The sequence below is a fragment of the Stegodyphus dumicola genome, chromosome 12 (assembly GCF_044657685.1).
Source record: "Stegodyphus dumicola isolate Sdum_Otavi_A_Nest chromosome 12, ASM4465768v1".
NCBI lineage: Eukaryota > Metazoa > Arthropoda > Arachnida > Araneae > Eresidae > Stegodyphus > Stegodyphus dumicola.
Window position 1 is genome coordinate 87,383,772 of NC_140779.1, and position 108,367 is coordinate 87,492,138.

The 108,367-nt window shown below is 30.9% G+C and overlaps 3 protein-coding genes across 8 annotated transcripts; 2 read left to right on the forward strand and 1 right to left on the reverse strand.

Moving 5' to 3' along the window:
• The first annotated feature begins 557 nt into the window (after positions 1-557).
• Positions 558-55,412, forward strand: LOC118200250 (uncharacterized). 2 transcript variants are annotated; one of them, XM_085806680.1, is made up of 9 exons: positions 558-989; positions 2,008-2,181; positions 5,687-5,779; positions 9,439-9,496; positions 12,644-12,755; positions 16,105-16,402; positions 28,209-28,351; positions 44,192-44,376; positions 44,496-55,412. In XM_085806680.1, the coding sequence occupies exons 1-8, from the start codon at positions 911-913 to the stop codon at positions 44,345-44,347; spliced, it is 1,113 nt and encodes a 370-aa protein (XP_085662806.1). In that variant the 5' UTR covers positions 558-910; the 3' UTR covers positions 44,348-44,376; positions 44,496-55,412. The 2 variants fall into 2 exon arrangements, with proteins under 2 accessions (XP_085662806.1, XP_085662805.1); XM_085806679.1 differs by having other exon boundaries at positions 559-989; positions 44,192-55,412.
• A 1,049-nt stretch (positions 55,413-56,461) lies between these two features.
• On the reverse strand, positions 56,462-73,722 carry LOC146993711 (E3 ubiquitin-protein ligase CCNB1IP1-like). Of its 4 annotated transcripts, XM_085806681.1 has the most exons (10): positions 73,425-73,712; positions 73,097-73,116; positions 70,660-70,715; positions 69,899-69,969; positions 69,595-69,669; positions 68,856-68,970; positions 66,587-66,607; positions 64,100-64,309; positions 58,782-58,853; positions 56,462-57,024 (listed from the first exon to the last, which is right to left on the reverse strand). In XM_085806681.1, exons 1-10 carry the CDS (start codon positions 73,485-73,487, stop codon positions 56,897-56,899), a joined length of 831 nt encoding a protein of 276 aa, XP_085662807.1. In that variant the 5' UTR covers positions 73,488-73,712; the 3' UTR covers positions 56,462-56,896. The 4 variants fall into 4 exon arrangements, with proteins under 4 accessions (XP_085662807.1, XP_085662808.1, XP_085662810.1 ...); XM_085806682.1 differs by lacking the exon at positions 58,782-58,853 and having other exon boundaries at positions 73,425-73,722; XM_085806684.1 differs by lacking the exons at positions 66,587-66,607; positions 68,856-68,970 and having other exon boundaries at positions 69,579-69,669; positions 73,425-73,715.
• Positions 73,723-73,731: 9 nt separating this feature from the next.
• RpS21 (ribosomal protein S21) lies at positions 73,732-91,675 on the forward strand. Of its 2 annotated transcripts, XM_085806685.1 has the most exons (5): positions 73,733-73,892; positions 74,403-74,466; positions 84,641-84,712; positions 84,809-84,864; positions 91,617-91,675. In XM_085806685.1, exons 1-5 carry the CDS (start codon positions 73,843-73,845, stop codon positions 91,624-91,626), a joined length of 252 nt encoding a protein of 83 aa, XP_085662811.1. In that variant the 5' UTR covers positions 73,733-73,842; the 3' UTR covers positions 91,627-91,675. The 2 variants fall into 2 exon arrangements, with proteins under 2 accessions (XP_085662812.1, XP_085662811.1); XM_085806686.1 differs by lacking the exon at positions 91,617-91,675 and having other exon boundaries at positions 73,732-73,892; positions 84,809-84,868.
• Positions 91,676-108,367: the final 16,692 nt, after the last annotated feature.

Genomic DNA, 108,367 nt, shown 5'->3' on the forward strand with positions numbered 1-108,367 from the left:
AGATAGAAGCGTCAGACCACTTGCAGCTCACACCTTCATGGGAGGAGACGACAACTTTTTCACTTAGATCCTCAATTGTTAGCTATTTACACTTCCAATGCATCTGATTTTGATTGAAGTTCTTCTGTTGCTTCGTTGAATAATTGTATTTAAATTGTGTTGTATAGTTGTTTTGTATTGTGTGGTATTTAGCACTACTGATTGATGTTGTTTAATTATATTTGAATTTGTCATTGGAACTATTGCTGTAGTGTATCTTCTCGTATTGTTGTCATTGATTTCCATTGTCTTGGGTCCTCCTTGAAAGCTATGATCGCTCGTCACCTTTTGCGAACTTGTCCGATTGGATTGTCTTGCTCCTTTTGGTACTTCTCTTCTTCCCCTTACCTCCGTTTTCTCATCTGAGATTTTCTCCACGACCGGATTTATTTATGTCAAGTGCCCTTGCGCTTTAATTTTGGAACCGGCAACATTGCTCTTCGCAATAGCTCGGTCAATTATAGAGTCTAAGTCTAATCAGCGCGTATGCTAGATTTGGCGGGCTGTTAAATGGGCGCGTTTGCTAGATTTAGCGCTTTTGCGCATACATTTTCGCTGCAATTTTTTTACGGTCCTCAAAACGGAATAGTACCCTTTTCCTTTTTTGTTGTTCATTATATTTAAAAATTATATATTGGATAAAGCCTTTACTTGCATTGTTGCTTCCTAACTAGAATTGGTAGTATTAAATTTGCAATAATTAGAATAAGTTGATAAATCGACATTAAAAATGCAATATTTATTGCTATTCAGTATCGGAAACACCTTTAAGGCGTAGGCGTGGGAAAAGCCAGCGACGGATCAGTCGGGCAGGGAACGCTGTACTTGTGCTTTGTTGCGTAAGAAAACATGTACCAAAAACATTGGCATTATGGGGAAATTGAAAAATATACCATATAAATCCCTACAATACTTAAATGATCAGCCCGAAACCACGACTGCAGGAATAGGTAAGTGCTAGTATCTTTATATGTGTTATGTTTATTGTTCTTCAAAGCATCACAGGTATCACAAGCATTAGGAGTTTTGTAAATACAGAGGCGTGCGGTTTTAATTGATATTTGCATTTTATTAATTCATGGCTTTTAATTGGAGCTGTGTAAAATGCTGATTCTTTTTACATCTTAAAAAAACAAATTCTGTGTTATCCTTATTTCAATTATAAGAATTTTTGAGAATTATTATTTTGCAGAAATTACCTGATGCATTTAAAATCAAAATTAAATGCAAAATTAGATCTTTTTATATTAAATCAAAAATCGTTTTTATGTATTTATTTTTTAAAAAATGTGTAATGTTATGCATATCAGTTTCATTGTGAACTGCTAAAATGTATCATACTATTTGATAATTATTTAATTGTAAGGAAAAAAAAAAAAAAAAATATCAAGTGTATGACATTCCCTGAGTCAAGCAGGTCTCTTATCTTGGGGTGATCCTCAGTAAATCTCTTACATGGAACCCACATGTTACACATATTCTCAGGAAGTTTCGAGCTAGTAAAGCTTCACTCTTGCCCTTAATTGCTCGAAACAGTGTTCTATCTATTGATAATAAGTTGCTCATTTACAAAACCATGTTGCGTCCAATTCTTAGTTATGCATGCCTCGTCTGGGCATACTCGTGCAAAAGTTTGAGAAGGCAGGCTGCCCAAAACGGGGTATTGCGTATGATATGTAATGCCCCCTGGTACATTCGGAATAGCCAAATTCATAAAGAGTTAAGAATAGAAGATCTTTGTGCTTTTTATTGCTGCCTATCTAGGGCATTTTATGATAAACAGGAACTTAAATTTCTATATTATTTTAAATATTAAACTATATATGTATATGTATATTATTGCAAAGGAGAGGGAAATTTTTGTAAGTCTACTCATTTAATGTAGTATATGTACATTTTCATATATTATGTATTTCCCATTTAAGAATCATGATTGTTTTACTTTTTTTTTTTTAATTTTTCTATTAGATTCAAAGAATTCAAAGGATGTTCACCAAGTCTTCCTTCAACAGAGTGTTACTCTTTTAGCATTTAAAGATAAAGCAATTAATAATGGTACGATTGCACCAGATGTGCTTCATCCAAAATTATTTTTTGGTGTAGTTCCTGAAGACATTCCATTATTTATAGGTGCTGTTATAGGTAAGGAACTTATTGTTATTTGTGTCTGAAAACTGCTTTAAAATTTTCCCTATGTATCTTGATTCTTAAAATGTATCCAAAGTATAAAATAATTGAACTAATTAATTGTGTTGTCATATTTGTCCAAAATTCTTGAAAAATGCAGATAGAAATTAATCATGGCTAATCTTAGATTCTTGACCACATATTTATTTTATAATATTCTAGAGAATTTTCAAAGTAAAAGAACAATATGGAAAATAGCTGAGTAAAATTTCCAGTGCCTTAAAAAGCATAATTATATTTACATATTTAATATGTATTTAGAATTTTTATATATGAAGGTAAAACAAATAATTACAAATAGAAAAGTTCTATTTTGCTGTTAAGAGGAGACAAAAAAATTTAATTTAAGCTTAAAAAATTAGCAGAAATACCTGGTAGCAGTAATTGCAGCTTTTGTCTTGGTCAAAACTACTTTATTTTGCTTGAGAAAATAGATCCTATTTAGATGTAAAAGAGCACTATTTTCTTTCAAATCTCTTTATCATTCTTAGTATTAAAGTAATCTGATAATCATTTAAATAATATTCTGTATATTCTTGTATAGAAATATTTTTTCTTTAGGATGAAAGGTGTCATACATAACTTTTTTTCGGGAAAAGTGCAGAATCACCTACTGCTTGGCGTATTTTTGAGAATTACACAAACTCTGTATCCATATACACATCAACCTATTTTCACTTAAAAAAACATGAGAGAATTGGACAAATTTGGCATTGCGCACTCCCTTGACTTTGTCCATGTACACATCGATGTATTTTCACTTAAAAAGTCGAAGGAAATTGACAAAAATCCAATTCCTCTTAGTTTTGTAAAAAGTGCCAAATAAGTGGGCGATTCTGCACTTCACCCATTTTTTTTTTTTTTTTTTTTTTTTTTTCAAAATTTAAATTGCTTGTATGAACAAAATTAAATTTTGTCATTTGTAGATTTGATGTGGAGTTTATTAATCGTAATGTTCATGATGTATCAATTAAGTACAGAATTAACTAATTTTATTTCAGTTTGAAAGATACTTTTATTTCAGTTTGAAAGATACTTTTATTTCAGTTTGAAAGATACTTTTATTTCTGTCAGTTTTTAAAAACTTTATTAAGTGAATGTAAAATGTATTCAACTTTTATTTACAATAATGTTGATTTCTTTGAAAGCATTTAGACTTTTGTAAAAGTATACAGTTCTTATGATTGTATGCGACTTTGGTATTTTTCCATTATGCACCTGCCATGCTTTTGAGCATCTGTGAAGGAGAAGCCAAGCACATGCCAAGACCCCAAAGATAGTGCCATCTGGGTTGTTGTAGTGTGTGTGTGCTCTCTATAAACTCTTCTTATAACTAGATATCTTTTACAATTAAAAACCCAGAAGAATATTTGACAAACTGTATGGCAGATGCATAACAGAAAAGAGCATGATTTTTTAAAAATTGTTTTGTGTTTTATTTTTGCTAGCATTTTTGGTTGATCTTTACATTATGGTAACTTGGCAATTTTTTGGCGAAAATTTGGCGACCAACTCTCCTACAGCAACCCTCTATTTTTTTTCCCCGCCGCCATTTTGTCTTCACGAAGTAAAGACATGTTTCTTTTCTTTTTATCTCCTGAACACTTCTTCCAACAATCTACTAGCCGAATTACACTTATGCTAGAAATTTTATGAAACAAAACTGCTTAATCATGACAAATATTCACTGCAAAATTAGGAAAAACTGCACAATACCATCCTCCTTACGCATTTTTAAAATAGCACATACACATAAACCATGTACACGCCGACTTATTTTTACTTAAAAAAACATCCCAGAATTGCACAAAAACGGCATTGTGCACACTCTTCACTATATCCATGTACACTGCTTTTTTCTCATAAATCAGAAAAATTTCACAAAAATACATGACAATTTTCTCAATCTTTAAACCCGGTAAAAAGAACATATATGAAATTACATGATCGCGAAAAAGTATTTACCCTTTACAAATATGAACATTTCCACATATAAAATAAATAAAATATCCAAAAACTTTTACCTCTAAATCATCTATTATATTATACACGTCACCAACAAATTCATACATGAAGCATTACAAATATTTAGTATCAAATATTTAAATTATTTCCATGCACGTTTATTTCAACTTAAACGTATACTAAATTCCTACAAGCATAAAATTCACAAAATAACTATCATTTCATTAAAATATCACTGAACCATGTACACGTCGACTTATTTTTACTTAAAAAAACATCCCAGAATTGCACAAAAATGGCATTGCGCACACTCTTCACTATATCCATGTACACTGCTTTTTTCTCATCAATTAAAAAAATTTCACGAAAATACATGACAATTTTCTCAATCTTTAAACCCGGTAAAAAGAACATATATGAAATTACATGATCGCGAAAAAGTATTTACCCTTTCCAAATATGAACATTTCCACATATAAAATAAATAAAATATCCAAAAACTTTTACCTCTAAATCATCTATTACATTATACACGTCACCAACGAATTCATACATGAAGCATTACAAATATTTAGTATAAAATATTTAAATTATTTCCATGCACATTTATTTCAACTTAAACGTATACCAAATTCCTACAAGCATAAAATTCACAAAATAACTATCATTTCATTAAAATATAATTAAATTCAAAAACACTACTTAAAATATAAATGAGCACATACATTAAATTAATAAAAATTACCTTACAATCCTAATTACTTTAAACTAAATCATTGCTAATAACAATTTTCCCAATAATACTAAATTCCTTTCCACCTTACATTTACAACAATGCATAAAAATAATATCCTCAAATAATTAAAAATACTAACTTACCTAATCTTCTTCAGAATCTTGATTACGTGTCCGATAAACTTTTCTTTAGTTACGGCCATGGGATCCAAAAATTCACGAACACTGTTTCACACAACCCAGAATAAACCAAATACAAAATTTCCAGATTTTTTCCCGATTTCCCCCCTTTTCCGATTAAAGAACCGTAATTCGTCCATTAATATCACATGACATATCCCATGATCTCTCATTTCCCTCACACAAAATAATGCGTAATCGGAACTGAGTACTGCTCACATTATTATCAAAGTCCCAGGTAGTAACCTTTATCGCCTCCAAAATGTCGCCAAACTACCAGTTACCATATTGTAAAGATCAACCGCATTTTTATGTATATTTTATTGGCCTAATGTCATTTTTTTTAACCAAGGTAATTAAGTTATATCAGCATACATGAAATATTTGCAGATTATTTCATAACTAAGGTTTAAAATTTAGTTTACTGAAATCTGTTTAATATAATAGTTGCAATCTCCTTGCATTCTAATATGTAATTACCATTGATTATGAAATGAGGAAGGAAGGCTTTGTGTGAGGGGGGGGAACAAACTAAAATACTTATTATTTCTTTTATTAATGTTTAATGTTTTCATTTTAGGTGCATCACTTATAATTGCACTGTTCTTAGTGTTTCTAACTTTCTGGAAATGCTGTTATAGAATGACAGTTTTGAGCAAAAAGAAAGAATACTGTAAGTATCAAAGGTATGCTTTTTGAAAAATTGGACATGACTTTTGTCTGTAAATCTTCATAATATACTATATTTACTACTTTTTGCAAAATGACAGTCATCCACTGTCTCATTAATTAAAAGTAATAACGCACAATGATTAATTTTAAAAAATAATAACATAAAATGTAGATGATTTCTCAAAAGTGTCATATACTTCAAAGTCATATACATTTTCATTATATAAAAATTAAAATGAATTTATATAAAAAAAACTAAAGTGTTAAGCAATTCTTAAATGCAACTGACAATCGTAATGACATATAAATACCGTATTTGACGGCATATAAGATGCACTTTTTTTCCTAAATCTGGTCTCAAAAAAGTTACCTGCATCTTATACATGAAGGTAATTGCATTCAATAATTGTTTATTTGGCTTTTACGAAACGTGAGAACTAAAAGAAACCGTGCTAATGAAACGTTTTTTCCTTGTGTGTGGCCGTCTAAATAAGAGTGCGTCTTATATGCCATCAAATACGGTAATAGTAATGACCTTTAAACACACAGTGTATTTTACACTCCTAAGGCCAGAAGTGGTGGCCATTTTATTGTGGAGGCAACCTAATAGGCGACCACCGTTACCTCCTTTGAAGGGACAGACAATTTTACATCCATGTTTTTCCCGTGATTTGAACCCAGGCTTCCCTAACCACTATACCGTTTGGGCGGCTTTTAGTGATAAACTTGACATAGATGACAAGTTCATCTATTATAGCACTTTAGACTTCTATAATAGATGATCAGACTTAGTGAATTATGTAAAATTATAAAATGATACAAAAATAATGTTTTACATGTTAAAATTGCCTTTAACTAAAGGATATTACTTGTCATTTACATAAAGAAAATATTCTTAGTGCTGACCAATATGGTTTCAGTGCTCAAAAATGTGCTGAGGATACACTTCTGTGTCTTAGCAACATTGTACAGAGGGGCAAGACAAGAGGTTTGTACACTATTTAAATTTTTCTTGATATTGGAGGAGCTTTCAATAATGCATGATGACCTGCTATTCTTAATTTACTAAAAGAAATGAAAATACCTCATAATGTGTTTAATGTTGTTTCTGATTTGCTGAAAGACAGGACAGTCGAGCTTTTTTTGGGTGGCACCTCAAGTGTTCGTCGACCTCAGAGAGGATGTCCACTAGGCTCTGTTTCCGGTCCCAAGCTTTGGATTATTATTATGAATGATCTCTTACAGAAACTTTCTGATCTCTTCTGCTTTGAAGTCATTGCCTTTGCAGATGATTTGTTGATTTGTATTCAAGGAAAAGAAATGCAAAAATCTTTTCATCTCGCCCAAGATATTTTAGATTTCATTTATCGTCGGTCAATAGATTTTAAGTTAAACCTTAACCATGCAAAATCCAAGACCATGTTTATTGATAGAAAAAATACTACTTATGAAGGATATCAATTGCTTTGAAATGACAATTCCCTTGAGAGGGTGAATGAAATTAAATATGTAGGTGTTTTGTTGGACAGCAAATTAAACTTGAAAAAGCATATTTCCTACATTTCTAATAGATGTGAGAGACTTCAGCATAGGCTGAATCGAATTGCATGTAATAGTTTTGGTGTTAATCGAATGTTAGCACAATTATTTATAAACAAGGCATTGTACCCTTTATTTCATATAGATGTAGAGCTTGGGGATTGTCTCTAAAAAAGAAAATTAACTCTAAGTGCCTGCTTTGAGTTCAAAGACGAATTTTGCTGCGAGTTATAAGGGGTTACCAAACTATTAGTTACAATGCTGTTTTCTCTCTTGCCGGATTTCCACCCCTGGATTTGTTTATTCTGACCTTTATAGATTACAAGAATAGTCTTGCAAACTACTCCAATTCTCATTTTGATCGTTTATTGCCCTTGTCTGTTCTTCCACATCCTTCTGTAAGACAACCAGTACAGATTCTGGATAGTATGGACACTGATGTAAATTTATTCTCATTTGTGTTGTATACGGATGGTAGTAGGATTGATGATAAAGCTGGTTTTCCTTATGTTATTTTTGAAGATGATATTGAAATTGAGTGTCACCAATTTCGCATTAGAAATGAATGTGCTGTATATATTTCTGAGCTTCTGTGTATTAATTTTGCAATCAAGTGGATAATTAGCCAGGATGGACATGGTTCCAGTGATTTAATCTGTATGGATTCACTCTCTTTCCTGGAATCCCTTAAAAACACCTTTATATAATGATATTATTGTTAATATACAGCAGTCTCTCGGAGATCTGGAGAAGAAGGGTATTTTGGTGTTTTTTTACATTTGTCCGTGGTCATTCAGGTAATTATGGAAACGAGAGAGCTGATTGGCTTGCTAAGAATGCAACTAAAAATGATATTAATGTTGATGTAAATATTCCAAAATCTTATTTTAAAAGAACATCCAAAGCTAAAATGATTGAGTGGTGGAACTGTGATTATATCTCTTCTGATAAGGGATCTGTTACAAAAACATTCTTCCCAACTATTTTTGAAAGACTGAAAAGTAAGGACTTGTTGCTCAATTTTAAAGTTATGCAATTTTTGTCTAGACATGGTAAGTTTAATGTTTATCTTGAACGATTTAAACTGACATCTTCCAATTTGTGTTATTGCAATCTTTCAGCAAAGTGTTTTCCACCTGCTTTTTGACTGCCCATTTCTTGATAAAGCAAGAAATCTATTGAAATGTAGATTAAAATTAGTTGGAATTCACTGGCTGCCGAAATGTTACGATTTTGTATCTTCCGCTTCAGCCTACCGAGCTTTCAAAGATTTTGCTGACTTTTATTTTAAACATTGTAAATGATTTCTTTATACATTTTTACACTTTTGTATTTACTTGTGTTTTTTTTATGTTTATGTATGATTTCATTGTATTATTGAAAACTGATGATATTACTTACAATTTTGCCTTTTTTACTTACGATTTGTAAGTCTCCTGTAATACTTTGTGGTGCACGAGAATTTCTTTTTCTTTAAATAAAATAATAATAATAATAATAATAATAATAATAAAAAAAAAACTAAAGGATAAGTTAAAAGATTAATGTGAAGAATTGTTTGATAAAAGAATCATTTAAAAGGCATGCAGTGACAAAAATTTGTCATTTTTAATAGAGGAAAAGCTGGAAATGGGTGCTTATGGGAGGGGGAGAAATCCTTTGGTTCTCTAGTTTCAACCATTTCAAGTTTTTAAAAATTTTTGACTTCCTTCATCTCTTATAATTTCACATTTTAAACTTTTATTTATTTATTTTGTTGATTTGATATGCATAAAATATTTTAGTAATTTGTATTTGTGTTTTCCTAATAATGCTGTTATTTATGATTTTTGCTAGTTATTTCTATTTTGTTAAATCAGATGGGGTGATATCGTTTGCCCTTAGTACATACTGCAGATCTTACATCTTTATTTGAGTTAACGTGTGAAAATTTTTACTAAAATGAAATACGTTGATGTTGTAATGTGCATTAAAATTTAAAAAGCAAAATAAAATGTGTAAAATGATATGTTTTTATAAGAAGTTTAAATGGAATTTCTTCTCTCATAAGTAAATCTAGTTAAATAATACATTAGTTGTAATATGCAGAAATGAATAAAATTTTCTTTTCTCCTAATATAGGGTTGGATCCCAAAGATGCGTCAATTAAGAACAAACGTAAAATTCCTGTTGTTCAAAGGTAATAATCTGCAACTGGTTATAGTATGGTTATTGAAATAATTATTGATGCATGCAAATAAATCTACAAACAAAAATGTATATTTCAATTTAAATCCAATATATTCAATAATGTTTAGGTTTTCTCAACCAGTAAATCATTCAGATTTTCTTGGATGTAATATTTATTTCAAAGGGTCTAATAACAGCGACAAAAAGTAACAATTAATTGCATCTTAAATTACATTAAAGACATTAAATAACTTTAAATGTTTTGATGCAAGAACCAACCAAAAGTCACAATTTCAGATATGCGAGCTATTGTGCTTAGGCTTAGTTGTTTCAAATATAATACTGTCAAAAGTCATTAATTCGGACACCCAAAATCCGGACCTCAAAGCTACAAACTTTCTGCGCATGCGTCGCGTTGAAGCTTGCGCATAGGCGTTTACGCATGCATGTAAGACCTTTACGGCTGTGAATATGCGTGTGCGCATGCGCATAATAAGTTTACGCATGCGCGTTTAATGTATAACAGACGGTATAAGCTAAGCTAAAATTATCTAATTCAGTTAATGTGGCAGATTGCGTTGTTCCTTAATCTTCGAATTGGATCCGGCTTATTATTTTTTGCAGACTGTTAGAGCAATTTTATAAAAGTAAGCTTGAACTTTCGATTATGTCAAATAGAATTTCTGATATATATTTACTAATATGTAAAGGATCTACATAGCGAAAGTATGTTTCGAAGTCCATTAAACAAAAAGTGGAATTGCTGCAAAAAATGAATAAAGGCATATCCTTTGTTTATCTAACCATTCCGAAATCTGTTTATCAATTTCACTCTGCTCTGTGTGTGTGTAGGGGGGGGGACGTCGCGGTGCGCAATGAACTGGAAGTTGATCTGTCAGCACTATCCTTATCTTCAGGGCAGATGTTTTGATTTTATTTGGCTTATAATTCCTTACTAAATGTAGTATTTGATCTCGATATACTCTGTCTTTGATATGATTTAAATCAAATTCCTCGTCATTATAATTCGATTCCGATAGCGAAGAAAGTGACACAGAGGTTATTGAAAACGAAAAAATTTCGATTGACAAATTAGTCGGTATTCTCAACACAGCAATTATAGGACTTGAACAGCGGAACTTTGTAACTGAACAAGAAATTATGTCTGTTTATAGAATTAAAGAGAACGTATTATCAGATAAAAAACAAAGCAACTTAAACAACTTACATTGAAAGAAATGTTTAATAAAGTAAACAAATAAATAATAAGTTTTTTTATGTAAATTTTGATACCCTTTAGATCGTAATTGGTCTTTATTTCATAAATTACAGTTTCATATTTTTAACTTTATAATTTCTGCATGCCATCTTACCAGATTTAAACTGATGATCTATAATCCGGAAAAATCGATAATCCGGAATCGCCGAAGTCCCAATGAGTCCGGATTAACGACTTTTGACTGTAGTAACAATAGGTTCTATTTAAAAATTTATCAGCATTGATATTTGCTCTAATTATGCATTTTTGCTATTGGTTGCATCGCCAGTCACCAGTCACCATGTTGCTGTAGCTGAGTGCCCCGCTGGTGACCTCATGGCAGTCAACCTGTTAATATGCTAAATTCTAAATTTTAGAGTTCAAAATTTTGAAGTGCGAAGACAGTAACAATTAGTGCTGGAACTTAATTCAATAAAGCTTAAATGATTTTACTTAGTAACAAGTTTATAATCATTATCTGTAACTTAATTATAATTTTGTTTCTCTGGCCATTAATAAGTAGAAAAACTAACAACATTTTCATACAAGGAATTTTCTTGCTTATGTAATTGTTAAAGTCTATGTAGGTATGATACAAGTGACATTGAAATTTGATATATGTATATAGTAATGTAATTCCTGTGAATGTTGATGAATATATATGCCTGATTACTTAAAGTCACGTTAAAATTTTACTAGGCTTTTATATAAATAAGCAACATTTGATGAGCGCTTATGTTTCCTGTTCATTTGTGTGTGTGAAATAAATGACAGTTGATATTTGATCAAAAGATGTATAATGATCAATCTTACATTTTACATAAGTATTCAAGTTGATTTGCTTAATTTATTTTTTTTCTGAATGTTCTTAATGGCTTGTAATTTTTATGAATTATAAATGTGTATTTCAAAGTTAAATTTTTTTTGTCATCTTAACTTAAGAACAGAAATTCATCTTTAACAATTAACACAGTACTGCTATGTATAAGTTTTTGCATATGGTTATTTGAAAACATGTTTAGTGGCCTCAGCTGTAAATATATTACCTATAAGAGTCTTCAAGATTTCTTTAATTGCTCAGAGTGTATTTTAAATTGATTGCATAAATGAGAAAGAGAAAGAAACAAAATAACCTTCTTTTCTTTTATTAGGAGATTATCTACATCCAAAGCATTAATGCACACACAAAAAATTCGCATTTTAATCCACATGAGTGTAAGGAATTTTCTTTCTTATATTGCTTGCCTTCATGGTGTAATTGGAAACATGTCCAGCTAGTAGTGTCAGAAAGCTAATAGTTGGAGTTCGAATCATGGTGAGAGCATAGCTTATTTTTTGTGTTTTCTGTCATTTAAAAGCCTAATAATTGTACAAAGTACCCAAAGGAAAATGTGATGAATGATAATTTAGTGCCATATGTATTTGGTGACTGGGTTCTCCTCCTCCTCTCACTTTTAAGTGTGTGTGAGAATCTATAGAATTTTCTTATTACTTACCATTTGTGATGTAATTGGAAGCACATCTGGCTAGCAGTTAGATGGTCTGAAGTTTGAAACCAATCAAGAACATAGCTGATTTTTAGTGTTTCCTGGTTTTGCTACCCCTAATGGGCCTCTGCACACATACATGCACACACACACACACACACAAAAAAAAAAAAAAAAAAAAAAAAAAAACCCTGTATTCCTATATTTTAATTAAAAGTAATATACACCTTCGCATAAGCATGCACTTGGTGAGAGAGGTTGCACATTAGTATTTTAAACTTAAATAATATTTATTTTATTTTAACTAAATATTTTAGGAATTCAGATTTTATTTCTATTCTTGCTTGTGGTATAATTTTTTTTTGTTTTGTTATCATTTTCATATTATAATAGCATATATATTCATTTTAAGCAATTCTGTTGTTTTCCTGGGTTTGAAGCCAAGACAGGCGTTTGATTATAAAAGAGAGATGTCTTCTGAAGATTGTAATATCACAAGTCCATTCTCAGCATCAGTAAATCAAGTATGTCTAACATTATTTTATATTACTTGTAAAATTATGTTAATCTTGTATGAATTATTATTTATCCATTATAAGAAAACAACCCAATATCTTATTAACGTTTTACATTTTTTTTGAATTATTGTCCAAGAATCAAAGGAATTGAATTGCATTTAGGTCTGTTTTATAAAAGATTTATGTGAAGGTCTACTTATCATTACAGAGTAAAATGACCTATTACTGTATAATTTTGTAATTGAGAAGAGTTTATATTTGTGAATTTCTGTGTGCTTGGTGTATCTGCATAAATATGTAAAATTGAATTGTATCAACTTTTATAATTTTTTGTTTTTGTTTTCTGATAAATTGAAATTGTATATGTTCTTAAAATTTATGTAGGATTAACTGTTAGTTTGTAAATTTTTCATCTTTCATGAGTTATTATTTAATTAAAAAAGGAGTTTTCACATGTAATGATTAATAGTACTATTTACGAGGAAGAGTAGCCCTATTTTAAAAAGATTTATGTGATCTGGCTTGCTGTTTTCATCTTTTGAAATAATGAATTTAATTGATTTTAAAGAATGAAAAAGTTTATACTATGCTTTGCCAGTTTTGAAAAGCTTTGAAAATTCAATTGGGATTTGATTGATTGGATATATCTTTTGAGCAAAAGATAAGGATTTCCTTCATGTAATATTTTCAAAATATCAGCTTCAAAAGTGCTTTCTCTGTAAAATTTGTTTCTAAATATTGAAATAAATGTTTTCTCTATAAAATTTATTTTTAGCTCTTTTTCTGAATTAAGAAAAATTTTTTTGAGGTGGTCTGGTATGTGTAAAAGTTAACTTTGCTTATAAAAGAAATATTTTACTTACTCTGAAATGGTACAGAAGCAGCCTAATACTAAATTTGCTTTATCTTTCCACAGATTCTATACATGAAAAATTATATTATAAAAATTAAATTAACCCTTTGAGCATTATGAGTTTGTTCCTGAAATTTCGAAGTTTCCCAATAATAAAAATAACTTCATGAATAAATGGTATTTTCTAATTATGATCCCAAAATAACCCTTTCACTTTGTACCTTAATGCCCTAATCCAAATTATATCTTCCAAAATATGTCCAACCTGTAATCAGATACATTAGAAGCTGACAGAAATTTTCATCTGTAATGAATTGAAAAGCTATAATTCTTAGAACCCGTATTTTTACATCTGTAAAACTTCGAATTCATATAACCCGTATAGTATTAAAAATATACTTTTTCCTAGTAGGCAGATTTCAATTATTCATATGTCATATGTGATTGTTAGCTAGCGTATTGGACAGCATTGCTACAGGACCTCAAGATGCTGGTATTATGTTTCCTGTGTTCAGGAAATAATATGTAAATATTGCATTACAAACAATACAGTGGCTTCTGATTTTTTTTTTTTTTTTTCTTTTTTTTTTTTACAAATGGCGGACACTTGCCTATAACAACATTGGCTACTACTAGGCCAGAAATGGTGGCCATTTTATTGTGGAGGCACCTAATAGGGGCCACTATTACCTCCTATGAAGGGACAGACATAGATGAATCTGACTGGCTGAAAAGTGCTGTGGCATTATGTAACATTACAGGCTATCATGATAGACTGTGTGAAAACTGTATGCTAATTATGCAGGCTATGAGAAGGGTTTGAGAACGTTAGTTTAAATGTTGTGAAGTGTTTTCAACTTGTATATGATACTTTTTTATATTCTTCATGTTTCTGTGTCTGAACAAAGATGAATAGTAGATGGTGAGCACATAAGTGCTGTGCATTGAAATGCAGGGAGTCAAACATGTCTTCTTTTTTTTTTTTTTTTTTTCATTGAATGCTTGGTAATTTCTTGATTGTAAAAATGATTCCAAGCAAGGGAAACAGTTGCCTAGAGACCTGTGCCTGGTGAATTAAGGGTTACTATCCCTTCTGAAGATAGGTATATTGCTTTAGTAACCAGGCAGAATCAGCAAGCGACCTTCATAATTGAAGCATTCGTGGTTGCAGTGTGACTTAGTAAGACAATATCTGCCACTATGATACGCTAAATTTTCACAAGAAGGGAATGTATGCTGAATACCAAATGGTTGTGTTCCACTTTCCACTCAGTCCAGATGGGTAAGATTAAAATGGTGTCATCAGCATCTCAGTTGGACTCTTAGAACGATGCAACATTCTGTTTATTGACAAGTCTAGATTTGTCCTAGATGATAAGCTTTTAAGAGTTACATAGAATCAGGTCCTCAATATCATTAGAACACCACACGTTCAGAGGTGGCAGCATCATTGTGCTGGCTGAAATTTTAGCTAGCTATCATGTGCAGCTGCACATCTTTAAACATGGCTCGATGAGAGCTGTGTGGTATTGGGATGAAGTCCTACATTTCATTGTGCAATTCTGTGCTGCAGCAGTTAGTCTTGATTTCCTCTTTATTGATGATAATGCCCATCTCCATCAAGCTAACATTATTGACGAATGCCTGGATAGTGAGCACTTTCTTGTATGGTATGGCTGCTGTATTCACCAAAATGTAATCCAGTTGAAAATATTTGTCATGTCTTCAGGTATGCTGTCTCAGCAGATTTACCTATTCCAATGAGTGTCAGACAGCTGTAAACTGCCCTGATAGAGGAATGGTCTTTGATAGTTAAATCTGGTGATATCTATATTTGATAGTTAAATCTGGTGATAAATGGTGATATCTGTGATAGTTAAACACCTCATTTAAAACATGGACAATTACTGTAAAGTTTTTGAGAACATCTGGGGTGGTCATTATAACCTTATTAATTTTTGTTTGTTTTTAGCTTTAAATAACAGTTTGCTAATAACCCAAATCTAACATCATATAATTTATGAAAATTAAACATTGTTTTCATCTTTATACATAATGCTTGTTTTCTTTCATGCATAAACACATTTGCTACTTTCATGTGCAATTTAGTATTAATCGTAGCATTAATTTTCCATTTTTTGTTCATTTCACCTTTGTGTGCATAACGTTTCCATTCTAGTGCACATGTAATCAAAATAAAATATAATTTCTATCAAAACTTTGAAAGTACACATAACTTGAAATGTTTTAGCTCATCATATCAAGATTTTTAGTGTGTCAGAAATCATTTAAATGAAAGATCAAGGGAAAATTTTTAATGATTACAGTTTATAGCAGTAATAATAATCTATTAATCATAGCTCAGAAAATGTGATAAATAAACGTTGGTTTGAAATTGCATGCGGTATGTTATAATAACAATGCCTTTATGTAATGTTATTTAATATTTGTTTATATTTGTGAAGTTTGTAATCATATACAAGTGGTTTTCTGTTTATTTAGGATTTAAAGAAGAGATCTTTTATTGATTCTCAAAACACGTCTACACACTGTCCTGAAATAATTGTATCTGAAGTAGAAAATGCTGTAACTAAAGAACCTGTTAGTCTTCCAAAATGTACTTGCTCTGAAAATAATGAAAATAAACCCTGTTCAGTCATTTCGGTACCTCCAACATCCAGCACTGCACCTATATCACATTTCTCAAACCCTGTGAGTTTGTTGCCAAATGAAACAAACATTCCAAATGTTGTCATTTATCAAGATTCATCAGCATCATTTCATCGAAGTTTTTACTCTGGTAAAATTTTAGGTTATTCTTTTTTACATTTATATTTTAAGTTATTTATTTATTCAGGTAGATATTTAGATTTGTTATTCTGCTGTGATGGAAATGTTTTTAATTGGTTGTTTTAAAAATATAAAAGAATTAATGTAACCGCATCAGTATGGCTTACATGTAAGACTTCTATGTAAATCAGTTACTCCAATTTCCTGTGATCATTTGAAGGTGACTTCAGGAAATTCAGACTTTGAAAGACACTTCAGAAGTTCGTAAATACAGAATGAACAAATAATTTCTGAACTTCTAGAAAACTGTGAGGATGCAAGCATATGCTTCCTGCATTGTTGCATCTAGTCAGAGGTGAACTATGAAAATTTTAACAAAGGAAGTGTACTTTATTACATGAAATCAAAACATCAAAGTCAATTTTTTTTTTTTTTTTTTTTTTTTTTTTTTTATACAAAAGAAGGAAATTCAAATAATTTTACATTAACTGGAAAACATTTTAAAATAAATAAACTTCAAAATTAACATAAATAAATAAATAAAAGTCACAGAAATTATATAAAATAACAAGTAAATTAAAATTACATGCATAATTTATGCCAGCAGCTGCCACACATTATTTTCCTTTTCTTTTACGTCAATTGACTTCTAGGGGTTTTAAGGCCAAGTGGGGATTTTTCAAAGCTTTTACACAAAGTTTAAGATTAAATTATTATTAAAGTTTCCCATTTTTAGAGTTCGGTACGGAATCTGAAATATGTTGTACAGTCAAAAATCTCAGTCTTAGAAATAGTCCTCATTAAGATGAAAACTCATTCAGCTTCATTACTAATAATAGCAATAGTTTCCATAACTTTAGCTTTCTTTACGCTATTAGAAATTGTATTGTGCAGTTTTCCTTTTAGGGCTATCGCAATGAAATATACTTTCTGATTATCCACACAGCCCTGAAAAGTATTCAGGAGGCAGTGCACTTTGTTGCCAAAATGTATTTACGTGGTTGTTCAGATGCATGTGCAGAAGATGAGAGCTGATCTCCCCCTTCACATTCAATGATACTTTTTTTAATTAGTGTTTGTTTTTGCTACTTTCAAGTGTATTTTTTTCCTTGTAAGGAATCGTAATGAGACAATGAAGAGTTTTCCAGCTAATGAGAAGAAAGCATTAAAAAAAATCTATCATTTTTCTGAACAGTAGATAATGCAAAAATTTGCATTCCATGAAGTTGTACTTCATACACAATGGAATTTTATGGATGAGTATTTTTGTGCTGATGCTGAATTTACACGATTCTCTGAATATTTGTAAGCAAAAACAGATTACTGTTTACATGTGTAGAAATAAAGTGTGTGCAGTGTTAAGTTAAGCTCGATGGCAAATTTCTGCAATTCTCTGATGTTTTTCTTTAAGCTGTAACAGATTGCTATGTATATGGCAAATCTCAATGTGGTTGTAGCAGTCTATTGAAAAGCATATTTTGCTTTGCATAAATAATAAGTGAGAACTTTTCTAAAACAAACATTACAACACATTAGTAGCAACAATTTTAGTGTAGCACTGACTGACCTTTGATCAAATTTGTATAAGAGGGGGAAAAACATTAACCAAATAGCAGCCCCTTTTCTCTCATGCAAAGTTAAAAAATAGAATTACAAAAAAATTCACATTACAGTTCTGTAACATGGACACAATACTTATTTCTCTTGAATACTCTAAACTGTTAAACAAAACGTTTTCAAATCCATAGCAGTTATTACTTTTGTAAATAAGTCTGCGGAACGTGAACTTAAGGTCAGATGCCCCACCATTCACTTGTCTTCAAATAAAGTTGTATTGTATCTGAATGTGCATAGTCCAACAGCTTTCTATTGATGATCTAGAAAAATAAAAAGCAGATTAGTTCTCACAAAATATTTTACACTCTTTTAAATTGAACTTTAAAAACTTCATCTTTAAAACATTTTTCGTCCCCTTCAATTCCTTTATTGCTTCCAATAAGGCGATATACTCTGCCTCCATGGTGGATAAACTTACCACTTTTTTGTGTATAAGTTTTTCAAATTACCAGAACTTATCGAACTATATTCGAATCCACCCATGCACATCCCTGTTACTTGCATAATCAGCATTTGAAGACTCAATATATGAGTACATTTAGATGTTTAATCGCTGATAAATATAACTTGTATAATTTAGTACTATTGAGATAACCAAGCAATTTCAACAATGCTTCCCAATGTCTAGTTTCAGGATCCTCCTGAAACTGTGATAAGATATTTGCTGAATTTGTGTATGTAATATCAGTCCTAGTCCTATTAGTTGCAAAAACTAAATATCCTAGTAGATTTCTAAAAGGTAATTTAAACATTCATCAATTTTTACACTTGTTAGATGAACAATCAGATTTTGTAAGAATAGCGTGTTTAAAGCTCTGGGAAGCGAAATTTTTAGTATCTGAAAGTGCTTAAATTTTTCAAAAATTTCTCTGATGTATATTTGCTGATGTATAAAAGCCCTACTTTGTTTTCCGAGAATTCAGTTCTGAGTAACTTTCTAGTTCTGCCTAATACTATAGGATAAAAAAACTTACTAAATTGTGAGATAAATAGATCTATACAATGCTAATCTTTACTAAAAATTACAATGACATCTGCATATAATAAGAGAATTACATAAGGGCTCTTATAAATATAATTACACTGTAATATTTTCTTAAAATTTAGATTATCTAAAGTATTTTTAAATTAATGAAACCATTCATGGCCACTTTGATACAGACTGTAAATGGCTTTATGTAATAAACACACTTTACTTTTCAATAAATCCCTCTGGCTGGGTCATATATATTTTCCATCTAGTTTTGCATAGAATATTTTTTTAATGTGTAATTGACAGCTAGTCCATCTGTATAAACATACTAGTATTGTGAAAAATATTATGATTAAAAAGTTAACTACAAGGCAGTAAACCTCATCAAAATCTTCTGCCTGAATCTCTATGTGACTAAGATGTGTTTTATATCAAATCAATTTTATATGAATATATATGTGTTTATATCAAATATTTTTTTTTTAAAAAGTCATCAGAGTTATTTATAGAAAAGTTATTGAGGTGCTGTTTGACAGTCTCCAAAGAAATGAACTCCAGACCATTTCAAGAATTTTGAAGTGACCTGGAAAGATTAAAATCAAAGGTGGCAAGATCTAGTGAATATGGAGATGACACAAAATATGCCAATCATATTCAATAAGTCTTTATCCTATGTTCATAAAAATGTGAGGTAAGGCATTGTCATAATGGAAGATAACACCTCAACAATTGGGCAGTTCTGAGTGCCTTGCTAGAATTTTCAGTTTTGAAACTGCCATTTGGGAACAGTATTTTTCCAAATTTGTTGTTTATTTTGATATAATATGGAATTCCTTTTTGGCTTGACCATTCAAAAGCCCGCTCTTAGTTTAAAGAAGCTTCCCCCCCATTAGTGCATAATATCCATTTCTCATCTCCAGTAAAGATCTGTTTCAAAAAAGGAGCTGTATGTGTTTTAAGCAAATAATCATATGCCAAAACTCGAGCAAACGTATTCTGCTCTTTTAAAATATGGGGTACATATACATTGAAGCAGCTTACATACCAGATCTGCAAATGGCCACATACTATATTTTTTGAAATGCTTAGTCTGTTTGATAGGTCTTAGTTTAGACAGGATGGTCACCCAGCATGGCATCATCTTCAAGGGTGAAATTTCCATGCTTAAACTTCTCAAACCACCTTTGAACTATGTCATCAGAAACAGCATTTTGTTGATATGTAATGCAAATTTTACAATCAGTCTGACTAGCAAGTTTTTTTCTTTTTTAAAACAAAAGAGCATAATATGACAAAAATGAACTTCAGGGTTCTCTGTTCTTATCATTTCACTGAAACAAAAATTATGCTACAATTCATGCTAGTATTGCACAGCATGATCAGAAAAGACCATGTTTAAACATTTGCTTTGATTAAGGTCACTGCTGATAAGTATTAACAAAATAATTAGAAAAAAAAAAAAAAAAAAAAACCACTTTGATTTGAAATGCTACAAAATTTTTCTGGATGACCCAATACATTTATACATGTTTCCATCTGGCCTCTTAACTGCTTTTTGTTTTCAGTTTAAGCTTGAAACTTCTCTCAGTATGGATTTGTCTTCTAATGACTGTATCATTCTCTAGGAGTTTACTGTTTTTCATCTGATTCTGATAACAGTTCTGGTTCTCATGATTTTTTAAATTAAGTTTTTGGTCCTGATGCTATCTGCTACATTCATTCTTTTCTTAGACTTAGCATTACAGGTTTCTACTAATCTCTGTTCTTCTAGAAGCCATATTCTATAGCCTGTAGTTTTCTTGGCATATTCTACCATGATTATTTCTTTGCATCTCATATGCAATTTATCTTTTATCTTTTTTTGATAGGCCAGCATATTCTTTATACCCAAACGCTTCAAAATAAATAATACTGGGTTTTCTGCTAAGGAATATTTCATGAGAGGTTCGGTATTGTCATGAGACACTGTGCTCCAAGTATGTGTGAAATACCTAAGAGCTTCAACCCACTATTCTTTTTCCATTTTACTGACATTAAATAAAACTTTAACTGCATCTAATGCCATTTGGTTAAAATGTTTACATGCACCGTTCTCTTCTAGGTAGTACACATTTGTACATTTAACACTAATTCCATTTTCAGCTAAATACTTTCCAAATTGCTTGTTACAGATTTCACCACCATTATTGGTGCATATACTAATTAATTTACTAAATTTCAATTTTTCCATATGCCTATGATAGTTAAGTTACTTGAATGATTCATTTTTTTTATTTTTCATATAATATACAGTTACTAATCTACTCTAATCATCTATGATAGTAAGGAAATGTTTACTCCCACCTTTAGATAAAATTGAGAGTGGACAGTAAACGTCTAAATAAACCAACTGCAATGGTTTATTAGATCTCTCTGGGAAGTTTAAAAAATATTTTACTCGATTTAGCGATACTACATGGTTCACACTTCTCCGTTCTTTCTTCGGTTTTGAGTATCTTTTCAGGCTTTGATTATTGATAGTATTTTGAATATAATCAAAATTTACATGCAAAATATTAGATACCATAACTTCTCATCATTTACTTTACTTAACTTTCTGGTTTCCGTATTTATAACCAACTTTCCTTTTATCTGTTGCACACCTAAATGGTTTTGTATGTTAAGATTCTGTCATGCTATTTTGCATAACTTAATCTTACCCAGTTATTGAAGTAAATCCACATTTTACAGTTTGAACCTACAAAATGGGTACACCTGCCTTTTCTAACTTTGCTGCAGATAACAAATTTCTTCTTAGGTTTGAATTACACAACTTAATTTCTAATTCAGTTGAGTTTAATCGAATACCTACTTAAAATGCAAATTTGATGGTACCTTTTCCTAATACTTTCAAAATTTCGTACAAATAGAGACATACATACATAATTTATTTCTTCAAGATTTATCATTAAATTTCTGTTATTGCAGAAATGTATCTATGACCCAAATTAATTTATCTTTTCCCTTTTTTATCTGTAATTGACACATAAATTTCTACTAACATTGATTCTTTACCTTTAAACTCTCCCTTTTGATCCTTTATTTTAAACTTCTGGTTTTTATTTAAATTTTCTATACACTGTGCAATTAAATGCCCAAATTTATGACATCTGTGACAAGGTCCTGTATTCTAATTCCATACTATTTTTAAAATTTAGTTTTACTTTTAGCTCCGTTTTTCCTTTCATTTGTGCTAATAGTATTAAACGTGCTTACCTTGCTATATTCTAATTTGGCATATACCTGTCGAAATTGACTTTCTTTCCTTACCAGTTCTTCAGCAATTTTTTTTCCAGTGTAAAATCCTCATCCTTCCACCAATAAATCTGTTCTACAATCCTGGAGTATTCCTGGAGTAAATGCCAAATTGCCTGAAATCCTTTAAAAAGATCTGCTGTGTGTCAGCCAGCTTATTCCTTTCCCCCCACACACAAAGAAACTTCAGCCAGCTTGTTTGCAGTCATTTTGATCCTCTTGGTGAATAATAATCCCATTTCTTTCTATGGGATGTACCTACTGCTGAAAAATTCATCCAGTAGCTGAATTGCAGTTGCTCTTGTTTCTGGGTCAAATTGCTTTTTTACTAATTGAATACTTTTGTTTCAATGACCTGAACTTCATTTTAATTCCATAGTACAGAGACTGTTCACACTTTTTTTAGATGGTTTTCATTGCAATTACATAAATACTTTACCTAAAATTTTTATATTTTAAATGTTCTATTTGACAATCCTTATTCTTCACTATCTTTGTACACCATAATTTCAACAACAATAAAGTAGTATCCAAAGAGGTATTTTATCCCATTGCTCTCGAGCAGTTTTCCAAAGTCTTAAGGAGGTTGTAGGTCGATGTTTGAACAACCTGCTTTTTAAAAGTCCAAAAGTGCAAAATTATATTGATGATGAAAAAGGAGATTTGGTAGGGATATGAGTGAAGGGTATGGCTTTGATAGCCATTTCTTGTTCCATTTTTTTCCAGGAAATTAACAGTAGATTTTGATGTGTCACTGCTTGCTTTGTCTTGACGCGGTTCGACAGATTGGTCGCACTGTGTGTAAAGAAAAGGAATTTCATACTTGAAAATTGGGCAAAAATATGTTTTCGATAATATGTGGAGTTGATATGAACATTTTTCACCACTCTCTTTATTTTTAATTTGCCATTATATAAAAAACCAGCAACAACCATAAATCCCTTAGAAAAGCTTTCTTTAGATTCCTTGAACCATGTTTTAAGATTTTCTTTCACATCTTTGATGATGATAAATGTATCTCTTTTTATTGCAATCATTTAAGTACACCCAAGATTCGTCTACTGTGACAACTTTTTTCCATTTTTATCTGGATAAATGTTTCTCATAAAGATTTCTACAGCACATTCTATGTTTGGCAATATATTGTGGAGAAAGACGATACACAGTATGTTTTTTCGTCTTTTTATGATTCAAATCAGCATTAATCACTTTGTTTACAGTTGACACTGAGCATTTTAATGATTTTGCAACCATCCTTTGATTAAGCAGAATTTCTTTTAAAAACATTACTTTTGGAACATTTGAAACATTCCTCGTTTTCCTTGGAAACATATTTCAAACAATATTTCCACTTGAAGCTAAATTTTGACATTTTTTTTCTTTCTTACTGACAACATTACCTATCGTAGCTTCAGATGTCCAAAAAACCATGGCTTTCACAACATATTTTAATAACTAGATACAAATAATTGTCTTCAGAAAGAATCCAAACATAGCCTTCCATCCATTGCTTCTTTAAAAGTGACATTTTGCATGAAAGCAAAACTGTCAAGTAGCAAACAATAATTTATACTTTCAAAAATATACTTGCAGTTAGGAAAAAAAAATTCCAAGCCAGCCTCTGTGTAACATAGTGAAAGCTGAATTTTCTGTCAATGTGGAATCCTGTTTTTCATTTCATGCATTATTTCACTTTTATCCATTTCTTCTTTACCATCTATGAAGCTCCAACAATTTCTATCCAGCAGCAGCATCTTTATATTAACTTTTCATGGTTTAACAGTTTAAACCCTTCTGTAAGTAATGACATCTACATAAGCACTATAGCTTGAACCAACTTCTCAAACACATCTGCCTTCTTGTCTTCATTTTTTGTATATAGTGGCTCCCTTTACGCCATTAACAATGAGTTGCCAGACCCATAATCTTTTTACATGGGGGTATAGCAATTTATTCAAAAGCATACTTTGTTTTTCTTTAATAAAATGTTGGAAGTTTTCTAAAACAAAACATTTATTTTACTCATAAAATTAAAACGGATGGACTGCAGCAGCAACCTTTACACATTAGAAAGTAAAGCAAAAGAAAAAGTGGGTGAATACTGCTGAGTTTACTGACTCCTTATTATAAATAACATCACAACACATCATTGGCCAAACAGCAGCAATCATGTTAGTTTTACCATTAACTGGCCCCTGAACAAAGTTGCATGAGGCATGAAAACATTAAGCCAACAGAAAGAACAGCACAGAGAATAAATCAGTTTTTATCATGGATATTTTATTATGGATGCTTGTGGCATTTTAAGTTTTGTTAGTCAGTTGGTGTTTTATGTAATTCTTAGTCCACCACCATTTTTGAAAATTGTTGCACATCTTAGTGAAAAATTACAGTTTGCTAATGGTTGGCAACTTTTCAAGAGGGCTGTGTGGATAGTTAGAAAGTACCCCAAACCATTTATTTTCATTTTATGCTTGGTAGTTACTTATTATCTCATGAACCATAAAACTGTCACTAAGCAGTGTAATTTATCTTCACTTCTGGATAAGCATGAAATAACAATACACATCTAGCATCTTTGCTTTTACTTGATGTAACCCTGAATGATTCTTGGTAAGCAAACTTTTGTTGTTTTTTTGGATTGTTTTTTTGGACAGTAACATAAATTAACTATTGTATTTTTCATTGCATTTTGAATAAAATAAGTTCGAGGGCTGTAAAATCATATTTGCGGCTACATTCTGGTTCATTTACATGGTTGATAGAATTCAGCAGCTGTTGAATGGTGAGAAAAACTGCTGGATATGGCTGACAAAATAGTAGTAGATTGGCCCAATTACTTGTGGAAAGTTGGTAGACATAGCATTCTAAACAGAGCTTCTGGTTAAATTGGAAGGCTTAAAAAAATAATAGAAATTAACTAAAGCCTTTTTACAAAGTGGAAAAATGAAGTGTCAAATACTTCTGCAGCAATGAGTAATTGGTAGATTATGCAGACTGATGAATGTTTTATTGTAAAAGCTACAGACAGAATTGCTGCTCAAAAATTCTGCAGGAATGATTGATACAACTTTGGCAGGATCTCCATCAACTTTCATCATTCAATTGTGACCAAAACTTTGCGAGTTCCTGAATTTTAAGATGGCTAAACTTCAGTTATTTATTCTTGACCATGACAGCAAATACACTGCCCTTCAAAAGTTAAGGAACAGCAGGCTCTTTGTATCTAATTTGAGAATGAAGTGTTTTTAAAGGCCAACGCAAACATGAATTACAACAAAAAATTTCGCTCTTCGCAGAGAAATCCAGTCTTGAAGAAACAGTATATCACAGTTTCTTGAAGAAAAATGGGGTTGTAACATTGCAAAGAATGGGCTGTAATAAGGAATGTGTCTACATCTAGCTGCAAAACATTGGCGATAGTGACCTTCCATGCTGCCAATTAAGTTGTTGGTCAATGAAATGTGAGGCAATGATCAGACATGGAATAATATTTGTTCAAGCTCATCTAATGACCTTGGAGGAGGAATTACGCAACAATCTGTCTCTCAAGGTAGTCCCAAAGATACTGCATCGGATTCAGGTCTGGAGATTGAATTAGCCATTCCATCCGCTCCATACTGTGACCCTTAAGATATTCTTCAGCAACCCATGCCTGGTGCAGTCACACATTGTCGTCCATCAGAAGAAATTGAGGACCAATAACAGTGGCATATGGGCAGACATATTGATCAAGGATCTTGTCTTGATATCACACGCCAGTCAAAGTACTTCTGTTTAGCACATGCTGGTCAGTGTGACCACCGAGAGAGATCATAGCCCAAATCATTATTCCACCACCTCTGTAACTGTGTATTTCCACAATGTGGGATTGGTTGTATCTGGTGCATTGTTCTCTCCAGATCAGTTGACAACCTGAATCACTTTACAGTGTGAACCTGGACTCCTCCGTGAGGAGAATATGCTGACTTGTCCAGGAGACATGTTCTCTTCCACAACATAAATGGGCAGCTCTGTCCTTGGTCAAGGGGACACAAACAACTGGTCATCTTAGATACAGAAATATTGTGCAGGCATCTGTACACTGTAGTAGCCGAGATTCTTGTTCCTGTTGCCATTAAATGATCTGTCATGAGCTGAGGCACAGTAATGTTACTCCTCCTTCGGGCTGAAAGAGCTAAATAATGGTCTCCGCCCATTGTTGATTTGTCCAGGAGACATGTTCTCTTCCACAATATAAACAGGCAGCTCTGTTTATATCTTTAACTAGTCAAGAGGACACAAACAACTGGTCATCTTACATACATACCTGTATTGTGCAGGCATCTGTACACTGTAGTAGCCGAGATTCTTGTTCGTGTTGCCATTAAATGATCTGCCATGACCCGAGCACAGTAAAGTTACTCCTCCTTTGGGCTGAAAGAGCATCAAGTCTTCTAGATACAGAATCCTTGTATTCAAACTGATTCCGTAGACAGTAGACCACACTACAAGAGACGTCTAGCAGCATCAGCTTGTGACATCCCCATTTCCATTCATCTGATTGCTCTCCACCTCAACAAATTGAGCAGATGACTTTTCCTGGACATTGATAGACTCTCCTGGATATTGTCCATGAAACTGTAATAACCACTGGAGATCAACACTTGTGAACAAAAATTACAATTTTTGCAATTTTTCTCCAAATCCTGTGTAAGTATTCATTTCTATAAAATAAAAGTGGTAGCTCTTGTTTTTGCATATATTTTCTTAAACTTCATTAGTATCATGCATAGGAACTGTGAATTTAAATGTTACTGACATTTTTGTAATGGTGATATTTGAAAAACATGCTATTCCTTAACTTTTGAAGGGCAGTGTATTTTATTTGAAGTTATTAAACTATATTCTCTTCTGATTATCCATATCTTCCCAAAAAAGTATTCATGAGAAGTACGATTGGCTTATGTGGTTAATAAAATAGTTATGTGGTAACCCATGATTTTTCCAGAATGTATTTATGAGCCAACCCACTTGTGGGTACATGTGCAGCAGATGTGTGTTTTAGCAAACAGGTTTCCACCTTCCTAATTCAATGGCAATTTATCTGATTAGTGTTTGTTTTTGCATTGAGTTTTTTTTTTTTTTCCCTCGCAATGAGCTGCAATGAGACTGTGAATTTTACATTGCATGATGAAGAAATACAGGTTCCGGATAATAAATACCTTTTTAAAGTAAAAGCAGATTCATTGTTGATTCACATGGGAAGAATGGCAATATGCACAGTGCCAAATTTGTGCAATTCTCCGATTTTTTTTAAAACGAAAATAGATTGCTGTGTATATGCGGAGAACAGCAGCTTGCACAATATCAAGTTAATGCAGTTCTCTGACTTTTTGTTTAAGTAAAAACAAATTGTTGCATACAAGGGAAAAATAGTGCCAAAAAATTACATAAGAATTTTTTAATAAAGGTTTGTGTTTTATTACAGATGTTTCGCACTTTTTAAATTTTATTGATAGATTTTTCTTGTGTGGAATTTATAGGGTGTCGCCATTTTAGAAATAGCTTATGCCTGTAACTTACTAGCTTGGCAAAAGATTAATCACAGATGAATGGGACGTTTTGGTAAGAGGGTTCAGGTAATCAAAAAGTAGGTCTTTAAAACTGTAATTTTTTCTTAAAAGATAACTATTTATCAAAAATGGTAGATTATACTACATTTTAAAAACCAGTTTTGTAATAAGAAGTATTTCAATTATACAGAACAACCATTAATTTTATAGGGATTAATTCATTTCAGAACACTATTTTTTTTTCTTATTCCATTATTTAAATAATTTTAATAGAAGTCCAACCTCTTTTTGGAGTAGTCTGTGACAACCAATGTTCCATTGGAATAATATGGAAAAAACAACAACAATAATACTTATTTTGAATGATTTCATTCTAGGAACTTTTGATCAACATAGTTTGTACAGTTGTGAGTCTCATCTGGGTTCTCAGTTTGATTTGAAAACTTGCAGATTAACTTGGAGTAATTACAGTTTAAGACCATCATCAACTAGTGACTGCTATTTTGATTTATTTCAGAAGGTTAGTTGTTATTATTTTCTGCTTTAATCTTAATACCTTTCTATTTTAGCTTTTTCTCCTTACTAATTTTAGTAATGAACTAGACCTAAAATTTATGTATATGCATTAAATGAAGTAACTACTGTTCTGAGAAAGAATGTTAAAGAACTAAATAGTAAGTGTGCAAAAAAAAGGCAGAGGTGAGATTTCCTTCCACAGAATTTCTTTTCAAAATCATTCATATACATTTTTTACATAAATAAAATAAATTTATAGTGTTAAGTAAAAATTACGTTCCTGAGATAAATGAAAAGGCTCTTTGAATCGAGTTTTAGAAGGTCTGACATCTGCATCCATTTTTTTATATTTATTTATTTATTTTGTGTGTGTGTAGATAACTTCATTCTCAGTACTGATATTGGTAATGATGGCCGAATTTCCTGTTTGTGTCTTTTTAAATAGTTATGTGCTTTTTTTAAGTGCCTACTGCATACTGACTTTGTGTTATTGATCTATTATTCAGTTTAAAAATCTGGTTTTGAAATTTTGAAGAATGTGTGCACAAGACAGTTAGTACAATCTTAAGCAGCCATGTCCACGTAATATTAATATAAGTGTAAATAATATCTTGAAAAATTCGGTTGTAAAATTGTGACATTTTATATGTTTTATTAATAGCTTTATGTTGATTTTTATATTCAAGTTTTGTTTTCGTGAGAAAACAAAATATGAATGTACCTAGTTCAGAAGTTTATATAGATTTTATGGTAATTAGCATAGGTTAAAAAAAGAAGAAACATGACATGGTTCATAGCAAAAGCTTGGCTTCTATTTGTAAGAGAGAGCTGTTGATCAGAATAGACATGAAAACCTGGCATAGTTGGTGCCATAGTTGATAAGTGTTAAAAATTAGTTGTGCTTTGTTTGTCTAACCCAGATAGTGTTGTAGCTTTGCATAGAGTTACTGGAGCAACTATCATAAAGTTCTAGCAGTGACTGGCCACTACAGGTGATAAAATTTTAAGTATTAAGTTAATTCCACAAGCTGTGAGGAATAAAATTTTATGTTAAGTTTTACCTTTTGTGTTGTGTCTTTTGTTAGCGGTCAGAATTAAAGAATGGTGATAACTCACCAATGTGTTTAACCCTAACTTGTGTTAACTTTTTAAGGATTTAAGGGTCAGTTAATTAACAAGTAGTTGGACATCCTTTGCCTGTATAAAGTTCCTATAGTCAAATAGTTTAACGTTTATTCAGAGAAAGAAATTGGCTATTAAAGCAACAAGAATGTATAAAGGCCCACTGTAAAGATTCAAATTTGAAACCATTCACCTGTGTTATAAAATAGTGTCAAGTGACATTTCGTGCTTGCAAGAACTTACTGCTGTTAATGATTATTTCATTTGCAATGAAATATTATAAAATATAGGATCTCTTCCAGAACAATGCTAAAGCAAATGCTGTATAAAGCATGGTGGATACAAAAGCATAAAATTATTTAATTGGAGAATCTGACATTCTTTGGTAATTTTCTTGGAAAATGATTTTATTTATCATGGGTAACTTCAGGAAGCATCATCATCATCATTTCTCTCTCTCTCTTTTTTTTTTTTTTTTTTTTTTGTGTGGAATGAGGAGGAGGAGGGGAATCAAGAATCTCCAAGTAATGGAGTTCTTGCAAAAAAATCTATTTTTCTTAATTAAAAATTTTTCTTGCTAACTTATTTGAATTGCAAGACAGATTTAACATTTGTTTTGAAGGACAGTAAGTGTTAGCTTCTAATCATGGAAAAGGTCTGGAGTACTATTTTGTATCCATATCCAGATGATGCGGTGCTGAGATTGAATTATTGGATCATGTCAGGAGTACTGAATCTTCATAAAAAGTCTTTTCAAATCAGTTAAATTCTGGTATGTCATCTTCTATTTGAGTGATATGTGGTGCTTTCTTTTTTTTTGAATAATACTTTTTGTAACTGCAAGTTCATTTAGTGGATGTACATCCATTAGCTAAAGAAAAGATGAATACTGAGATTAAAAAGACTGTAGGATTTATGTGATAGAATTAAGGTATAAAAGTAGCAGAATAAGTAAAACTACTGTTATAGACTCGGCTGATTGAGAGCAAATAATGGATGCTCCTTGCAAGGGTCTTTCAGTTTCAGAAATTGAGCTTTTCTCATTCTGCAATATCAAGGGTGTGGTGAAAGTACATAGTGTAAGTAAATTGGAAGGTGAGGAAAGTACATAGTGCAAGTAAATTGGAAGGCAAGCAGCAGGGGAAAAAGAAAGAGTAATCAGGTAAACTCTATAAACAGCCTTTAAGAATCATGATCTTCAAAGACTCAGCTGTGTCGTACAGTCTATGATATCAAAACTTAGCTCAAGTGATCACTCAACAGAATGAGAGGTCCAGTTTGGCAGTTAAGACAGACTGTACAGTTCTGAGTTCATCTTGTGGCCTTCAGAAGCTGAAGACCCATGAGAAACCACTTCTCACTACATGTCACTATGGTTAGTATTTTGCACAGGTCAACACTGTGATTGGACCATCGATTTTTGGAAATGAGTGTCATGTAGCTACAAATTTGATTTAACTGCATCATACTGATGGGTAGTCTAAAAATATGGTATCAGCCTCATGAAGTTATGAATTTGGTGTGCTTGATTGGAAATATGTAATATCATGATGGTCAGTGATGGCTTGTGGTGTTTTCTCTTGAAATTCTGTGTCACTGCTTGCCTTATTCCTGTATTTGTACTAAATCCCATATTTGCACAGTGAACATAAAGTAGGTAAGTCTGCTGGATGACCACTTACATCCTTCCAAGATTTTCAGCCATCCAAGTGGAAATGGACTGCGTCAGCAGGGCAGCTGCTTCTGTCACTGATCCCAAATTACTGTCATCTGGTTCAAAGAGCATTTCACTGATTTCTTCCAGATGAAATGGCTGTCAAGAATCCCAGACTTAAATCTACTTTAATCATTATAGAAGGTATAGATTGCATTGCCAACACTTGACTACAAGATGTGAAGCAAATTTACAAATTAAAAAATAACTAAATAGGCATTATATTCTACATTACTAAATTTTCACTATATTGAGTTTGTAACAGTGGTTTTTAGCTAGACAAATATATAATAAAATGGATATTTAGGCATTTTTAGTTATTTATAAATTGTTTTGCATAACTTTTTTAAGAGGAGGAAGGAAATGCTAGTCTAAACTTGGGGTTTTGGACTAACAAATTTCCAAATCCCAGGTTAGAGATTTTCCTTGAACTTCCACTATTTATTCCATGGATTTTGCTTCTTTTCATTATAAAGCTATTACTCTAATAATAACAGATAAAAGGATATAAGATGAGTTTTGGTAATGTAAAATTATCTATATTTAATTCAGATTTTAAATTTTAGTTGAAGATACATAACTCTTGACTTCATTCAGGCTATTTTTTAATCTGAATTCATGTTTGACTATTATTATTTTTATTTTTGGTTGGTTTAAAAGTAAGGAGAGATCCAACTCATCAGTAAGAAGACATGAGTAATGTAATACATGGTAAACAGCAATATGAAAAATCTAAGAATCTAAGACATTTATCGTAATGTAGAAATTAAAAATTAAGAAAGTAAATTTTCAAAGATTAATTTCCCTTGTTTGGAAATATATATATATGTTTGATGGTTGCCGATTGCAATAAAAAAGGAAGATGCACAACTACATGTTTATAGCAGTCCCATATACTAGTGTTCATACGGTCCTTAAAGGGCCATTCACACTGGGACTTATCTGAGCTAGATTTTTGAACTTGCTGCTCTATGGGAAAAACTTGGTTTTGGAGATAGGTCAACTATGTTAGTTGCCCCCGTTTGCTCAGATAAATCTTAGTGGGAACAACCCTTAAGAGTCCTTAAGTTTTTTGGAATCAATTTTTGGTCCTTAAAAATACTTAATTTCGGACAAAATCGGCAGAAGGTCCTGAGCAAGGAGTTAAACATAAGCATTTCAAAATTTTATTTATTTATTTTTTTTATATATAATGAAGAGCTCTTAAACAACTTTCTGCTTTTGGGGATGATGTGAATTCTTTTATTAAACGGCTCTAAATTTAAAATCAGTTTAAAATCAATATCTGATTTAAAATCAATTTTGGATAGAAAATTTTTAATTCGGAGATCTAGGAATTTTTCGGCGATTTTTTGGAACATTGATAAATTTAACTAAAATAATGGTAATATATTGAAATTATGTGTAAGAAATAACATTAAAATAAAACATTTCCATTTTGGCGACTTATACGAGTATAATACAGTATACAGAGTAGTATAATACAGTATTTTGAATCCGAAAAATAAAGAGATAATAAATGCTATAAAATATGTAAATAAGAGGTAATAAATGCTATAAAGTACAGTTTACAAAACAATTCATAGCAAAAGCAAAATAGCTATGTAATTAATTAAAAATTTCTTCCTTTTAATTTTTGCATGGTCAAATTTTTTCCCACGTAATTGTCTCAGAATATTCAGAATTGACAGAATATACATTCTTTAGAATTTTAAACACTGCAACCTGGAAAGTTTAGAAGGATTTGAAAGTAAGATTTACAGACACACAGCTCTAGAAGGCTTTAGAAAAATGTGACAAGATGAAAAATGTCTTCATTGTATTTTACAGAAAGTTTGTGATGAATTCCTTACATTTTGGAAAATTTTTGTAAGGACAATGAACACATAATGTTTGGATGTTTTACTTCTGATACTAAAAGTCTTTTTCTTAATATGTTTACCTTTCCCTTTACTTTCTCAAGTTTTAACTAGACACAAGTATGGAAAATATCAGAAATGTTTCTAACCTTTTCGCATAGACAGGCATTTATAAAAAAGAATTTGTCTATTAGTAAAGATATTGAAAACTGACAAGTAAAATATGCATCTTATATGTCTTAATAGATCATACACAGGGCTGGCGCTAGGCTTTTTCCCACCTTATGCAATCTCTGTGGATCCTAAATTCTGCCCCCCCAGTGCCTTCCTAAATTATGCTGCCTAGTGCTGTTCTAAATTTTGCTCCCAGTGCCTGCTCTAAATTCTGGAAGTTTTGCCATTTCAAGAGTTTGTTGCTTGGTATGTCACTAAATTCTAAAAATTCTGCCTTATCATCTCTGAAACCAGCCCTTACCATATATCATTTCATATTTAGTTTGAATGTTCAGCTTTTTCTCTACATTCTAAATGCATCTATCTGGTTTTTTAGAATAACAAAAATCTTTAATTAATTCCAAACATTCTAAATTGAAGAGGAAACATATTGAAGAAAGAAACTGAATACATAAAGAGGGAAAAAAATATTCTTCAAAGATACGTACAGTTATTATTATGCAAATTAACTAGTTGTTTGCAATTTTAGCCTTTACTATAAATTCCCCTTTTCGTGCTCTCACCATAATGCAAATCAGATAGTTTTTAAACTGAGGTTTGTAGATTGTAAGACAGAGTGTTTTTTGCCCTCCACTTGGATGTTGCAAGATGTTTGCTTAAACCTTTTTGTGACTTATAGGTTTTATGTGACTGTAGTTACTTTCAGACATAGCGATAATTTGCTTCATGTCTATCGGAGGTTTTGGACTATTAATTTTCACAAGATCAAGTAAAACCTCATTAGGGACACTGTTAAGAGACAGGCAAGTCAGGAGGTAAAGCACGCAGAAACTAGTGGAAACATTGGTTTGTGTATTGAAACAGATTTCTAATTGTAGAAAAGATGTTTAAAGAGAAGAAACTTTATACAGTACAAAGTCCGTAATCCGGACCTCAATGCCACAAACTGATGCATGTGTGTAATGCGTTTACGCATGCGCGATTAATGCACGCTTCCGCTACGCATGTGCGTAAAGCATTTACCCATGCGAGCTTCTGATAGTGAAAAAAGTGACAGAGAGGTTATTGAAAACAAAAAAATTTCGATTGACAAGTTAGTCGGTATTCTTTACAATTACAGGACTTAAACAGTGGAACTTTGTAACTGAACAAGAAATCATGTCTGTTTATAGAATTAAAGAGAAAGTATTAGCACAAAAAAACAAAGAAACTTAAACAGCTTACATTGAAAGAAATGTTTAATAAAGTAAACAAATAAATATTAAGCCCTTTTTTTTTTTTTTTTTTTTTTTTTTGTAAATTTTGATACCTTTTAGATCATAATTGCTCTTTATTTCATAAATTAAGGTTTCATATTTTCGATTGTATAATTTCTGCATACCATCTTACCAGATTTAAATTGATGATCTATAATCCGGAAAAACCCCTAATCCATAATTGGCAAAGTCCCGACGAGTCTGGATTATGGACTTTGTACTGTATAAATTAAGCCAAAATATCTGGGAAGGCTTCAAATTAAAAAGACGCATAAATATTTTGTTGTGTAGCTTTTAATTTGTAATTATCCTATACAGTTTAAGGATCAATGTCATAAAATACATGCATTTTAAATTGTGAAATGTTATTAGATTGCGATTTTAATAGTGATTTTTTAACAAATGCTTTAAAAAAATAAATAAAATTTAATAGTGGTCATGTAAATCTATAACAACTAAGGGTATTTAACTATCTAATTTAATTATTTGTAACTAACTGCTCACTGCATATTAAAGCAAGTTATTGCCTTTCATTAATCCTTACCGTGGTCACAAGGTAAAACAAAAAAATGTAAAAATTCATGTAAAACTTATTCTTTGCATCTAGTGAGACTTAAAATAATGCTGGGTTACAGTCCCAGAAATTCTACATGAAGCTACAACACTAACTGCTTCAGACAGACGGAGCACAACTAACTTTCAAAATTTGCCAACCATGCCTACATCAGGCTTTTAGGTTTGTTCTGGTCAACAGGTCTCTCTCTTGTCCAAGCAGCAGCACTGCAACAACCAATCTTCTGTTACGAATCATGCTGATTATGATTTTATTTCTCATTTTAACCTATGCTGTTTGACATAAAATCCATCTGCTATTTACTAAACCACTATGCTAAGTATGTGGCAAAATGAGACATAAAAGAAAAAAAAAAATCAACATAAAGATAACTGTTAGTAAAACATAAATAAAATGTCACTTATCTTTTTTCAAATATTTCCAACTATTATTTGTGTAAAATATTTAATGTTACTTGATAAATTTTATAAAGTGGATTTTATTCTCAAATTCGTTTTATAGTTATATTTAACAAAAAAGGATCTATTTTTTTCTTAGAGTGTTATTACAAAAGTGAAGTTCAAACATAAGTTGATTGAATTTAATTGAATTTATTCAGCTCCCATTTGCTGATAGGTCCTTAATTTTTTTCTTAATAGTCCTTAAAAGTACAATGTGTACGAACACCTGTATACCAAATTTCAACATTTTTACAGCTACTAATTTTTAAGGACTTTAGGGGAGATAAAATAAGACCTACCAGCAATGCCATGAATAAATTTCTTCACTTGAACTTCATTTTGGGAAGAAGAGTCCGTTATTCTGTTGTAAGTACAGATCTTTATGAAAACGAATTGTTCAAATAGAATCCAGAGTGGTCAAAATGGATATTTTCGCTGAAATATGATAACTGAAATTTTTCACGATTGCAATACTTTCTTTACTTTGTATAAGGAAGTAAAATTCAGCCTTCAATCGACAGGGTTCGTACAGTTTTTAAGAGTCCTTAAATTTTTTGGAATCGATTTTTGGTCCTTAAAAGTCCTTAATTTTGGCCAAAATCAGTAGAAAGTCCTTAATTTTAATCATCTGAAATTTCTGTTTGTTTTTACGACTGCCATTTTGAGTGTGAATTAGCATTTTGGAGGAATATTTTTGGTGATTCACTGACGTATATGGTTATCTTTTGAATGGGTTCATGGGTTATAATTTGTTTCTATTTTTAATATAAATGATGGGATACTCGAGTTTCTAAGCAAGAAGTACTCGAGTATCTAAGCATTTCAAAATTTATTTTTTATAATATAGAGCTCTTAAACAATTTTCGCTTTTGGGAATGTGAATTCTTTTATTAAACGGTTCTAAATTTGGCGATTTTAAGACCAGTTTCTATAGAAAATTTTTTTTAATTTCAAAATCAGAATTTTTCGACGATTTTTTAAAAAAAATCATAACTTTGATAAATTTCTTTAAAATAATGGTAATATATTGGAATTATATTTAAAAAATAACATTAAAATAAAACATTTTTATTTTCCGCTGTCATATTATAAAGTTTCATTTTGGCAACTTATTATACAATATTTTGAATCTAAAAAATAAACAAGGTATGATGCTATAGAGCATAATTTGCGAAACAACACTTAGCAAAAGCAAAATTAGCTATGTAATTAATTAAAAATATCTTCTTTTTAATTTTCTCATAGTAAGCATTTTTCCCATGTAATTGTCTCAGAATATGCATCAGTTTTATCTATAAAAGTAATTTTACACTTTTCCCCCCCTTTTTTTTTTCAAAATATTTCTGGCTTTTTACTGTTACAGAATTGGTTGGGGAAGGCAAGATTTATAGACCCACGATTCTAGAAGATTCGAGAAATATGTAACAAAGTGAAAAATGTCTCCATGGTTTCAACGCTTAATGGATGTATTTTACAGAATGTTTGTGATAAATTTCTTACTTTTTGGAGAATGTCTGGAAGAACAACGAAGACATAATATTTGAGTGTTTTACTCCTGATACTAGAATCTTTTTCTTAACATGTTTATCTTCCCTTTATTTTCTCTGCTTTTCACTAGACACAAGCATGGAAAATACCAAAAATGCTTCTAATCGTATCACTTGGGCAGGCATTATAGAAAGGGATTTTTTTACTAATAAAGAAATTGAAAACTTACAATTTAAAAGAGGCATCTAATATGTCTTAAATACACAGCTATGCATCATACACAGCTATGCATCATACATATTTTCCCATTTGATGCAATCTCTGTGGATCCTAAATTCGACTGCACAGTGCCTTTCTAAATTCTGCTTCCAATGACTGTCTAAATTCTAAAAGTTTTGCCATTTCTAGATTTTGTTGTTTGGTGTGTCACTAAATTCTAAAAATTCTGCCATACCAGCTCTGTAACCGGCCTTTACCATATAGTATATATTTCATATTTCTTCTGAATTCCATATTACTAAAATTAAATTATTCACTTTTTCTATATATTCTAAATGCATTTAGTGATTTTAGAAAAACAGAAATCCAAAAATTCTAAAAGAAAAGGAAACATGCTGAAGAAAGAAACTGAATACATAAAGAAAATTATTCTTCAAAGATATGTGTAGTTATTATTATGTAAATTACACAATTGTTTATGTTCTTGTTTAATTACGTCACCATGAGATATAATTGACTTTATTAGCATCAGAACATGCCTTTATGTTAAATAAGAGGCTTATTTAAACCTTTGTCCGATATTGTAGTTACTTTCAGACATAGTGATAATTTGCTTCATGTCTACCAGGGATTTTGGACTATTTAACTTTTACCGGATCAAGTAAACCCTCATAGATACATTGTGGAGAGGTTGACAAATTAGGAGATAAAGCACGTAGAAACTAGCGAGAGCACTGCTTTGCATATTTAGACAAATCTCTAATTATTGTTAGAAAAGATGCTTAAAGAGAAGGAAATCAGTATAAACTAGCAAAAATGTTTGGGAAGGCTTCAAATTAAAATGATGGATAAATATTTTGTTGAGTGTTGTTGTTACAAAACATAAATGTTTTGTAGCTTTTAATGTGTAATTATTCTAATATCGTTTAAGAATCAGTGTCATAAATAACATGTATTTTCAACTGTGAAATTTTATTAGATTTTGATTTTAATAGGGCTTTTTTAACAAATATTGTTAAAAAATAAAATTTAATAGTGGCCATGTAAATCCATAATGACTAAGGTTACCTATTTACCTAATTTAATTATTTATAACTAACTGCTTACCCTTAAAAGTTATCTCTACATATTAAAGCAAGTTATTGCCTATCATTAATACTCACTGTGATCACAAGATAAAACACAAAAATGTAGAAATTCAAGTAAAGCTTATTCTTTGCATCTAGTAAGACTTAATACAAAACAACTTATCACCTCTGGTGCTTTAACAGCTTATTGGAACCTGAAAGTATATTAACTGGGTTACAACCCCTGGAACTCTACACAAAGCTATGACACTAACTGCATCAGAGCCTGACTAACTTTCAACACTTGCCAACCGTGTCTACATCATGCCTTTCAGGTTTGTTCTAATCAGCAGGTCTCTCTCTAGAGAAGCAGCAGCGGTGATAACATTCAGTCTTTTGTTACGAATGATGCTGATTATGATACTTCTCATTTTAACCTATGCCGTTTGACATAAATCTACATGCTATTTACTAAACCTCTAGACAAGTAGTTCTCAACCTTTTGACTAACGTGTACCATCTGAATAAAAATTGAAAAACCTTTAGTACCACCAAAGTACTACCACCACCATCACTCTTGAACAAAGCTCAGATCGCATAAATTTATGAGTGTTAGAGAAAAAAACTTAATCAGGATGTTGGGGTTTTAATTTTTGAAATAAATAGTTAAAAATATTTTGCTTCTTTGTGTACCACCTATATTTTCTTGTGTGCCACCAGTTGAGAACCTTTGCTCTAGACTGACTAAGTATGTGACAAAATGAAACATAAAAAAATCAACATAAAGCTAACTATTAGTAAAACATAAATGTCACTTATTTTCTTTCAAATATGTCCAACCTATTATAAAATATTTAATGCTACTTGATAAACTGCATGAAGTTAATTTTATTCTCAAACTTATTAATAAATATGTTAATTAATTTACATTTGGTAATAATGCATACTACTTAGGGATCTATTTTATTTTTAGGATGGTATTAGAAAAGTGAAATTCATGCATAGAATAATGTTTTTAATTGAATTTAATCAGTTCCCATATGCTCATAGGGCCTCAATTTTTTCATTAATGGTCCTTAAAAGTACTTAATTTCCGTGTGCAGAAATGTGTACAAACCGTGATCGAGAATAAATGTATTTCAGATAATTGTAGTAATGTCAGTTACACATGCATTATCTTCACCATCTTCAGTTTATGATTTTTCTCTGCCTTCAGTAATATTTTTTTGCCAGTAGTGGTCTAGCCCGATTAAAGAGGAGCTATAATAATAATTCTAGCCTTGTCGAAGACTAAGCATAATAATATTTATGACTGTTAAACATTTATGACTATCATGTTTACCAGTGTTCTTGATTTTTTTATTATTTTTTAATATGAATGTTTCGGTTAAATCTTTCATGATATTGAAAGGATGGTAGCTGAGCTTTTGTGATATCAGATTTTCAGCATTAACCTATACAAAATCAGTTTCAAAACTTAAATCTTATTTATCAGCTGATAGTATCATTTCAGGTGTTTTTATATTAGAGTCTTAGCTCTGCTATCTACAATAACTTCTAAAATGTTCATTATATATTAGCACAGTTATGTACTTAATATTTTTCCCTCTTAAACTGTGGGCTATATATATATATTTAAAAGACTAGAATATTTAGGATTTATCAAAAAATCCCCTTTTCATCAGATGAGAACATTTAATTGCTGTGCCAATTTAATTTTTATTCATCTAATCAAATGCATTCAGAATACAAATTTTCACAACATTTTTTTTTTTTTTTTTTTTTTTTTTTAGCAGCATTTTGCTTTTATTATAATACCTGTTTGTTATATCCATCTTTTTTAGCAAGTGAAATTGTACAACTTCGAAGGCTTAACTGACATTAACTCAATATGAAGCAGTATTAAAGAATTCATTGCTGTTAATGATATAATTCAAAATGTATCCTCTTTATATTTATTTTGCCGTCTAATCATCTTTGCTTTACTTTTAATTTATTCTTATATAATTTTTCATCATTATTAAAGCAAGTATCTTTAAATTTCCTTTGTTTTCGGTCTGGAGGTGGGTGGGTAAGTATTGTTGTGTGCATACGGGTTTGTAATAGATTGAATGGATACAGAACTGATGATAACTTGATAAACTTTATTTTACTAAGAGAAGCACTATATAGTTGTGGAATTTTCCATAGAAATATTTGTATAGCTCTTCATGGTATCACAGAGTACAATCAGTAGTTAAACTTCAAACTACCGAGGACATTAAGCACAACTCAATGCAAAGTGCATCTGAGGGGCAAAGCTATCACAGAGATATCTATATATTCCAAACTATACTGAACTAACAACTGTTGAGAAACTGATAATGTCTCCGATTTTATATAGTTTTCCTCCAGCCACAGAGAAATCTATAGTACTTTCTGCTTCTTGAAATTACTGGAAGGCATATTGGGGCTGAATAAAGTTACAGCTAATATAGGAATAAATGAATTTTTCAATTACAATATCCATTACAGTTATTATGGAACTGGACCAAAATGTCATCAGATAGTCTCTAAGTTTGGTGACTTTTGGCGATTTTTCACCAAAACTGTTGCCAGCTTGGCGATATCTTGCCAAAACAGCAAGATAGCCATTTACTCGATGTTAAATAGACTTGCTCCTGTATTCTTAATTTTTGTGGCAGAGCATCATTTCTCTCACGCTTTTTGTCTTGCATTATACAAAAAATGCAACTATTTCATGTATAAGTTTACTAAAATTATCTATCTACAAGTACTTGTATGTACTAAATTTGTAACAATATAATATTTTAATAAAAAAAAAAAAACTGCTTTCAACAATACTGTTGCATGTGTACGGGTTTGTAGTAAATTGAATGCACAAGTCAGATTAAAAGTGAATAAGATTTATTATTATCACAACAAATAAAACTAAATTCTTGAAATTCCTCAGATATTCATGCAATATTACAATATCTCACGTTAGTTATTTTTTAAACTACTCAAATGTTCAACAGAACTTAATTCAAAACAAAGAAAGCTAATTCGATTTCACCATGAATTTGCTACAGTAAACAACAGCAGTTTTCTAAAAACTGATCCCGCATTTATTAACTTTTTAAAAAGCATGAGAAACTTCTCGATTTTCAGGATATTAAAAGAGTAGTATTATGAGATATCTATTTATTAAATGTGTGTGCTCCTGTATTTTAAATTTTTTCAGAGTAGCTTTCTCTTCAAATAAGTCACGTGCAGCATTGCACGGGGAAATGAAACAATTTAATAACAATTCTATTAAAAATAGCAAACTAAATAAATCAATACAGAAAACCGTAACACTACTTTTGTTGTGAAACATTTTAAACATTTTTCTGATTTTGAATTTATTATATAAATATTTTATTTCTGCTTTCAGGATGAATTAGAGATTAAAATTTCTCTATGGTACCCGTAGTCTATTTTTCGACGTCAGGAAGGATCGGCACCAATTTCAAGATAGTGCCTATCCTTCCACCTGCTACACAAAACCAAAACAAGAAGCCGAAAACTTACACAAACTCGGTGTCCATGTACACATCCACCTATTTTAACTTCAAAAAACATCAGAGAATTGCACAAACTATGCATTGCACACTGCTTAACTTTGCCCATGTACACATCGATCTATTTTCACTTAAACAAAATCAGGAAGCTAAAACAAAGTTAAAACTATCATGTTAACCAGAAAAAATTCGCTGTTGTCTTAACACACAGAGACCAACAAATAACCAAATTTACACAAACCGAGAGTAATAAAGTGCATATTTCCTAACATAAAAACATTAAACAACAAATCTTTTAACAAAAATTAATACATAGAGATGAATAAATAAATGAAACGTCAGCTTTTTAACATACCTTTTTCTCATGTGCATACATTCATGCTTCTCACCACCTCTTCCATCCTCCACGTAAGCAATTCAATTAAATTTTTGGTCGCTTCAGCTCATCCGCTGTTAATCAACATCAATCATCTTAACCATCTCAGAAATACTCAAATGATGGTACCCACAGCAAAAAAATAGCAAGTTCAAAATCCAAGACCATACCATACACTTCCAAGCAAACGCAGCAACTGAAAACCAAACCCGGGTCCATACGAAAGGGTTCCTATTACTGTGATGTAGCCGCTCCTCAATAGACTAATGCCAGCTAGATCTAAAAGGACTTATTAACAGAGCACAGAGGAATGGTTACAAAAAAAAAAAAAAAAAAAAAAAAAAAAAAAAAAAAATAATGAAACATGTGCCAAATGGAACATCAAACATTAGAATTACAAAGACATCTAGTACATAGTAACCTATCATCATCGCAGCTGGAGGTCAACTTTCGTTTTTCCTCTTCGCCACTAGATGGTGAACAATACAATAGTTCGATTACAGTTAAAAATAGTTCTGTTACATTACAAAAAAATAGCCAAAATCTAAATTTATCATAACACTTTTGGCGATATTAGCAGAAATAACCCCTTTTTAATGACAAAAACTTAAAAAAGAAAAAAAAAAAAAAAATCGTCCGCAAGGCTAGTTTTGCCAACATTGTCAACATTAAGATTACGAAAAAATCTATTTCGGGCTTCCAGATTTCACGAACAACCAATACCACTTGATATATTTTTCAGATAGAAACCAAGGGGTACCGTACAGTAAAGATCAACTGAATTAGAACTACGAGGGCTATTTTTTTTTCAACCTCCAATGGGCTATAAAGAAAAGATGGCTACACAAAAAAGATTTTATTACCAAATGTAATGTACAATACAGGTTATTTCTCTACATAATCACCTTGACGATTGAGGCATTTGTCATATGTGTGAACAAGCTTTGCAATACCCTCTTCATAAAATGTCCCCGCCATTGATTGGAAGTGAGTTGTGATGGTTTCTTTCAGCTCCATGTCATTTTGAAAGCGCTTTCCGTCAAGCCACTGCTTCAGTTCAGGGAACAGATGAAAGTCACTAGGTCGGGACTATATGGTGGATGTTCGAAAATGTCCCATTGAAATTGCTGACGGAGCCATTGGGTTACACGAGCGCTGTGAAGACGGGCATTGTTGTGGATCAGAACTATTCCAGAAGTCAGCATGCCTCTTCGTTTGTTTTGAATAGCTCTCTGTAAGCTTCGCAAAGTTTCACAATATGAATCTGCATTAATTGTTGTTCCAGGTTGCATAAACTCCACAAGCAACACACCTTTTTGGTCCCAAAAACAGTTGCCATAACCTTACAGTTGTTAAAGGTTCATTTGAATTTTGTGGGTCTCTTTGGAGAATTTGTGTGCATCCATAGTTGTGATTGTCATTTCGTTTCGGGTGTGTCATATTGAACCCATGTCTCGTCACCTGTCACAATGGATTTAAAAAACTCTTCTCTGTCAGTATTGTAACAATCAAGAAACTCAAACGCTGCAACCATTCGGCGAGTTTTGTAGTCATCAGTCAACATCTGTGGGACCCAGCGAGCACAAACTTTTCTGTATCATACTGTGCGATTGGAGGTTGAAAAAAAACAACCTAGGTATATTGTATAAATTAACATATTTATTAATAAATAAAAAATTAAATATATATGTTCATCTAATTTGTATGCAAGATTTTAGCAGAAATGTTTATTTCATCTTTTCTGTGCTGTTATTAAAGTGTTTTAAGAATTTACATTCAATTATGAGTGCTAATATTTTTTTAATTGCATTAAATGTATGTGTAATTGTTTTTTTTTTACTTGAATGTCTTTTCTCATACAATAATTTGTGATATGAAATTAAAACATATTTTATGACTATAAATGTGATACCATAGGAATCTGTAATAAAGGAAGAAATTTACAGTGTTTAAATTTGGATTAATGCTTTATCAAAGTGTGGAAATTGCTTTATGTATATTTTCCTTCTCTAGGCTAATTTCTGTAAGAAGCGAAAAAATCGAATGAGAAGTGATATTGCAGCAGCTATTGCTCTTAACAGAAGTCAGAGTTCTCAACTGAACAAAGATACAGAATCATTGGTAGAAAATGAAGTGGAAGTTGTATTAGATGAACGAACAACACTTTAGGTCCTGATAAATAAGGATCTTCATTCAAAGTATTATGATTGATGTTTTAGACTTTCAGCTATATTTGTTTGACTATCATGGTTTTGTGCTGTATTAACTGTTTGCACTATTAATAATGAATTAATTCCATTTCATTCTCATCTTCTAGTCACATTTCATCTGATTGCTATGAAAGAAAGTTTCATGCTGACTTGGGCATTACTCAGTTTATATTCTGCATTAGAATTTAATCAAAGTTTAATGTGTCTTTTTACTGAAATTTTAATTCTGATACTATGTGTTTAATATATATGAAATGTTAAAACTTATCACAAGCTTACTTTATGTATGGTCTTAATTGCTGATTATTTGCTTGTACTATGAAACTGTTAAATTATTGAACAGAACTAGTTGTTAATAATTAAAATGTTAACTGAATACATAGTTTTGCACGCAATGTTATTTTGTTCTGGTCATATATGTTATGTATAGCCTTTAAAAATAAACTCAGTTGTTTTTGTTAAAGCCATATTTACATATTTTACTGTGATATGTTATTAACATAAATGTGCTTAACTATCTTTTACATGTTTCACGATTTTATTCTTATGTGCGAGTGATTTGAGTACATGTTTCTCTCACAGTTTAACTTTTTATAAAGGTATTTTTACTATATCCTTTCTTAAAAAAATAAATATCTGTATGTATTTTGAAAAAGTATTTTTGCACTTTTCTAGATTTGCTACCTCACCATTTGTTAAATACAATTTAAATGTTCATTGTAGCATGTTTCAGATGTTTACTCGGTCACCATATTATCCCTCTTAAGTTACTAAGAAATGTACAATATTTTAGAAATCTTTGTTTTTCATTTCTGCAATCACTGTTACATTGCATGAATTGTTGATTTATTCATATCTGTGTATTTGTAACATTTTACTATTCAGTAAATAGCTTTTTTTCCCAAATGAATTAGGCAAAATGTAAAGCATTATTTTCATGTGATTGACTTGGAAAGAAGAAGGGAAAAATATATTTTAATAATGTAATTCTTTCTTTGAAGGTTTAATTAATTATAAAGAAGATAATCACTAGTATAGGAAAAATATGTTTTTAAAAGAAGGGACTTAGCAAAATGTAAAGCTTAGATATTGTTTTTGTGGCCTGTTAAATTAAAAAATTTTTATACAGCTTTTTGCAATGAAGAGTTTTTTAACCCATCAACTGCTTGTGTTGTGTTGATGCAAAGGTCAAAATAAATGCATATAAAAATATAACTACAGAAGATATTTTATTCTAGCAGATTATTTTGTACAAGGAATATTATGATTATTTCTGAAAAAGAAGGTTTGTCTTCAATGACAATATTCTTTATAATAATTAATCTCGTACTTGAAGCAAAATTATCGAGCAGTACTTTTGGCGAAAAAATTTACGAAAGAATTGCCATCTTTAGGAGTGATCTATTTTTAGCCAAGACCACCGCTTATCAGAATATTCCATCAATCAGTTGTTTGTATTTGTGTGGGGATGGAATAGCATGTAGGTGTTGCGTTGGTGCAACATCAGTGGAAAAAGGGTATTCCCCTTTTTTACTCATGCCTTTAGATGCTCTAGTTGATATTCATACCATGTTTTAAAAATACTTAAAACAAAGTACCTTACATTAGAAAAAATCATTCAAAAAATGTTTGATGAAAAAACAGGTGATGATAATGACCAGAATAGAACTGATATTGTTGTTGTTCCACCAGAAAATGCAGAAGCTAGTGATGAAGACAAAAGGAATGGTAATGATGTTTTACAAAATGATACTGCTGGGGAAGTTAAAAGTTCACATAAGAAATAAGTTTCAGCTTTCTAAAAACAGCGCTAGTCATACGAAAAGTTTAAAAAGCGAAAACTGAAAACTTGAAATGGATAAAAAAAAAAGGAACCGTTAATTATGATTTCATCTTCTCTGTTATCTAAAAAAAAAAAAAAATAAAATAAAGGTTTTAGTGCAATAGGAACATTTGAAGAAAACTGCATACAAATGTGCACACAGAAACAGTGAAATGTGTTCTTAAGAAAGATGGAGGTTAATATGATTTCTAGTATAAAGAAAAAATAAAATAATTTTTGTCCGATGGAATGACAATTCGATTGTAAGTATTGGTTCTGTGTTTGGAAAAAATCAGCCCTAAAAAGTGTTTCCCATTATTCAAGCACAAAGGAAAAAGGTTCTTGTATCTCAACCTCATCTTATTGTACAGTACACTACCAAAATGGGAGGAGTCAATTTATGGGGCTATTTAGTAGCCAATTACAGAATAAGAGTTAGTGGCAAAAAGTGGTGGTGGTCAATATTTACTAATTATATAGATGTATCCTTGACAAATACATGGAAAATATCATGACTTTTTACTATTGGAAATAAAAAGTTTGTTTTAGATTTCAGATGTAAGATTGCATTATTCCTTTTGCAAACTCCTGTTGAAAGTATAGAATTATCCAGAAATAGATCAGCAACAAGAAGATTTAGTCAATTCAGCATTCAAAAACCACTGCATAGTTGATGGTAGCCATTTTATCGTAAAGTCTGAGGATAACAGAAGACTTCGTCACAAAGAATGCCATAGCCAGACTGTTTATAGATGCAAAGTATGTAATGTAGATTTATATCATGATTTTAGTCTTTCAGTTTAAAGTAATCTGTATTTGTAAAAGAAATACAATGTAAATTTTAATATTAAATTACAAGTAAAGTGATAACATTGTATAGCAAAAAAATAATCCAGTGCTTCACTGAAAGAAAAACTTTACAAGTACAGTCATACTTACTCAACGTCTCTATTCTTATTCTGCTGATGTTGTACAAATGCAATACTCAATTTTTCCTCAGGTAAGAATATTTTTTTATTTTCAATGTAAATTTATGTTACAAATATTTAATACTTAATATTATTTGTATAAGAAAAAAAAAAAATCATTCCTTGTAGTTTTGGCTGTTAATGGGTTAAATAGTTAGAGATGATATTCTTATTATATTTTGTTATAAATAAATTTGATTTTCTAAAATCTCAGTAAAAAGCAGTACAACATCTGCAACCTGATTAGTAAGAAAATTTTCATTTTTTTGATACACCGTATTTAATGCCTGAATACAGATTTATAAATGACACTTTTTAATCATATATATCAATCTGTGATACAGTAAATCCTTGCTGAATGTGATTTTGCTTATATGCATTATCTTAATTGTCTCCATTTAATTTGCCCAACACAAGAATTTCAGTTATACATGATACACTACAGAGCATAGGTTTCAATCCAGTAGTCCTCTTTAATGACTGGTTTCAAAATTATTTTATTAAAGAATTCCAACATTGCTTAAAGAAACAAAACCTGAGCTTTTAAGTTTTCCTAATTCTCAATAATGTTTCAGGACATACTGCTGAAGCTCTCGCAACAATGCATCCAAATGTAGATGTTTTATGCCTTCCACTGAACAACACTTCTTTAATACCAGTGGATCAAGGAATCGTACAAAAACATTCAAAACTCGTTATGTCAGGATGTTTAGAGAAAGAAAAGTGCAACATTCAAGTTCTGCTCTGGCCAGAAGTTGTTAACAACTTTGAAGGGTTTCTATTGATTGAAAAATGAAGCGAAAAGCAACAGGCTGCAAAGAATTTTCAGGTATGAAAGAAACATAAATTGAAGAATTAGTCGAGAATGACAATCATGAAATGACAACTGAAGAATTATATGATATTATAACACCAATAGATGGTGAAAGCAGTGATTGGAAGAAGAGTCTTTAGTGTAAGCATAGTAACTGTATGATTTTTTAATTGCATAAGCATAGTAACTGTCTGATTGATTAAGCCAGATGAAGAAAGAAGACAGTTTATGAGAGGTATTGAAAAACTTGGCACTACTTACTACAAAACTTTTAATGAGTTGCATCAAGCATTATTCCGAGCAAAAGTCATCAGTTATTAAAAAAAAGTATGCCATGTATCTACTTTTTAAGCAATAATGAAAATCCTTTCAATTAATATTTGTATTATTTTCCCTTTTTTTTTTTTTTCACTTTTCAATTACAATAATATTTAGGTTTGTATAAATTATACTTATTTTCTGAACTATATCTAGTTTTTTTTTCCATAGAAAAGTTAACTTTGTAGAACATGATTTTGCCATACGTGCAATATGTCAATAACCCCCACGTTCGGCAAGAGTTTATTGTACAGTCAAAAGTCGTTAATCCGGACTCGTCGGGACTTCGGCGATTCCGGATTATAGATCATCAGTTTAAATCTCTTAAGATGGCATGCAGAAATTCTAAAATTAAAAATATGAAACCATAATTTATGAAATAAAGAACAATTATGATCTAAAGGGTATCAAAATTTACAAAAAAAAAAAAAGCTTAATATTTATTTGTTTACTTTATTAAACATTTCTTTGAATGTAAGTTGCTTAAATGCTTTGTTTTACGTGATAATACTTCCTCTTTAATTCTATAAACAGACATAATTTCTTGTTCAGTTACAAAGTTCCGTTGTTCAAGTCTCGTTAATTGCTGTGCCGAGAATACCGACTAACTTGTCAATCGAAATTTTTTCGTTTTCACTAACCTCTCTGTCACCTTCTTCATGTCTTTATCCATTTTTTGCAGCAATTCCACTTTTTGTTTGATGGACATCGAAACATACTTTCGTTTTGTAGATCTTTTGGGAGCTCCAGCATCGGAAATTCTATTTGACATAATCAAAAGTTCAAGTTTACTTTTATAAAATTGCTTTTGCATTCTGCAAAAAATAATAAGCTACATCCAATTCGAAGATTAAGGAACAACGCAATCATCAACATTAACTGAAATAGATAATTAGATAATTTTAGCTTATACCGTCCGTTATACATTAAACGCGCACGCAAAAACGTATTCTGCTCTTGCGCACACGCATATGCGCAGTCGTAAAAATTTACGCACACGCGTAAACGTGTGTCAAGCGCATGTGTCAACGCGGCGCATGCGCAGAAAGTTTTTAGCTTTGAGGTCCGAATTAATGACTTTTAACTGTATTTCTTAACTTTCATATCAACTTACCAAATTAAAAGAAAATGCTTTTGAAACAGTTTTTTTTTAATAGTATATAGAATTTTTTGTGTGGAAGTTTACAAGGGAATATCCATTTATTCATCATTGGATCCATGTGTGTTATTTTGCAATACTTTTTGTTATATTAATGAAATATTAACCATAAAGGTTGTGCATGTATTTGAAGATTTGGAACAGTAATTTTTAGCCCATTATAAGTATCCTCTTTATAAAAGCAATTGAATGATTCTTTGCTGTATTTGAGAAGTATACTAAATGGAAAAAAGTGTGTGTCCTTTTTGTATAATATGGTATTTATTCTTGAATCAAACAGTTACTCATCTCTGGCCAAAATTATATTTTGCATTTTTTTCAGTATATTTTCAGCGAGATTCTGGTTATGAGTTATAATTACATTCATGTGTATTATTTTAAAATACTTTTTGTTATAGTTATAAAAGATTAACCATTAAGCTATGTGTATATATTTGAAGATTTAGAAAAGTAATTTTTAGTCCATTATAAGTATCTTTTTTTATAAAAGCAGTATAAAAACAATTGGATGATTCTTTGCTATGTTTGAGAAGTACACTATGTGGAAAAAAGTGTTTGTACTTTCTATATATTATGGTACTTATAGTTGAATCAAAGAGTTACCTATCTCTGAACAAAATTATATTTTGCATTCTTTTCAGTAAGATTCTGGTTATGAATTATAATTACATTTTTTCATTTTCCTTTCTGAATAGAGGTTGTTCTGATTAAGAAATTGGATGTGCAGTCTTTGAAGCCAACATTCAGATTTATTCACGACAACTTTTTCATAATATTTTGCTTTGAGCTGGCCACTTCCTTATGCTTATCTATACTTTCACATCCCCAAATTGCATCAGAATGCGATATACTTCAGGAAACTTGTTTCAAAAGAATAAATTGAATTTAAATACAAATTTAATTAATTCTTTGCGCCATTGCTGCAAGGAATGAAATTTAAATTTTAACAAACATGTATATACATAAAAAAGCAAATTTAAAGTTAAAATAATTAAAAAAATGTGCAAACATATAAAAGATTTAATTTTCGAACTAATCTACAATATCATTTAAATTCTGATAGCATAAGTAAATCAAGTGCAAAACCAAACCATGAAAATAAGTTCATCAATTTAGCAAATTAAAATTATTCTAAGAAATTTTTTTAAAATGCATAAGTGAATGGCTATTGAGCAGGCAGGAGACAGACTTATCAAGGGGAAGTTGCCTCCAAACCTAACTTTTCAATCATTCAATTTCGTGTTTCGTCATTCATGCAGGCAAGGGTAAAAGTCAAAACCAAAAGTAAATACATAGTGAAACATGTCCAAAAAGAAATACCAATAAAGTGGTACCTTGCGAAATTAGCAATTAAAATAAAGGTCTAAAAGGAAAATACCAATAATGACGTATTTTGAGAATTAAGCAATGTAAAGTCTAGTATTAAATTTAATTTTAAAAAAAATTAAATTTAATTTTTCAGAAAAATTAATTTAGAAACCAATGCATTTTAGAAACCCTTGTCTACAGAAACCTCCCCGACACAAATATGCATATCAATGAAAAAGAAACTTAAAAGGAACTAGACATAATTTATATAAACCAATAAGAAACTAAAAAGAACTAATTCATAATTTATAAAAAATAAATATATACTTAAAAATATAATTACATATCTAGAAAATACTTAAATACTACATAAAAAATACTTAAAAGCAAGTAAATAGTAAGTTTTAATTCTAACTTACCTACCATATTAGCATTGGGGTCTGCAAAAGTATTTCCTAAGTGATATAAGTGTGTTCTGCAAATTATATAGATGGCGCTAATGTAAGTAAAGTTGAGTGCCAAGCTGCTATCTTTGTTTTATTAAAAATTTTGTAAACTGTAATATAAAAGTATTTAAATAAAATAAATCTAGAAAAAATCAAATAATATCCTAAAAGTATGTAATTTAAGTTTTAATTTTAACTGACCAACTATTTATGGTAGGGAGTTTAGTAGCTGAGTCAATCAAGAGATATAAATTTGCTCTCCAAATATCATAAGAAAAAGTACTCTAATTGAAGTAGAGTTAAGTGTTTATTGTGAATTAATAAATGTAAACTTGTGTATTTATTGCTGAAATACAACCAACTTGTTTCTATGGAACTGCTAGTATTTATCTAGGCAGTGCATAATCATCTAAAATGTTCCCTGTATTTCAAAGCATTTATGTTTTAATTTGTAGCAACGAAGAGCCATGTCCATATTTCAAGAATAATTCGTGGCATTGTCAAGCTAAACAATTAGGATGACCCATTCTAGCAGAAACTGTTCATTTAGCATATAGCTATGAATAACAAATTGAAAATTAATTCTCATTTATTCACTCCTTAATACTAGTTTCCATTGAAAATATGTTTTTTTTTTTTTTTTTTTTTTTTTCCCCAAGCAAACCTCTGACCAATATTCTTTCAAGTTATTAACATCACACATAAGAGGAGTTTATTGCAGAAGTTTTGTAGTTCCATATCGGTTGTTTTAATGCATGTAGGAATTCTAAAATTGTGGTGATAACCAGGATTTTCAAAAAGATACATTTAAGAGGTCACTTAGTTTTGTCTGTCAGTTTAATAGGACTTCCTGAACTTTCTTGGCGGCAGTTGATGTCCTTCATGTTTTCACTTATTGTATGTTTTAAACTGACTATTTATGCAGTATTTTATGTATACCTTATTAAAAGTGAACAGCTCTGTTATGATTATGAGTCAGCAGATGTATGTCAATAGCAGATATGTAGCTTTGGAGAAACTTAATTGTAATTTCGTAGAAAAGCTTATAGGTATGATGTATTCAAATAGTTAATTTTTATTGCAGAAGTGGCTTCCTAAAGAGCTTTTTTTCTGTATAGCACATTATATTCTAACCAGATGTGTTGAATAAATAGGGGTAATATAAAATTAAGTTATGAAATGTGGTAAGCTAATGAGAATAAACTAGTGTTGCACATGTGTCACACTTAAATAACTGCAATTTATAAATAATAAAGAATTTAGTATTTAGTACAGAAATTCTTGTGATAACAAATTCAATGTCTTTACTTATTCAATTTTTTTTATAGTTACTTGTATGTTATTTATATATATATATATATTTAAGATATTTCTAAAAAGTAAAATATCAGTTATTGTAGTAAAATAATGCTTGGAATTTTATTTTTTCTGTATAAACTTCAAAAAAATATATTCAAAATAAACTCCTACTTCTAGTGAAAAGGGGAAGAGACTGTGTAAAGTTTTGTAATATTGATTTTTTAATATTTCCAGTACTACTTTATTCATAAATAATACATGTGTTGCATAAACCTATTGCAATGTTTCAGCCCATTCCTTCGAATTCTCATACGGGATCTTCAGTATTCCAATCTGGCATTGAACAGTGTTGTTTATGCCTTGCAATAAACATGGGAATGTTTTAAGTTGTTTAAATCCAAGCAGTTAGTTCTAATCTATTTGACTAGAAAATAAATTGTCATATTTTTAATTTTAAATGATTCAATCTAAAATACTTGCTGCTACGTTTCTTATGAAATACTGACATATTATTATTATTGATATAGTTTCTTTAATTAAACATATAATAATGTGCACCAATCTGCACACCTAAAAATTCAAAGATTTATATTTAATGGCATTACACATGCCTTTAGGATATTTTTTTTCCAAAATTTTTTAATCATTACATTAAGCTGTGCTGTATTTGTCTTTCAAATTGTAATTGTATTTCTTGATAAAACTTGATTTAAAAGCAAATAACACAGTAAATTATGCAATAAATACTCTGAAATTATTTTTTAATGATGCATCGAGTTATTATAATTTAATGTGCTGATTGCTAACTATTCGATACCTCAAAGTGCTTTTACCTGTCATTTTCATACTATTACATATACAATCATAAAGTATTTAAGGAAAGGTTGCTTCTGAGAAAAAACAAAATAAAGGCTTGCTTACACAAACTGTATGTATATCAATAAATGAACAGGAAGTATACATAAAACTTTTTAATAATTTCACTATTATTATTTATTCAAAGTAAAATTCAAGAACAGAAAAGTATTTTTATTTTATGCATTACTTTTAAACCAATCTTGTGCATAAAATAACTTTTTCACAGATCGGACAGAAGTAATGCATTTCTTGGATTTTTTTGGAGGGGGGGGTCATGAGTGGAATACTTTATAAATATTGCTCTTTTAATCTATATATTTTTGGCTTTGAATAATATGGTTAAATCAAACTGGTTTCTGAGAACAAAATCCCAAAATTTGCCAACTTACGATAGCTGACATGTTAAAATCCAATAATAATGTTAAAATCCAATGTATCATTTTTGTTTAAATTGAGAATTTACAGCCTTATTGTAATGATTAAACTTATTGTAATTAATACCATATTTACTTGCATATTCTTCCCTAGTGTAATTTTCTCTGTATTTTTTTCAGCATATGATTTAGAAATTTCTGATTTATGATGACAATGAAAATGTATGCATAGAAAGTATTTTGTGTAAGAAACTTAATAATATTATGTGCTATATATATCATGTAAGCCATTTCTTTAGAAACAGCATATGCCATGCATTTTCCCCTCCCTGTTTTCAAGCAGTAAAATTAGTAATAAAAACAAGAAAAATATGTGAGTAAATACAGTATTTCTAATATTGTGTATTACATATCCCAAAGCAGAAGAAATTTTTATACAATCTGGTTTGTTTAATAATCTCATAAATTCGCTAAACTGCTTTAAAATTTAATTTACAATAATATGCTATGAATATAAAAGGAGATTTACTGCTTTAGTAAGCATTTTTGAAGTAAAATGTCATTTAGCAATGAATTATTTAGCATTTTTATTGAACATTCCCAATTATTTTCTTTTTGCTTGAAACATTTAAGCATATCATTTGCTCATTGAATGACATATTGCATATACCAGACATTACAAATGTTCCATTTGATAAATATCCTTAATTTTAAGGTTATTGTGGTTGCTATAATATTTTATGATTTTATTTCAGTGTGATTGCACCATTTCTGTGTCAGTGTAAAATTTAAATAATAGCTGCCTTAACTATTATGGAAATGTTTATTAGAATATTCTGCTTGTTAAATTAGATTTATGGTTAGCATTACTAACAAAGAAATGAAACAGTTTAGTGAATTATACGACTATAAATTATTCATATCAGTTATAATTTAAAATGACTGTATTTTAAAAGTATTACCTTTGCTTCCAATTTTGGACTAAAGTAGTTGATAATAATGTTTGTGTGTTTCACTTGTTGAAAATCATAGTATAATGAAATGTTCTGTGATCTTTGTGTACGAATCATGAACCATATCATTAATGTACAATTTTGCAAAAAAATTTTGCATTGTATTATTTCTGAGAAATTTATTTACTTGATTTATGTTTGTTGAAAATGTATTTAATTTTATATTAATTTCTTTTATTAAAAAATTAAGAGATTTTGTACATAAATTTATTCTTCTATATTTAAAAAAATTATTCCAAAAATATTCTTATTTTGTTAGAACAATCTAAAACACAATATCTTTTGTTGACTGTAGAAATATTTCTTTAGAACTAAAAACATTCTTTTTGTGCCAAATAATTGTTACAGTATAGAGCAAGTATAGAATGCATTTTATACCAAAAATATGTTAATTGTTACTATAAATAATCTGTATGATTATTTTCATTTTATGCATACTATACTCTTTATTTTTATATTTTCATATTCATTATGTGTTTAATATGTATATAATTTTCAAATATGAATTATTTAAAATTTAGACATGTACAAAAACTGCACAATATGCACTTTGATACTTTTAAGAGGTTACTACTGAATTCCCCCTTCAATATTTTAAGTGTAACATGATTAAATAGCTTTGAATAAAAAAGTTACAGTTTAAAATTTGTGAATTATTTTCTCTGTGGGATTCACTACTGAAATTTTAACCATCTTAAAAGAATAGGAAAGTCTACAGCAGTATAACTAGAGTTATCAGATATCTGGGATTTATAATTGCATATGAGCTTTTGCCTGGGATTGAAAAATTTCCGAAATTTTTAAATGAGACATCTACATCTTGTACATCTAGTTAATCACTAATAAATAATTACTAGTTTTGCTAGTGAATTTGACAGCTGTAGTACAGTGCATTATTTTATTATGCACATTTAATTATGATTTACATTTGGGCTTCATAAAGGGAATACAACACAGAACTGACACTGCATAGAAATAACTTCTATACTGCGACAGGATCAACAAGGCAGTTAAAAAATGATTTTCACTCTATGCCATTGTCAGTCATACCAGTCTATTAAAACAATAATAATCAAAATCTTTGTTCTTGATTATGTGTTATTTCTAATTCTGAGCTGTATTATGCAATGTCCATCGCACAGCGTGTTGTTATTGACAGTTCTGTGTAGAAAATATATGTGCATAATCCTCTTACTAATTATTATATCATTATCAAAATTTCTACATTATAATGTTAATTGTATATTGGTAAGTAGCCCTTCTTATTCTGGTGTCAATTCTACACTATGTTGGTTCTGTGCAGTGTCTGTCCTATGAATATAACCCTTTCAGAAATAAATTACAGATGTTAATACTAATAAAAGAGTATTTAATCTTGAAAGTGAATTCCAAATACTCATGTAGTAATTTTTATGAACATGCAAGATCCAACAAAAGTTTCAAAGAAAAATATGCCAGAGCTGAACAACATGAATCCCAGCCATCAACATCATCTTCAGAGTAAAATGTACATATGGTAGGTTTTTTATTCATTGAGATAAATTTTTAATAAAGTGTCCAGGACATAGGCATCCACAGTAAATTGTTTTTTTTGGGGGGGGACAGAATTAAAAACAATTACACCACTAAATTTTTATCTATTTTTTTAATTGGGAGTTCACAAATGGCTTATAGAATCAATAAAAAGCAAAACAAAAGAACAAAGAACGTTTATTATGGATCTATACATATACTTTATATGTGCCATTATGCTGCGAACATACACAGTCCAAGACTCTCATTCTTAAATATAGTAACCTTAAATATAACAGATATGTAAAATAATATTTATGTATTCTTAATTTTTGTAGTTTCTACAAAAAGGAAATTTTAAATATGCCTTGATGTGCTGATTAGTTTTGCATCTAATAGTTTAAAATTTTATAAATTGAGAAAAATGTATTATGTGACTACTTAATTCATATAAATGCTTCATACAAAATTAAAAAAAATAATTTCATATCAATAAATGTAGCGTATTGAATAAAAATTGCACAATGTTTAAAAATCAGCATGAAATAAATTTTATATGAAGGTGGATGAAAGTCTTCTTACAATAACAAGCAAAAAATACTTAGTTACTTGTTGAATCATCTTGGTAATTTGCTGTTTCCAACATGTGTACTTTTAAAATATTCTTGAGATGTATTCAACATTGCTGATTGTGTTAGATGGTCACCATCTTGAGGAGTATGTACTGGCTTCAAGACAAATTCTCCTGAGGAGGAGTACTCCATTAATTATAATTATTTAATAACTTGTAATATAAATAACATTTTATATCTAGTTGCAAGAGTAAGAAATTAAGTAAAAAGCAACCTGGAATCTTCGTGATTGCTTTTGAAATAGATAATCCTATTCAACATGTATGCCAATCTAAGGTTGCTTTTTTGCCTAATTTTAAGTATTTAGAATAAAATACTACATAATTTATTTTTAATTTGCTTATATTTTTCATTTTCAAAGTAAATTAAAATTTTTAATAATTTAAAACTTGATTATTTTAAACAAGGTTGAACATTATATTTGCTAACTATCATTAAAGATGCCAATAAAATGTGTTGGTAATTAGTTTTTTCTTAACCCCTTGAGTGGCATGACTGCGTTTATGCAGGCATGAGAATTTTTGTCACTTGATATATATAAGAATACAATTTAAAATCTTTCTTATTTTTTGACACTCGGAGGATTAAAATAATACTTTTGTATTGAATGGGCAATAACAGTCTATGAATGACTGCATTTTTTGAATGGATATCTATTTAATGCAACATAAACAGTATAAGCAATGTTGACTAAATGAATGTAGTTGAAGGTAAACATAAAATAGGACTACTGAGGCAGAAGGGATCATGTATGTTTCCATCTATGTTCTACTGATGAGATTAAAGGTCATGTTACATGCAAATAAATTTTTATTTGTAACACTATGGAAAAGAAGCAGATCTAAATTCCATCAGGAAAAGATGCTTAACTTGTTTTGTTTAGTAAGGCATGACTGCTTTACTATTGGTAGACGTAACATTCATAGCTTTAGCTGGCTTTGTACAAAATGTTGAATAGTATTGAAAATGATGCAAAATATAAAATACAGTCCAATATTCATTTTCTGCATATAGTAAGATATATTACCAGTAGACATTTCCAAAATCTATGGACCATATTCTATATCTATAATCCAAATTGATTATCCTCTCTGCTGCCCAAGTGTGACATTGATTTTCAACTTTTTCTGCATTTGAAAATGCTTGTTGCTGGAAAATGATATAGCAAGATATGAAATTTAATATTAATTGAATGGACTAATGGTAATTTTCTGGTATATTTAGAAACATCTTTAATTACACCATAATAATGTCATTATAAAAATTTATTTCTCAAGATTTTTGCTTGTCTCTCTAATAATTAAGAATAACTTGATTTAACATTTACTTGTGTAAATAAAAATCACTACTATTGGGTCTTTACAAGTTCTGTGGCTGTTCTGTGGTGTTCTGTTCTGTTACAAATTGCAACATGTTTTCTTTTAATCATTTTGTTATTGCTGATAAGGAGTGACCTTTATCAAAGGAGACATTTAACTGTGATCTTTTCTACCCACACTGCGTAATTCTAACCTCTGCCGAGGCATAATTTTTTTTAAATGCAGCCTTAAGAATGGAAAACCCCAAAACTCATTCTCATCACATTATGGTTTTTAAAGGGAAAAAAATGCTAGTCAAACCACTAGAAATGGAAATCTCAGCCTTGAAGATGATGCCCAATGTGCATAAGCATCCTTTGTAAACAAGGATCTGTCTCTGAAAAAATTTCATGAGTGAGAATACAAGTTTACAGATAACAACATTCTTCCCCCTTTTTTAAATTTAATTAAAATTATCTGAACTCTGTATTGATTACTATATGAAATTTCTGCAATAAACTTAATTTTTTTAAATTAATAAATATTTCAAACTGAAAGAAAATGAAATTTACTTTCAACTTGGATATCATAGTTCATTCTTTTGCTTCTATGATGTTTCTTTTCTATGTGTGGATGTATTATTTCTGAAAATAAATATTACTTTCTGTACTTGTATGAAGCTAAAAATAATGTTTTAAATATTGTACATAAATAATTCATGAGGAAAGGACATTTTAATATTGTCATTTCACAATATATAATCAGAAATTTTAAATATTCCAGACTTATGGCAACATATTTGAAATTTAATTAAAATTCATATCATAGTTACTACTGCTGTAAATATATCATCTATCAATCTGTTCAGCTATAAGTCTTTCTTTTTTCCTTTCCTTCTGCCTCCCTTTTTAAGGCTTGAAAAAGTTTTCAGTTACTGATAATAAAGTCGAGTTCAAACAAAAATAGAAAAACTTCTAGTCAATGATGTACAAGATCTTTTATTTACCTTTGATATCAGTAAGTGCATTGTTCAACAGCATAACAAAATGAACCACTAAGTACAGATTACTAAGAACAGATTAAGCAGCTTTTTAAAGTTGGTTTATCTGTACTTAGTAATGGTTTGCAAGAAGTATTGTTTTATACCAAAAATGATATCTGTAAAATATGTTTCTAATATCCTATAATATATTTATTACAGGATTTTTAATTCTACCTCTGTATGCTACTGTCTGCACCTGAAGTAAAATGGAACAACAATTATATCTTGTGAAACAGATTCTAATTATAAATTCCTATTTTCTAAAGAAAAATATTTTATTATAACATTTTTTAAAAAATTTATACCATTTTATGTTTAAAAAAGAAGTGGAAAAAAATAATTAAGAAGAGAAGGTAACTACGTGCATGATTTTTTATGTTTTATCATTTAAAAAACATAACATAGTTTTCCACAAGTTAACATGTGCATGAGAAATTTTCCCTTAGAAAGTCCTTTATGAAGTCATCCCTTCCCTTAGGCAGATAGCCCTTGACTGCTTTGCCATAATTAAATAAACTAATTACTGCCATAATTAATAAACTAAAATAATACAGTTAAACTATATAACAGTAGTAACAATATGATTTAATGTAGTTTAATAGTAGTAACAATATGATGTAATGTAGTTTAATAGTAGTAACAGTGTGATGTTTTCAGCATTTTTACCACAAATAGACATCTGTACAACCTTAACCTGACATCTTTCTTCTAAGGTAGGAGATTAGATTGTGAAAAACATCCCAAAAACTTCAGGTATATTTTGGATCAGGAGATCTTCAGCAGAGCTCATATTGACAATGGTTGTAAGAGGTAAACAGAGACTCGGATTTTAAAATATATCTCTTGTAGAGACTGGAATGCGGATGCCCGGACCAAAAGAAATACATACATTTTCCTTATTAGGCATGTCTGGATTATGGTGTTCAGGTTTATCAGGCTGCTTCTGTTAGCAACCTAGATAAATTGGAAAGGGTACAACTTCTCAGCTACCAGAGCCATTAGTAGTCTCTGCAACTGCTGCTTGAGGGGCATTGTCCTTTTGAGGCCAACCTCCAACCCCACAAAGTATGGAGTAGGTATTTCTTGACCAAATACTTAGCTAAGCTCAGCAATTATGGTGATCAGCTAGAACCTCTAGATATGTATGTAACTGGAATAACAATCGTCATTTTAAGAGAGAAAGCCTGCTTAGCTGTGTGGAAAGTAAGGGATGGCTGCAAGGTGATGTTGAACATGTCTCTCTGGCCTGCTGTTCAGAGTTTGCTGCGATATTTAGTGATAGAGTTTTCTTTAGGACCGAACTTTGCTCTTATGATAACAAAGGTATGCAGCACCTTAATTGTCTTAGACTGCAGGCTTTGGAAGCTATTCACAAAATCCCTGGTGATGAATTACAGATTTATACTGGTGGTAGCTGGAGTGATGGTGCAATCTCGGGCAGCATAATATTTATCAGGCAGAAGAATGGAATTAGGATTTATAGGAAAAACCCTGACTACTGCTCCACTTTTCGGGCAGAACTCATTGTTATGGAGGCAGCCTTGAGTTATTGTGTCAATGAGAGTATCAATACCGACATCTGGATTCTGAGCAACAGCTGGCACTCTATGCAGCATTTGGCTTAGTGATGAAAACATGGAGACAGAACTACCATGAACATGTGGGTTGCTGGTGTGCCCATAATAAGATATTTTTTCATGGGTTCCTTCACATGTGGAGGTTTGTGGTAATGAGAAAACAGAGGGACTGGCCAGAGAGGGCAGCATTAAGGATTTTCTTGATGGTGGCTGTCTTTCTTTCTCAGAACATGCCTTGTGCTTTAAGTTAGAAATCAACTCTTAGAAAAAAGCCCCACACAGATGAGTGGTATGTTGGTAATCCCCTGGTGCTGCCATAACTCAGGCAAGCAACAGATTTGAACAAACAGCTCTAGCTAGGCTACATGTTGTCATTTGCACAATCTTTGTTTTCTGTTGGACATAAAAGTCTATCCCTTATGCCCGAAATGCAGTTCGACCCAAGCCACTCCTGCCCATATCTTGTCTTGCATTGGTTGCCAGAGCAGCCAACTGCTCTTCTGTCCTGGAGTGGTTCTTTGGGGTTTTGAAGTCTTGACCTGATTGGATGTTACTGTTGACTGGTGGGATAAGCCACAAACAAAACAAACATCTGATGTAATTTGGTTTAATCTTCTTGTTAGCTAAATGAAATAAATTTCTTTATGGAGTGTTAAGAGGTTGTATTGGTGACACTTTTCTGGTACTGCCTTTCCTCTGTCTGCAACACAGGTTGTCCAGTGTGATAACATGTGTAACTAATTACTTAACAACTTCTAAAATGTATTTTCTGTGCAATATTTATTATCTTCAGATCAGCAGAAATTTTCATTCTGTCTTTCAGACTAAGTGATAAATACCAGATTAATGGATTAAATGTCAATTCTACAGTAATGATATTTGAATGCCAGAAAGGATTCAAATCTCATTACTGTACTTTAGCATTTCATATCATTTAACTCTATATAAATTTTAAACTTTTATCATAAAAGAGAAGGAAGACTTTGGATAAATATATTAGTTTTACTATACTGAAGAGTAAATTAAATGGGAATTAACAACAACTGTGCTGCAAAAACATACGATATCAGTTTTGCTAAGGAATAAGAATATAAAGACATTATTAGATTTTGGAAATATAACATATAATTTGAATTACTGCACTTAAACTATTAATTTTAGGTTCACTTTATTATTAAAAACACTTTTTATTTAAATCAATCATGGTTTTAACCCTGCAGAAGTCGCAGCAAGAAAAGTTACTAGAGTGGGCATGTGGGGTATCATATACGCCAATATTTAAAATACGATAAAAAATATTTTTATTTAGTTTTAAAGCTGTGTTTCTTGTTCTCGTGTATTATAAATGCGTGAATAATAATTGGGTTCAAAAAATTAATTTTCAAAATAATCTTAAGAGTTAAACTTAAGATAAATGAAAATAATAAAAAAATAAACATCATGCCTCTAAGTTTCATTGCATTTTTAATACGCAATGCTTATTTTATTTCTTTACACTTTCAACAAAATACATTCATGTGTTCTTGGCACAGAATGTTTTCACATTTAAAACTTTGCATTCACATTCTTCTGTCCTTGGCGTGAGGGCAATTTATGACATCTTTCATACTAAGTTGTTTCGAATTTCATGTATTTGTTTTAATTCTTCGTCGAAACTTCTGCTTTTGTTTTGCATGCAATACATCAGTCTCTTGGTAAAGTATTAATCTCTGATCTTTGTTCAATACTTTTTTCATTAATTGTAATGCTAAGTCCTTCAAAAACAGACTTCTGTTTCTGGTTGGTGGATTAGCAGTTGAATGTAATATAATTCAAGCATTTATTACAGCAACATTCAGTGCAGGAGAAAATTACCATTGGCAACCTCCTTGTTATTCTGGCAATTGAATAATTGGCTGACATTTCATCCCCCATATCCACTGCTCCTTTAGTCATATTATAAAAACATATAATACCTGACCTTGTATTTTCTCCAATAGTATCATCTATGGTATGATCGTTATATAATGTTGAAAGCATAAGAACAGTTTTTCCTTTTTTAGGAACATCAGGAATTAATGTTTTATCTTTTTTGAAACCAAAACAGTGTAGAAAATATTCCTAGTTTCATCTTCAGTTTCCAAAATCCAATCTTCATCGCTTTCAAATATTTCTAATAAATCTCACAGGCGTTGCATCTCCAACTCATAGGGAGTCATTCTTTTTTACCATAATGTGGTTAGAAATGTTTAAGAATTTAATGGCAAGTACTTTAAAATCACTTGCGAGTAGAAATATTTACTGTTACACTTTAAAAATAAATTTCTGAACTAAATATTCAGTCAGAAAAACACTTACGCGGACAGGCACGTGGGGTGTGTCATACCCCAGTTCCAACAAAATACCGATAAATCTTTTTCTGAAACACACAGGCAAAGAAAAAGCGGTTCTGAAAGTCAACCACAACTAGAAACTCAGCTACTGAATGCAGCATAGAATTTCAGTTTCACAAGTTAGGAATATTCCACTTTTATGTAGGGGTGGGGTATGATACACCCCACGCGCTTTCCCGCAGGCTAATATAAAACTTTTGGATCTTAAAAAGAAAAGCTTTAAGTTTTAAAGTTATTAATGCATAGTGACAGTTTCAAAAAAATGACAAGTTGATATTATTTTAAATGGCTGGACACTTGTAAATTATTACTTGGAAATGCTGAAAACCATTAGCCGTTTAGCCTATTACCCAAGGGGTGACTGAATTACAACTGAACGGAAGGGAAAGCTTTATCTTAATTTTGATGGAGAATAAATCCAAGGACCTGTCCTTCACCTCTGAATCTATTATGAGAACTTCTGGTTTAAATGGTCTACACATTTAACCATCTATGCATTCTCCAAGATTAAGTTTATTGAGTTAATTCATTTGATTTAATTATTTCATTGAATTGATGAATAATGTTTTTAATTGTAAATAGTAAAATGAATAACTAATATTTTGAAAGAAAAAAAAATATAGCATCAGAATGGAATGTTTTTCTTTTTGGACTTTGAATAATGAAACTTTTACCTATTTCTTTAATAAACTATAGTAGAGAAATTTTATAATTCCTCTCCTAAATATCTGCTCAGTTTATCTGGATTGATGTAGTGTAAAGCATATTTTACAAAAATTCAACTTCAAACATTTTTATGCATGTGCTTGATCAAATGTTTCTATATTTCAAAAAGTACTGCTACTCTTAATTATTGTATGCAATTAAATGAATATGGAGTAAATTAATGTAGAACTTACCAGAAGCTGTAGACATAACAAATGGAGCTTGAGATTTTTCAAGCAGTTTTTCTTCCTTGCTTTGTTTTTCAAAAAAAGAAGGTGATATGAATTTTCTTCTAAGAGCTTCATAAAGAGTTTGCAATTTTTCATACTGTCTGACTCGTTCTGTAAGTTTTTCAGAGAGTTCTGCAGATTTCCTTTTGCATGTCTGTAATGCCTGTCTTGTGTCTATATTTCAAAATAAATTCTATCTAATACTAACAGATAAAATATAATTGAGAATATTGAAATTTTGTAAGTTTTAAAATATGTGCTATGTAATATTCATATCTAAATTCTTATAAAATATTCTAAATTTTCATTAAAATACTATAAGCATATGACACAATAGGTTATCTCTATTGTTAACTATATCTGAACTATGCAGTAAGAACTGGCTTGTAGTGTTATGAAGCTTATTTTATTCAGATTAGTATATAATAGGGGTAGTCAAACTTCATGTGGGGAGCTTCATATAAGAACAAGATGGTTTGGTTTATTTAACCATTGCAAAGCATGAGAGAGCTATCTGCTTGAGGGGAGGGATGCCTTTGTGAAGGACTTTCTAAGAGAAACTGGCTCGTATACATGTGACAGATGGGAAAAACCACAAAAATGCCCATTCAGCCAGCTAGTTTGCTTGGAATCAAACCCAAGACAGAACTATAAGTGTTCATCGACTTTAATGCTCAGCTGCTGGTGGGCTTAGAACTCGAGGAAAAACTTAAAATAGATATTTAAAAAAGTAAAACAGTTTGTGTAGTAAAAAATATATTAAGTAATTTAACAATAATATTTTATTTTATAATAATTATATAGCAAATAATTCTTGTTTCACTTGTATTTTATTCAGGAAGTGCATTCTTATGATGGCTAATTTTTTATTTCATACATTATACCAATATCTTTTCTCTTACAGATAAAAAGAAGGGCATTTTTTTTTTCTACATTTGATAAAAAAGTAAAATAAAATAAAATTCTGATTATAACTATCAGATGATTTTAATAAAATAAACTGAAAAAAAAAGAAGGTATAGTGATTCTTTGTAAGAAAAAGCTCTTCATTTGAGTAAAGAATAGTGATTTGAAAAACAGAACTAACAATTTTCCTTACTAGTAACTCTGTAATAAATGAGATGGAGCAGAGTGCTCCATGGAGAAACTGGTAATTTCATATACGAAAATTATATAAGTTATCCGCTTATTAGAGCTTTTGCTTTAAAAATAATTTTAAATATGAAAACGAGTATATCACAGCATGATTTCTGTTTTAACTAGGAAGGATATTTTAAAAATAGCATTATTATTTATTGCAAAATCATTCAATGGATCAAAAAGTCACAGTTTCGTCATACCTGCTATATAAGTTGAATTAAAAACAAAATTAAAATTAAATAAAGTTTTTATTTTATTGTAATAAAAGTTAATTACCTTAAAAAATAAGAAAGAATGATAAAATTTTATACATATAAAAAATTTAAGTGAAATAAAATTTTTTAAATCTATATACTGGGGGGGGGGGAACTTCACGTCAGTAACAGCCACATGTTGGAATTCAAGAAAGTTCGAGAACCACAACTATATTTTCCAACAGCTGAGTCTATATTTACATCATTTTAAAAGTAGTGAATTTTAAAAGTTTCAAATGGAAAGAAACATCTGATAACTTTGTATAAAGAAATGAAATAAATTAATCACTTTCTTTCGAATTTCTTTTTTAGTTTACCATATTTCATACATATATTTGCATAAGAGCTGTCACACATTCCTGCCAGAGCTGTGCTATGGGCACCCTTACTGTATACATTTTTATAACCAATATGTTCTTGAATTTCAGTAGGTATTGGCTGTTTTTGTGTCTGTCAGACAATATTTTACAAATTTCATATATCATGCTGTATTTATTACAGTATTAGAATTTAGACAATAGAAATTCTCTAGCTGATTGATTTCTTATAATGCTACAATAAATTCCATACTTATATGCAAGTTTAATAAAACATTCCCCTCTCTTTTTTGGAATGAGGAAATAGATATGAGTTAATGGCAACAAGATCATTTCTCACTTCTATATGCATAGTATTTAAAGCAAATTTTGTACACAGTAAATAGTATAACTGCACTATTGCATTAAAATATCAACTAAAGATGTAGGATAGGCTGCTTTTTTTAAAACTGAACATACTGATTATCAGATAAATTTTATATAAATATGCATGCAATTGAAATACCCGAGTAATAAAAAATATAGAATAATTCACTCTGCTCATTTTATTTGAAAATCCAAGTAACAAATTAAAATCCTAATAAACTTTGGCATAAATTTTACTGTTTTTTAATTATAAATATATGCATTGTGATATAATACAGAAATCCAAATATAATAAATATTTAAAATATTATATAGTACAAAGCTTATTATTAGAATAATGATATGCTGAATACATAAATATCAGAATTGCATACCTTCTAATTGTTGTCTTACATCTGCATATTATTAAAGATATTCTAAAGAGTAGGATCATAGTTATTAGGTTATTTTAACAAAAGTAACAAATTTAAAATAAATTCAACCAAGAAATGGAAAACATGAAGATTCACTTCATATTTTAAAATTTTATACACCTAAATTAAAAAAAAAAAAGTTATATCAGATTAAAAGTGATATTTATACCTAATGGTACAACTTGAAATACGAAACTGAGTTCTATATAACAATGGGTGCAAAAGTATAGATTGCAAAAAATATTGAAATATTCTTTCTTATTGCATACTTACATATATATTTCCTTGAAATTGCATATTTATTTACAATCATCAATTAGGGAATAGTTATGAGTATATTTATTATTTCATTATCACATTATTTTCTACTAAGAATTTCCTTTTCTCACTTCCCCCAATAGAATAACTTATAATGCATATTGATCATGAGAAGCTGTAACTATCACAAGTAGTTCCAACTACATGCATGTGTGTTGTGAAGTTACACTATCCAACATTGAAAATGCAACACCAAGAAACAGTGGCCCTAAAATTATGCAAATTTCAAGGTAGAGAGGCATGTCACCAAGTTATGTGAAATGCACATCTCTCCAGCACACATTGAAGAAGATATAAAGGATGGAACCTGCAGAGTGTTCAATTTTCATGCTGTTATTTCTCCTAGGAAAATCATTGTAGAATATTTGTTCTCATCTCAGAGGACGTGTGTAATAGCAGAGAATGCCAGGCCATCATCAATGGAGGCAGTTTGAGCAGACAGACGATTTTACAAAGGACATGGAGATGGACTGAGAAGGGCAGGTAGGTCCATACAGCAAATCTCAGCTGACACACACTTACACACGTCTACAGTGCACCAGCTGTGACGACAATGGATGGAACAAGGAGAGGGGTGCCAGTGCTGCCATAGTGATGTCAGCATGTGTGGATCGACACACCTGCAAGCCATTTCTACTTCCATTTTGCAGCATGTTCAAGGCACTCTGGATATTCCCATATCAACTAGAACCATTTGTCATTGATTGATGGCTAGTAGCCTGCACTCATGATGTCCATTAAAAAGGACTGCCATTAACCCCACATCATAGATGCCAATGACTGCAATGGTGCCGGGCTCGAGCAATGTGGATGATGGAATGGATCGTGGTCTCATATGAGTCGCGCTTCTGTTTCTCCAATGATAGTCACCGCATAGGAGTGTGATGTTGATGTGGAGATATGTCCAACCTGGCAGCAATTATGGAATGCCCCATCGCACCATAACATAATGCAATATCATGATTTTGGGTGCAATTGCATATGATTCCAGGTCACCTCTAATTCGCATTCACTATGACGGCCCAACGATATGTTTATGATGGGCTGTGGTCTGTAACACTCCCCTACCTTCAGTGAGTATCCAATGCAACTTATCAACAAGATTACACCCGATCATACATCGCATCAGCCAACATGCTCTGCAAGGTGTACAGATACTTCCCTCATCACTGTTCTCTCGTCAATTGAGCACATTTAGGAGCACACTGGATGCCATTTGCAAATGGTTGACAGGGAATTGAGAGCTATTTTACCATCCTTAGTATCATTAACTCCATACGTAGACGTGTTGCTTCGGCGTCCATGGTGGTCCTACAACCTACTGAGCACACTCTGTTCTCACTGTGTATTATGTATATCATTTCAAAACAAAGATAACTTATTGTTCGTTGCTGTCTCTAGCTGTTTGCTGAGATTTATCATTGACCACTTCTTGGCGTTGCATTTTCAGTGTCGGGTAGTTTAAAAGGTTTTAGAAAGTACAACATTATTTGTAGAAAGAGTATGTATATATTTGAAAAGGTGTTATAGCAATAAGAATAAACAAAATATTCATAAGTTTGCAGGGCTAATTTTGAAGGTTTAAATACAGAACCTTCAAAACTAGTCCTGCAAATTAATGCACATTGCACTGATTCTTATTGCTAATTCTTCCATCGTTATTTGGTGTAGTTTTTTAATTCAAATCAATATTTGTATAGCTGATATTACAATATTTGTAGAAATACATAAATATGTTGGAAATTAAGTAAAAAGTGAAGGTAAACCGAGGTAAGTAAAAAGGTATTTTAAAGAACAAACTTTGTTTAATGTGTTTTTGCATAAAAATAACTTAAATATAAGAAATAATTTCTTTTCGGTGTAACACTAAAAAAACTAAATAAATGATTTAAGTAGATTTGGTTCAGGATACTGTCAAGATCATTCCTTGTTTTTTGTAAAACATTTTCATAATATTTCTCTAATTGTGAAGATCTTTCTTTAGCTTTTGTTGTTATGTATTCTTGAAACATGATTTCTTGATGAACCTGAAATTGCATCCATATAAAATTCTTTATTATTTATTAGAAAATTCACATATTTTATATCAGAATTGAAAATATCTTGACTAACAGAATAACTTTAGTAAAGAAATTAGAATAGAAGATTACAGTACTAAAATATGACCATTAATATAAAAGTATAGCTTCCTGAAATTTTTCAGTAAAATAATTTGTGTGTTATAGCAATGAACAAAATTTTTGTAATATGAAGACATTTTTTAATATGATTTGCAAGATTTACTTTCAACTCATTTTTTTATAAAATTGCAAGAAAGATATGCATTATTTTGGTTGATCATATGATTGCATCTGAAGCTGAATAGATGAAATGATTGCTTTTTATTAATTCTGAATTTTCTCCTTCAGTTATTATGTTATAAATGCCAAATACTGATTAACAGCAACGAACAATAAATTAATGTCTTAAGTTTGATGCTTCACCTATATCCTTTAATACGAAATTTCTCAAAATCTTAGTTAAATGAAAATTTTTAGTTTTAATTTAGTATATTAGTTTTTTTTCTTTTTTTTTTTCTTTTAATATCTCATCGTGATATAAAGCTTGAAAAACTGTCATTTACATTAGTACATACCTTTAAATATACTGACCTGATAAGTCCAAAAGGATATGGCTCTGGAACAAACTTCAAAAATTACTTCAGGTCTTTGTCCTGCTAAGACCATCTATATTAAATCATAAAAGCAAGGTCAAAGTAAATTCTGAAGATTAATTATAATTTTGCAGACTGCAAAGAAGCATTTTAGTGAAGACAATAATTTATGATTTGTTTACAAAGAATGTTTTAGAATGCAATAAATGATTAAAGTTAAATATTCAAAATTAAATATTGAAAATTTTTATTTAAAATTTTAGTTATAGAAGTTAATTGATATATATAGGAATAACTCTTACTGATTTATATTGCTCACTAGGATTCAGATCAACTTTCACAATATCATATTTTCCTGATAAAGCTGTATCACCTGTGAAATAAGAAGTAAATCACACAAATCCAATGTATCGACAGATATTATTCAGTAATTTTATGCACCAGTATGAGAAAAAAAAAAAAAAAAAAAAATTTAGGGAAATGAATGTTATATAAGTTATATAATATTGTTGCACTCTATGGGTTCGTGGATTTGGAGTGATTGATGACCACACTTGATGAATTGATGAAGAAACAAAACACAATTTATGCATCAGTATTACAAAGGAGAGTTCCTGTTTACAGCCATAAAAAAACTACGATAAACAATTAAACAATTAGCAACACAACCTTCAGGCTTATAAGGGTGAAGACAGCTTCACGGCAAAACACTAAATACAGCTCCCAACTCGGTCGATCGCTCTCGGACTTCAACACACTCACGATACTCTTCACGATAAAACTCATGATACACTGCTACTTTGCATACAAGAAGGGTTTATATAGCTTTTGACCTGCCTTCGAGAACATTCTGGGGTAAACTGGTATGAATTTGTTCTAGAATGTTCTCGCTTAGTCTATGCTATATGACCATTTTTGTTGCCTAATCTGGCAGCCCTAAACCCACTTTGCACGGAAGCTATCTTACCGCAGCTGGGCATTTTGTAACAATATGTTTAAATTTATAATTAAATCACAAAAGATGTTATTAATCATATTTGCTGAAATAAAAAATATGACTTACATGCTGGGCAGACAAAGGCTTTTTCAAATTCTCGCATTCCATCATCATGACAAAATATATGTGAAAGATATTAAAGAAAATCCCCTAATACTAAAGCATATGATAGGTATGTACAAATATAATTACAAAATACAGAACCTTAGATTTTTAAGGAATAGAAGAATAAGTAACATAATGTCATATCGTTTAAATTTAAAAGAGGCATGGCAGTTTTTTTTTTTAAATTCTCTACAAGTAGCAGTCATAGTGATAAATAATAAAAATATTAATAAAAAACATAGATTATAAAAATCTGCATTAAAATATTTATTTTTTTCCAATAATGCAGTAATTAATGCAAATAAGTAATTAATTAATGCAAGTAATTAATACATAAGTTAAGTAATTAATGCATTTGCAAATATTAACAATCACATTCTAAATAGTAGGAAGATTAACCAAAATTTCATTTGAGAAAAATCATTTCTCTTGCTGTAAAAATCAATTTTTAAATATGAAATATTGATATGGGTATTTTACAACACTTAGTAATATAATATTTTATTTTCGATTTGATTTTTAAAATTTACTTAATTTAAATGAAAGCAAATTATATGTGTACAATATTTAGTTCAACTTAACAACTGCTGTTGAACTGATCTCCTTTGATAATTATTTTAAAAATTTTATATGTCTATTAAGTATTTGAATCCTTTATCAGGACAGAATCTAAAATTTATGAGGCCCCCCCAAGCAAAGTTTTCCTGAAGTACTTTGAAGAGAATACTAATGTAACATGAGTCCTAGAAATGTCCTTGAAAATTTAATTACTTGGCTCACTTTTTTAATTTCTACGTTGAAATGATATATAATAAATTAAATGTATTAACTGCATTTACATGTTTAATGTATTTAAAATAGATGAAATGAATGATTTGACAAATTTTTCAATGAAAATAGTTTTTATTTGTATCTATTTGTAATTTATATTTTTATCTATTTTGTATTTTGTATGTAATCAATGAATTTCTGTAAGCTGTGACTTATACATGTATTTGAATGTGCATTCTGTTTTATAGATTGGCATTTAATTTTTGTTTAATGTATGATTATTAAATTAAATCAACAAAGTAGCACTAGCATAACAACAGAATAGACGAAATGCAGGATTTGACAAATTTTTGCCTGAAAATAATTTATATTTGTATATATTTTCAAAAAGCAGATTAAATCAGTGAATGTCTGTAAGCTATACCTTATACATGTATTTGAATGTGTATTCTGTTTTACATATTGGTGTTTAATTCTTGCTTAATGTATGATTAAATTAAATTAACAAACTTAGTAATTTTAAAGTATGTCTAGCAATTAAAAATTCAGAAGAATTATTTTAAATATATAACACGATATGCTAAAAATAGAAAAAAATAAACTCTAAAAAATATAAATCAGTAAAGAATGTTTAATGGGAACAAAGTAATTTCAGTAAATATTCATAGCTTTTGATACAAAATTTGGAAATGATAAAAATGAGAATTGCTATGTAATAAAACAAGGTAAGTCTTCTAAAACTATCTTTTTAATACATTTTAATGGTTATAATAAAACATGATTTCTTCCCATTTTGGCAAATTTGCCCTTATTTTATAAATGCAAATGAAAGGGGGGAGGGAAGAGTGTATGTATTTGATTAACATAATTTTTTAAGACGAGTATTTTTTTTTTTTTTGAATAATCAGTCAAAAATTAATTCATTGTTGCAGTTTGACACCGGATATTTCCATATGCAAGAACTATTGGGGAAAGTACAGAATCACCCACTGCTTGGCGCGTTTTTCAAAATCGCCAACTTGAAAATAACTAGTCAAAGAATTGCAAAAAACTCGGTATTCATGTACCCATCGACCTATTTCACTTAAAAAAAAAAATTAGAGAATTGCGCACTCCCTTTGTCCCTGTACACATCGATAAAGACGGGGAGTAAGTGCGCGATTCTGCGTTCCACCTGAACTATTGTCATTTTGACTTATTTAGTAATGCATTTATTTCGTTTCACCAAAAGAAATGGGAAATTACTTAAAAAATCGTAGTTCCTTAAATAAAAGGGACATTTCCCATATTTCTGCAAGTCTAAAGGTTTTAAATTTATTGCATTTCAGATTATTTATTCCTGTACAGTATATACTATATTTGGGGAAAGTGAAGAAACATTTATTAATTTTGAGATTTATACAAGCTTACACAGCTGAATATTTATCATTCTATTCTTCTCAGAAAGTTGTCTGAAATGGGAAATTAATTTTCCCACTCTCTCTCTATATATATCAAATATGTATTCACGTGGGGAGATGTAGATGTAACACTGATATTTTCTTTTTCATACGTAAATAATTAATAAATATTAAATATGCCTTTAACTTTCCTTGAATATCATTAACAACTTTTCCTATAATAAAGGATATGAGAGCACGATGTAACCTGCGAAGATAAAAGAAATACAACCTAATTAGCGCTTGCGAATCATAAATAGTTATACGCAAAAATGTAAATAAATCACAGTAAAATAAAGGAAAACGTAACAGAATGCTTTTCTCTTTTACGAATATCATGGGGAATCATAGTTGATACGTAAAAATGTAAATAAATCACAGTAAAATAAAGGAAAAAGTAACAGAATGCTTTTCTCTTTTATGAATATCATGGGGAATTTAAGTTGAACTACAATTTTTCAATCACATATTTATAAACAGAACAATATTTATAATAAAAAGACCAGTTAATATTACCCAGGCTTGAGTAGAAAGAGATTTGCGGCATTTTTTGAAGTTACATAGAAGTTCATTATCCATTGTTTTGTAAAACTAACCTAAGAATTACTTAATTGAAGCTCAAAATGATATTTAGATTCTTTTTGTAACCTTATTTCAAACACAAACCGGTTATTTTTTTCTGCACAGTATTAACTAAATATTTAATGCATATATACAATAAAAACAATCCATTATTCAACAAATTATATTTATTATTTTTTTTTTTTAAATGGTTAACCTCCTAAATCGTCTGCAGTAGCTAAAATCATATGGCTGTAGCATCAGAGCATTACAACTCAACTCAACTAAATTTTTTTATTCTGTCGTTCACGTGTTTAGGTTACCATTTTTCTGAATATTAAGTAAATTTTCAAATAAAATTTTATATATCAGAATGCAGAACGATAGTGGTGAATACGTCGATTTATATATCCCTAGAAAATGGTAAGTGTTCTATATAGAAATGTAAGTCAGTTTAGATATTTAACCGAGTAAATATCAATGTACAATAATATGTTAACATAACCTGGCTACGATATTATTCTGAAAGTATTCTGCATAGAAAAGTACGTATAAGTAATTTTCGGAGAAAAAAATGATTAAAAAGTATGCTAAGTTTGAGTTATGACATGTAAAAACAATAAAATGAGAATGAAACTTCGAGTTCTGTTTTGCTTTTAAGTAAAATAGTAATTTGAGTACTTGCAAGAATTACTTAGAAAATTATTGCTAAATTAAATGTCATTTTTCATGGTTAATCTCTGAGTGTTATTCAACCAACGTTTTCTGTTTTCATTACGTTATTTAATCACCATGTTCCCTAAAGAATTTTTTGTTAAAATTCCCTTTTCCTTATTATGTGTATATGATACTTGAAAAAGGTGATATAAATTTCTTGTGTGAAGTATTTACCGAAAAACTACTAGACTTAACATAAGTATTTTGTTTTTTTAGCTCTGCGAGTAATCGTATTATTCATGCTAAGGACCATGCTTCTATTCAGATAAATATTGCTGAGGTAATTTTCCATTTTTTTCATTTTTAAAGTTGCGTGAATTAATTCTTTTAAAATGTAGTTTTTAACCATTCATTATTTTTTAGCCTCTCTTAATAAACAATAACTTGTAGAAAATTATATGTAGTTTTGTAAAACTGATCAATGGATACATCTGGTGTGTTTGATTTTGATCAGCGTTTTAATTATTAAAAGGAACTATTGAATATTGACTAAACCAGTATGAATTTGTCTTCTGGATGATTGCTGCTAAATGTTCAAGTTTCTAATAGTTAATTCAGATCGACATCCCATGAGAAGTCACTGTTTATCATAAATTTAAAAAAATGTAATGTATTTTCTAAATATGTATAATAAAAACCAAGAAGGATTGTCTAAATTAAATTTTACATTCCCCCGTTTTCCCGAAAAAAACATAAATATGAGAAAGATGTCGACTGATTGGGTAAGGCAGGTGAATTTCACTATATATCATTTTTCAGAAGTAATGTGAAAGTTAGTTATCTATCAAATCCTGAAAAAAGCAAGTATCAGTGTGAAAAGTGAAAGAAAATTACAAAAATTTATAACTTATGAACACGTATGATAAGTAGGGTAGTGAATATATCATGGTAAAGTTTTGGGCAAAGTGCAGTATCGCCCACTTATTTGTTTGGTGCTTTTAGAACAGTAACAAGAATTGGAGGTACAACTCTGATATACGCCCTAATTTCACCAAATGTGGCGATATGTGTTCTGTGCTGGTTTTTGGTGCGATTGCGTGTTCTATGGCAACCCTGTTGACGTTGAACTATCTTTCGCTGGAGCTCGTTGATTCACATCTGTGTCTGAGAAGATGGGAGGGAAAGATAAAATGGTAGAAGTTGTTGAATTGAAGTTCGGCAAAAGGAAATATCATTGTGGCCATCCTGTTGAGGGGTAGTGGGTATTTGGAGGTGTGGAAAGAGGGTCTGGAAGATTATTTTTAATGGCTGTGCGTGATAGAAGTAGGGATTTGTGATTTTATTTATTTGTGAACCATAGTATAAATTTTCTGTAGTGTCTGGCTGACGTGTAAATACGATAGTGATTACGTGGCAGTATGAAATTCGTATTTCTGCTGCTCGAAAAAGCATTAATTCATGGTAAGTGCATTTTATTTTATTCTTGTTCTTATTTTGTAGAATGTTATGTTCATTAGTATGAATTTCTGTCGTTATTGTTGTTTTTGAAATGTAGGCAACGAACGAATCTACAAACTACGCAGACCTTGCTTTAATAAATTAACATAACAACAATAAATTTCAAAGAATACCATGTACACAGCATCCTGTTTAAACTTTAAAAAAATTCTACGAATTGCACAATTTAGGCAAAGAAGGAATCTACGATCTACGCACTCCTCGCTTTAATAAAATAACATAACAACAATAAATTTCAAATAATACCATGTACACAGCGTTCTGTTTCAACTTTAAAAAACATCTACGAATTGTACAGTCTAGACACTAAACAACAAAATAAACTAAAATAAATTTCAAACAATTTAAAAAAACAACAATAACGACAGAAATTCATACTAAAGAACCAATGAACATGACATTCTACAAAATAAGAACAAGGATAAAATAAAATGCACTTACCATGAATTAATGCGTTTTCGAATAGCAGAAATATAAATTTCATACCGCCACGTAATCACTATCGTATTTACATCACAGCCAGACACACTATCCAGAAAATTTATACTATGGTTCACAAATAAATAAAATCACAAATCCCTACTTCTATCATGCACTGCCATTAAAAATAATCTCCCAGACCCTCTTTCCACACTTTTAAATACCCACTACCCCTCAAGAGGATAGCCACAATCATATTTCCTTTTGCCGAACTTCAATTCAACAACTACCATTTTATCTTTCCCTCCCATCTTCTCAGACACAGAGGCGAACCAACGAGCTCCAGCGAAAGCTTTTTACACGTCAACAGGGTTGCCATAGAACACGCAATCGCGCCAAAAACAAGCGCAGAACACATATCGCCACATTTGGTGAAATTAGGGCGTATATTAGAGTTGTACCAACACTTTTTCCAACAATCTACTAGCCGAATTACACTTATGCTAGAAATTTTATGTAACAAAACTGCTTAATCATGACAAATATTAACTGCAAAATTGGGAAAAAGTGCACAATTCCAAACTCCTTGCGCGTTTTTCAGAATAGCACATACACATAAACCATTTACACCATGTACACGCCGACTTATTTTTACTTAAAAAAACATCCCAGAATTGCTCAAAAATGGCATTGCACACACTCTTAACTTTATCCATCTACCCTGCTATTTTCTCATAAATTACAAAAATTTGCACGAAAATGCAAAAAAATTCTGTGAATCTTTAAACTCGGTAAAAAGCACGGTTGATCTTTACATTACGGTAACTGGTAGTTTGGCGACATTTTGGAGGCGATAAAGGTTACTACCTGGGACTTTGGTAATAATGTGAGCAGTACTGAGTTCCGATTACGCATTATTTTGTGTGGGGGAAATGAGAGATCATGGGATATGTCATGTGATATTAATGGACGAATTACAGTTCTTTAATCGGAAAAGGGGGGAAATAGGGAAAAAATCTGGAAATTTTGTATTTGGCTTTATTCTGTGTTGTGTGAAATAGTGTTTGTGAATTTTTGGAATATTAGTTTAGTTAATGATTTGAAGTCCAATCCAGTCCTTCCTAATGCCTTTAAAATTCTACTGTCTTAATTCAATTATTTTTGCCGATAGATGGCGTTACCTCCTCGCACTTGGTACTACCAGAGGGTATAAAAATCCGTTCAGTGGTTGCTTTCCATTATTTGAAGTTCAGATTTTGAGCGTAATGTGCATTTGCCCCTCGCTCCCTATTTTAACTTCGCTAATATTTCTTTATGCTTGATCAGACAGCCTGGCTCAGTAAAAGTAGGCGGCCAGTGCAACTCTGATTAAAAATCTAGTTATAACCACGTGCAGTGCTGATAAGCACCACGTGTTTCTGTGATTCCTATTTTCTTCTGTCTATGTATTTCTTTCTCCTGATGAGGAGGGACCTTTAGCTGCCCTCGAAATCGATTGAGTGTTTCATTATACCTACGCTAAATATAAGGTTGTTACGATTTTGAATGTTTTATTATGTTATTTATTTTACCTGGTATCTTGCTTTGAAAGATAAGTATGATTTTAAAGATTCTGAAAGAGAATGAAGAAAAGTGTATCCGCCACGTAATGAAGATTCTGAAGGAGATTAGGTAAGTTAGTATTTTTAATTATTTTTATGCATTGTTGGAAATGTAAGGTGGAAAGGAATTTGGTATTATTGGGAAAATTGTTATTAGCAATGATTTAGTTTAAAGTAATTAGGATTGTAAGGTAATTTTTATTAATTGAATGTATGTGCTCATGTATATTTTAAGTGGTGTTTTTGAATTTAATTATATTTTAATGAAATGATAGTTATTTTGTGAATTTTATACTTGTAGGAATTTGGTGTATGTTTAAGTTGAAATAAATGTGCATGGAAATAATTTAAATATTTGATAATAAATATTTGTAATGCTTCATGTATGAATTCGTTGGTGACGTGTATAATGTAATAGATGATTTAGAGGTAAAAGTTTTTGGATATTTTATTTATTTTATATGTGGAAATGTTCATATTTGTAAAGGGTAAATACTTTTTCGCGATCATGTAATTTCATATATGTTCTTTTTACCGGGTTTAAAGATTGAGAAAATTGTCATGTATTTTCGTGAAATTTTTTTAATTTATGAGATAAAAGCAGTGTACATGGATATAGTGAAGAGTGTGCGCAATGCCATTTTTGTGCAATTCTGGGATGTTTAAGACACAATAACACGCCGAATAAATACTAATTCAGAAGTCAAACAACAAAAATCAGCGTTATACCTACAAAATTTTGTAGGTATAACGCTGATTTTTGTTGTTTGACTTCTGAATCTGGGGTGTTTTTTTAAGTAAAAATAAGTCGACGTGTACATGGTTCAGTGATATTTTAATGAAATGATAGTTATTTTGTGAATTTTATGGTTGTAGGAATTTGGTTTACGTTTAAGTTGAAATAAACGTGCATGGAAATAATTTAAATATTTGATACTAAATATTTGTAATGCTTCATGTATGAATTCGTTGGTGACGTGTATAATGTAATAGATGATTTAGAGGTAAAAGTTTTTGGATATTTTTTTTATTTTATATGTGGAAAGGTTCATATTTGTAAAGGGTAAATACTTTTTCGCGATCAGGTAATTTCATATATGTTCTTTTTACCGGGTTTAAAGATTGAGAAAATTGTCATGTATTTTCGTGAAATTTTTCGAATTTATGAGAAAAAAGCAGTGTACATGGATATAGTGAAGAGTGTGCGCAATGCCGTTTTTGTGCAATTCTGGGATGTTTTTTTAAGTAAAAATAAGTCGGCGTGTACATGGTTTATGTGTATGTGTTATTTTGAAAAACGCGTAAGGTGTATGGTATTGTGCACTTTTTCCGAATTTTGCAGTGAATATTTGTCATGATTAAGCAGTTTTGTTTGATAAAATTTCTAGCATAAGTGTAATTCGGCTAGTAGATTGTTGGAAGAAGTGTTCAGTAGATAAGAAGAAAAGAAACATGTCTTTACTTCGTGAAGACAAAATGGCGGCGGGGAAAAAAAAATAGAGGGTTGCTGTAGGGGAGTTGGTCGCCAAATTTTCGCCAAAAAATCGCCAAGTTACCGTAATGTAAAGATCAACCAAAAGCACATATATGAAATTACCTGATCGCGAAAAAGTATATACCCTTTCCAAGGATGAACATTTCCACGTATAAAATAAATAAAATATCCAAAAACTTTTACCTCTAAATTATCTATTATATTAGAAACGTCACTAACGAATTCATACCGCAAACATTACAAATGGTTACAAATACTTAGTGTCAAATATTTAAATTATTTCCATGCACGTTTACTTCAACTGAAACGTATACCAAATTCCTACAAACATAAAATTCACAAAATAACGATCATTTAATTAAAATATCACTAAACCATGTACACGTCGACTTATTTTTACTTAAAAAAAATATCCCAGAATTGCACAAAAATGGCATTGCGCACACTCTTCACTATATCCATGTGCACTGCTTTTTTCTCATAAATTAGAAAAATTTCACGAAAATGCATGAAAATTTTGTGAATCTTTAAATCCAGTAAAAAGAACATATATGAAATTACCTGATCACGAAAAAGTATATACCCTTTCCAAAGATGAACATTTCCACGTATAAAATAAATAAAATATCCAAAAACTTTTACCTCTAAATTATCTATTATATTATAAACGTCACCAACGAATTCATACCTCAAACATTACAAATGGTTACAAATACTTAGTGTCAAATATTTAAATTATTTCCATGCACGTTTACTTCAACTGAAACGTATACCAAATTCCTATAAACATATAATTCACAAAATAACTATCATTTAATTAAGATATAATTAAATTCAAAAACACTACTTAAAATATAAATAAGCACATACATTAAATTAATAAAAATTAGCTTACAATCCTAATTACTTTAAACTAAATCATTGCTAATAACAATTTTCCAATAATACCATATTACTTTATTTACTCCTTACATTTAGAACAATGCATAAAAATAATATCCTCAAATAATTAAAAATACTAACTTACCTAAGCTTCTTCAGAATCTTGATTACGTGGCCGATAAACTTTTCTTATTTCCTCCGCTAAATAAAAAGCAAGCGTATGTGCGCCTGTTTCAGGATCTTTAAAATCATACTTATAGTTCACAGCAAGGTGCCAGGTATAATAAAGAACTTAATAAAACATCTTTACTTCTATCTTGCACAACCTTAAAAAAACACTTATTACTACCCTTTTCAATCCCACTAAATACCCATTTCGAATTCACTTTAGTTAGGGCCATGGGATCCAAAAATTAACCAACACTGTTTCCCACGACACAGAATAAAGCTAAATACAAAATTTCCACATTTTTTCCAGATTTCCCCTCTTTTCCGATTAAAGAACTGCAATTCGTCCATTAATGTCACATGACATGTCTCATGATCTCTCATTTCCCTCACACAAAATAATGCGTAATCGGAACTGAGTACGTCTCACATTATTACTAAAGTCCTAGGTAGTAACCTTTATTGCCTCCAAAATGTCACCAAACTACCAGTTACCATATTCCAAAGATCAGCCACGAATTGCATCAAATATATTGTACAGAAATTATCAGCTATTTAAGAAAGCAATAATAGAAATTGTGGTAAAACTGGATATTACGGTCCAGTTTGGCGCATTTTCACAAAAAAATGCCAACTCGCCAAATCGGTTGTTTTTGCGCATTTTAGAAAATCGCTAACTCATCATATCACTATATTAGATGATTGTGAATTTAAATTAATTATATAAGCATGCAAAAAATAGGTCATGTAAACATGCAAAAATATCTAAAACAAGACTTCAAGTAAAACAACGAAAAAGGGGAGAAGTGCAGAATCACCCACTGCTTGGTACATTTTAAAGAATTGCACATACTCGGTATCCATGTACACATCGATTCTGGGATGTTTTTTTAAGTGAAAATAGGTCGATGTGTACATGGATACCGAGTATGTGCAATTCTTAAAAATGCGCCAAACAGTGGGTGATTCTGCACTTTCCCCACGTTTTTTGCTATTTTCATGAATATTACAAACAAAAAATATGTATATATACCGTATTTGACGGCATATAAGACGCACCCTTATTTAGAAGGCCACACACAAGGGGGGAAAAGTTTCAATACTCCGCGCTTTCGCGCGGTTCTACAATAACTTAAAACATGGTTTCTTTTAGTTCTCACGTTTCGTAAAAGCCAAATAAACAATCGTTGAATGCAGTTACTAAACATATTTTTATGGTTAATCTTTGGATTATGGTAACTTGGCGATTTTTTGGCGAAAATTCAGCGACCAACCCTGCTACAACAACCTGCTAGTTTTTTTGGACGCCATTTTGTTTTCACAAAGTAAAGGCATGGTTTTTTTTTTTATCTCAACATTTTTTTTCAACAATCTGCTAGCCGAATTACGCTTATGCTAGAACTTTTATGGAACAAAAGTGCTTAATCATGACAAAGATTAGGTGCGAAATTGGGAGAAAGTGCAGAATCGCCCACTGCTTGCCGTGTTTTTAAGAATTGCACATACACGATATCCATGTGCACGTCGACCTATTTTCACTTAAAAAAACATCCCAGAATTGCACTAAAATGGCATTGCGCACACTCTTGACTTTATCCATGTACACTGCTAAAGCCCTAGCTAGTAACCTTTATCGCCTTCCCAAAATGTCACCAAACTACCTGTTACCATATTCCAAAGATTAGCCATTTTTATTAAGGAAAATTAACACAGCAAGCTTTTTTTTTTTTTTTTTTTTTTTTTTTTTTTTTTTTTTCAGTAGGTGGTGGCCTGAAATCCCTTGCTGCTGCTCTGTTTTTATGCACTTTGGCGTAGTTTAACACTCCTAGTTTATACTGAATTGTATAGCTTAATCTTTTGTTTCCTGTAGTCATATTTTGCTGGGTATTTTTTTAAAACAAACAGTTTTAAGCACCGATGCTGACGTGTTTATAGAGAGTAGCACCGATACCGACACGTGTGTCGGCTGAGTCAAATAAAGTCTGTAAAGAAGGAAAGGCTCCATAGACGTAATGTGACCGTCGAACCTGTTCAAATTTCGACATCAGCTTCGAGCTTTGGCGCTTTTTGGCGTCAGATATTTCACATATGTGCAAAATAATTATGGCAGATGTAGAAAAAGTTATGCGTATCTAGACCTTTATCCGGGCTAAAAAAAGCATTTAGTATTGAAACTTAACCTGTGTATAAGACATGTGTATATAACATGTATAAGACACAGGTAACTTTTTTGAGACCATATTTAGGAAAAAAAGTGTGTCTTATATGCCGTCAAATACGGTAATCAGAATAAAGTACATTTTAAATCAAACAATGAAATAACATAAGAAAGGAAATTCATCTTGGCGCTACACAAAGGAAATATCTACTTATTTACCAATTTACGCGTCTTCACTCGAACACATTCCTTAACAGCATCCAAACACTTCCTAAAATTATCTGAACTAGAATCTGTATATTGGTGTAGCCACATAAATTTACAAAAATAAGAGTAAAAAACATCCGAAGTTCGATCATACGCTTTTCCTTCCTCCAAACAGGACACTTAATAATGGCTACTAAGTAAACCTGCATTTACACACCAGTCAATTAATGCTTTTTTCCCTTTTGTTCCAAATCCTACAAAAACTTCAAATTAGTCTTACCACATTCAACCAATTTACCATGTAAACTACAAAATAAAGTATTAATCCATCACACACTAGCCCTTACCCAAAATCCAACACACACTTTCCAAATTTTTTTCCCATGATTCAAATTCACCACAACCAATTACATCATAATAATAAAGTTTTCATAGCATTCAACTACTCAGGTTGTCATAAATGAGACAACAATTTCGCGATAATACAAAGGGTACCCTAAAGTCAACTCTAACCAAAGTTTTCATATCATATATACCATTTTTAAGACAGTAGCAAATAGAAAAGTTTTATTACGAAATTTAAGAAATTGTAATAAGCAATAAATGAGCAATAAAGGATCAGAAAGCGTTGATTTAAGCCAAGAGGTTACCAGATTTGGCTTAATTTCGCTTCACATGGCGACTGGACTGTAATCTCCTGTCTAGCCGAAATTGTTTCAGTTAGCATTTGTTAGCAAAATTCTAAGATTTTCAGTTTGTTCGTTAAATGAAAATGCATGTGAAAAATCATTTCAGTATTAAATTAACATTGTACTTCCATCCACAAGTAGTGTATGTGCAGTATTTTAGTTTGATACTTTAACAAGAAGCAGTATTAAAATCAAGGACAACTTTTAGCATAGTGATAGCCACCATAAGTAAGCTAAATAGTTTATAATAAATAATAAAGCATAACTTTTTTGTTCCAGAAAGTTCTTGTAACTTTTTTAACAATAGTAAATTTTAAAAAAGCCAATCATCCAGTTTGATTCATGTTTGTGACATGATTGTTCACAGTAGTTATGGATAAAGAAAAGGAAGAAGGTGGTCTTCTGAACAGCCCCCCCCCAAAGACCAAACTTTTTCTTTTTTACTTTTTACTCTTTTGCCAATATCATCTGTGCAATGTAGCTTTGCATGTGTACTGCTCTGTTATGGTTATGTGCATTACTGTAGTTAATGTTTCACATCATATCCTGGTGGAAATCTCAGATAAGTGGCATTTGGCCCAGTTTTTCCGCCATCTTGAATCCCCAAAAGTTGCCAAATCCTCAGGAGGAAAATAGCACCAAAAGGCGCTTTCCAGAAATTCCCTCTTTGGCCCAGTATCGAGAAAAAAAGCTCTGCTGGGCAAAAATGGCATATGCCAAAGTATAGCCTTTGCATTGAGAAGGTAAGCCATACACATAGAGCAAATTGTAAATTACTAGTTATTGATATGATTAAGTAAATCTTTTTTTCATCTTAGTATTTTTAGATTATGGTATATATAACTTCAGCATTATTAACTTTTATACATCTTTTTTTAATTCTTACCATTAAATTGAACAATAATCTGTAATAATGGTTGTATATGTTTGATAACATGTTCTTTATATAAATGCATTGATGATCACAAAAATGCAATATATATCACATAGTTAAAGATTAAAATTTAAAAATAAGTAAAATATGCATGTATTTTCACAACAGAATTACATCTTCGAAATGTATTCCAGGCTATTCAATTTTTATCCAGTTAAAAATTCTGGATTCTTTTCTGCACATAATTTCGCTTAGTAAGGTTAAAAGGACTTTTTTCTTGTGTAAGTGCAAAAATAGTTTTCATGTAGGTTAACAGAAAAATGTAATCGTGAATTGAATAACTGCAGGGAAACAGGATTTGTAACAAGTGCTTCTATGGCTGTACTCAGATAATCTGCCTTCTATTGCATAATTAATCTGATTCTTGTTTTTAAGTTATTTATTTGATATTTTTTAATTGATATAAAGTGTGCTTTTTGTATAAGAAAATTTTATTTTTTAGGTTGATGAAGCAACGGGAAGATTTACTGGTAGTTCGAAAGCTTATGCCATCTGTGGTGAAATAAGACGAATGGTAATTTTAAACTATATTTTTTGGGGGGGGGGCAAAGAGAAAATTTGTATGTATATTATTGTAAAATGTAATTGTAAATTGCATTTTTTCCTATAGGGAGAAAGTGATGATTGCATAACAAGGTTAGCAAAAAAAGATGGTATTATAGCTAAGTAAGTATACTTGGATTATTTCTTAGTATATTACATGTAGAGAAGCATTCTAAGTCTTGAAGACTAAAATTAGGTGAAGTTTAGCCTTGCATTGATGTTAGCTTTGAGATATTAATCTGGGTATTGTTTGTCATTTCAACAGAAGACTTAAGTCAGGGTATTTTAAATTAATCTGTAACATTTGCTTATCATTTCTTCAGAGGGGTAATCCTCTTAAAATACATGGAGCATTTCCATGGTTAAATGAGCTAAAAAGTTGTATTTTTTTGTAAAGTTCTTGAAATGAATTAAAATAGTGATTATTTTCCTTAAAGCATTTTAAAAGCTAACTACATATTAGTTTAAGAATTAAAGGTGTATCTATGTAATTATAATCAGTTCTTAGAAGGAGTGTAAAGTTCTGTTCCCCCACCCCACAAATGTATGTCTGGAAAAAGTTCAGAAATTTTGAGATATATTTAGTTAACCCAGGATGTGAAGATTTGGTATGTTTATGATGTATGCATTTTTTCCAAGCTGTGAGCTTTGAAAAAACTGTTTCTGTTGAGGATTGAGAGGTTTTTATGTAAGAGAAGGGGGTGAACTAGATAATAAATGCAAAAGTTTGAAGTCTGTTAAATTTTTTTCACGGTGGTTGTATTACATTTATTTAGCGGCACTAAACTTGACAATCATACTAAAGTGGCCTGCCATGCAGATGATAGTGTGATCTCTAGCAATGATATTCATGAATCTGAAGCATTTTCCCAGAAATCTCAAAATGGGGATCGTAAGGTGGGCACAGAGCTTGAGACTCCTGATCAATGCTGAAAAAAGAGTACTGTCTGTGTTTTTACAACAGTTAGGAAGCATAGAAATCTGATGAATTCAAAATGATACATTGAAGACAAATTCATAATGCCTAAAATACTTGGGAATCATCTTAGATATAGAATTGAGATTCACTAAGAGGATGTCAAGACAGAGCTTTGCAAAGATTAATAATTATTAATAGTCTTTGTGGAATAAATTGGGTGCTTATCATGGGATAATTAAAACAACATACATCTCTCGAATTAGACCAATGGAGTATGTTACAGGCAGTCGTAGATAGAAGCTTTTTAATCATCACGGTTTCTCTTTCACCTAGAAATTATAAAGTTAGTTAAGGTCATCATTCTTCAATGATTGCCAGTGCATGTCAAATTACAGGTAACGAGATTAAAGTGGCAAAAGGGGTTTGAAATCCCAACTATAATAATAACATAAATGTCGCCCTAATCAAATGCAAATGCCATGGCCGAATACGGATTGAAGGCACATTCATTTCCAATAAAGCTTCATGTCCATAACATCTATGGATATGACTAACTAAATCATAGTGAAGCTTATAACTGGCTATCATAGAGTATGGAAAATTGCAGAGATGGTAAGGAAAGTCTACAGAAACTGTTATAACTGCTCGGACACAGACTTGACAACTGCACACATATTTTATTATCCAGCTAGCTTTGCTGAATTGTTAAAAATTGGGGTCTTCTTTAACCCATTAGCCACCAAAATTACAAGGAATGATTCTTTTCTCATGAAAATATTAAATTAAGCATTTATAACATAAATTTGCATTAAAAATTTTTAAAAAATGCTCTTAATCTGTGGGAAAAGTGAGTGTTGCATTCATGTAGCGTCGGCGGAATAAAACTACGGATGTTTAGTGAGTAGGATTGCACTGGTACGATGTTTCCTTTGAGAGGAGCACTGGATAACTTTTTAGCTGTATAAAGTTTTATAAATCTATAAATCACTTTACTTGTAATTAATTTAATATTAAAATATACATTATATTTCTTTTGCAAATACAGATTATTTCAATTGAACGTTTCAAGCATGAAAAGCTTCATTATAATCATCATGTAAAGCTACATTACAGACTTTGCATTATAAATAGTCTGGCTATGGCACTCTTTACAACAGTCTTTTGTTATCATCAGACTTTACAATAAAATGTCTACCATCTCCATGCAATGATTTTCGAATGCTGAATTTACTAGGTTTTCCTGTTGCTTATCTATTTCTGGCTAAAAAAGGAATAATGCAATTTCTCGTATGAAATCTAAAAGACACTTTTTATTTCCAGTAGTAGAAAGTCGTGATATTTAGTAAGTTTAAATATGGTCTCACATTATATAATTTATCAGTATTGTCAATTTGACTATTGTCAGCTAAATGCAAATTCTGCTTCATATTCCTGTACTGCAAATGTGATATCGATTCTCGTACAATAGGAACAGAAATATCCTTATCAAGTACCAATACATTTCTTCTTGAGGTAAAGAATGATGTCCCGTAAGCAATAATATTCCAATAAATCTTTCCATATAGGCTTCAGATGCAAGAAATTCTGGGAAATTTTTTTTTTTTTTTTTTGCTGAGCATATATGTTTGTCTGTTCAACGAGAAGTCTATACCAAAAAGAAAATCGAAAATCTCTCCAGTAGTTTTACCTTGTATTTTGTCTTTTATAGTTTCTCTTCTATCTCTTTCTTTATTTTCTTCCTGAGACATAACTGATGGTTCCTTTTTTATCCATTTCAAGTTTTCAGTTTTCTGCTTTTTAAAGATTTTCTTATGACTACCACTGCTTTTAGAAGGCTGAAACTTACTTCTTACGTGAATTTCAACTTCCCCAGCAATATCATTTGGTAAAATATCATTATTTAAAACATTGTCATTCCCTTCTTCATCAGTAGCTTCTGCAATTTCTGGGGGAACAACAACAATATCAGTTTCATTCTGGTCATTATTAACATTATCATCTGTTTCTTCATCAAAAAACTCTTTGAAGGGCTTCTTCTAATGTAAGATACCTCGTTATAGGCATTTTTAAAGCAGCCAGAACATGAACCAGAACGTCGAAAGGAATGAGTAAAAAAGGAGCTTACCCGTTTCTTGCTGACTTTGTGTCAGCGCAATACCTGTTTTCCTTTCCTTCCCAACACAAATATAAACATCTGATTGATGTAATGTTCTTTTAAAAGGTGACCTTGACTAAAAATATATCACTTATAAAGACAGCGATTCTTTCGTTAAATATTTTCTTCGGCAAAAATACCCTGTGGAAAATGTTCGTTAAATTTTGGTTAAAGTACGAGATTAATTATTATAAACAAAATGATTGTTGAAGGCAAATATTTTTTTACAGAAATAATCTTTGTAATATTCCCTGCACAAAATCATCTGCTGCTACAAAATATCTTAGGTAGTTATATTTATAAAGGCATTTATTTTGACTGTTGCGTCAACGCAACACCAGCCACTAATGTGTTAAGAGACCAAACCTCCATGAGATAACATTTTGCAGATTGCCAGAGCTAGCATCTTTGCCCATGGCACTGTTTAAACAGGTTTCATCATAGACACAAGAACAACACTAAACCTCCAGACTTTCAATTTTGTTTTATTCTTAGTTCGGGTTGTTGAATTGTAATAATAGTGTAATTTTAATGTTTATAGAAGTTTTAAAAATTTTGTAGCTTAGTAATGTTATCTCTATGATTTTAATTTATCATTGAAGTTCTCTTTTAGTAATAAAAATATTTAATTATTCTATAAATAGACTTGTTATAAATCAGAATGTTTTAAATCAGCCTTAGTGCTTGCCAAATTAGATGCAAGAGCATTAAATTTATATTATTATGGTTAAATACTGAACTTTTTAGAATGTAGTAGGGGTTTACTGTATAGCAGGAATTTCTTGTGCCTTCTAAAAAATAAAAAGCCAGTTTATTTGAAGCCTGAGAAAATAAAAATATATTTACTTTTTAGATTAATATAAAAAGCTTCATATAACTAAAAGGGAGTGAAGGTCTAACATGTTTATAGAATTGTTAAACAGTGGCTTAAAAATAGTTGCCAGCTAATAATGCAAGAATCAGAATTGGAGATAAGTATGTGATGCTTTAGCAAGATAAAATTTTGGGTATCTCTGTGTCTGTCTGGCAATCACCTTTAAAGATCAAACCATTTAGAAATGTTAAGTGGTTGTCTTAGAAAAAATTCATTGTATGAAGTCATTGGTGGAATGGCATGTTCTTCACTGCTTAGAAATAGGGTCATTTTCAGTTAGTTGGGTACTAGAATATTTGACCCTGGTGGGTTACAACTAAACTTTTAATGAAGTATAACATAAATAACTTTTTTTTAAATCAGTAGTTACAACTAAGTTAATTGTACTGAACCTATTAATGATAACCTTTAAAAAGTATGTCTAATGTTTATGGCAACCCTGTGACAACCCATTTTTTAAAAAATAAGATTCTGTGAAATGGTATAATAACAGGGTTGCCACACAACCTCGAAAACAAGAAAAAGAGAATTTAAGTAGTTTTGTCAATCTGAAAAAGTCACGAAATTTCATATGGCAATTCTCAAAAAAGTGACTTCTGTGTTAATGTTGGACTCGTGAGTGTCATTTGGGCAGCTGGCGTAGAGCCAATTTAATTTTCGCAGCTCCAATCAGATTGTCTTTTAGAAAGGCAAAGCAAGTTTCCAGTAACCAAGAATCGAGAGACTCGTATGCATATATGCAACACATTTTGAATGAAAGAAAATACATTTCCATTCTTGTATGTAACAAAATCTGTTTAATCCTAGTATGCTGTACACATGGGATTTGGCGACATTATAATGAGCAGTAAATGGGTCATATTGGTATTGGTGACAATTTTCAGAATCGTGCCAAGGCCGTACCATATACTAGGATTTTACAAAATCTTTTAAGCCTTTTTCTCCGTTTTTAATAAATGCCTTGTTTGCCATTTTGCAGTAAAATAATAATCAGTAACCTAGGCTAATCATTTAATATAACTATTTGCCAAAGCATCGTGATTATTGTAATTTGATTTTTAATCTTTACGCAGTACGCAGTCAACTTTTATTGCAGTGTTATTCTTATCATTTAATATGGCTTCTTCCTTCTAAATTTATTTATTATTAGTTAAAAGTACTTTCAAATTTCAGGCAGTTTTTCTCTGGCATACTCCTGAAACTAATTCAAGGAGTATGATGACATACTATCACGAAATTTCATGCACGTGTTTTCTGCTTATGTGTGCTGCTAAATAAATATAAAATACCTGAATATTTATTTTAAAATACCATTAAACTGATTTCTTTCTTTGGTTTAGCTGCAAAATATCTGCTAAAAAGACATTTTTTTTACTCCAAATTGAGCAGTGTCTAATATCAGTTTTCAATGGAAAAAAACAACTCCTATTACAGTTATAATAGTAATGTTTTGGAGGATTATATATATATGTTGTTGCGTGCTTATGGGGTTGTAATGGATTGAATTCATAAGTCCGATAATAGGTTAATAAAAATTTATTTTTATCAAAAGAAGTATTTCAGAACTCTGGAATGTTCCACAGAAATAGTCTTACAAATGTTCACAGTTATTGCTCAGTATAACCAGTAGTTACACTTCAGATTGCTAAGAATGTTAAATACTGTGCAGTGCAAAGTGCGGTACTTTTGTTTTGCTGGTGCAGGCGATAAAGTGACCAATAATGGTATAGCAGATGCCAAACGGAATATCCTCGCTGGTAACCTTTTACACCTCATTTTCAAAATAAGTCGCAGCCATTTCTCATTAGATTGATTGTTTCTTTCAATACTGGCATACGGTTACATAGAATTTTTACCAGATAGTTCAATTTTATGCCCTAACGCCACTCGCGGTAATTAAGTCAATTAAGATGTCATCGTACCGCTCACCCGGAGGCGAAAATATAGAAAAGGCAAAATCAAGGGTTAAAATCATCAATTCTAATGAGAATGCACTAGCGAAATAAAGCACTGCAGTTTTACATGAGCTATTCGTACGGATTGAAGTAATTCTTGCATTTAAACTTCAATTTGAAATTAAGATTTATCTGGAAATCAATGTAGATAATTACCAAGAGAATTGGATTTTTGTATCGAAGTTTACGGGAGATGAGATCACTTGGGGTCACATGATACGAACCAGCGAATCAGGATGTTCAATTATGAAAGCATTGTAAATTCGTAAACTCATGTTATTTACAAATTTATAGGCTTTTTACAAAATTTTAAATGCTATTAAAATGTTTATGCTTTCAAAATTAAAAATTCTTGGAACTAACATTTGTTATGTGTATAGTATATGTTGTCGCCAATAAAGTCTGCTTGGTGAGATTTGCGCCGGCAAAACGGAAAAGTACCCAAAGCGCATCTAAAGAGAAAGCTAACACTATTTCTCGCTGAACTCACAACAATAACAACAGCTAACTAAACAACTGAAAGCATATGCTCTCTCTTCACCTTTAAATAGTTTTAACCAGCCACAAGATATTTCTAGTACTTTTATGTTTTACAATACTTACTGCACTCGAAATTACTGGAAAGCAGTGCGAGGGTGGAATTACAGTTCAATTACATTTATTCAATTTTAAATGCATGTGCCCCTGTATTCTTACTTTTCTATCATAGCTTTCTCTTAAAATTTGTCTTATGCTATGTTATAACAATTTTAATAAAAAAAAAAAATAACTAATAAATCTTAAGCATGCCATTTCTGTACATGCTTAAGATTTATTAGTTATTTTTTTATTAAAAAAGTCATTTATCAAATTTCTCTTTATAAATCTGTGGTTTTAGAAGGCCAGTTAATTGGCAATCTACTGTAAAGTTTTGAACTTTGTATAATTTTTGTATAATTTACATGTTCCCTAATTTTACATTTTATCTTTCAGGAACTATTGAAGGCCTGTGAACGTGCTTTTTTTAATGTAATAAAAAATCACACTCATTATTGTCTTGTTTTATTCATCTAATTTATATTGCATTATATTTTAAAATTAAAACAAGCACTTTATAATCTGAGTTATATCGTAAATTAAATTTTTCAAAATAATTTAATTCATTTCCCATACTAATTAGTTTTATATAACATCAGGGGTAAAAAGTGAAATACAGTCAAAAGTCTTTAATCCGGACTCGTGGGGACTTCAGTGATTCCGGAATATAGATCATCAGTTTAAATCTGGTAAGATGGCATGCAGAAATTATAAAATTGAAAATAAGAAACCACAATTTATAAAATAAAGAGCAATTATGATCTAAAGGGTATCAAAATTTACCCCAAAAAAAGCTTAATATTTATTTGTTTACTTTATCAAACATTTCTTTTAACTCGCGTATGCGTAAAGCATACATTACGCATAGTCGAAATTAGAAAATTGCAACCAGAAAACTATTTGTGTGTTCGTGATATTTATAATGCTGACATGTTCATTGAGCGCCACAACACTCCCTCCCCCCGGCAGAGCAGCGTGAAATTGATAAACAGATTTCGGAATGATTAGAGAAACATAGGATATGCCTTTATCCATTTTTTTTTTGCAGAATTCCACTTTTTGTTTGGACGTCAAAACATGCTTTCACTTTGTAGATCCTTTGGCAGCTCCAGAATCGGAAATTCTTTTTGACATAATCGAAAGTTCAAGCTTATTTTTATAAAATTGCTCTAACAGTCTGCAAAAAGTAATAAACCGGATTCAATTAGAAGATTAAGGAACAACGCAATCTGCAACATTAAATGAAATAGATTATTTTAGCTTAGCTTATACCGTCTGTTATACATTAAACATGCATGCATAAACACATTATATGTTTACGCATGTGCAGAAAGTTTGTAGCTTTGAGGTCCGGATTAAAGACTTTTTGACTGTATAAGCACTCTTCAACTCTTAACTTTCTAATAGTGTTTGTAATGTTTAGGAAATCTTGTTAATAGCATTTGTTCTTTTTCCTCTTAACACCTTCTCTAGATATTCCACATACTTGTGAAAGTTAAAATGACCATTTGTCAATCAACAAAACCAAATGGTGTGGAGGTTTATACCCTTACTACATCATACTCTACACCATCTCGAAGAATAAGGCACAAGCAGCTGACTGGTCAAGTGACATCACGAGCAGATAAAAAACTTCTCCCATAATCATTCAGGGATGATGTACATTTTTACTATACTCTGCTTCCTAAATTGAGCTTCTGTCTTGCATTCAAAGCCTAATTTTTAATTAAAAATTTTGATATATAGAAATTTGTTCAGCAATTCTGAACTGAACAACTTCTTATATATAGTATATGCGGCTTAAGTGTTTGTTGCGGATAGTTTATTGGTTGCTTGTGTAACTGTAAATTGTTTTATTCCACGTGCATTGCAGCGTGTGACGAATATTATGAGAAAGCTTAGCCGAAAAAATTAAAAATGCAACAGCATGTGCATTTAACATGTAGTAAATAAGTTTAACATCTGTTTGTCGCTGATAGTTTATTGGTTGCTTACAGTTCTAAGTGTAAATTCATTTATTTCCCATGCAGTGCAGAGTGTGACGAATATTATGAGAAATGTAAGCCGGAAAAATTAAAATTACAAGAGCACGTGCATTTAACATTTAAAAAATAAATTAAATTCTATATGTAATAGAATTCGTAAATATGCAACTGGCGACGATGAAAAAACAAAATGAAATAAATAAATATCTTTATTATGTGCGGCTTTAGTGTCTGTTTGTCGCCAATAGTTTATTGGTTGCTTGCGTAACTACTAGCCAATGGGGTGAAGTTGCCATTTCATTTGAGACATAGACAATTTCCTGTAAAACTTGCCTTTGCTATGACCATCAATAAGTCTCAGGGCCAAACGTTTAAGCGTTTTGGCATTTTTTTTTACCTGAGCCTGCATTTGGACACAATGAACTTTTTGTTGCCTGTTCAAGAGTTCGTGAAAGAACGGATGTAAAATTAAAAATACAGTAAAAAGTCGTTAATCCGGACTCGTCGGGACTTCGATTCCGGATTATAGATCATCAGTTTAAATCTGGCAAGATGGCATGCAGAAATTATAAATTAAAAAAATGAAACCATAATTTATGAAATAAAGAACAATTATGATCTAAAGAGTATCAAAGTTTACGAAAAAAAAACTTAATATTTATTTGTTTACTTTATTAAACATTTCTTTCAATGTAAGTTGTTTAAGTTGCTTCGTTTTTTATGTGATAATACATTCTCTTTAATTCTATAAACAGACATAATTTCTTATTCAGTTACAAAGTTTCGCTGTTCAAGTCCTATAATTGCTGTGTCGAGAATACCGACTAATTTGTCAATCGAAATTTTTTCGTTTTCAATAAGCTCTGTTACTTTCTTCGCTATTGGAAGCGAATTATAATGATGAGGAATTTGATTTAAATCATATCAAAGATGTAGTACATCGAGATGAAATACTACATTTAGTAAGGAATTGTAAGCCAAACAAAATAACATCTGCCCTGAAGATGTGGATAGTGCTGACAGATCAACTTCCAATTCATTGTGCGGCATTAAAAGATAGACAAAGTTTAGATAAACAAACGATATGCCTTTATCCATTTTTTTCAGCAATTCCACTTTTTGTTTAATGGACTTCGAAACATACTTTCGCTTTGTAGATCCTTTACATATTAGTAAATATATAAGAAATTCTATTTGACATAATCGAAAGTTCAATCTTACTTTTATAAAATTGCTCTAACAGTCTGCAAAAAATAATAAGCCGAATCCAATTCGAAGATTAAGGAACAACGCAATCTGCAACATTAACTGAATTAGATAATTTTAGCTTAGCTTATACTGTTTGAAATTAATCAATTTCTTGACTTATTTAATAACTTTGGACGAATGGTAATATATTTAGCAGAGAAAACCTTTTTAATTAACAATGAACTTATTTATTTAGCATTCTAAACGTTACAAAAAGAATAACATTCCATGCGTTATCACGCTCAAAGTAATATATAACAAAACATCACTTGCAACAAAAAATCTACATTATAATGAATATATTAAATTATTGTGTATTAACTGAGTTTGTGCATGTTCCTGAACATCCTCCCACCTTGCAATTTTAGGAAATTGCAACATATTCTCTACTCAGTTTCTAGTTCTGATTTCTCAGAGAGAGGCCATTCATCCGGCTCTTTTTTAAGCCAATCCGGCCACTTCCACCATCTGCTCTGTAGCAACATTTTGGCATCGCACCCTCTAGAGGGAAGATCAGCTGGATTGCTTGAGTTTGGTACATAATGCCAGTCGTCCGGATTTGTGCATCCCCTTATTTCAGTTACATGATTTGTCACCAAAACACTCCAGTGGGAGTTTTTCCTGATCCATGTCAGAACTTCAGATGAGAAAGGTACACTTGGCACATTGTCAATTTAAGAACGTCAGTGACTTGACGATACAGCCGAGTAGCTATAAGTGCTCCAAGAAACTCTAATCTAGGAATAGTTACTTCTTTGGCAGGAGCTAATCTTGATTTACATAATACCGATTGTATCAAAAGTTTTGGAAGAAGTTCAATTTAATTCGGCCTCTTTTCGAGGCAAGCATTCAAGGAATTCCCATTTTCATCCTTCAATGATGCATCCAATACAGGTTGCACTTTCGTAGTCAGACTGGAATCCTTGATTACTGCTTGATGAGACAAATAGTGACCAGTATCACTACTGTTCGGAACTATTTCAATTATACCTTCTTCGTGCCAGTCTTTAATAATACCATCATATTCTTCGAAAAATCCCATGTTCTGCAGTCTTCGTGTATTGGCAAAAAGTCTTTTTTTCCGCTTTATCTTTATTATCTTCAAGAATCTGATGACTATCCTTCCAAGGCAAACAGACTTCATACCTATTGCCCTCGATTACTTTAATATTCTCTAGGAAAAATTTGATCGTTTCAGTGGCAATAAGGTTTTTGTCAATTGGAATGATATTATTCGTCATCAACAGTCCGGAATAGACGGCTCTTATTAACAATCCGATATCTGGTGTATCTCTACCAGAATCACTGATTTTGATTTTATGTTCTCGAAGTGAGGAACATATATGTTTGAGTTTGACTCTAGGCATGTATCCACAAATTTTGTCTTTATCTAAAACCGATAATTCGTACTTGAATTTATTTTCCGTTCCTTGTATTTCGATATCAAAAATACCATGGACCTGAAATTCAGTTTTAACTCCACCAAACAAATTGTGGCTCAAAGTATCTTGATCTAACGGGACTAAATCTAATCTCTTTATTATGTCTTTCTGTAAGTAAGATCTTTGTGACCCACTGTCACAAAGCGTTCCCACAAGCTCCTTTTTTCCATTATGGATAGTCTTCACCATAATAGTTTGGAGAAGAGATGTTTGCAGTTTTTGGTTAGACAATAAAGTCTCGCTCCTTTCGTTAGCTGCTTTAGGTGCTTCCTTTTTTGAACTTCTAGAACCTTTTAGTTCTCTGCACATCACCGTTACATGACATTTGTTGCAAACTAGGCATTTCACAGAACTTTTACACTTTTCGGCAGCATGCCCATCTTCCAATGAAAGGCTGTGCAGCTTAAAGCACTCAAAAGAGTTATGTGTTTCCTTGTCACACCAAACACAAAAATTAAGCTGTTTCTTCTTTGAATCTTCTGCATAAATACAAGCTGCTGTGGCTGGAACCGAGTCATATTTGTCTGGAGCAGAAAAACTTGTACCGGCCAACTGAAGACGCTCTTCACTTTCAACTTCAATTCGGAGAAAATGCAATAAATTTTCAGTGTGTGCAACACTTTCCCTACGCTGGCGAGATCGTTCCCATGCCCTCAGAATTTCTTCAGGTAGTGAAGACTTTAAAAGGGGATACAGCACAGCTGCATAAATCTCACGTTTTTACCCCCAATGTCTCCAAAGCTCTGAGTTGCGTCTCTAACTTATGATATAAGTTGGATAGAATCATATTTCCTTTTTTGCAAGCTTGAGCCAAAACCAACTTTAATAATTCGCGAACATAGATTTCTACGAGTAATTCGTCGCGTGCAAATCGAGATTTTAGCTGCTTGATAGCTTCCTTATAATTCGTGCCTGAGGGAGGATAACTATGAGCTCTCTCGCTGGGGATGCAACGACCGTTGCCTGCAATAGGTACTGAAATTTATCATCGTCATCTATATTTACATCTTCGTCGATCTTCTTAAACTGTCTCCGAAATCCTAACCAATTTCGGGTCTCGCCATTGAATTTTTGAAGCTCCAACTTTGGTAATTTAAAGTTCCTTTTCGCGGAATTTTCTAAAGTTCCAGGTGTAATTACAGGAGTGGAACTCACGATTTTATTTTCTGCTTTTGTACTGATATATTTATCACGATATGTTTCATTAGCCTCAAAATCAGCCAAATATTCACTTTCGTTTTCACTTTGCAACAAAAGTTCGGAAATTTGTGATTGAACTTCATCTAATCTGTTGAATTTTCCTTCCATTTGTGAGCTCAATACTTGGAGTTGATTAACCTCCACGTCAGGCTTTAGAATTTCAGCATCTAAAGCACTGGCAGTAATCGTAAACTATTGCTTAGAGGCTTACGCTTTTGTAATAAAAATTCCATGATTTTAAATTCAATATGTCCAATCTATTCAAATAATAAAGGATATAATCAAATAAATCATAAACTCACTTGATAAGTTCCAATACGAAATCGATGCCTCGTTTTCTTCAAATAGCCATTCCGTTCTGTGACCGGACGCCAAGTTGTTTGAAATTGATCAATTTCTTGACTTATTTAATAACTTCGGACGAATGGTAATATATTTAGCAGAGAAAACGGTGCTACTTTGGTAGACGGTTGCACGGATGTTTGGCGATTTACGTTGGCGCGATTTTTACAATCGTCAGCCATCTTGAAAAACGCCGTTTTTACGCATAGTAAAGTATTCGAAACTTAAAAAAAATATATCGTTAAATGTAATGGATTAATTTTTTGTTGAAAGTGTCGTTTTTTAATATGGTAGGCAAGTGTAAATACATTTACTATGAGTATAAAATACTAAAGTAAGGCTATTATTACTTTCATATAGCAAAAAAGAGAAACACCGCTATAAAAACATAGTGCCAACGTTTAATTAGATTAAAATATTACTGAAATTGAATATCGAATTAAAAACCATCCTACCAACATTTAAAAGAATTAGAATATTATTAAATTCAAATACTTTAAAATACGTTATATAAAATATAATTAACATTAAAACATATGTGACAATAATTATCTCAGCAATTTTTGAAAATAGTGTATTAATTTTTTTAACAAAAATTGAAGTATACAATTATAAAATAAAAGAAAAATATGTACTTATATTTGTTGAGTAATTTAACCTCTTGTTTATTGATAAGTACCACAAAAAAATCGAAATCATAATTGAATCGGCTCTTTTAACCATCTTCATCTGTTATCCACATATCTCGCACTTCATTGAAGAAGAAATTAGCGAGGTTTCCTCCAAAAATTTTTAATAAATTTCCTCTGACGATGTTAACAATTTATAAATAAATCTTTGATTAGGAAAGACAGGTTGGCCAAAATAAGGTCTCAAAGGGCAATTTTTTTTATTCCGATACCAATAATTCTTGGTAATTGCCAATAACAACATTCATCTTCGAAATAGAGATATCCATTCCATTTGAAATCTGACGAATTCGAAGAAATGAATAATAAAATTTTAAAATGGCGCGGTAATGCACAAATATTCAGTAACCAATCAGGGAGCTGATTACATCACGCATAGAATTAAAATTATTTAAATAATCATTCATAATAAAATCATTTTTAAAACATGCAAAATTAAATTGCATTTTAATATTTAACAGCCATAAATAATGTTTAAAACATTAGATTAAATTTATAGATATTCATAAAACCAATTACTTTTTAAGTAAAGTGACGTCATTGATTACATCATCGACAACATAAAATATTATAAACAAAATTTTTATTTCAAGTAAAAATTAAAATTAAATTGATTTTTAATATTTAGAAGCCATAAATAATATTTAAAACACGGAAGTTAATAAAACGCATTATTTTTTTAATAAAATGACAACAAAGTATCGGTTACCATAAATAACTTATCCAGCAATGGGTTTACCATAAGTTGTATTACTCGCCAAAATTCGTGCAACCGTCTACCAAAGTAGCACCGAGAAAACCTTTTTAATTAACAACGAACTTATTTATTTAGCATTCTAAACGTAACAAAAAGAATAACATTCCATGCGTTATCACGCTCAAAGCAATATATAACAAAACATCACTGTTGCCGCAAAAAATCTACATTATAATGAACATATTAAATTATTGTGTATTAATTGAGTTCGTTACACGTTCCTGAACATATACCGTCCGTTATACATTAAACGCGCATTCGTAAACGTATTTTGCGCACACGCATATTCGCAACCGTAAAGGTCTTAAGCGCATGCGTCAACGCGACGCATGCTCAGAAAGTTTGTAGCTTTGAGGTCCGGATTATGGGTGTCCGAATTAACGACTTTTGGCTGTGATTGGTGGTCCTCTGCAAGGCGAGCTTAAAAATGATGGAAAGATCTACACAAGAAATGTTGTGTACAAAGATATCTTTGACATGTGAATTAACATTTTATTATTTAAATCACCTTTATTTATTGAGCTAGCGGTGGCTCTTAAGAAATGCAGAGGTTTCCTTCATTGCACTCTACTTTAAGCAAATAGAAGGGGGAAGAAGTAGTAGGGAAAGCTCCGTGGAGCAGTAAGCATAGGGGCGTCCTTGTCGGCTGCCCTGGGTAATTCAGTTTGAATTAGCAGACATCTTTGCACAAATCATTTTAATTACAATTTATAATATCTAGACAATGGTCATTTCATATGACTGCTGTTCTAGATATTATAAATGCGAGTAATTAAAATGAATGTTAATTAATTATAACTATGTAGCTAATTTAAAAAAAAATATAAATAATGATAATCATACCCTGAAAATTAACCAACAAAAAACAGCGAGAAAATTACTGATATTCAGACGTGATACGACAAAAAACTAGGATGAAAGAACAGAAAACTTTGGACAGCATTTCATTTCGCTTATGATGTATGTTTTTTACTTGTGTATTTCGGAGAATATAGAAGAGTTTTATCGCAAAAAAATAAAATCAAACACTAAAATTTTAAAATTCAAGTAAATACAAAGAGGCTTGAACAGTATGTTAAAAAGTCTATTCTAAATCTGGATTTTAACTGAAGATGTTTTAAGGAATTATTCTAGTAACTGATGAAACTGTCACTAGCTGAAAGGCAGAATAAATTGAAACTCGCACTGCAAAGGATTTGTACACACAAAATGAAAAAATAAAATTTTGTGATAAGCACAAGACATAAAACGTGTTCTAATGCATAAAGATTTTATTTTTGTTGTCGCAATTTTACGAATAAATTTTTATTTGTATAGATTAAGTTTAAAATTTTAGTGAAATCCAGTAGACTGGTTTGTTTAACATGAAATTAACGACATGTATCTTTCAACAAGCTTTTTATTTGGCGAAATTTTCGTCAATATTATGCATCATATTTAGGTATTCATACAAATGTTTGCGACTGCATATCGCTTAAAATTCTTTTTTACTTCTTGAAAACTTTTTTATACCTCTTTTTGATTTAATTCTCTATTTGTTTCATTTACGAAAAGTTAAGTAATTAAGTTAAGTCTTTAGAAGACCTGGATATATTTGTTAACGACTGAAGATAGGCTACTAAACAGTAATCAAAACTTTTACTGAATCTTTTAAAAGATCTGATAATTGGCAGTGATTGTTACAATGTAATAATTTATTTTCACTTCAGCATAAACCATTCTTTTTAAAAGCATAAAATTAGAGCTATTTAATTTGTTAACCCAGTATTAATCACTTTACAGAACTGTTTGAACATTTAAACTTATGTTTATCAGGGAATTATGCTGAAGGCATAATTAAAAAAATATATTTGGGTGTATTGAAATATTTTGTTAAAACATTACTGTTAGGAAAGAAATGGTATAACTAAAAAGAATCCTAAAATACCGAAACTTTTAAAAACATCAGAGTGTTGTAGAACTTAAATAATGGCATATAACACAATGGAAGGCAGTACATTATTATGTACTCCCCAATGTAATGGGACCTAACACTATGTTTGGTAAGCTGGTTTAAATTGATTTAAATACTTTATCTTAATGGATACAAATTTAATACTTTGTTGTTTTGTTCTTGTATAGTTTTAATTTTGTTTATCTCTTTTACAGTTTATTTCTTATGTAGTTTTAAATTTGTTAATTTCCACTAAGATTTTTTTCTCTCAAAGTATTTTAGCTTATAATGATTGTGCTGTATTGATATAACTGATTCATATATAGTGTGTAAAATACTGCAGATATTTTGAATCTTCTTTTAACATATTGAAAGACAATATATGCCAGAAAGGGCATCATACAATGATACACCTTTTCATAAGTCGGTTAAAGTACATTATCAGAATGGACATCAGTTTAAAGTTTTATTTCTTTCCATGCATTTCTTGAATAAAAGCTTTGTTTCTTTTCGTATATTTCTTGAATAACTTCTTTATTTGTGCAAATTTTTGTTTCCTCTTGGTAACTTCTGATAATTTTTAATAATAATTTTGACTCAATTACTTTTAAAAATTTAATTTTTCATAATTGCTGACAAAAATTGTTTAGGGTTCATTAGATTTATTAATATTTCGTTATCTGTGTGAGACAAAAAATTACTTACCTTTGATAACAAACTATCATTCATAATTTTTATGAAGTGTGTCAATTTTTAAGCATTGAAATCATCATAATTTCTTTAAAAAACGTGTATTTTTTTTTTAATGCAGCAATGCTTTATTCCCCTGCAAAAAAAATTTCACTCCCTTCTAAATTAGAATATCAGGTTTGAAATGATTAAAAGAGAACAATGGCAAAATAATAAAAATCAGTTTTAATTTCATTTAATAATAAATGATGCAGGTTAATATTAGGTTAAATTCATTCTGAATTTTGCATCTTTGAAATCTGAAATTGTGGACATGTATTTCATAATGTCAGTTCTTCAGAAAAATTTCATCTGTTTAGTCAGCAGAATCTTAAGATAAATTCTTTCAACAATATTCTAACAAAAATTGCAGATCAGGTTTTAGTAATCATCTAGTAATAATAATCAGTAAATAGAAAATTATAAATCAAATTTATTCATACGTTTTCATTTCTTATACTTCGAAATGCAATAAAAAATAAAGAAAGCTTCCTGTCTTTCTGGAATAATACATAAGCCTTAGGTTTAAAATTCCACTTTGAATTTTTTTAAAATTATAAATCTTAAAGAATAAGTGAAAAAACACGGAATAAACAAGCAAAATTAGGGGTGAGTGAGCAGTGAAGCTACGAGCAGCCAGTCTTCTGCTGTGACGTCACGCTTCCTTGCTCAGGCCTTGTGACTATCTTGGTGTTGCTTCAATGGTCTCAAATTGGTGGCCCCTGAAGTAGTTTTCAGTTGGTCTGCAAATAAATTTCTTGTAAATTGATTAGCATTGTTATATTATGACAAGAAATTGAAGAAAGGTTTATGATTTTTAATTATTTGGCAAAATGTGACAAAATTGGCATTGTTATGGTATTGATTGTTACACTCACTTCCAAAAGTTAAACACGAAGATGTAAAATGCAAAAAAATCAACAAATACTACCTTCATTGACACAAAATTCGGCAGGAAAGTAGCATATATATTTATGCATAAAACAAAATCAATAATTATATACAGAAATGAAAACAATATTTTAAATTTTTGTAAGTTATCAGATAATTACATACTGGAGATTTAAACAGAATTATGTATAAAGTGAAAATAAACAGCATAAAATGAAAAAAGGATATTAATAGGGTATGTGATCCCTCCCCCTCATCTGTATACAAAGCTTACACCTTGTGACCGTGCTTGCAATTAGGTGGTCAACCACCGCAGAATTAAGCAATCGCTATTCTTCTTGTAGAACAGTTTCCAGCTCAAGAGTGGTTGGAAGTGGGAAACGTGAAGATACAGCATGACCGAGAACATACCAAAGATTTTCAATGGGTTTAAGGCCGGGCGAATATGCTGGCCACGCCATACGCGCAATCCCTTCACTCTTCACGTAGTCAGCTCTATGAGGACGTGCGTTATCGTCCATTAAAACAAAAGTAGAGCGAACTGCTGCATCGTACAGTCTCACAATGGGTTCATCTCGATACCGGACAGCCGTCAAAGAACCCCGTTTAAAGATGTGCAGGTGAGTGCGGTATCCTAATGAAATCCCTGCTCACACAATAATGCTTCCGCCTCGGAATGCGTGATGTTTTGGGACTGATTGCGAGTTCGTTGTTCACGCCATATCCGAAATTAAAAAGTGAAATTCGAGTGTAGATAATTGCTTTAGTTTATTCAGTTCTTATTTGCTTGATAGGTCTTTAATTTTTTTTTTTTTTTTTTTTTTTGTTCATGGTACTTAAAAATATTTAATTTACTCGTGCAGAAGTGTGAATGAACCCTCTTTAAAAGTTTCATATGCGCCCACTAGATGGCTCTTTATATGGAAAACTTAAAGGAAATCGTGTATTTTTGTGTGGTTATAGTTTTTAATTAAAATGGGTCCAGCGTTTCAGAATACCATGCATTTTTGAAGTTTATTGAGAAACGAAGTCAGCTATTAGAAACCTTATTGCGAAATATACCGTTTAACCCTCCGTTAAGCGCGTGATATTTACTAACATGTTTAGGCGCGTGGTCGACTATTCTTTTTAAAATTTTGTATTCATTGATCTTTTGGGAACCAAGATTTATTATAGACCAAGATTTATTAATGTTTAAAATTAACAGCAAACAATTTCTTCAGTAAAAATTCTTCCATTACTTTCTTTTATGTATTTTAAGTAGTAATAATAAAATTTAAGAAAATTTAATTACTTATCTCAGTTGTTAAGAACAATGAAAATTTGTTCTTATTTTTTAATGACTATTTTACGTACAAAGGCAAATCTAAAATAAAAACACAAAAGTCAACAAAACTTAAACTGAGTTCTAAATTTATATAAACAGATAATACAAATATCATTTGTATTTAGCAAAATAGAGTATTGTGGACCATTGCACAAGGTTTTGGAAAATCAGTTATTCAAACACAGCACACAGATGTCAGCCATGTGTTCTTTATATACAAACTGGCGGCATTTGCAGCAATCTCATCTGGAATATTTATTTAGACTTTTTGGGCATATGTTACAACGTCCGATCTAATTTTTCCGCTTAGGTTTTTCCTTAGGTTGCTGAATTTTTGGAAGATTTAAGAAAATACATGCACGTCTTCCAATTTCCGCAGGTAATTCTTTCACTTTAGATCTAAATTCTGTTTGTAGCTGTATTAATTCTCATGCAAAAGCTTCAATAAATTTTCACCTTTGTCTTCTCAGAGTTATTTACCTTATAAACACAAAATGCGTTTATTGCGGAAATGTTGTATCCCTTCTGATGTGGTATTTACTGCGTATGCTCTGAACATGCATATCATTTATTTCTGATTCGAATTTTTCTGTCTCCGATGTTTCTCGTTCTCTATCTGAACTGTGGTCACTTTTATTTACATCTTCTTCAATTTCCAGTGGATTCTCTTCAAATTTATCCTTACTTTCTTCTATATCATTTTCAGAAGGCAATTCTTCAAGCCATCTCATCCAAACTTTCGGATCTCTCGACTTTTCAGTTCGTCGTCTTTCTGTCTGCGACATGCTTTCCTTTGAAATCGGGGGAAAAAATTAACACTCAAATATGTTAAAAATGTCAGTTGTCTCACTTTATATGCTATAAAACACGAAGAAAGAATAATGCTATCTTGATAAAAATGTAACTCAATGTAGACGACCAAATTCTTATCGAAGTAAACCACATGTACGCACCCCCTGAAAAATGAAACGATACTAGTTCCCTAAAACAATGTATTTGAAACAGCTATTGAGAAAGTAGTGCGTTTGGGCGCAATCTATTAGAAATTATGTTACTTTAAAATATACCTGGTCTACGATCGTAGCCCACGCACCTAACGGAGGGGAAGATGTAAACATATTTGCAGTTGCGTCAAATTCATCTCATCGGTCCAAAAGTCTCGTAATTGTTACCTTTCATAGCCTATCAGAATCATCTTGTGCTATGTACAAAAAAGCACACTCCATATGCAGATGTTTGACATGAATCCTACCGAGAGATTTGATGTTGTCAAGACACATGGATTGTGCTTAAATTGCTTATTCCTCTCTCATTATGTATCTGAATCTAGGTCAAAGATAATTTGTTCCATTTGCAAACTTAAACGTCATACCTTATTACACATAAAAAAGTGAGTAAAAATTCCACAACCGCAATCGGAAACTGAAAAGGGGCAAGCAGACGCCAAGATAATGACTCCCGCTCAGTCGTTAATAACGGCTGTCAAGAAGAAAATAGTTTTCTTGTCTACCGCTAAATCGTTCATATTCAAGATTTATTTCAACGTAAATATCTTGTGGTTGCAATCATTGGCTCAGACTTTTACTATAATTTTATAAGCTCTGAAATAATATATAAGCTCGCATAACTCAAAAACGAGTAGCCTCAGAATGTTGAAATTTTGTATATAGGATTGCTATAACATGTAGATCTGCATCTCTCATTTTGGTTGCAATCGGCCATACCATATAAATATATATATATATATATCCACTTTGTTAATCGGCTCAGTGAGCTCAGTTTCTTTATTTTTATATGCTTGTAAATTGTGCATTTTTTGCTTTAAAAGTGACTGCATTATGTTGTTCTTATCTTCTGGTTAAGGTTTTTATGGCTTTAGTTAACCTGCATACAATAACTGTGGAATTATCAACAATTTAAAAGTTGTTTCAGTGCGGCTAAGCCTAATTTTTGTTTAACATGGCAGCCATATTTGTTTACATTTGAAACTTAGCAGAATAGTGGATTTGCTGCCAATCTAGAGAAACTAAGATTTGAACAACAAAGGAATGTTTTCTTTTATTATTGCGAATTAAATTATGCTTAATTCATTCTGGAATTATCATTTAATTTCTTTTATACTTCGTTTTAGATTTATTATAGTATTTGAATAGAACGTGTGGTAATTCTTCAGATGATATAATTTTTGTGCACTCTGAGTTATAAAATGAATGAGCTGCAACGCTGTTATGTGAACCTAGCGCCGAAGTGTCGCTATGGTAATTAAAAATAGTGAACTTTATAGGGTGCATTTATTCTATTGTGGTTTATGTGCTATCCACGAAGTAGATCGAATTCAAAATTCGTTAACTGTTAATTCAATATGTTTAAATGAAATGCAGGAAAATTGCGTATAATTTAAGATTCCGTACAAGGAAGTCATATGGTGTATACATCAGATTTTTTTCTATCGTGTTAAGGTTTAGAAAAACATCTTAATGCCTTTAGAGGGGACATAGAAGTAGTGTTTCGACAATCTGAAATTGTTAAGTCGATTTTCAAAGAATTCTCTGGAGAATGGTATTGACAGATGTCTACAGTTTTCAAACGGTTGCGAATGGAACAGCATGTGTTTCGTTCTTAGCACAGCGGACACTTCACTAGATAGGTTTTGATGAAGGAAAAGACTTTCCTCTAACCTCATCCGTAGTTTTAACTCACTTGTACATGGACAATTTTCTATCGGGCGCTCGCGACTTAACTCAAGTCAAAAATCTTCAAAGGGTCTTTCACTCAGTTGCTTGAACATGCTGGAATGAAACTAGACGATTGGTATAGTAATTTTTTCTTTCCAACATTCAACCGAAGAAAAGATTGTGAAATCTTTAGAAGTGCATTAAAACACCCACAATGATTCTTTCTCCTTCAAAGAGTCCATCGAACATGGTAGCACATAGACTAAATTACCAATGAGCTATCGAATATAGCTCTCGTTTACGACTCTCTGGGATTGGCTTCAGTAATCATTACCAGAGCTAAAATATTTATGCAAAGGTTACGGTTACTTCACTTCAAATTGATTGGCAGGAACCACTTCCTGGAAGGATAGCTCTTGAATGGCATAACTTTTGCTCAACGCTCCCTGTAATCGAAGATCTACGTATTCTGAGTTGCGTGTTAAGCAGCGATATAGAAAAAATAGTTATTCATGGATTTGCTGATAGCTCAGAGGCTGCATATAGATCTGCGGTTGACTTCAAGCTATTTTTTTTTTTTTTAAACCTGTGTTCAGCCATCTTTTATGCAGTAAGTCGCGGATTGATCCAATCAAAACAATGACGATTATCAGACTTGAATGGTCAGGAAGCTTTTCTATACTTTTTTTTTTTTTTTTGGTCTAGAAATCTATTATCACTGAAATTACGATTTGACTAAGTTTATCTGTTGTCAGGCTCCACTATCATCCTTGCGTGGATTAAATATATCTCCTCATCGACTTGTAAGCAACAGAGTTTCAAGTACTTAGCAGGTCACCGAAAACTTCAAATGAGGTTATGTACCCTCGGAGAATGATCCAGCAGACATAATCTCATGTGGACTGGATGCTAGGGACATATCATTGAGCTCGATGTGGTAGCATGTTCCACAGTTTTTACAGCAAGAAGCTCTGGTTAGGGATGACAAGTTAACGGTTTTTATCTGAAGGAATTGAGACTTTCTGTCGCAATGTCCTTCTGTATTGATTTTAACTGTAGATAATGATAGTTAAAACAATCTCATGAACTTCATTAATAATTATTTGAAATTAATCAGAGTTTCCAGTTTAATTTTTAAGGTCATACATAATACAAGAAAGACAGCTGACTAGCACAGAGGACCACTAATGTCAGGAGAAATGAATAATGCTCAGGGTGTTCTAATAATCAGAGCTCAGGTAAATGTTTTGACTTCAGAAATTGTCTTCTTTCAAACAGGAACACTTGTCATGTCAAAAAGGAAGTTAAGATTTCTTAATCCCATTTTAGATAAAAACGGTGCCATCTGTGTTGGAGGACATTTGACTCAGTTAAATGTAATCTACAATCAGAAATATTGTATAGTTTTTCCAGCTGGCCACAAAGTAACGAAGATTATTATGGAATATTATAACAGGAAGTACCTCTAGGTAGGACGCAATTCCAGAACCAGAAGTTTTAGACAGACCAGATAGGTTGTGTAACGTTTATACGAGCCGGTTTCTCTTAGCATCAGTTAGGAAGTCTTCCACAAAAGCATCCCTCGTCTTAGACATATAGCCCTTGAGTGTGCTTTGCTATAATGAAATAAACCTAGCCTTAGTATGAAAAAACTGCTATTTCTGCTTGTAAAACTTGCTACTCATATCGTCACAAATTAATGAAAATATTAATCTGTTCAGAAACTTATCTTAATGCTGTCTTCTAATACGTGCAAGAGGGTTCACGTCGAAGCCAATCAGGAACGACAAAATTGCGCATGCGTAAATGTGTAGCTGAATCAGCGAAATCGTCGATCGAATGTCATTTAGTGTTTGCTGCGCAGTGATGGGTCGTTTCTTATATCATGGCATAAAGTTGAAAACTTAGAACTGTTAGGAAAAGTCCTTA

Bases quoted from the DNA above. Each gene is read 5' to 3' on its own strand.
- LOC118200250 (XM_085806680.1), top strand. From the start codon at position 911: ATGGGGAAATTGAAAAATATACCATATAAATCCCTACAATACTTAAAT. The intron at 5,780-9,438 runs GTAAGTATCAAA...CTCCTAATATAG, and splicing joins GAGCAAAAAGAAAGAATACT to GGTTGGATCCCAAAGATGCG. The intron at 12,756-16,104 runs GTATGTCTAACA...CTGTTTATTTAG, and splicing joins TCTCAGCATCAGTAAATCAA to GATTTAAAGAAGAGATCTTT.
- LOC146993711 (XM_085806681.1), bottom strand. From the start codon at position 73,487: ATGGATAATGAACTTCTATGTAACTTCAAAAAATGCCGCAAATCTCTT. The intron at 66,608-68,855 runs GTATCCTGAACC...AATAATATGCAG, and splicing joins AACAAGGAATGATCTTGACA to ATGTAAGACAACAATTAGAA. The intron at 64,310-66,586 runs GTATGCAATTCT...TTTGAAATATAG, and splicing joins TGTAAGACAACAATTAGAAG to ACACAAGACAGGCATTACAG.
- RpS21 (XM_085806685.1), top strand. From the start codon at position 73,843: ATGCAGAACGATAGTGGTGAATACGTCGATTTATATATCCCTAGAAAA. The intron at 73,893-74,402 runs GTAAGTGTTCTA...TTGTTTTTTTAG, and splicing joins TTATATATCCCTAGAAAATG to CTCTGCGAGTAATCGTATTA. The intron at 74,467-84,640 runs GTAATTTTCCAT...TTTATTTTTTAG, and splicing joins TTCAGATAAATATTGCTGAG to GTTGATGAAGCAACGGGAAG.